This window comes from Papio anubis, chromosome 4 (assembly GCF_008728515.1).
Source record: "Papio anubis isolate 15944 chromosome 4, Panubis1.0, whole genome shotgun sequence".
Lineage (NCBI taxonomy): Eukaryota > Metazoa > Chordata > Mammalia > Primates > Cercopithecidae > Papio > Papio anubis.
The window spans coordinates 144242318-144385835 of NC_044979.1; the positions used below are offsets into that span (position 1 = coordinate 144242318).

At 50.0% G+C, this 143518-nt stretch overlaps 1 protein-coding gene and 1 non-coding gene across 2 annotated transcripts; both read right to left on the bottom strand.

Annotated features, from left to right (window-relative positions):
• Positions 1-950: 950 nt before the first annotated feature.
• On the bottom strand, positions 951-83413 carry FOXK1 (forkhead box K1). The gene is made up of 9 exons (XM_003895681.5): positions 82834-83413; positions 23759-23944; positions 10703-10859; positions 9934-10080; positions 8141-8334; positions 4378-4544; positions 4005-4289; positions 2332-2556; positions 951-1448 (listed from the first exon to the last, which is right to left on the bottom strand). Exons 1-9 carry the CDS (start codon positions 83379-83381, stop codon positions 1168-1170), a joined length of 2190 nt encoding a protein of 729 aa, XP_003895730.3. The 5' UTR covers positions 83382-83413; the 3' UTR covers positions 951-1167.
• Positions 75809-75916, bottom strand: LOC116274803. The gene has a single exon (XR_004183576.1). It is a non-coding gene; the product is annotated as a small nucleolar RNA U13 (small nucleolar RNA).
• Positions 83414-143518: the final 60105 nt, after the last annotated feature.

Below are 143518 nucleotides of genomic sequence, written 5' to 3' on the forward strand. Positions count from 1 at the left end.
CACGGACGGACCTGAGCAGTGGCCCAGGAGCAAACAGAGCTCCCCTATGAGGGTGGCCACGTGCCACCTCCCTTTTGCTCATGGTGGGGTCTCTCTTCTGCTCACGGAGGGGCCCTGGAGTTTCAGGCAGGAGAAATGCTTCCAATTTAAAACAGCAGATCAATGTGGGAGTGGCACGGACGCTGTAACTGAGTGAAACAGCAGCTGGAGCAGATGGCATTTGGCACCGTTGGGTCCCGCTGTGGCCGTCAGCACCGGGACGTCGGAGCCACGGGAGAATCTGGGAAGGTCTGGTCTGCAGAGCAGTGGCCCCGACTGTCCCCGGCAGTGCGATGTCTGCGGCTGGTGGATCCAGGTCGATCTTGCATCCTAGGAAGCTTCCACCGCGAACGCCAACCCAGGAAGCCGCTGCTCTTACTTGAAGTTATCAGCGCGGCAGGTTTACTCTTCGAGGGGACTAAACCCAGCGGGAACCCCAGACCTACAGCCAGTCATCAGACCGTCAACAGATGAAATCCTCAAAAATACATGATCCCTTTTGTGTTTGCCTCAGGTGTACAATGAAGTCTGAATTCCAAGTTTAAACAAAGAAAAACTTGGGGTCCGAAGTGAAACCGGACACCCCCCGAGTTAATGCCAACACTTTCTATGTCACGTTCCGGGCAGAGAGGCTGTTAGGCAGTCCGTGGCTAGGCAGCTCCTGGCTTCCCCAACAGGCATCCGTCCAGTACCCGGGCCTCCCCGGCAGCCTCGGTGTGTGCCTTGCTGCGTTTCTGTCCCTCCTCCCGGGACAAAGGCAGTTGGCCGTGCAGCGTGGAGCAGAGGGGCTGTCTTGACACATTCCTCAAGATGCTGAGCTCCAACCTCCTCCCCACGCCCAACAGGGAGGCCTGGGGAGAGGAGGTGGTGCCAAGGGAGAAGGAAATGAAAGCAAAGAATTCCCAGAATCATACAATCAGTTGTCTGAACTTGTTTATGTGTTTTTGTTTTAAACCACGGGAGGGCAGGCGATAAAATGGAAAGGGCTGGGTGTGTCCAGGTGCTGCTGATGCCCGTGGGCCGCCATGGGCTGTTCTCCTCCGTCTGTGGGTGCGGCCGCCTGAGCTGCCGAGTCCAGCTTCGGGGTCGCCGCTGGGTGAGTCCCACTCCCCCACATTGCAGGGGACCTCACTCCCCGGTGCCTGGCCCCTGGGGGCCAGCGGCGGCGATCACTCCAGCCGGTGTGGTTGCAGCCCCACTGGGCTCCTCCACCCGGGACCTTTTGACCTCAGGCTCTCCAGTGGAAGAGGCAGAGGCAGAGGCGGTGGTGGCAGTGGCTGGGGTGGTGGTGGCCGTGGCCGCGACGGCTGCTGCTGGCTCCTTGGGCCCCACCTCGCATACCCGGGTGACCACCACTGGCGCGGATGAACTCGCTTGGGTCGCAAGGAGCTGCAGAGGGCTGGTGAGGGCTGGAGTGGAGGAAAAAGAGGGTTACTCTGGGATCTGGTTAGGACCCAGCTATTTTTTCAAGTCACCTACACAGGGGCTAAGCCACCGAGCAAGAACTGGAGCTCAGTGCACCCCTGCCAGGCAGGCCAGCTCCCCTTGCTCTGCTCCCTGCGGGCCCTGTGGGCCCTGCCATCCCCTCCCCACCTCATCTGCCCCATCTCTGCTGGCTCCAGCCTATCAGGTGGAGGCCCCTCTTGTTGCTGTCTGGATCCTGCTGGACATCGATGGCTCGCCCCACTCCTTTACACAGATGCACCGCCCTGAGCCACCCCACTGACACCCTGCCCGATGCCCTTGCACCCCAGCACCCCAACTCTCCTCCTTCCCTCGACCTCCTGCCTCACCCCATGGAGCGTGAGCTCCAGACACTGGGCAGGTCTGGGTTTTCCTTCCACCCTCTTTTCTTTCTCCCTTTTTTTTTAAGGGACAGGGTCTCGCTCAGTCACCCAGGCTGGCATGTAGCGGAGCAATCACAGCCGACTACAGCCTCACCCTCCCGAGCGGGGGCCACAAGTGCGCGACACCACACCTGGCTAAGTTTTTGAATCTTACGTAGAGATGGGGTCTTGCTATGTTGCCCGGGCTGGTCTCAAACTCCTGGGCTCAAGCGATCTGCCTGCCTTGGCCTCCCAAGGTGCTGGGATGATAGGTGTGAGCCACAGAGCCCAGCCCCCTCCACCCTCTTTTCTTAGCATTATCCCGGTGCCTGGAGTATAGCAGGTGTGCAATAAACTGAACTGAGTGGAGGATCGGGTGATACTGGGAGAACATTCTCGTGCTGCACTGACTACTGGGAGCCACAGACCTTCGGATGTGGCATGCAGAACAGGGCCAGGGCCTCACCGTAAGCGCTGCCAGCTAAACTGTTCGTGGGAACCGCATGCTTTCCATTCTGAGTGACGGCCCGGACTGGAAGGTGGTGCTGCCCGAGGGTCACAGGTGTGGCGGGCTGCAGGATAGTGACTGTGTGTCCGGGGACCCCGGGGGCCATCTGGCTGGCCACTGTCTGGATGACTCCACCGGCCGCGGGGATTGTGGCAAACGCAATGGTGGGTTTCTCCTCCAGGCCTGCGGGACAGGAACCAAGTCAGCACCACACTGGGCCAACGAGACAATCGATTTCCTCGACGCCTGGGCAACAGGTTGCCAAGTGGGGAAAGTGAGGTTGGCACTGGGAAAAACTTGGTTTGCTAGAGGAAAATCCCACGGGCGAAATAGGTTTGGGAAGAAAACAATTACTAAGGTTTTCGAACAATATTTTACTTAATTTTTGAGACGGGTTTTGTTGCTCTGTCACAGAGGCGGGAGTGCAGCAGAACGATCTCAGCTCACTGCAACTTCTGCCTCCCGGGTTCACGCCATTCTCCTGCCTCAGCCTCCCGAGTAGCTGGGATTACAGGTGCCCGCCACCACAACCGTCTAATTTTTGTATTTTCAGTAGAGATGGGGTTTCACCATGTTGGCCAGGCTGGTCTCGATCTCCTGACCTCAAGTGATCCGCCCACCTCGGCCTCCCAAAGTGCTGGGATTACAGGCGTGAGCCACCGCGCCCGGCCTAGAACAGTATTTTAAATACCTTAGCTTTAACTAACCCAAATTTAGCCTGAGAAAGAAAATGTATTACTTGGAATGAAACGATCCTGATTAGAGCTGTAACTTGGCCTTCTCTCACCACACTGCAGTTTCATTACGGCAACATTGAAATAAACACCACCGCGGAGATGAAGTCAAGGGTGGAGAGTGGCATCAGGGGGTGCTGCCTAACTGAAGGTGTTCCAGAGAGGGGCTTCTGGGGTCAGCTGCATGTTCAGTGTCTACCCCATCAAGCCCTGGGATTGGATTTCTTTTAGCAATTCAGAACTACTTTTTCCCTAAATGACTTCTAAAGTCTCCTTACGAGGGAGTCGAAAAGAATAGTCTTCCCAGGCTCATTCTTTCTCCTGCAGAAAATACTGAATTCCAAATGCATGCAAGGCCGCAGCACAACTGAATTTAAGGGCAAGGACACAGCTATGTGCATCCGAGGGCCCTATTCAACAAGGAAGGACGCATCTGTGGAGAGTCATGGTTTTTTATTTTTTTTGAGACAGGGCGTTGCTCTGTCGCCCAGGCTGGAGTGCACTGGCGCAATCTAACTCATTGCAACCTCTGTCTCCAGGGTTCAAGCGATTCTCCTCCCTCAGCCTCCCGAGTAGCTGGGACTACAGGAGCGCACCATCATGCCTGACTAATTTTTGTATTTTCAGTAGAGACAGGGTTTCAGTACATTGGCCAGGCTGACCTCGAACTCCGGACCTCACGTGATCCACCTGCTTTGGCCTCCCAAAGTGCCGGGATTATAAGCATGAGCCACCCACCCAGCTCATGCTGATTTAAAAGGACAAGGCAGCGGAGGCAGAAGCAGAGAATCATCCTCCTCAAGCCCCAGGCCCAGGCCGATGGCACTGCCTTGCGGATCTGCTGGCCCAGACCACCACGGAGGGTCCTGCGAAGGCTGCCAGCCGCAGCTGCATTACCTCTGGCCTCGCTGCCCAGGTCCAGCACAGCTGCGCCCGCCGCATCATGGGAGCCCCCCGCCGAGCCCTGGCTGGTGAGGATGTATCCGTTGGCTGAGTTGGCGGACGTGGTGACCACCCTGACCATGGTGACGGTGGGGGCCTGCTGCACAACGTGGATAGCGTGGCCCGCGGGCTGCTGTGAGGTTACGATGGAGGCGGGCATGTAGGCCACGGGCTTGGCCACGAGGCTGGACGGTCGGGGAGGCACAGCCATGATCACTGGCTGGGCACTGACGGGGGAGCCTGCATGGAGGGCGGAGAGCAGATGGTGACCCCTCCCGCGCCCCCACGAGCCCCACCCCACCCCGCAAGAGGGCCACCCGCTCCTTACCGGGTGCGCTTTGGGAATACCGGTACTCTGGGACAGAAGCTAACTTGGACCCAAACTCAGGGTCGTGTGGAATGGGGGAGCCCTCCCGAGACAGGCACTCTGGGGTCTGCAGGCCGCTGGAGCGAGGGGACATCAGTCCGGGGTGTGTGGGCGAAGCTGGCGCGCTCCTGGAAGAGAGGGAAGGGTCGTGGCAGTCAGTGCCCACGCTGAGGGGCAGGAGGACGTTTCCGAGACACCACGCATCTCGGTGTCGCCCCCATCACCCGCCCACGCTCCCTGGAGCTGTCTCTGTCCTCCCCATTCAGACAGGGAGAAATGCCCCCCTGAAACCTGAACCCAGTGTTTAAAACTCCATTTGAGTGGGGGCTGCATCGGGGGAGGCTCCGTTCCATGGGAGGGGACGGTATCATCTGAGGTGTTGCAGTAAACGCGACAACCTACAGAGTTCACTTCCACCGAGGTCCAGCTAGGTGTCCGTGAAAATGGCTCAGGCCTTCTGTACCAAAAACATAAGCTTCTGTTTGATGGGCACAACCATTATACCATGAAAACTCTACCCCTGAGAGTAAAACGAGCTTTGGGAGCACAACCTTTTCCTGCACAACTAACAGTCCAAGCACGCCCGCTCCCCGCCCGCTCCCCGCCACCATCGACCCAGGCTCTACAATACAGTGTTCCTGCCAGGTGCCACCTGTGAGGGCCTGGCGTGGGCGACTGCAACACAGCCAAGGCCCAGGCCTGGAAGCAGTCAGCTTTCTTCTCTGGGACCACCCAACACACACGTGAGGCAGGACACGCAGCCCAGCCACGCCGCTGCACACGCAAAGCAGGAGGATTCAGCATAGACCGGAGAGGCAGGAAGCTGGGACTCACCAGGGGCGGCTGGGGTAAGGGTGAGTCTTTATTTAAATATACACACACACACACACACATAGATACACAGACAAACACATACGTACATATACATATATAATTTTTTTTTTTTTTGGTAGAGACAGGGGTCTCGCTAGGTTGCCCAGGCTGGTCTTGAACTCCTGGCCTAAAGTGATCCTCCCACCTCAGCCTCCCAGAGTGCTGGGATTACAGACATGAGCCACCGTGCCTGGCCAGAGTCTTCATCATGTTACAAACATCCTTGGTCACTTTGCATATGCTGTGTCTACCACGGGTGGTTGAGCTGGGCCCTTCCTGGGCTCCATGGGCAGAGGCCCGGGCGCTCCCTCTCCATCCCTCCCCTCCCTGCTGCCCTGTAGTCTCTTCCAGACCACTTAGCTCCCCATCTGTTCCTCATCCAGGGGCCTGGAGGCCTTGACTGCGGATTCCAGCGCACACCGGACTCAATCCCAAACCCGTGTGGCCAGGCCGCTCCCCAGTTCTGGAGTCTGCCACGGCTCTAATTCTTACCAAGAGTCCAAATGCCTGTCAGGGCCCTCTCTAATCTCCCCTTCCTCTACCCAGTCACCCCATTTCCTAGGACCTGCCTCCGTTTAAATCCATCCAGCCTCTGGAAGTCAAGCCAGCCTCCTCCCTCTTTGGAAGACACAGCTCTTGCCATACAGTCCTCAGGGCCCGGAGGGTCTTCCCTCCTTCCACCACCCAAGCAGATTCTATCAGCACAACACCTGCTTCCACAGCTCCAAGGGCGACCTTGAAGATGGACATCTTCAGTGTCATTGAAAATGACATTGGTGGCTATCAGGGGTTCACCCGTGTCCCCCAAAGGAGAAACACTGGCACCCTAACCCCCAGTACTTCAGAACGTGAGCTTATTTGGAGACAGGGTCTAACAGAGGTGATCAAGTCAAAAGGTCATGGTCATTTGAGTGGACCCGAATCCAATGACTGGTGTCCTCATATAAAGGGGAAATGTACCCTGACACACACAGATGGTGCCACTTGAAGATGAAGGCAGAGGGTGGTGTGACACACCCACAGGCGGAGGAGTGCTGGAGACCGTCGGCAGCCAGGGTGGAGGCCTGGGGAGACTCCTCGCAGCCTCAGACGGACCCAGCCCTCCCGACACCTTGTCCCTGGACCTCCAGCCTCCCCGCAGAACTGTGGGACAATCATCACCTGTTCAAACTGCCCAGTATGTGGTACTTGTTTCAACAGCTCTAGCAACCTAATGGTTTAACAAAATTTCTCTTCACGTTCCATTTAAGTGATGTTGTGTTCAGATTGAAGTATCTGAAAATTCATTTCAGGCACAGGGTCTGGCACTGTGATTCTCAGGTGAATGGGGCGTATGGTTAAGGCAGGAATTCAAAAAAGTGTCTGAACATCACTTGGAGCTCAGTTGAAATGCTCAGTTGAAATGCTCCAAATGATGTTCTAACACTTTTTTGAAGTCCTACCTTAACCATACGCCCAGTTCACCTGAGAACCGCAAGGCCAGACCCTTGCCTGGAATGAATTTTCAGATATTTCAATCTTTCATCGAATGCTGTTGGAAACAGAATTTTGAAATAGGAAGCACGAGATGCTAACGTGTCCTTCCACTGGGAAGGATTTCCGAGAGTGCCGCTCAGGAGATCTCCTCCCCCACACCTGGGATGGGCTCATCTGAAGCGCAACCTGGGAAGAGCTGCCCAGGCCACTCACAGGAGGTGCTGCTCCTCCAGACTGGGCTCAGCCAAGACCAAGCTGGGCAGGGGAGGCCCTGACCCACCAGGTGGGCAGTGGCGGCTGGGGGAGGGTCTGTCCACCCCGCCTGCAGCAGGGCTGCATTCCCAGCATCTGGGAAAAGCAAAGGCGGTTGTGGGCTCCCCAAGTCATAACCCTCGCCTGTCCCTTCAAATATTCGGCTCTCCCTGGGTCCTCTCACACTGCAACGGAAAGCTCAGTGCCACCGAAAGCACCGAAAGCTGCAGTCCATTTATTCTCGGCCTTAGGAACTGTTCCCATTGCTACACACATTTCCACTTCTAAGAACTAAAATGTGATTTTTCATACAACAGTCAGTGGCTTACTTAGTAACCCTACTATTTTAGGAGTTCTTGGTCCTGAGGTATTCTTTCAAAACAAAAACACGAACAGAAAATGGTGGAGCCTTGAGTGCCAAAACCAGCAGTCACCCCTCGGTACTTGAGGGGAGGGGGTTGCAGGTACCAAATCTGCAGATGCTTATCCAAGTTCCTCGTAGAAATGGTGCCACCTTTGCATACAACCTGCGCACATCCTCCTATAAGCTTTAAATCATCGCCAGGTTGCTTATAATCCCTAACACACTATGCATGCTATGTAAATAGCTGTTGTAGTGTGTATTGTTTCATTTGTATTACTTTTTTTTTTGAGACGGAGTTTTGCTCTTGTCACCCAGGCTGGAGTGCAGTGGTATGTACAATCTCCGCTCACTGCAACTTCCGCCTCCCAGGTTCAAGTGATTCTCCTACCTCAGCCTCCCGAGTAGCTGGAATTACAGGCACCTGCCACCACAACCAGCTAATTTTGTATTTTTTTTAGTAGAGGCAGGGGTTTCACCATGTTGGCTAGGCTGCTCTCAAACTTCTGACCTCAGGTGATCCACCTGCCTTGGCCTCCCAGAGTGCTGGGATTACAGGTGTGAGCCACCGCACCAGCCCTTTTTTTTTTTTTTTTTTTTTTTTTTAAATATTTTGGACCTGTGATCAGTTGCATGCCCGCACGCTGAGCCTGCAGCTATGGGGCCCACAGATCCAGAGGGCAGACTGCATCAGGCATCTCTAAGCTCCGGGGCAGCTCAGCTTTCCTAACAGCTCAAGGACGGCCGCGCAGAGAGCTTTACCTTGAGGACAGAGGCCCGAAGGGGGTGCGGAAGCAGGAGACGCCCCTCTGCCTCCGTTTCCGGAATGCCTGTTCCACGAGCTTGGCTTCAGAGGCGGGGTCTATTCGCCAAAAAGACCCCTTCCCAGGCTCCTCCTGGGAACGTGGGACTTTAATAAAGTAACGGTTCAAAGAGAGGTTGTGTCGGATAGAATTCTGCAGGGAAGCAGAGACATTCACCCGTCACCAGCAAATCAGAAAACGAGTCCCACCCGCCCCAAATCTGCAACAGACGTGGGACCAGGGTGAGGGGGGGGCCGTCCCGCTGTGCAGAGCCCTTGGTGCTGCACTGACTGGGCCTCATGGGAGCAGCACTGAGGCACAGGGCAGGTCATTCCTATCAAAACTTGACACAGCATCATGACCATTTTACTTTTTTTTTTTTTTAAGACAAGAGTCTCGCTCTGTCACCCAGGCTGGAGTGCAGTGGCGCAATCTCAGCTCACTGCAAGCTCCGCCTCCTGGGTTCAAGGGATTCTCCTGCCTCAGCCTCCTGAGTAGCTGGGACTATGGGCGTGGGCCACCATGTCTGGTTGACTTTTTGTATTTTTAGTCCAGATGGGGTCTCACACTCTTGGGCTTAAGCAATCCTCCCACCTCGGCCTCCCAAAGTGCTGGGATTACAGGCATGAGCTACTGTGCCTGGCTGCCATTACCATTCTTTACAGAAAAAGTGAAACAGAATGACAGATCCTGGTCCAGGAGCATGTCTGGGACAAAGAAAACACTGGGTCTTGGCCAGGCGCAGTGGCTCACGCCTGTAATCCCAGCACTTTGAGAGGCCAAAGTGGGCAGGATTACCTAAGGTCAGGAGTTTGAGACAGCCTGGGCAATATGGCGAAACCCTGTCTCTACTAAAAATACAAAAAAAAAAGCCAGGCGTGGTGATGGGCGCCTGTAGTCCCAGCTACTTGGGAGGCTGAAGCAGAAGAATCGCTTGAACCCCGGAGGCAAAGGTTGCAGTGAGCTGAGATCGTGCCACTACACTCCAGCTGGAGCAGCAGAGTGAGATCCTGTCTCAAAAAACAAACAAAACAAAACAAAACTAGTGGATATGCTACACTGACTTTGGAGAAAATACAGGCAAATGCAACATGCATCAGTCATGGCTGGTGTGGACAAAGCTCTTACAATCCCATCCACAATTCAGACATGTAGACGGTTTTATTAACAGTATACGGTGCATTTTTCCAACTTAACATGGGATCGTAAGGCACAGCAAGCACAAAATCTAACAAGGTATAGACCCATCTTCTCAGTTCTGGGGCTCAGAAGAAGAAAACTAATAAAAAAGAGTATTTAGATACAATGGTATCACAGTGCCTTTCAGATGTATCATAGGCCATCTGTGAAAACATCCCTCTTTTATATCTATCTTCTTAGTTAAAAAAATATTTTTTTTTCTTTTTAGACACAGGGTCTTTCTCTGTCTCCCAGGCTGGAGTGCAGTGGTGTGATCATAGCTCACTGCAGCCTCCACCTCCTAGGCTCAAGTGATCCTCCCACCTCAGCCTCCGAGTAGCTGGAACCACAGGTGTGCACCACCACACTCAGCTAATTTTTAGTAGAAAAGAGGTTCTATGCTGCCCAGGCTGGTCTTGATCCTCCTCCTGCCTCAGCCTCCCAAAGTGCTAGGGTTCCAGGGATGAGCTCCCTTACCGGCCCTCTTTTCTGTTTTAAGGGAAGCGATGCGCCTGTTAGTTTCACGTTCTAAGGGCCTTCGGAGGTGGTCCAGCCCCAGGGACTTGGCCTCACCTGCCAGCCTTTGTCGGCCGTCCGGTAGTAGGGGTAATGCTTGGTGATGTGGGCGTAGATCCCGCTCAGGGTCAGCTGCCGGTCCTGGGCGGAGGAGATGGCCTGCACGATCAGCTGCGCGTAGGAGAACGGCGGCTTTGACTCGTCCTGCAGAGAGACAGGGCTCACGGGATGAGCTCCAGCAAGGTCCCTGAGTCCACTCCACCCACCTGTCACAGGTGACAGGGAGGAACCTTCCCACAAGACCGTGCATGTCTCGACAGCACCCATCCCGGTGCCCTCTAACTATCCCATTGATGTGCTTGCATTCAACTAGGAACGGCCATTTTTGCCTCGTGGGAAGGAAAACTTTGTTTTTATTATAATTTAATTCTGGAATTTCTCACCTCTTCCACAAATCAATCTAAAAACAGCTGTTGGACAGAAACGAACTAAGACACAAAGTTGTAAGGAGAGTGCCATCCTTCTCAAGGGCTGTATGAAGGCTCTGATGCCAGGATGCCAGCAGCAAATGAACAAGGAGCGTAGCGGGAGGGGCCCTTGGTGACGGTGCCACCCCTGTCACCAGCAAATGACCAACGGGGATGATTTGGGCACGAAAAGGAGAAAGCGCCAACAGCTCTACGGCCAGCTGTGGCTCCATTCCCTGTGGGCTGAGACCACCTCAAGCACACGCCCACGGGCCCTGGGCTGTCTGTGCCGCCCACACTGGGTCACTATGGCCCGATCCTGGTCACCACGTGCATCACGGCTCTGGGTGGGCTCAGACCTTGGGGCTGTCTCCTCCGGACGTGTCTGCCTGCTGCTCCGACGCGGCCTTTGCTGCAAACTCTGCTGCCAGCTGCAGGTCTGAGGTCACGTTCTGCACAAAGCGGTAACTGGAGGAGCCGGCACCACGCGGACTGGCTGGGCAGGAGTTGGGGACGCTGAGGAGAGAGAAGGACACTGTAAGCTCATGGCTCTGAAAAAGCCCTGTGGGGCACAGGGCTTCAGGGCCTACCCAGAGGGTGGGGCTGTGGGGAAGAAGCTCGAACTTTCCAATCGTAAGTGCCATCACGCTGCCCGGCCAAGGCCACACAGCGTCAGGGACAAGATGCTGGAGACGGCAGCCAAGTTTCCTTCTAGTGGTGACTCCTGCTCGGGGACTGAGAGTGCTGCAGGCCCTCCTCCTGCCATTGTGCAGGGCCCAGGGCAGCACCTGGTCAGGCAGCTCTGTGCGGGCCCCTCCTCAGCTCCCCCCACGCACACCCCTACAGGACGTGCACCCTACAGGACAGGCACCCGGAGCAGGTAGCCTCTGCAGGCTGCTGGCTCCTGCACAGGTGTCCACAAGGTGGCGCTGTGGGAAAAGGCTCAGGCCCAGGACAACCCCGTGCAGTCAGAGGCAGATGCTAGAAAGGGGCTGTGGAGGTGCCATCGCCCCGCAGGATGAAGGCATGGCAGGTGGCTCTCCTGAAGACACCGCCCTCAGGAAGAGACGACCCCTGCGGTTTTGCCCTGAGCTGCTGAGATGCCCCTGCCCTCATCCCCTCTCCCTCCCAGGCTGGAGCAACCCAGGTGGCCGGGAGTGACCGACACTCCCGGCTGCAGGTGAGGCTCTGGGTTGAGGCCGGGACCGTGGGCAGGAGGCTGCGTCCGTCCGGCTGAGGGGTGCGCCCTGGCCTGCTTTCCTAACTCACTCAGGCAGGCTTCAGTTAGCAAACCATGGCGATGTTTTGCTTCTGAAAATGATTTCTATTACAGGTATTCAGAGAAAGCCAATGAGAACACGAAGAGCGGGTGCAAAACCTCCCAAGAGAAAGAGCTCCCACTGTCCTGAGCTCATGGGCACCCACCTGGCCCCGTCCTGGGATGGACTCTGCCCACCTGTGATGCTGACATCCCCCCTCAGCCGCCTTAGAGCCCCCGTGGCGGGCAGGACGCTCCCTGGCTGCACTGCCCTGCAGGCCACCCAGAACCATCCAGAAGGTCCATTCTCCTCCTCCCGCCTTGCTGCCCCTTCCTCTGCCTGGAACATCCTTCCCCAGCTGTCCAGGCACAAGACTCAGATCTCCAAACCTCAGGCTAAGCAGGAGCCCCCCTCGGCGCAGGCGGGGCTCAAGAAACATTTTTTGGATGGAGCAGGGGGATGAATGAAAAAAACTCGTGTGGCTGAGAAAAACCTGGCAGCTGACATTAATGAGCAGTTCAGGCCTGGGGCATTTTCAGGAATGACTCAGTGTCACCCACATGGAACGTTAAGGACTCTGATCTGGAATTCCTGTTCTCTCTTCCAACAGGTTCCCCAAATACGGCAGAGATAGGTAAGTTCCGCACACGTCGAAACTTAAATGAACACCCACAAATGGCTCGATAGAGGTAGCAACGGTCAAAAGGAAACTTTTTCTGAATTTAGTTCTGAACCCAAAATACAAAACCCAAGCTTACAAGAAGGTGAGAAGGGGAGAGAAAGGTTTTGACTGAGAACAGCACACAGCCCCCAAAATCAGCTTTGTCAAGGGCCTCTGGGAACCAAACGCCTCCCTGCCCAGGCAGGATGGCCTCATGGCTGGAAGGGCTGCAGACCGCGCCTGTGCACCTAGTCCCAGACCCAAAGCCACTGGATATCCCCCTGGGACTCAGCAGGAAGAACTGAAATGTCAGGCCTTGCTGGGACCACTGAGCCGAGATGTCACTCATACACTCTGATCTCCAGCCACAGGCTGGGGAATGGCCAATCAGCTCGGAAAATCTTGTCCGAGGCCCATGAGGTGGCAGGCTTCTGGATCCTTCCTGAGGACCAATGAGGGGCACCCCCCCACCACCACTCCACAACAAACAGTGATGGCCCAGCACGGGTGGCAGGGACCTGTTCCTGTTCCCAGCAGTTATTTTGCAAAAGATCCTAGAAAATTCATGTCTGCTAGGCGCGGTGGCTCATGCCTGAAAGCCCAGCAATTTGGGAGGCCGAGGCGGGAGGATTGCTTGAGCCCAGATGGTCGAAACTAGCCTGGGCAACATAGTGACACCCCCATCTCTACAAAAAATTTACAATCAGCCAGGTGTGGTGGTGTGCACCTGTAGTCTCAGCAACTCAGGAGGCTGAGGCAGGAGGACTGCTTGAGCCCAGGAGCTTGAGGCGACAGTGAGCTATAATTGTGCCACTGCACTCCAGCAGAACAAGACCCTGTCTCTAAAAATAAATAAATAAATGAAGTTTTAAAATTTAAAAAATTAGCTGGGCATGGCAGTGCACACCTGCAGTTCCAGCTATTCAGGAGGCTGAGGCAGGAAGATGGCTTGAGCCTAGGAGGTCGAGGCTGCAGTGAGCTATGATCACACCACTGCACTCTAGCCTGGGCAACAGAGTAAGACCCTATCTCAAAAAACAAACAAAAAACCTCACGGAGTAAAACCCACAGGAAAGGCTGTCATTCCCCAGATAATAATTTCAAGTGGAAATAATACAGGTTGGCAAAACCTGGCTCAAACACAGGGAAGAGAGGAGGGTGGTCTCTCCACCACGTTCCCCAGCACCGGACCCGGCCTGGGCTGCTGGATCCTGGTGTCATTCCAGCTGGGAAAGGTACATCGCCGCTAAGGGCTGGTAAAGTGCTCTGGGGGAAGACAGGTCCGAGGGTGCCCGGCCGAGGTGGGATGGGACACCCAGCTCCAAAGCCAGGGGCCTTGGAGCCGTCTGGGAAACTAATCAAGACATCTCGTGTCTGATGCCAAGAGTCCACGGAAACACTCCCTTAGCAATCTAAAGAAAATGCTGGGCCAGGTGTGGTGGCTCACGCCTGTAATCCCAGCACTTTGGAAGGCCGAGGAGGGTGGATCACGAGGTCAGGAGATGGAGATCATCCTGGCTAACACGGTGAAACCCTGTCTCTACTAAAAAATACAAAAAATTAGCCAGGTGTGGTGGCAGGCGCTTGCAGTCCCAGTTGCTCAGGAGGCTGAGGCAGGAGAATGGTGTGAATCTGGGAGTCGGAGTTTGCAGTGAGCTGAGATTGCGCCACTGCACTCCAGTCTGGGCAACAGAGTGAGTCTCCATCTCCCCCCGCAAAAAAAAAAAAAAAAAAAAAGCTGAATGCCAGGCACAGTGGCTCACGCCTGTAATCCCAGCACTTTGGGGGGCTGAGCCAGGCAGATCACCTGAGGTGAGGAGTTCGAGACCAACCTGATCAACATGGAGAAATCCTGTCTCTACTAAAAATGTAAAATCAGCCGGACGTGGTGGCGCACACCTGTAATCCCAGCTACTTGGGAGGCTGAGGTAGGAGAATCACTTGAACCTGGGAGGCAGAGGTTGCGGTGAGCCGAGATTGCGCCCTTTCGCCCCCGCCCCGGGGAAAAAAGAGCGAAACTCCGTCTCAAAAAAAAAAAAAGAATGCTGAAAATGACGGCATACACATGCACACGTTTCCTCCTGCGGGAATGAGAGAGAGCAGAAAGTTGAAGGGACCCCACTGCTCCCCAACAGGGACCCCCAGCTCAATTCTAGGAAACAGGGAATCACTCCTTCTGAGGTAAGTACCCCAGGCCTCAGTCAGGCCCCCCAAGTCCCTAGCTGCCTGGGTGTGGGACGCAGAGGTTGGACAGCGACAGCCCACAGATGTCACGGGAATCAAATGCCTGTGCCCCCGATTGGAGGCTGAGAGTGGGAAGACGCACAGTAAGCAGCTCACCCCTAGGCCCCAATTTTGCTTCCTTTATAGGGAGGACAATTCCCAAGTCACATTTCTGCCTCAGATGAGAGAGCCGGAGGATCCTGCATGGGGGACTCCCGGAGCTGGGCTCGTGGGGACAACCCTGTGTTGGCCCACCACGTGCAGCCTCCACCATGCCCAGGGACCGGGCCTAGAAGGCGCCTCTGGGACCACCCAGGACACGCCAGTGCAGGGAGACTGGAAAGGAATGGATGGGCTGTGGGACACACGGGTCACTGGGTTGCGTTATCATGAGAAGTCACGCTGAGAAAGGCAAATCCAACGACAGACCTAAAGCCACCTCTGGAGCTGCCAGCTGGTGGGCTCTGTCCCCAGAGCCCAACACAAGCCTTCCCTGGGGCACAGGGCTGTGGTCCTTCCAGTCCACCCTCAATGCCCTTGGCTCTACGCTGAGGTGGAGGCCACCCTGAGAGGCCTGGGGTCGGGACCGTTATCGCTTCTGGCAGGCCCAGAGAGGGCAGTGCTCTGTCAGAAGGGACCTGACCCCTCCTGAAGCCCTAGAGACACAGATGGGACCCGCCTGGAGGGGCTGGAGGAAGGGGCTGGGACAGAGCCTTGTGGGCAGTGGAGGGGCAAGAAGGCCGCAGGGGTCTGCGATGTCCTTTATGTCCCAAGGCAGCACCTGAAGCCTCCTGGGGGAACTTCCCTGCAGAGGAGAATGCTCGGGGTCCCTGTCCCAGCCCCTGCTCCAACACCAGCCACTCTAAGAGGGTTTTTAGGACCTCGCTGTTAAACAGAACAGCCGGCCAAGGCACATCTGTGGATTGACGAAGCTTCTAACAGGTGGGACATGGTGCAAAAGAGAAGAGAAGAGGGACCCAGGGCAATCTATGGGAGCCCGGGAGGAGACGAGACGTGGTTCCCGTCCCTAGGGAGGTAACGACGCCATCTCTGTAAGACAGTGAGAGCAGCACGCAAAGCACACCTGCAGAGCAAGAACACACTCTCAAAAAATAAGAATTCAAAAGAGGAGAAATACAAATCCAAGAAAGGGTGGAAGGAGAGACTGGAGAAAATCTCCCGGAAAGTAGAGACAGAAAGGAAAGGAGAGGCATGAGAGACTCAGCTCAGAGGCCTGCAGGCACAGCCAGTCCCAAAAGTGTGGACAGGAACCAGGGGTCCAGGTGAGGTGGCTCACACCTGTAATCCCGGCACTTTGGGAGGCTGAGGTAGGCAGATTACTTGAGCACAGGAGTTCAAGACCAGGCTGGGCAACGCGGCAAAACCCCATCTCTACAAAAAATACAAAAATTAGCCGGGCGTGGTGGTGCACACCTGTAGTCCCTGCTACTCGGGATGCTTAGGCAGGAGGCTCGCTTGAGCCTAGAAGTACCAGCCTGGGCAACAAAGTGAGACCTTGTCTCTTAAATAAGTAAATAAATGCAAAGTCTCTCTCCTGTGACCTTTCCCAGGAAGCGACTGGAGGATGTACTCTAGTAAAACAAAGGAACCAATCAGGAAAGAGGAAGACGTGGGAGTCAGGAAACAGCCCTCTCTCCACCACCACCTCCCAAGGGGATTCCCAGGATGATGGAGAAGATGATCCTGTGGTCAGAGGGGCCCCAGAGGAAGGCCTTCACAGTAAAGGGAGAAAAGGCCATTATTAACTCCAAGAGTGGGGGGAGTGTGACGGAAATAAGCCAAAAGTACAAGGAAGGAAATGGCTAAGTGTTACAATTACTACACAGTTCTAATACAGAAAATGCTAACGCTAGGTAAACCAAACATGGTGATGTAACTTTACTGGGATGGGGAGGGAGGAAGCTAAATCCTTAATTTCCATATAGGAAGCTCATGTGTAATATCTACCACGGAAAAACCAAGAGACAGTCACGTACAAATACGACTCAGAGACAGAAGACAGAAGGGCTCAGCTCTGGAGAGTGTCTTGTGGGGGGATTCTCACTTTCTGAAGTGTTTGCATTTTGTAAGATGCAGACAGATAGTCAGATAGATAGATAGATAGTCTCTTCGTAATCTGAAAAAATAAATAAATAGGGAAAGAAAATTTTCAGAGGCGAATTCCTAGAACGATCTTAAAGAATGTGTTCCTTTAAGATAAATCTGACATTGTAAAATGCTGGGAAGCTATTTTTAAAAATTAACTAGTGGATCACTCCCGTAGTCACGGCTGAGGTGGGAGGATCGCTTGAGTCCAGGAGGTCGAGGCTGCAGCGAGCCGTGACTGCAGCACTGCACTCCAGCCTGGGTGGCAGAACAAGACTCTGCTTCAAAACAAAACAAAACAATAACAACAAAACAGGTCCATGCTCGTAATCTTGGCACTTTGGGAGGTCAAGGTGGGAAGACTGCTTGAGGCCAAGAGTTCAGGATCAGCCTGGGCAACAAAGCAAGACAGCATCTCAACAAAAATAAAAAATGAGCTGGGTTGTGTGTGGTGGTGGGTGCCCGTAGTCCCATCTACTCAGGAGGCTGAAGTGGGAGGATGGTTTGAGCCCGGGAGGTCGAGGTTGCAATGAGCTGTGACTGTGCCACTGCACTCCAGCCTGGGCAACAGAGTGAGAGACTCTGTCTCAAAAAACAAACAAAGAGAAACAAAATCAACCCCCCAAACCCAAATTGGAACCACCATTAAAAATAATAATTTTAAAAATAAAATTAACTTGTTTCTGAAGTGCATTTTGCCCCGGTGAGAACAGCCAGCATGGTGGCCTGAACAGGAGCTGCTCTCATGTGAGGCATAGACCTCACAGAGCTGTGTGGGTGCTTGAGTAGAGAGGCAGCCCTGCAGCTAGGCAGGTTCTGGGGTCAGCTCCACGTCTGCAGGCGCCTCCTGCTTCCCCCGAGGCTCGTGGAACCCGGGAAGAGCTGTCCTTGTGCATCACGTGCCTGCACAGAAGCTGTGCAACAGACCTACTCCACACAAGCCGCTAGGCGGGCGCTAGGGCCCTCCCTGAGATTGCAGGAAAGGCGGGGGTGGGGATGTCCTTTCAACAGATTGGGACAAACACAAGGACGTCCCCACCAAGCTTCATTCCGAACTCCAAAGTCACCCCTCGAAGGGATCTAGGCAGGAGGGAAAAATTAAAGGAAGACAGAAAGTCCCAACCTTCCCCTATGGAGGAAGCAACAGTTACTTCCCCAGAGTTCTCAGCTGGGAAAAGACGTAAGAGGGTGGGGTAGGCTGGGGAGGGGCAGCAGAGCCTACAGGGACAGGGACAGGGAGACAAGGGAAGAGGGACCCTCATTAGATTTGCAAATGCTGGCACAGCCAGCCCGGATCAGCCACGCAGGATTCCCGCTAGGGGTGACTCACACCTTCACACCACAATCCTCCTGCAGACCTGCTGAAAACACAGGGAAGGCTGCAGCCACAAACTGGTGTTTTTTAATTATTATTTTTTTGAGACAGGGTCTTGCTCTGTTGCCCAGGTTGGAGTGCAGCGGTGACATCATAGTTTGCTGCAGCCTCCAACTGCTGGGCTCAAGTGATCCTCCTGCCTCAGCCTCCCGAGTAGCTGGGTCTATAGGCGTGAGCCACTGCACCTGGCTAATTAAAAGAAATTTTTTTTTTAGAGATAGGGTCTCACTATGTTGCCCAGACTTGTCTGGAACTCTTGGCCTCAAGCAATCCTCCTGCCTCAGCCTCCCAAAGTGCTGGGATTCCAGGCGTGAGCCACTACGCCCAGCCAACCAGAAACTTTGAAACAGATGAATCACCCTGCAGGAAGGAACCAAAGTTTGTCAGAAAAAGGAGAGTATTTCTAACGTAGATCCAATAACTCCAAACGCAAAAGACCTCTAACTTTACAAAACAACATAAACCAAGTTAGGACTGAATGTTATCTAGTAGTAAGGCAGAACTGTGTAAAGATCATGATTAAAACGGAAAGATTTCTGAAGTCAGTTGCTGCATTTCTACTGTATATTTACATACTGCTGACCTTCGCCGAATTGTACGACTTACTTTCATTTTTGATCTCCACGTTGGAGACATCAGGAAAAGCCTTAAGAGAAACAGCTCCTGAAGTACTGCCCTCACGAGCAGAAACAGTCCCTCTCTGTGCAATGTCCTTTCACTGAATTTCAGCAGTTTTCTTAAAACTCTCCCTCTAAGGAACACTTTTTAGACTGGTGTCTGTTTGGTAGAACCTCGAAAATGATTAACTACTTTAATTCTTTCATTAAATACTTCAATTCCTTCCTAAAAACACTTTTTTTTTTTTTTTTTTTTTTTTGAGATGCAGCCTCGCTCTGCCACCCAGTCTGGAGCGCAGTGGTGCGACCTTGGTTCACTGCAACCTCTGCCTCCTAGGTGCAAGCAATTCTCCCGTCTCGGCCTCCCAGGTAGCTTGGATCACACACCTGGCTAATTTTTGTATTTTTAGTAGAGACAGGGTTTCACCATGTTGACCAGGCTGGTCTCGAACTCCTGACCTCAGGTGATCTGCCTGCCTCGGCCTCCCAAAGTGCTGGGATTACAGGCCTGAGCCACCCTGCCTGGCCTGTAAAAACTCTTCTTAGCAAAAAGGAAAGAAAGGTCAAACTGCTGCTAAAGATAGCAGAATTTATTTCAAAGAGAGTTCATTCATTTTCTGGGTGGAGTACTTCAGGGCAGAAAAAAATAAATCAGAAAAGAACACACACGTACACACAAAACCACACACCCACACCCACACACCCACCCATCCTGGGAAAAGGAGCGAGGGCCTTCGAGAGCAAAGCAGGAGGAACGGAAAGGAAGGAGGGAGGGTGGGGCGGGGGGCGGGGGCAGGGGCAGCTGATCAGGGAGGCCCCCCAGGAAAAAGCCGCTCCCAAGCCACTCCCGACTCCTGGGAATGAGGGGCTCTGGGCGAGCCCGGCCTACACCAAGGCAGCCACTCCACGGCCAATGAGGACTGGCGAGGCGAACGCACACCAAATTAGGAAGGCAGGCACCGCGGGGGCGGGGCGGCACCGGGAGGGGACAGCCTTGCAGGCAGCCAGCTCTCCGGGCCTGGCCCCGCTCCCACCTCCGGATCTGTTAGGGAGCCAGCCAGAGAGGAGAGTGGGGAGGGGGCAGGGAAGGGCAGGGAGTGTTTGTAAACACGCGGGCTCCACCCTACAGCAGAAACTCAAACTGAAAAGTATCTTGGCAGGCAAAACCTCAAGGGCCTCTGAGGTTTCTAAACACTCAATTGAATTCCACGGTGCTAAGATAAACGGATGTAAACAGAGAGGCTTTTATTGTAACAATGGAAGGCCAAAAAGCCAGACAGCCAGTCCCTAACTTACTACTTTCTCCGCACAGAATTCCCCCTAACAGGAATCCGGTCTTTGCACAGGGCGGTTTCAAAGAACAGGACTGGGCAGAAGGAGGGGAACGGGGTGGCCCCCCACCTTCCCGGCTCCCGCAGCAAGATGAGGGCGGGTGCAGGCCCAGGGAGCTGCTCGCATCGCCCATGGGGACTGGCGGTCACAGGAGGCCGCCACCCAGCTTCTCAGAACAGCTCCAGCCGCAAGAGCTTCAGGTGCTCAGTACGAAATTTCTTCACTCCCAGCTATAAAAAAGAACGAAATCTTGGCCTGGGCAGCAACGCGAGGGAGCTGGAGGCCCTTGTCCCAAGTGAACTCACTCAGAAACAATACCGCACAGCGCCTGTTCTTGCTTATAAGCAGGGGCTGAATGCTGGGTACCCAGGAAGAGGAAGATGGAAACAAGAAACTGGGACTCCAAAGCGGGGAGGCGGGAGAGGGCGAGGGGTGAAAGATGACCTAGGGGGTACGCGTTCACCCTTTGGGTAATAGGCACCCTAGAAGCCCAATCCCCAACAGTATGTAATATACCCATGTCACAAACATGCATATGTACCCCCTGAAGCTAAGATAAAATAAACAGTATTTTCTCTGCCCTAGTTTAAAAAACAGGTATCGCTCATTAACTCCTTTGCAAACCACGACCTCTCTTGTCATACAAATGCGACTTTAATGTGCAAATTTGGATTAACACTGGGAAATAGTTTTATTTTTTTAAGCCCCCTCCCAGAGCAAACCAAAACATTTTTCTTTCTTTCAATATGGTGAAACTCCGTCTCCACTAAAAATACAAAAAAAAATTAGCTGGGCTTGGTGGCGTGTGCCTGTAATCCCACCTACTCTCCAGGCTGAGGCAGGGGAATTGCTTGAACCAGGGAGGTGGAGGTTGCAGTGAGCCGAGATCACACCACTGCACTCCAGCCTAGGTGACAGAGCAAGACTCCGTCTCAAAAAATAAAATAAAAATAAAATAAAATAAAGCTTCTCTTTAGCTGGATTACAACCTGCTGATTAATAACCCACTGCCAGGCTAAGGCAGGGGCGCTGGCCTAGCCTTTCCCCAGGAGCCCCGGATCGCTGCCTGGCCTGCTTCTCTCTGGACCTGAGGCCTTTGCTGCCCACCCCAAAAGCAGCAGGAGCAGCCTCTTCTGGGGTGAGCTCCCAGCAGCACAAGAGCTGGTCTTGGCCACCGTTTCTACAGTGCCTTTAAGGTGGTATTAGGTAAAGACTTAAGGATATATGCGGTGCTCAACTGCTTCCTTCAGATACAATTCCCGTAACATTCAATTCACCATTTATTCATTTACTTAGAGATGGAGTCTCGCTCTGTCGCCCAGGCTGGAGGGCAGTCGTGCAATCTCAGCTCACTGCAACCTCTGCCTCCTGGGTTCAAGCCATTCTCCTGCCTCTGCCTCCCAAGTAGCTGGGATTACAGGCGTGTGGCACCATGCCCAGCTGATTTTTGTATTTTTAGTAGAGACGGGTTTCACCATGTTGCTCAGCTGGTCTCGAACTCCTGGCCTCAAGTGATCTGCCCGCCTTGGCCTCCCACAGTGCTGGGATTACAGGTGTGAGCCACCGCGCCCAGTCAAGTCACCCTTTAAAGTGACTTTTAGGATATTCACAAAATTGAATAACTATCATCACTGTCTACTTCCAGAACATTCTCTCATAAAGCTGTATGAACTAAACAAAATACTGCATGTGCACTGCTCAGCACAGGGCCAGGCGGGCACACACCAGGCTTTCAGTCACTTAGGATTCACCATCATCATCATCCCAGAGGGTCATGACGTCACAGCACTGGCTCCGCAGGCAGGAACCAGGCCCGGGAAGGTGGGGGCTGAAGTGACCGCAAAGAGTCACACACACGACCATGCCCGGCCTGAGCCCAGGGCCTCGCCTTTCCGCAGCAGCACTGTCCCTGAACTTCTCTCTCCATGAGAGACTCGCCCACCCACTGGCTCTGGAAAAAAGGAGGCCGACTCCAGGCAACTCAAATGGAGATGATTCCCACCTTGTAACTTGTAGGAGGCCACTGGTAACTTGTCAGCAAAGCAGGGTAGAGGAGCTGTGCCCCTGATGGCTCTGTTCCAAGAGAAGCCAGTGTGTAATTCTAACTGTGGACCCTGAAAAGGTGCAGGCCACGTATGGGCTGGTTGTATTGACTCACACCTGTAACCCCAGCACTTTGGGAGGTGGAGGAGGGAGGATCTCTTGAGCCCAGGGGTTCCAGACCAGCTTGGGCAACATAGCAAGACCCTGTCTGTACAAAAGATAAGAAAATTAGCTGGTTGTGGTGGTGCATGCCTGTGCTCCCAGCGACTTGGGAGGCTGAGGTGGGGGGATCGCTTGAGCTTAGGAGCTGGAGGCTGCAGCAAACTATGATTGCGCCACTGCACTCCAGCCTGGGAAACAGAGTGAGACGCTCTCTCTGAAAAACAAACAACAGCCTTCTCTTCTCCTACAGCTGCAAGGGGAAAAAAAGAAAAAAGAAAGCAAAGGTGCAGCCGGGGCTCAGCAGAGTGCGCAGGTCAGCAGGGAGGAACTGACGTGGCTGGCCCAGGATTGCCACGGCACTCGCTCCAACAGACCAGCGTGCCCAGAATGTGCCTCACAGATGTCCCCGAGGGCCCCTGAGCCCCTTTCAGGGTATAGGTAAGGTCAACACCATGTTCACAACAGCCCTAAGATTCGATCTGCTTTTTCCACTGGGCTGACCTTTGCTGGTGACGCACGAGCGATGCGGAAACTGCTGGTGCTGCGGAGGAGTCACAGCTCCGGCACCAAACCATGCGCGGCCACACGTCTTCAGGGCCACAGAGGTGCAGTTGGGAGAGAGAAAAGCCAGCCATGTTTAGGAAATGTCCGCGATGAAGAGGTAAATCATTAAAGAACGTATGAACCCTCCAGCCTCAAGCACATGTCTGTTTTTGCATCCTTGTATGACAGGACCAGGGCCAGGGCTGTGTGCCACGCATCCAGGCTGCCGCCTGAGGTTCGTGTGTAACTCAGTCCAGGGCTCACTGGCACTCCCTACACAGAGCTCTGTTTACACTTTTCACCCTGCAACCCCTACTCAGGAGTTTATCATTGTATAACACACCAGAGATGAGGAAGTTTGAAGAACTTCTTCAAAATCTAGATTAATTTCTAAAAGGTCATAGAGAATTTTCACAAATGAAGCTTCAAGAAACAAAGTTCACCAAATCCTGGTGGACAAATATTACTTTAAAACATTTTCAGTCAGGCGCGGTGGCTCACGCCTGTAATCCCAGCACTTTGGGAGGCCAAGGCAGGCAGATCATTTGAGGTCGGGAGTTCAAGACTAGCATGGCCAACATCGTGAAACCCTGTCTCTACTAAAAATACAAAAAAATTAGCCAGGCGTGGTAGCAGGCACCTGTCATCCCAGCTACTTGGGAGGCTGGGGCAGGAGAATGGCTTGAACCTGGGAGGTGGAGGTTGCAGTGAGCCGAAATCGCGCCACTGCACTCCAGCCTGGGTGACAGAGCGAAAACTGTCTCAAAACAAACAAACAAAAACACCATTTCTAATGTCCTTTAAAAAAAACAAAACAAACAAAAGACAACAAAAAAAACCTGTGCTTGCTTTAACAAGCCCTAATATGTAAAACTTCCAGTGGCAAAAGTGATGACCAGGCAGTGATTCTTCCCTTTGTAAGAGAATTCACAGAGATTTCAGCCAGGTCCCGGATGCACATACACCACTTTCTGTGTTTCCATACACGTGCAATTTTCCAGAGAGATTTGGACCCCAGTGCTGCATGCGACAGGCATGCTCGCACCATCTCCCTCTCTCCTGGGGGCCCAAGGGCAGGCTGGGGGGCTGCTTACCTGATGGTGCCAGTCGGGGAGGGGACGGGGCTGACCATGCTCCGGAGGTCCGGCTCCGGGATGTGGATCTTCAGAGGGGAGATCTGTGGGTACAGCGGCCGGAGCGGGGAGGCCGGGGCCTCTTCTTTGTGGTAGAGCGACGTGAACTGGATCTTGATGGCCGTGCTGGGAAACCGGAAGGTACACCTGCAACGGGAGGAGGAGCAGGTGTGAGGTGCAGGAGGAGACTCCAGAAGACGCCAACATCCAGGGAAGGTGCATGTCCACGTGTCAACATAACCAGACCCTAACTCTCAAACCTGGGCCCCAGAGAGCAGTTTCGATGCTTTTATGAAGACCTTTAGGAACTGAGACTTAGGCTTATTTCGACGTCAGTTGTCTTTCTATTTTTTATTTTATTTTATTTTTTGAGAGGGAGTCTTGCCCTGTCACCCAGGCTGGAGTGCAGTGGCATGATCTCAGCTCACCGCAACCTCGGTCTCCCAGGTTCAAGCAATTCTCCTGTCTCAGCCTCCTGAGTAGCTGGGATTATGAGCACCCGCCACCACACCTGGCTAAGTTTTTGCATTTTTAGTAGAGACGGGGTTTCACCATGTTGGTCAGGCTGGTCTTGAACTCCTGACCTCAGGTGATCCGCCTGCCTCGGCCTCCCAAAGTGCTGGGATTACAGGCAAGAGCCACTGTGCCCGGCCGTCAGTTGTCTTTCACTGTGCGTGAGACAGAAGAGATATAAATATCCCCAGACAAGTGCCGCTCATGCCATCTCCCACGCAGGCTCCAGACAGACACGGCTATTTCCTGTCTGCCAGGGCAACTGCCGTGGCACCCAGGTGGGATCTGCCACCTCTCAAAGGAGATAGTGGAAGACTGAAACGGCACGGCAGCCACCTATGCAGACATTTTCAAGATGATTCTCTGCCACTGCCTAGAAGATCTGACAGCAGGAGCAATTCCAACCCTGCTCAGGCAGGCGGGAGTTGCAGAGAGCGTGCATTATCCACCCAGAGCTTTATCCACCCAGAGCTTAACGGACCGGCTTCACCAACAGTTCCGGGCTTAAAACCATGAGCCTCGGTTTTTCTACTGGAGACAACCAAATGCAAACAAAGCCAGCCGCAAGCCTCAGAGTCAACACCAGGGTGCCGTGAACAGCATCCAAGGTTCACCTGGCTTGAAGAAACTGCCACCGTTTACAAAGCTGAGCATTACTGATCTGGCTGCCCTTTCAATTTCTAAACTGATGAGGCAGCAACTATCAACTTGCTAACTGCAGGACTCAGTTAAAAACAAAACAAAACAAAAACAAAAACAAAAGCAATGTAAAGCAGCAGCCTGCCCACACGGAGATAAGCAACGCTGGCCGCCTGCGCAGCTGTTTGGAAAAGGCTCTCCTTTAAAAATGTGGGAGGGGGGTTAGAAAGAATGTAGAGAAGCCACCGGTGATAATGCACTTTTCAGAGTTCCAGAAGGCATTCAGAACAGGCGAAGTGACTCAACACTTGAGAGACACTAAGGTCTCTTGTAGTGGAACCTGCATGAAGTCTCCAAGCACCAGACTGCTGGGTCTATGCCTGACTACATCTGCGGCAGTGTTTAAACAGTAAATCTACCTAAAACCTTGCCTGGACGTGCGCAAACACCCCTCTTTCATTTGAAAGCCCCTTTGCTCTTCGTCAAAGCGTTTTTGAAAGATAGGACTGAGGAGCGGGTCAGAGGGTGACGAAGGGTGCCTGGCTGTCGGCAGGGGGTCCTCTTGCGTCAGTCTTCTTCCCAGGGACCCGCTTCAAAGGAAGTGACTCAGCATTACAAATGTGCAGCTCCTCCCATAGCTCTGCTAGCCAGGCTGCCCACATCGAAGAGAGAAAATCAGGCACTTAAACTGGCTCAACTGGGCCAGTCCTGATTCTCCCCGAGATACTGGGCAGAGAAGGCTGGGCCTCCCCAAGGAGGCCGGACCGCATCGTTCAGCACCAGGCACCATCGGGCCTGTGGGCACCAGGTTTCTATTTCCAAACACAAAAGGGACTCTGAGACTGTTTCCAGGATGAGATGCTGTCTGGGAGGCATGGCCCAGCGAGTGAATCTTGGGGAATAAGGGTGGGTGGTCAGGCACCCCCAAGGTTCAGAAGGGCAGCCCGAGGCCATTTGAAAATACTCCGCAATTTTGTCCTCTTAAGTCACATTGAGAGGAACGTCTGATGTCCTTTACACTTTCTTCAGTCCAGCCCAATGGAGATTTCCTGCATCAGTATTTTGACTAGAAAGGTCCATCACCCATTTTCTTTCTTTTTTCTCTCTTTTTTTTGAAGACAGAGTCTTGCTCTGTCATCTAGGCTGGAATACAATGGCGCAATCTCGGCTCACTGCAACCTCCACCTCCTGGGTTCAAGGAATTCTCCTGTCTCAGCCTCCCGAGTAGGATTATACTCGTGCCACCACACCCAGCTAATTTTGTATTTTTAGTAGAGACAGGGTTTCACCATGTTGGCCAGGCTGATCTCGAACTCCTGACCTCATATGACCCACCCACCTCGGCTTCCCAAAGTGCTGGGATTATAGGCATGAGCCACCGTGCCTGGCCGCATCACCATTTTCTTTTTTTTGTTTTTCTTTTTGAGGCGGAGTTTGATTCTTGTTGCCCAGACTGCAGTGCAATGGCGCAATCTCAGCTCACCGCAACCTCCGCCTCCTGGATTCAATCGATTCTCCTGCCTCAGCCTCCCAAGTAGCTGGGACTACAGGTATGCGCCACCACGCCTGGCTAATTTTGTATTTTTAGTAGAGGCAGGGTTTCTCCATGTTGGTTAGGCTTGTCTGGAAGTCCCGACCTCAGGTGATCCTCCTACCCTGGCCTCCTAAAATGCTGGGATTACAGGCGTGAGCCACCCTGCCTGGCCTCGCATCACCCATTTTCTAAAATGCTCTATGAAGCCCAAGGGCTCTTCAGTTCTGGGGGCTGTTAGTTTTTGTGGGTCCCAGAGCCGCTGTCTACCCAAGCTGGCGTCTGAGGATGGGCCGGGTGTCCCTGACCCAGGGAAGCAAGGAAAGAGGTTTGAGGCCAGCATCTGGCTGAGGGTCCAGGCAGGGGAGCTAAGGTGAGCTCCACCTGTGAACGACAGTGCTGAATGAACAGTGTCTGTGTGTGTATCTACACGTGCACGCACACACACATGCATACACGCACACACGCATGCACGCACATACGGACATCCACGCACACACGCGTGCACGCACACACACATGCACGCACATAAGCACATGCACACACACACGCACATGCACGCACACGTGTACATGCACACACACACGCACACATGCAGATACACACACAGACGTACCCCTGTTCCACCAGCACTGGACACGATGGCAGTCATGATGCCAAATGTTTAAAGATAGTTTCTATGGCCCTTGCCATTTGTCTCTTTTTTCCAGTTCCCTCAATTCCCTGAACCACTGCAAATCAATGAAACAAAGCATGTTCTCCGACTTGTCAGAAGGGCACAGTTGAGACCTCTGACTTTGTGTCATGAAAGTCCCTATGTTAATATGGGATCGGATCACACTGGAGCTATCAAGGCCAAAGAGAAAGAAGATGTGGCTTCCGGCCCATGACTGAGGTCACAAGAAGAAGGGGATCCTGGAGATCGGGGTTTGGATAAGAAGACATGAAGAGTGCTCGCTTCGGCAGCACATGTACTAAAAATTGGAAGACATGAAGAAGTGCTTTTTGGTAAGACATTTGCACATGCACACGCGCAAACACAACACACATGCATGCACACACGCACGCACACACAGAAGAGGAGCTGGGTCCCCCTCTGGACTGGGACCTGAAAGCCAGCTACAAGCAGAGCCCATCTGACCTTGGGCTAAATCACTCCCCAACTCCGGGGGGTGGAAAGGCCTTTCGAGGCGTCACTTCTCCCCTTCAAAGAGCAAACTGTGGCAGGAATGAGAGGTGTAAGGTGTGGGGATTCGCGACAAAGGTGAACGCCACCAAAAGACAAAACTGGTTTAGAACCACTCGACCTAACCTCTCTGCGCTTCCGTGATCTTTGCTAATAAAACAGAACGGTTGGAATAGAAGACACCATCTCTAAGGTGCTTTCCAGTTCAAAAAACTGATTCTAGGCTGGGCGTGGTGGCTCATGCCTGTAATCCCAGCACTTTTGAGTGGCCCACGTGGGCGGATCATCTGAGGTCAGGAGTTTGAGACCAGCCTGGCCAAAATGGCAAAACCCCCCCGCTACTAAAAATACAAAAAATTCACCAGGCACGGTGGCACACATATGTAATCCCAGCTACTCGGGAGGCTGAGGCAGGAAAAACGCTTGAACCCAGGAGACGGCCATGTCAGTGAGCCGAGAACGTGCCAGTGCACTCCAGCCTGGGAAACAGAGCAAGACTATCTTTAAAAAAAAACAAAAAACAAAAACAAAACTGATTCTAGATGATATGTATATATATTGAGTTTTCAGTAAAACAAAACGATGTCTTATAGGACAGGCAGGGATCTAATCCCATCTATAGATGACAGACAATTTCCTACTGTAATAGTAGTTTTCCAATTAAAGTTTAACAATAAATATTTTCATAGACTCTGCTGTAACAGTGATTGTACTGAGGCAGGCGGCCTCGTTACTAGGAGGTGGAGAAAATGCTATGAAGCATGCTACTTTATTTTATTTTATTTATTTTTTGAAACGGAGTCTCGCTCTGTCGCTCAGGCTGGAGTGCAGTGGTGCGATCTCAGCTCACTGCAACCTCTACCTCCCGGGTTCAAGGGATTCTCCTGCCTCAGTCTCCTGGGTAGCTGGGATTACAGGCGTGCGCCACCACGTCCGGCTAATTTTTGTATTTTTGGTAGAGATGGGGTTTCACCATGTTGGCCGGGCTGGTCTTGAACTCCTGACCTTAAGAGATCCACCTGCTTCAGCCTCCCAAAGTGCTAGGACTACAGGTGTGAGCCACCGCACCCAGTTTGATTTTTAAATGGATGTTTCCCCAGCGTGCTCACGGAGTTTGCCAGTTACATCTCTCCCTGTAATATCTTGATAGAGGTGCAGGGCTCTAGCTGGAGTTTCAAAGCACACATTTTGCATCGTGACGGTGCTGCATGGTGGTTTAAACCCAGCCACACACACTGCCGGTCTTGACTGGTGGAGATTCTGCCAAGGTTAAGTGTGCCCACATGGTAGAAATCTCCATCCACCAGCCCAGCGGGGAGGTTCTTGTACTAGCAAGTGCCCATCTTTGGAGGAAATCTCTCCAGAACGTTCTTGCCTGACTTAGAAAGGAGCTTCGTGGTTGCCTAGGGCTAGAGTGACGGGTGGGACAGGCAGGGGAGTAGAAAATGACTAAGGGCTGCAGGGCTTCCTTCTGGAGTCATGACCACATTCCGAGGTTGACTTGGGGGCTGCGCAACTCTGTGAATGTACTGAAAATCACGGACTGGAACGATGGAAAGGGTTAGTTGTAGGGTGTGTGCAGTCTATCTCAGGCCAGCTGTTTGTGGGGAGAATTCTTGCCCGAAAGCTCCCACACTGAGGGTCTAACTCCAGCCTTGGGTTTTTCCCAGGTCCACCTGGAAGCTGATGGCTCCTGGAAGTTGGGCCAAACTGGTGACTTGGTTGGAGATGACATTGCCTGGCTCAGCCTCAGACCACAGAGTCCCCTCTACACAGCGAGCTGGCACCGGCCACTGCTCCACCAGTGATGAGCCCGCGTGACTTGGGGCATGTCACGTGCCTTCATTCCCATCCCCTCCTTAGGCCACGAATCCCACCACCTGCCTGACCAACCAGAAAGCTGTCAGGAAAATAAAAATAGCTCACTTAATTCTCGTATTTATAAATACAATTGCCATCATTTCAGACACTGAGAAATAATCAGAGAGGGAAAGAAGAAGCCGTGAAAGCTTCCAGAGGCAATTTTTAAAATGAATGTGACAGATCGCTCCTGTCCACAGCTGTCCCCTCGCCCCGTGTCTCTCCCAGCAGAAGGACGGGTTTACTTTCTGGAGGGGGCAAACGACGAGGCCTGGACGAGGGCACGCGACACAGAAGCAGCAGAGAGCAACACCCCATGCCGAAAATAGCCTTGCGACCTGAAATTCTGCAGGAGGACTGGAGGCTCTTGACCCCCCAAGCTTCCAGAGCTGAGCCCAGCTGTCAGCAGACGATGGCCCAGGAGAAAAGCCAGAGACCTAGCCCTCCTGAGCCCCTCCATGAAGTCCCAGGGCGGGAACCCCATGCACCGATGCCCACACACACTTGGGCAGCGGGGATGGGGGGCGCCTCCCCTTCCACAGGAACAGATACTTGGGGAATGTCCCCAACAAGGAAGACAGGGACTGAGGCAAATGAGTTTGAGGGGCACGGAGGAAGCAGACAATCTGGGGGGTGGTGGAAGCCACAGAGCATCTCATCCTCCGAAGGATGGATGCCCACCAAGGCCCTGCACCTGCCCACCAAGGCCAGGACCACAAGAGCCACGTCCAGGGGAAACGGGAAACCTTGCACAGTTTAAAGTGACTCAGAAAATGTCAAAAGGAAGAGGCTGGATGAGACCTGTCCCAGGAAGGACAAAGAAAACAGGAGTTTCAGAGGCTCTGTCTAGGAGGCCTATGGCTTGAGTTAGAGTCACCCCACACAGGCCACTCCTTCTCAGGAACTCCGGGAATGCACCTGCTATCTCCTAACTGCTGTGGAGTCACATGTCTCCGAGGAGCCGGGTGGTGCAGTCACTAAGGTTAAAACACAGGCATCGCTTCAGTGGTTAGGGACCGAGGACACAGGTGACAAGCTGGAAGTCTGATGGCCTTCCCTGCGCCAGGTGAAGCTTCACCCGCGGCACCTGGAGGGCAGACCCCCCATGGCCAGCACCTGCCACCCAGACGAGCTCCGGGGGAAGTCCAGGGTTGGCGCATGCTGGGAGGTTCCTGTGGCTTCCACAATCCCATGGGGCCGGCTATGACAGCCAGAAAGAGGACGCCAGCGGGAGTCAAGACCAGGAAAAGGCTCCCACTGTCCCGCCCAGCCTGCAGCTTCAGGGGTCTCAGAGCAGCCACCACTCCCGTGAGAGACACAGCAGACCCAAGCGAAGGGCCAGAAGACACCAGGCTGGTCTTCACGAGCGATACCTGCAGGATGCAGTTCCCACGTGGGCACTGGGCAGCTTCCTGGACTGTGGCTGAGACTGTGATTCCCAGAGCACCTTCTCTCCTGCTTCTATAGCAAACACGGTGACAGAGAAACGCCCACCCAACTGAAGACCATGTTTCTCTGCCCCTCTTGCAGCCATGAGACTATGAGCTAGTCAGTGGGATACAAATGGGTCATGTCTGTACGAGAAACCAAGGGCTTTCTTCACTCCTCCCCTTCTCAACAGCTGGATGTGGCTGTGATGGCAGGAGCTGAGCAGCCACAGTGGGCCATAAAGGCACACTGCATAACGGAGCAACATAATAGAAAAAGCCTGGTGCCGTCAGGTCATAGCTGACATTAAGATGGTCACATGTGGCTGGGCATGGTGGCTCACTTCTATAATCCCAGCACTCTGGAAGGCTGAGGTGGGAGGACTGCTTGAGCTCAAGAGTTTGAAACCCGGCTGGGCAACATAGTAAGACCCCAGCTTGAAATAAAAAATGATAAAATTAAAAAAAGAAAAAAAAAAGACTGTCAAGTATAAACGAAACAGACTTGGCCCTTGTTATTTTGACCTTTGCACAAAATCAAAACTACATTCTAACTGAAAGAATCCAGGAAGAGGGTGAAAAGCCCCAGAACAGAAGCTGTGCAGGAGCCCAGAGCTGTGCAGGAGAGAGCCAGGGCTCTCGGGAGAAGGTTCCCAGGAGAACCGAAGGACAGGAATGCCGTGTTACCCAACTGCTGAGCGGAGTTCTAGAGTGGCGTCAGCATCCAGAGATCAATTCGCAATAGGTACAGAGAACGCTGGATGAGTAAGAAGATAAAGAAACTCTGCACTACGGGAAAGAGGCACACACGTAAGGGGCGTGCAGCGTGGACCCGTGGCTCCCGGATGAGGAGGGGCAGCAGGACAGTCAGACCCTATCTTCTCTAACAGAAAGCCACGCATGTCTACAACAGGGCGAAAACTCAGTGAATAGTAGCTCAGATTGTTAATTGGGAAGCTTTAAAAGCCACTGCCTCTGCAAGTGAGACCTGAGGACTTCTGTTTGAAGCCCTGTGTTGCTATGGCCATTTAAAACTATGCATATTGGCCGGCGCGGTGGCTCACGCCTATAATCCAGCGCTTTGGGAGACCAAGGCGGGAAGATCGCTTGAGCCCAGTAATTCCAAAATCAGCCTGGGTAACACAGCGAGATCCTGTCTCTAAATTTTTTTTTTTTTTTTTTTTTTGAGACGGAGTTTCACTCTTGTTGCCCAGTCTGGAGTGCAATGGCGCAATCTCGGCTCACTGCAACCTCTGCCTCCCGGGTTCAAGCGATTCTCCTGCCTCAGTCTCCTGAGTAGCTGGGATTACAGGCATGTGCCACCACGCCCGGCTAATTTTGTATTTTTAGTAGAGACGGGGTTTCTCCATGTTGGTCAGGCTGGTCTTGAACTCCTGACCTCAGGTGATCCACCCGCCTCGGCCTCCCAAAGTGCTGGGATTATAGGTGTGGGCCCCTGTGCCCAGCCCTGTCTCTAAAAATTTTTAAAGAAATTAACCAGGTGTGGTGGCACACACCTAGAGTCCCAGCTACTTGGGAGGCTGAGGAGGGAAGATGGCTTGAGGTTGGGCAGCGAAGGCTGCAGTGGGCTATGACGGTGAATGAATGAATGAATGAATGGAGAACTGTCGGCACCGGGATCTTTGGTCAGTCTCTTCATGCACTGGCCTTGTTTCCCTCATCAGCGAAACTGGGGTAATGACAGTGCATATTCAGAGTTCCTGTAAGTGCTGAACAAACGATTCCAAGCAATGTCATCAGAGGCACACAAGGCGTGTCACATATAAGGAGCTCTCGCTAAATACTGACGCGTGTAGGAATAGGGAAACATTTACGACAGCTTGATAAATTTAGCAGAAGATCAAGTGGAACACTGCAGCGGCTAACGGCAAGGGAGGTGAAGTCAGACCTGCCTGGCTGGAGCCTTGGCTGCTCGGATGCCCTGGGGGCACCTGGGCAAGTCACTGGATCTGAGCCCCGCCCTGGCCAGCCCGGCCTCCCTGTGGCCTCAGGTCTCCATGCCGTGAACATCAGTCCTGAGTCCTGACCGGACGGCTGGCACGTGGCAAGCAGTTACTGAAAATTTGCTTCAGTTATTATTGTTACTAAGACAAGGACTGGAAGGAGAAATGAAAACAGCCCTGGATAAGGATGGTGTTATAGCAGGCCTCTCTCTTTTCTTTCTTTCTTTCTTTCTTTTTTATTGTTTTGTTTTGTTTTGTTTTTTTGACACAGAGTCTTGCTCTGTTGCCTAGGCTGGAGGGCAGTGGTGAGATCTTAGCGCACTGCAACCTCTGCCTCTGGGTCCAAGCGATTCTCCTGCTTCAGCCTCCCGAGTAGCTGAGATTACAGATGCCCGCCACCATGCCCAGCTAATTTTTGTATTTTTAGTAGAGACAGGGTTTCACCATGTTGGCCAGGCTGGTCTTGAACTCCTGACTCAGGTGATCCACCCGCTTTGGCCTCCCAAAGTGCTGGAATTACAGGCATGAGCCACTGTGCCCGGCCACCTCTCTCTTTTCAAAAGGTTCTTTAAATGTTGCTACCATGTTCTTGAAGAAATGAAAGACTTAAGAATGGGAGGCAAAAGCTGTTATATACTTCGTAACAGGAACTTTCGAATTTTGCAGGCTGCAACGTGTCTTTAGGAAACCCGATAAAGCTTTAAACCTGGCTTGTCTGGTTCTGTTAAGTGGTCTGGCTCCAAGGCAGGGGGAAAACGTCACACAGGGCCCGGGCCCCCAAGAGTCTCAAGGGAAGGCTGGGGAACAGCAGAGCTTGACTTGCAGGGATGCCCACCCACCACCTCGGAGACCTCTCACCGCCTCCTACCAGTGAGTTCTCTGTGCGGGCACAGGAAGTCAGGTGACGGTCCCACGGTGGGCCACATCAGATAAGGCCTGAAACTGGAATGCCAGAGGCCCTGCAGTGTTTGCTTAAACTCCTCGGAGAAATAGGCTGTTCAGCAAATGGTTTTAATTTTTTGAAGAGACAAGGTCTTGTTATGTTGCCCAGGCTAGTCTCGAACTCCTGGCCTCAAGGGATCCTCCTGCCTTGGCCTCCCAAACTGCTGGGATTACAGGAGGGAGCCACCACGCCCATCCTCAGGAAATGGTTTTGAAAGAAACGTTAACATATAAAATCCCCAAATCAGAGAATTCTGACAATCTTAATTTTTTTTTAACCTAAAATACTGTCTTTCTATTAAAAATGGAAGGCATTTATTTATGACACCCCCAAAACGAACACAGGCGGCTGCAGCCATAGGCGCCTCTCTATTGCAGAGACCCCGTCTTTGCCAGCGTGCTAAGAACAGTGCAAGGCAGTGATGGGACACAAGTTACAGATGACATCGCAGCAAGGACGTCTCGAGTGTGGCGGTTTTGGAAAATAAGGCATGAACTCGAAGGCGCGGCGGGGGCTGGGTCGCCAAGGTCCCTGACATCAACAGAAACGTCATCCCCTCCCCTACACTGAACCAGCACTGGTGCCTGCAAATCATGCCCGCTCCGCTGTGCCTGCGTCCCTCCTCCAGGAACCAAAGCTGCAACCCTCACACAACTTTTGGGTCCGTGCCCCAACCTTGTTCTCCTGAACCCCAGGACCCACGTAGCCCATGGCTGACCATGGTGGCAAGCCGGGTGGCAGTGTGGTCAGGGACACAGCTCTGAGCCTGCCCATCACTCACTCTGGCCGAGTGTACTTGGCTCTGGGCGCTGTGTTCTCGCAGTGACAACAATGTGGGGGTGTGCATGGGGTGTGCGAATTAAAACACGGTAGCAGTTTTAGTGTTTATAAGTTCTTATGTGTTCACTGGGCCTAATTTTTTTAAATAGAGAGAATGCATTTATTTTTGTAATCAGGCAAATAAGCACGTTCTGTTTGGAAAAAGAAAAAAGACAGTGAGATACTCAAGCCCATATGCTGAGTCGGTGACATGCAGTGAAAACTGCAGACAACGGTCTGACCAAGGCCAGGCTTTCGTTTTCCTTTTCTTTTCTTTCTTTAAATTTTTTAGACGGAGTCTTGCTCTGTCGCCCAGGCTGGAGTGCAGTAGCTAGATCTCAGCTCACTGCAAACTCCGCCTTCCAGGTTGAAGGGATGCTCCTGCCCCAACCTCCCGAGTAGCTGGGATTACAGGCGTGCACCACCACTCCTGGCTAGTTTTTGTATTTTTAATAGAGACAGCGTTTCACCATTTTGGCCAGGCTGGTCTCAAACTCCTGAGCTCAGGTGATCCACCTGCCTTGGCCTCCCAAAGTGCTGGGATGACAGGCGTGAGCCGCTGTGCCCAGTCAGGGTTTCTTTTTGAATCTGAAGTCTTAGCCTCCGTCTCAGGAAGACCCTGGAGGAAGGTGGCAAGAGACCTCACTGAATTAGGATGAAGTCTCACAGAGGCCCACAGAGGCAGCCAGGCACAGCCATGGCCACCCACCCTCCCTGGGGCTCAGGTGTGTGTGTCCTGCTAGGTGGGGCTCCTTGGGTCCGGCAGTCCTGAGCACCCCACAGCAGCACGGGCAAGGATGGCACCGTTGGTGTTCACAGCTCCTTCAAAATCACCCCACCTTCCGTTCGTGGAAGGAACGCTCATCTGATAGGTAACTGCTTCCCAATCCCGCCATGGGGACCCACGGTGACTCCCACAGCTTTACCCTGCGGAGGCTAAGGGACCCTCAGATGACTGACTTGGCCAAATGGCGGTGACCCCAGCAATCTGCATTTCTAGCAGATATTCCACTCCCTAAGACAATCTTGCCTGGCCCAGGAGAAAGCCACTGCCTGCTGCTCCCAAAGAGGACCCTGAGGGTCAGAGAGTAGGCTGCGGAATGACCTCCGCTCCCCACCACGCTGTGTGGCTTACACGTAAACACAAAGACCACGTAAAGACGGACAGGACTCTTTAAGACAGCAGACACAGACACGGCGTTCTGCAACCCTCTGGGGCAGACCCGGGCAGAACAGGCTGCACACGGTGCCAGAGCTTGCTCGCGACGAGCAGTTCAAGTTATCGTCCATCTTCTGTCTCGATGCTGATTTAAGAAAATGCTTCTGGGAAGTTCAAATGGCTTAATCTGCAGATCTCAAAATGCTGTCCACAATAATTCCACTGAGTCATTATTCACTGGCCACCTGATTGACACTAAGTACAAGACGCTGGTTTATCCACATAGACTTTTCGTCCTCTAAGACTGTTCCCCAGGCAGCCTTCCTTGAACTCCCTGGCTCACTCTCATGCCCGACTTAGGAGGAATACGTTTACTTTTCTTTCTTACTTTTTTTTTTTTTTCAAAGAGACATGGTCTCACAATGTTGCCCAGCCTGGCCTCAAATTGCTGGCCTCAAGCGATCCTCCTGCCACAGCCTCCCAAAGTGCTAGGACTATAGGCTTGCACCACCATGCCTAGCTGGGAGCAGGTTCCTGGAGGAGGAGTCCCAGCTGCTGCTGGTCTGTTCTCCTCACAGCACGTGGCTCCCACAGGGCAGAGGGTCAGTACACACACAGCACGTGCACTTCAGTGCACACGAGTAAGAGTTCATAACCATGCAGTTCTTTCAGGAATCTGGAGTCTCCCAGGAGGTAAATGCATAGAAACAAGTTTATATGGGAGGTGGAATGAGCTTACTGCTCAACAGCAGCACGGCTACAGCCGGACAACCCGGAGGACTGAGGGTTAAAATCTGGGTGCTCTTTGGAAATTCCAAAAACCACAGAGAAATGATTAGACTTTTCTGATCCTGGATTAACCTTGAAAGGACAGCAACAATACCGCCTTTGCTGTGGGAGGATCGATGATCCAAAGAATCAGAGAATGTTTGGCAGACGAGAAAGAGCCATGTCACATCTCCACTGGAGGTGGGGGGCTGCCAACAGAACTGCTCCAGACAGAAGCTTCTGACCGGTCCCGGCTGCCATCCAGGGCCAGCGCAGTCCCCTGGTTGCTGTCCCGGGGGCCCAGCTGCCTGAGGTCAGTGCCACTAAACATGGCTGGGGGAGGGCCCCTGGAACTGTCTGTGCAGTGATTGATAACTGTCTATACCAATGCCAATCCAATCAGCAAACACATGCCACCGACTATCTCCATTTTACAGGCCACTCTTCCTCCCCTCCCGAAGGACGGGTGTCCAAGCACCAATGTGAAGACCACGGACAGACCCAGGAGAGGCTCAGGTGTGGCCATAGGAGAGGTTCTCTGGCAAACAAGTTATAATCTCGTTTACGCTGGTAAAGTGTTTCCTCAGTGCACTGGTTCCCACCCAGGAGCAAGCACTCTCATGTGACCTCGAGGAGTGATGGGCTGGTGGGGCAGGGCCCAGTCTGTCGCAGGGACGGACAGCAGGCGGCCCTCAGCACTGAAGCCTGAAAGGAGAAAACACCACTCTTTAGCACAACCTGTAAAATTAGGCCGGGCGCCATGGCTCACGCCTATAATCCCAGCACTTTGGGAGGCCAAGGCAGGAGGATCAACTGAGGTCAGGCGTTCGAGACCAGCCTGGCCAACATGGTGAAACCAGTCTCTACTAAAAATACAAAAATTAGCTGGGCGTGGTGCTGCACGTCTGTAATCCCAGCTACTCCGGAGGCTGAGGCACAAGAATCACTCGAACCCAGGAGGTGAAGGTTGCAGTGAGCTAAGATTGCACCACTGCACTCCAGCCTGGGTAACAGAGTAAGATGCCCTTGCCAAATAAATTAATTAATTAATTAAGTTAAATAAAAAAATAAAGTAAAGAATAACCTGCAAACCTTAACATGAAATTCTATAATAATAATAGTTAGGCTCGGAGTGGTGGCTCACGCCTGTTAATCCCAACACTGGAAGGCCAAACTGGGAGGATCACTTGGAGCCAGGAGTGCAAAACCAGCCTGGGCAACAGAGCGAGACCCCGTCTCTACCAAAAAAAAAATTAGCTTGGCATGGTGGTGCATGCCTGCAGTCCCAGCTACTGCAGGAGGCTGAGGCGGGAGGATCACCTGAGCCCAGAAATTCAAGGCTACAGTGAGTTATGATCGTGCCACTGCACTCCAGCCTGGGTGACAGAGCAAGACCCTGTTTGTTTAAAAAAAAAAAAAAATTAAAATTAGTAGTTGACAACTAATATCTGCTATTATTATACATACCAGGTACCGTGTGCTAAGCACTTCAAGTAAATTAACTCACCAAAATATCCCACTTCTCTGAACACTTTGGTGATGTATGAAAACACGGAGTTTGAGGGAAAGCGCCTGTTATCATTTCCCCCTGTGAATAGGGTGGGCGAAAAGAAAGGGCTTGAGGGCAGAGCAGCTGCCGCCCTGGAGACGGGAGAAGAAACGAGAGCAAACATGGCAGGCCTGAGCTCCCGCTGTCGATCTTCTGCTCTCAGGCACCTCCAAGGCCCAGGCCCAGTTTTTGTTTGTGTTTTTGTTTTTGTTTTGAGACGGAGTCTCGCTCTGTCGTCCAGGCTGGAGTGCAATGGCACAATCTCGGCTCACTGCAATCTCCGCCTCTCGGGTTCAAGTGATTCTCCTGCCTCAGCCTCCTGCAGCACGTGCCACTGTGTCCTGCTAACTTTTTTGTATTTTTAGTAGAGACAGGGTTTCACCATGTTGGTCAGGCTGGTCTCGAACTCTGACCTCAAATGATCTGCCAGCCCCAGTTTTGCTAAAGTTAGTGGAGGAAATGCTTTCAGAAGCAGAGGACAGAGCCCAGGAGGGGCCTGCCAGGAAGGTGATTGCCATCCCGCTGCGGCCAGCTCCCACAGACGGTCTGCAGCATGGGTCTCGTCCTTCCTAAGTAAAAGCATTCGTTGGCCAAGAATGAGAATGTTCTAGGGAAACACATGGAAGCCTCCTGCCCTCACTGCACAGACATTCCTATCCAAATTCAAAGTTATTTATTTTAAGACTTTCCCTTTAGATACCATCCTTGAAGACAACGGCAAAGCTCAAGAGAGCCCCCAAATGGAAACCTCAACCACACCCCAATAGAGAGCAAAAGGTCTTTGCTGCTTTAAAAAAAAAAAAAAAGGTCCGTTTGTTGAAAGAAAACAGGGACAGTGTCTAAATGGCTTGACAAATCACTTCCTTGCTTCGGCCACCGCAGCTGAGCTCCGCTCACCTTCCTAATATGGGGAATCCCACCAGGCCCAAACACACACACCCCCCGCCCCCCGCCAGCCAGAGGCCCCAGCCCATGCCCAGCACATGTGCCTCTGGCTCCCCACCCCTCCGAGTATGGGCACCTCGCCTGGCTCCCAGCCTGTTTCCCTGAAGAACTGAAACCTACAGGACAGCCCAGCCCGGGCAGCTACGGCAGTTGACAGAGATTGAGAAATCACATCTAAGTGGCACTGCCACCCACTGGGCCGGCCAGCAGCCTGGGTGTGTCCACTGCCAAGCAGTAGAGCTCCCGTCCTCCCAACACAGCCACACGCCCGGAGCACGGGCGCGGCCCAGCGAGTCCGTCTACACAGACAGGCCGGAGGGGCCCGGCCGCGCAAAGGCAGTGAGGTCCTTGCTCCTCACTCCTGCGAGCGAAAGAGAAAGCGAACATCTGGCCCCAGGCCTCTGCCTGTGGGCAGGAGGCCGTGTCCCCCTGGCTGGCTGGGCTCCCAAGACAACAACTAAGCCCAGTTTCACTTTGGGCAACAGCAGTGAAAAAGAATCCCATGACATCACCCCACTGCTTTCTGAACAAAAGCAGCGCCCCCAGTCACACCAAGGGACTCTGTTCTCGCTGCATTTCCCGGAGCCGATGGGGTCGGTGCTCCAAGGGGTGTTCTGGCCGCTTGGGCCAAAGCCTGGGCACTGCTGTTCTCAAGAGGTAGCTCCGATCTACCCCTGCGGCCCCAACTTTCAGTGCAATGAAACCAATTCAGAGAGAGAATGTGCACCTGCAGGAACCGCGAGCGAGCACAGCACAGTGGGGTTTAGGGCAAGGTGGGCGCCAGGGCGCTGGGGGTGGTGGGTGCACAGTGCATGGATGGGCTCAGAGGAGCTCCTGCTGGGGACAGAGGGCAGCAGGCAGGGTTAGGAGGGCGGGGCGCCCCCCAAACCCACTTATCCTCTCCCTGTCCCCACTATTTTTCTGTGTGGCCACGCACTCAGCTAAAAGATGACATTTCCTGCTCCCCTTGCAGCTGGGAGCCAGCAGTGCAAAGTGGGTGTGGCCTACGGCACAGCCCTCGTGGGAGTCTATGAAGAGGTGGCAGAGAGCTATCCAGAGGATCACCACCCACCATCCCTCCCTCCTCTCTCTCGCCTGGAATGGAAACATAATTACTGGGGCAACAGCAACCGTGCCGAACACTGAGGCCACCTTGAGACTTGAGACGGAAGCTTCACAGACCAGTGGAAGCAGCCTGGCTGTCTGCTGAGCCCAGAGCCCTGGCCTGGACCACGGTCTAGGATGGGAGCTGTGGAGCTATGCCGCGCACACACACACACAACAAGGCACAGACCCCTGATTGACACATTTAGACAAAATAGAAATGCTTGGCTTTAGAAAGTAAGTCAGAGTTCCCCAACTGAATAAAAAGCGAACTCTGGGCCAGTCATAGTGGCTCACGCCTGTAATCCCAGCACTTCGGGAGGCCCAGACAGGCAGATCACTTGAGGACAGGAGTTGAAGACCACCCTGGCCAACTTGGTGAAACTTGGCATAAATTAGCCGAGTGTGGTGGTGGGTGCCTGTAATCCCAGCTACTCAAGAAGTTGAGGCAGGAGAATGGCTGGAACCCAGGAGGCAGAGGTTGCAGTGAGCCAACACTGCACCACTGCACTCCAGCCTGGGTGACAAAGCGAGACTCCATCTCAAAAAAAAAAAAAAAGAAAAGAAACAACCCCAAAAACACAAACTCTGGATGTGCACAGAATCCCAGCTGGGAGCAGGGAGGTCTCGGGCACTTGCTTTGGCAAGGTCATTCTCATGTTCACTCACACAACTTAACAATCCAAAGTACCAAAAGCCCTCGAAAAAGTGGGCAGCAGAAAACGCAGGATCATTTAAGTTTTTAAAAATCGAATGGGCTGAGCACAGAGGCTCACGCCTGTAATCCCAGCACTGTGGGAAGCTAAGGTAGGAGGATCGCTTGAACCTAGGAGCTTGAGACCGGCCTGGGCAACATAGTGAGACCCCATCTTTACCAAAAATACAAAGAAGTCAGCCAAGTGTGATGGTGCACACTGGTAGTCTTAGCTATTTGGGAAGCTGAGGTGGGAGGATTGCTTGAGCCCAGGAGGTTGAGGCTGCAGTGAACTATGATTGCACCACTGCACTCCAGCCTGGGTGACAGAGCAAGACCCTGTTTCAAATACATAAACAAACAAACAAAAATTGGTAGTAACTGTTTTGAGCAACATCTGGAGAAAGGAAAAGCTCCCTGCACTGCTGCAAGTCTCCACGCTCAGTCCTGTGCCGTGGTGATTGCACCACGGCAAGGAGGGGCCTGTGTTTGCAGAGGCGCCCCAGGGCTGACGGCGTGGACGGACCCGAGAGGTGACAGGAAGGCAAGGGGCTGCGTTTGCTATTTTTAGTCTGCAACATTATTCAGCTGAGCAAGATTATTCCAAGATGGTCCTTGAGGGAAGAATGCAAATTTAGTCAGCTGGGAACATTAAAAAAAAAAACCCCACAGAAAACAAAAACAGCTTTGAGAAGACAAATTAAGCCAATGTTTTCAGGCAGTATTTACCAACAAGCTCTTTTGCTATATTTGTCACTCTGGAGCCAGGCAGCAGCCACATCCTTCAGGGTCCAGGCCCACTTGCTCGGTGCTGAGCCGGGGGTGTGCACCGTGCAAGCCGCCCTGGGTGTCCACCCACCCCATGGGTGACCGTGAGCTGGCGCCCTGCACCCAGTGCTTTGACGCTTGCTCCGCTCACAGCCACGGCGTTGGAGGAAGCACAGTGCCGTTACCATCATCGTCACCAGGCTTGGAAAGACCGGTTTTTGTTCTGGATCACAAGCTGATACAGGTGGTGTGGGGACCTGAACCCAGCGCTGCCTCTTGTCTGGATCTCAGGTCTGAGGGTGCCTGCATCAGCCACCTGCTCCTGCGGGTTCTTCCTACAACGACTGCCCCGCCTGTGACCACACCGTCTCCCATAGACAGCTCTGCCCACAGGCACCTCACCTGGATGCCAATTCTGTGGGAAGCAGAGCCCAAACAAGAGAGGGATGGAGAAGGAGCAGAGACGCAGCAGAGGGCTGTGGAGGCCTGAGGGCCTGAGGCCAAGGGGGCGGCAAAGGAATGGAATTCCCCAAAGCCAAAAGCCACGCTGGGCGGTTGACTCTCCCCAAACGGGCACCCAAGCATCTGAGATGGGTCTCCTACGACTTCCTCGTTTCGCCCAAGGAAAATCTCGTTTCTCAGAAAACACCGGAGACAGCACGTGAATGTGCATGAGTATGCAACTGACGTGCTTGTGTGCCTGTTGTGTACGAGTGTGCACATGCTGCACGCAGGTGTTTAGTTAACAGACACGAGTGTACCGGTCCCAGCACGCTGGCACCAGGCTGAGGCCACTGGTACTGAGCAGCGCACCGCCCTGCCATGTATGCCCGGCACTGCCGCCACTTGGCCATGGGACCTCCTCTGGCCAGGATCTCAGGGAAGGCCTCTTCACAGGAGAATGGTTTTTTAAGCCTAGGAAATACAGACGGCCAAAGTACATAAGAGGCAACAATGGGAATCTGGGTAAAACCTTAGAGAGTTTCTAGAACAACAGATTTTGGAATCTGAGGCAGGGGTACACAGGAAAGGCAGAGAATGCAAAGCCAGCTTGCACAGTGCTGGCATTTATCTCCAGGCAGCCGTGGAAGTGAAATCCAGCATCTGCTGAGACAGACACCTCCTGCCCCGCCATCTACTGAATCAGGGCAGGATGTGACCAGGAGCCCACGGCCTCACCAAAGTCCCCTCTTCAAGCACATCCCGCCCACAGGCAGGAGGCTGCTGGGATGGGTGGAGGGTATGGCATGCAGCGGGGTCATCAGTCTCACCCCAGCCGCCTCCTCTGGGAGAAAGTAATGTGGCTGTGCGTGTCCCCGTTACTCCTGCAGGAGAAAGGGATGCATTTACATTTCAGAAATCTAATTTGGAAAAATAAAACTCAAATATTAAAATGAAAACGGGCCGGGCGTGGTGGCTCATGCCTGTCATCTCAGCACTTTGAGAAGATGAGGCGGGAGGATCACCTGAGGTCAGGAGTTCGAGACCAGCCTGGTCAATACAGTGAAACTCCGTCTGTACTAAAAATGCAAGAATTAGCTGGGCGTGGTGGCTCACGCCTGTAATCCTAGCTACTTGGGAGGCTGGGGCAGGAGAACTGCTTGAATCTAGGAGGCGGAGGTTGCAGTGAGCCGAGATCGCACCACTGCACTCCAGCCTAGGCAACAGAACAAGACCCTGACTCAAAAAAAAAAAAAAAGAAAAGAAAGAAAAAGAAAAGAGAAAACTGCTTCTTAGGCTGCCGTCTGTGAGTTCTTATCAATGGAGAGCTGGAATTATTCTTACTCTCAAAGCTTAAGAAAAAGTTCTTTCTGCAGTTTAGGTTAATTGACAGCCGACGGCTGGAGATTAGAATTCAAGGCATTTTACTGAGCCACTGTCGCCTGCAGGGAACAGGCTGGAGGTCGCAGTGAATGGTCACTTCTCACCAAGGTCATCTGAAGGTTGCACCATTGTGGGCTGCAGCGACACAGGGCCAGGCCAGCAACTCAAGGCTGGGAGCTCTGGGGGTTTCCAAGGCCCCTGTGCACTGCCACACATAGGCAAAGTCTCCACGATGCCCAGGATCCAAGCTCCAGTCTGAGCTGCTGCATCGAGCCGAGTGCGCAGACTGAACGGAGAACCTCCTCCAGGGTCCTGACGCGCAAGGGGAGGCTGCTGACTCAGGGGAAAGCACTTACGGCAATGTGACGGAGTAAAGCAAGAAAGGGACAGGGGCACGGAGGGCCTATGCAGAGAAAACTACAAAACAACTGAAGGACAAAAAAGACCTAGATAAAAAGTTAACTTTGGGAGGCCGAGGCGGGCGGATCACATAAGGCCAGGAGTTCGAGACCAGCCTGACCAACACGGTGAAACCCCGTCTATACTAAAAACACAAAAATTAGCCCGGCATGGTGGCACACATCTCTAATTCCAGCTACTCGGGAGGCTGAGGCAGGAGAATCACTTGAATCCGGGAGGCAGCAGCTGCAGTGAGCCGAGATCGCGCCACTGCACTCCACCCTGGGCAACAGAGTGAGACTCTGTCTCAAAAAAACAAAACAAAACAAAAAGTAAAAAGCTGAGGACGCAGCATACAAAGCCAGTTTCCAACAAGTCTGCCTAATTCTCAGGAAGCACCTACCTGCTTGGGAGAGACGGGGCTGAGGCTGGAGCCTCCCCAGCCTGGCTCTGCCAGCGTGGAAGTTGGTCATGCCCCCTGTAACACGCGCTGCCCATCCCCGCCGAGGCACGGGGGAAATTTCACATCTAAAAAGTACGGCAGCTGAAATGAAACCTCAATGAATGGGCTCACGCAGAACGAAAAAGCCAGAGGAAAGAAATCAGCGAGCTTGAAGCTGAAACAGTAAAAATTACCCAACCTGAACAACAGAGAAAAAGAGGCTGAAAATCAAGTCTTAAGAGTCTCAGGGACACGCTAGACCATACATAATAAAAGCTCTTCCATGCATGTCACTGATTCCCAGAAGAAAAACAGAAAGCGGATGAGGCAAAAAACACTCAAAGAAATAATGGCTGAAAAATGTCCAGATTTGGCCAGAATGATAAACCTACAGACTGAAGATGAGTGAGCCCCATCCAGGATGAACCCGAAGAAACCCAACCAGGCTTCTGAAAACCAGCAACAAGGCAGCCAGGGAGAAACCAATGAGGGAAAAACTAGTCAAATTTCAAAAAATCCTTCAGGACCTGGGGCTTGGTGAAGAGTTCTTAGCCACGACACCAAAAACAGGATCCATAAAAGAAACAAACAAACCAAAAAAAACAAAAAACAAAAAACAAAAAAAAAAAACCTCAACACATCAGATGTCATCAAAATGTAAAGCTCTGAATGGGCGCAGGTGTCCAATGAGAGGATAAAGAGGTCACAAGCTGGGAGAAGAGACTCCTATCTAGAATACTGGAAAAACTCAAAATTCAGTAAAAAAACTAAACAATTCAATTAGAACAAGGACAAAACACACCAGCAGGTATTTCACTGAAGAGGCTCTGCAGATGGTAAATAAGCACATGAAGACATGTTCAGTGCAGGCTGGGCATGGTGGCTCAAGCCTGTAATCCCAGCACCTTGGGAGGCCAGGGCAGGCAGATCACCTGAGGTCAGGAGTTCGAGACCAGCCTGGCCAACATGGTGAAACCCCATCTCTACTAAAAATACAAAAATTAGAAGGGCATGGCAGCTCGTGCCTGTAGTCCCAGCTACTCAGAAGCTGAGGCCGGAGAATGGCATGAACCCAGGAGGCACAGGTTGCAGTGAGCCAAGATCTCGCCACTGCACTCCAGCCTGGGTGATAGAGTGAGATTCTGTCAAAAAAAAAACAACAACAAAAAAAAAAAAAAAAAAAAAAATGTGCAGTGTAGTTAGCTCTTAGGGAAACACAAAGCTAAGACAGCTACATACTCCCCAGGCACAGTGGCTCACACCTGTAATCCCACATTGGGAGGCAGAGGCAGGAGGACCATTTGAGGCTGAGTTTGCAACCAGCCTGGACTACACAGCAAGACCTCATCTTTACTAAAAGAATCTTTTTTTAAAATTAGCCAAGCATGGTGGAGCATGTGTGTAGTCCCAGCTACTCGGGAGGCTGAGGCAGGAGGAACACTTTCGCAGTGAGCCATGATTGTGCCATCGCACTCCAGCCTGGGCAACACAGTGAGACCCTATCTCAAAAACAAACAAAAAAACAAGGCCAGGTGCGGTGGCTCATGCCTGTAATCACAGCACTTTGGGAGGCCAAGGTGGGTGGATCACCTGAGGTTGGGAGTTTGAGATCAGCCTGACCAACATGGTGAAACCCCATCTCTACTAAAATTACAAAATTAGCCAGGCATGGTGGTGGGCGCCTATAATCCTAACTACTCGGGAGGCTGAGGCAGGAGAATCACTTGAACCCCAAAGGCAAAGGCTGTGGGGAGCCGAGATTGCGCCATTGCACTCCAGCCTGGGCAACAAGAGCAAAACTCCATCTCAAACAAACAAAAAAAAAAACAAAAGCTGCATACCTATCAAAATGGCTAAAATTTTTTTAAAAATACAGCAAATGCTGGAGGCTGCAGAGACACTGGGCTTCTCATACGTAGGTGGAAGGAAGGTAAAATGTGGCAGCCACTCTGAAAGCGAGGTCAGCAGTTTCTTTAAAAACAAAACCTATGCCGAGGACAGGCCTTAGCCACTGCACTCCCGGGTACTTACCCCGACAAGCGAAACCTATGTCCGCTCCAAACCTAAACGTGGTTGCTCATAGCAACTATTGCATTTTTAATACGCCAAAAAATGGAAAAACTAATGCCCTTCAGTAGACAAGGGGGTTAAACAAACAGGGGAACCTCCACCAGCAGCGTCTCAGCAATAAAAAGGAATCCACTTCTAAGGCCCACAACTCAGAAAGATGGCCCTGCACTGCGGACGAGCCCGCTTCCGAAACCTTCTCAGAATGACAGGCCTGCAGCCATGGAGACGCATTTACTGACTGCCAGGATCACAATGGCTGCGTGACCGCTGCGGTGGGGATGGCTCTGCGTGGTGACCGAGGTGGCGGTCACACAGAGGCACGCAGGATGAGATGATGGAACCACACACATCGCACCGATGCCAACTTCCGGGAGGAGGCTGGTGGGCTGTGCAGGGACCTCTCTGCAACACACCTGCTGCTCCTTGTGAATCTGTAATTGTTTCCAAATGGAAAGTGTGCCCGTGGAGCTGGCAGGAACACAGGCGACGGGGCCCCCAGGGGCAGCGACCCCCACTCTCCTTTCCTTCAACACTGAAACAGCACACAGGAGGAGTGAAAAACATAAACCAGGATCAGTGGACATTTATCAGGGAGAAAAGGTGACGAGGCAAAGATGCTTAATATTCTCCCACTGTTACAACAGAAAACCATCACCCAACCTGAGACCAGAGCCCAAAGATGTGGGCAACACACGGTGGTGGTCGGTCTTTAACTGGAGCACGGACTTGCGTGTTTGTAAATAAACATACATGGTGCAGCAAAGCTTCAGAATAAACAGCATTTAGAGGCAGGGTTCAAGCACCTCCTCAGGCAGATGAAGCTGCAATGCTCCGAGAGACAAGGAGGCCGGCAGGACCAGGAGGGCAGTGGGGTCAGGTGCAGGGAAGGGCCCTGCCTCTGGGGCTAGGGTGGAGTACCTCCTGTCATGCACTTCACAGACACTTGCCTTACAGCTGCGCACCCCACAGACACTTGCTTCCCAGCCATGCACCTCCCACCACTGCCTCCCAGCCACATGCCTCCCGCTACCACCTTCCAGCCACATGCCTCCCAGCCACACGCCTCCCAGCCACACGCCTCCCAGCCACATGCCTCCCAGCTACATGCCTCCCAACCATGCACTTCCCACCACCACCTTCCAGCCACACACATCCCAGCCACACACCTCCCAGCCATGCACTTTCCAGCCACCGCCTCCCAGACACACATCTCCCAGCCACGCGCCTCCCGCCACCACCTTCCAGCCATGTGCCTCCTAGCCACGCACCTCCCAGCCACCACCTCCCAGCCACGCACTTCCCACCACGTACAACCTGCCCTTCACCTGGGGATGTGCTGCACATATAAGCCAGACACAAACCGACCAATTTTAATCTCTACTAAGATAAAGAAAAATCAAGCAATCAGCTTAAAATAGTTTATAAAATGAAAACTTGAAGACATCTGTTTTGCGACGCCTATGTAAGCCGCCTCCAAACCAGTAAAATGGAGACGCCCATAGCCCCTCTCACGCAGCTTCCAAGGAGCACATCCACCCCGTGCCTGCCGTGCCCTCATTGGCCTCTGTACTCACCCGCTTCCAAGACCAGCACTGGGTCTTGAGAAGGACCCAGCCTCAGGCTCTGGCCCTGCCTGTGGCCACGGTGGGCCACAGTGACACGTCTGGGGCCCCTCCCACTGTACCGGCTTTTTGGAGGTGGCCCATTCTGCTAGTCTATATTTCTTTTCTCTTTTCTTTTGGACACAGGGCCTTGCTCTGTCACCCAGGCTGGAGTGCAGTGGTGCCATCATAGCTTACTGCAGCCCTGAACTCCTAGGCTCAAGTGATCCTCCTGCCTTAGCCTCCCAAGTAGTTGGGGCTACAGGTGTGTAGCCCCACTACATCTAGCTGACCAAAAAAATTGTTTTTTGTAGAAACGGGGTCTTGCTATGTTACCCAGGCTGGTCTTGAACTCCTGACTTCAAGTGATCCTCCCACCTTGAAGTCTGTATTTCTTTCTTTCTTTTTTTTTTTTTTTCTTTTTTTTGTAGATAGGTTCTTCTTCTGTTGCCCAGGATGGAGTGCAGTGGTGCAATCTCAGCTTACTGCAGCCTCTGCCTTCTGGGTTCAAGCAATTCTCCTGCCTCAACCTCCCAAGTAGCTGGAATTACAAGCACCCACCGCCATGCCTGGCTAATTTGTAGAGACAGGGTTTCATCATGTTGGTCAAGCTGGTCTTGAACTCCTGACCTCAGGTGATCCGCCCACCTCAGCCTCCCAAAGTGCTAGGATGTGAGCCACTGTGCCCGGCCGAGGTCTGCATTTTCAATCCTTTAAGCACAGACAGCAGATACTGGTGGCCAACGCTGAAGTTCAGCAACTCCCATCCTGTGACCAGTGTGGAAGGATTGTCTTGTGAGTTTTGCTTTTCCTACATTTCCTCAAATATTCAAAGAGCCGGCTGTGGACGGGAGTGCTCTTGGGTAGATTCACTGTGAGAGAGCGTCAGGGTACCCGGTGCTGGCTTGGCCAACGCCAAGCAATCTAACAGCGTGCACTACAGACTGACTTGGCAAGCCCCAGTTCCTGCCAGTCAGTCACAGCAGGGAACAAAGGGGACGGCCACAAGAACTCGCAAAGTTCCGTATTTCACAACACCAGAGCATTTCCAAATATCCTATTCATTCATTCTAAACTTGGCTCTGCTTAAGTTGAAAGCTGACTGCTGATAGATGAAGAGCTTCTCAGAGCTCCGGCATTCCAGCTCCTGCCGCCAGCCAGCGGGGCCCGAGTTCCAGCCAACCCCCCAGAAAGAGGGAGGCAGGGCAGGGATGGGTGCACAGATGAGCTGGACCACCGTGCAATCCCACTCCTGTACACAGGTCGCCCACAGCTGAGCCCCCATGAACACTTGGGCTTGATCCTATCAGCTTCACTCTGAGACACACTTTGCCAGCAGACGGAAGCCATGACTTACAATCTCTCCTTGAAACCAAACACCATGTACCGTATCACAATTCCACCGTGCCCCAGATCATCACAGCTCCACCATGCCCCGGATCATCACAGTTCCACCATGCCCTGTATCATCACAATTCCACTGTGCATATATCACAATTCCAGCTGCACTTGCTTTGAATATTTTCTGTACTAAAGCTGTGAAACTCATCTGATCAGAAAAGCTATGCCCCAAGCCTATTAGCCTCTGATTGTTGCTGGTGTGGCTTCTGTTCTGTATCAAGGAAAAGATGCAGAACCACGTTACAACAAGATGCTCCCTGAATACGCACAACTCCACGTGCACGCAGACTTCCCAAAAGCACATAAAAGCAAGATGCTCATCGCGGCTCTCTGGAGAAATCGGACTCGGGTGGACAAACGTCTGGGTTTTATGCCCTTCCTGTACAAGACACTGGAAACTGATTCTCTAAGGTGGAAAATTGAGATGAGAGACAGAGAGAGAAAAAAAGAAAAACCACATTTTTAAACTGCATATCTTTTGAGTTTTGAACTGCGGTAATGTATCACCTACTTAGAAAATATGTAAGCCAAAATCCATAAGATGTGCCTTGAAAAAACAAAGAAAGCAGGCACTCCCACTTTCACACATGAAAAGTAATGTCTTTAAACCTAAACTTTTCCTTTCAAAGTGAAAATAGGGGCCAGGCTGGTGGCTCATGCCCATAATACCAGCACCTTGGGAGGCAGAGGTGGGTGGATAGCTTGAGCTCAGGAGTTCGAGACCAGCTTGGGCAATGAGGCGAAACCCTGTCTCTAAGTCGGGCATGGTGGCACGCGCCTGTAATCCCAGCTACTCGGGAGGCCGAGGCAAGAGAACCCCTTGAACCCCGAAGTGGAGGCTGCAGTGAGCCGAGATCGCGCCATTGCACTCCAGCCTGGGCAACAGAGTGAGACTGTCTCAACAAATAGACACACACACACAGTGAAAATAGGGTCAACATGAAAAGATGATCTCTGTTCTCTCCTTGTTCTGTCTTGCAAAAGGTGACAAGATTTGGGAGTTACAGGCCAGTTTCCAGGGCTCAAGAACAGACGACTTAAAAAACCATCTTACAGATGGGTAAGAAATCAAGAGGCTGAGCACAGTGGCTCACGCGTGTAATCCCAGCACTTCGGGAAGCTGAGGCAGGTGGATCACCTGAGGTCAGGAGTTCAAGACCAGCCTGACCAACACAGTGAAACCTCGTCTCTACTAAATACAAAAAATTAGCCAAACATGGTGGCGCATGCTTGTAATCCCAGCTACTAGGGAGGCTGAGGCAGGAGAAATCGCTTGAACCCGGGAGGTGGAGGTTGCAGTGAGCCAAGATGGCGCCACTGCACTCCAGCCTGGGCAACAAGAGCGAAACTCTGTCTTCAAAAAAAGAAAAAAGAAATCAAAAGAAAACACGGGGCTGGGCGCGGTGGTTCACGCCCATAATCCCAGCACTTTGGGAGGCTAAGGCAGGTGGATCATGAGGTCAGGAGTCGGAGACCAGCCTGACCAACACAGTGAAACCCTGTCCCTACTAAAATTACAAAAATTAGCTGGGCATGGTGGCACGTGCTTGTAATCCCAGCAACTCGGGAGGCTGACGCAGGAGAATCACTTGAACCCGGGAGGCGGAGGTTGCAGTGAGCCGAGATCACGCCACTGCACTCCAGCCTGGTGACAGAGTAAGATTCCGCTTTAAAAAAAAAAAAAAACACACACACACACACAAAACAAAAAGAAAACACAGTGGTTATGCAAATTCTCTTATTTAGGTAGCTGACCTCGGCGGCTGCACCGTGGTCTAATTCTCTCTCTATCTTCGTTTTTTCCGCGACACCAAGCCCAGTGCAGCGGGAATCCCAGCCTGCCCCAAGCCCAGAGCCTAGCTTGGGGCCTGGCACAGAGCACTGTTACAATCAGTATAGAAAAGAAATAATTTTTCGACTACTTTAAAATTACACAATGGGCTGTGACCAGAGCTATGAACTTTGTAGACTATTTCAAAATGTAAGTAACTGGCAAATTAATAGGGCAGGAAAAGAATTCTTTTTTCAAGCCACAAATGTACTTGGATTAAATGACCTGAACCAAAGTTACGTGACTGTGAGCTCCAGATGTGGAGTTATCGGCCTAAGGGGGCCAGGAAGTAGGCATGCCCCCTTTGCTGGTATTGGTCATTATCCCCCCTCTTACTGTATTTTAAAAATGAAATCTCTGGAGTTCTGCAGAAGTCACAGAGCTCTGAGCACAATTTAAAAATAAATGTCACCTCTTGTCAACTGGAAATAAACAGAAGAGAGAGCAATGATTCATCCCCTACCACTCCGTCCCCGTCACACCGCTGTGTGTCAATAAACCCTGCCCCGGCTGTTTGAGCAGTGTTTAATCATAAACGGATTTGAACGCACTCTGCAGCATAAACAGAACCAAGTATCTCCTATCTGTAGGAGCAATAGATGAGCGAGGTAAGAGGATCGGAAACCCTTGAGGTGTAAAATGAGAAGCCTGATCGCTGGTACACTTAAACACAAACATGACCAGGCTTTTCGAGACTGCAATAATACACCCAGAATTGAGAGACCGGCGGTTTGATTCTAACAACTCTCCATGTGCCTTCTCAAGTAAGTGCACGGGGCAGGACAAATGGGTTCAGCTGCCTCTGTAAGTGTTTATGCCTTGATGGTAAATAATCAAACCGAAACTAACACGTCTCCTTTCCCTTCTCAATGATGATGATGTAAGTCGAACGGCGTCTGAATGCAGAGCCTTCACTCCAAGGAACGGTCAATCCTCAGTTCGGATTCTTCAAGACCACCAGCAATCAATACCAATTTACAGCCCTTTTTACATTCCCTTTAAAGCAGCCGTATTTATGGAGACAGGAACCAAGTGCTGGAGTAAATCGTTTCCAAGTCCATTACTGCACCGAGGTGGGAGATGTTCTGGGTGAAGTCTGACACATCAAACGTCTCACCCCAGGGAGGCGACCATCGGGGAAGGGAAACGCTGCTTGGATTTCATCTCGATCCTCTTCCCAATCGCATGAAATAAAGGCAAATAAGCTGTCACAATTAGATGGTGGATAAAAAAACGACAGACTGATAAAAAAAAAAATAAGCACAGATGATCCACCTCTGAATATCAAAGAATCTGACCTTCCAGTTTTGGACTTGGTGGGCTCTACAACCTGCCGCGTCCTCCCTCCTGCTCAGCAGCACCTGCCCTCTGCCCCTCCCTCCGGAGTCCCTGCCCCATCCCAACCTTGAGTCATACATAGTCCACCAAGTTCAGCCTCAGCTCCAGGCCCAGCTAACGGGACTCCCCCGGCACCGGCCAGCTGTGATCTTTTCTCTCTGACCTTGCGTTGCTGCTCCACGGTCCGTGACGTCTGCCCTGGAGGCGCTACGTTGCCGACCTGTGGCTGAGCCCAGCCTGGTGGGTGACGCAGAGCTGGCCTCCTGACAAGACACGGCAGCACCACTGCCCACCCCTTATGGGTGATGCAGATACGAGAGGGTATGACGCCCATCCGCAGGGTGCCAAGGACTTGCACTCCTGAGACCCGCTCTGATCTCCCCAAGCGACCGCTCTAGAAGCAGTTCTCCAGTGACCATGGGATGGGGCACACCTCTTCACGCTCTTCACTTGCCAAGATGTCTGAGGGCCACTGAGAAGGTCACATCTTCCTTAACTCCAGATCTCTCCCTCCTCAACATCCAGGTATCACTCCAAGGAGAGCTGGCGGCTGGCTGGGACCCACCCCCGAACTGCCACACCCTCTTACAGGAAGCCCTTCCACGCTGGGCGTGTTTACTACTGCGCCCAGCCTCCCTGACTGATACATTCCACGGACGCTTCCCAGGACCCTCAGCCTTCCCGCCCTGTGCAAACACCCCCAGGTAACGGGACCCAGGAGGGCACGCCAACACAACACTTCCTGAACTGAGCTGAGCACACGCTGCCTGGGCAAGGCATCAGGAATGCACATCCTGCTTGAATAGAAGAAGTCGGGGAGACTAAGCAGGATCCAGGCCCAGCTTGGCCCTGCCCAGCTGATGGACAGCCGTCTCCATCAATCTCCGTCTTCTCTAAGTGTTCTCTAAAGCCAGGCTGCTCTGCAACCCTGTGAAGCTCAGGCACCGTGACGGGGCTTCCCAGAACCCAGTGGCTAGGATGGTGTCGACAGGTAATGCTGATAAGACACATCTCTACCCAGAAGGAACTACACAGACGAGGAGAAGGGACAAGAGTCACAACAAGCTGAAAACAAACAAATGGGGAAAATCCACGACATGGAACGGCTGTAATTCCCAGTGGTGGGAGCCGGTGGCTCCAAAACTGAGCTCAGCTTCTATTAACAGCACTGTGGCCTGTGCCACACAGGCACCGCTGGGGCTGCAGAGAACATGCCAGAACAGGCACTGCTGGGGATGCAGAGCCACCACTGCACCTTTGCCCTGAATGTGACCCTCCCTTCTGAAGCAAGAACGTACCCTGGGGTCCCACAAGGGGCAGAAGGCTATACACCTGGCTGCACCCATTTCGCCAAAATATACAACTATTTTATTTATTTATTTATTTATTTTTGAGATGGAGTCTCACTCTGTTGCCCAGGCTGGAGTGCAGTGGCACAACTGTGGCTCACTGCAACCTCCACCTCTCGGGTTCAAGCGATTCTCCTGCCTTGGCCTCCCGAGTAGCTGGGATTACAGGCGCCCGTCACCGTGCCCGGCTAATTTTTGTATTTTTAGTAGAGACAAGGTTTCACCATGTTGGCCAGGATGGTCGCAGACTCCTGACCTCAGGTGATCTGCCTGCAAACTCCTGGGCTCAAGCAATCCTGCCTCAGCCTCCCAAGGTGCTGGGATTACAGGCGTGAGCCAGGGCACTGGCCTATCCTGTACTTTCTGAGACCTCTGTTATCTTAGAAAGGAAGCAGGCAGGTATGTTGTTTATGACTGGGGAAACTGAGGCTTAGACAGATGAGCTACTCGTCCAAAGTTGAAAAAACACAGTAAGTCACAGATTCTATTTAAGTGCCAACCTTCTCATTCAGATGAGGAAACCAAGAAACTGAATATTGTGAAATTTTTGGACAATACGGTCAAAGCCGTAAGAAGAAGTGGCGCTGAACTAAGTGGCCACCACACAATTTAATGTTGAAAAATCATGGATTTTGCCTGGTTTTCTATCCCTTCACACATCAACACTGTTAATGCCTAACACACAGGCTTCTGTGTTCTTCCATGTTCAAATGTGTCACGTGTTGTTCTAAGTGAACTCATTCGATCCTCTCTCCCTCCTCGGAGGTGGGGACGGCTTTTGGACCTATTTTACAGACAGTGAACTGCTGGCTGAACAGCGAGAAGGTGCGCGGCACATCATGAGGTCACTCAACGCCAAGAACTATCATTACAATGGGGAACTTCACTGCCCCAATGTCCAAACCAGTGGCGTAAAACGCAATTTGACATTTTGCATCGTGGATTACACTTCATTGTGGCAAAATCGGTTCACGATTTTCCCGAAGTTAAAATCTTCTGCCACCTCCCCTTTTCTAGCAGACCACACGGGCCTGCTGCAAAACCAGCTGTGCACAGGGCTCCCAGATGAGGTCCGCCTGCCCAGGTCATGGGCCAGCCTCGATCTGCCAGCAGTGGTCAAGGGCCAGCAGCGGTGGGCCAGCCTCGATCTGCTTGGAGACATCGAGTCCAAATGAGCAGCCAACGTGGATTGTGTGCTTGGGAAGAGCCTGGCCCTGTCCAGACCCTGAGAATGGAAGCGGAAGCCAGGCTCATGGATGCAGCAACTGACAGTGGGAAGGAGGCACGGTACGCAGCCTCACGCTGACCTGGCCAAACAAGGAGGGATCCTGGTCAGATCCAAAACGTGCAGCGGGGATTCTCGGGGTGACAGGATGGGGATGCCAGGCAACAAATAGCGTGAATAAGGCACGAGGGGATCCTGGGGCCTCAGGCCCCCAGTGTGCACAGCAGCAGCCACGCAAGGCTACATTTTCCCACCAGCCTCTTTTCTTTTTTCTTTTCTTTTCTTTTTTTTTTTTTTTTTGGAGACAGAGTCTCGCTCGTTGCCCAGGCTGGAGTACAGTGGGGTGATCTTGGCTCACTGCAACATCTACCTCTCGGGTTCAGGCAGTTCTCCTGCCCCAGTCTCCCGAGTAGCTGGGACTACAGGCACACGCCACCACGCCCAGCTAATTTCTGTATTTTTAGTAGAGAAGGGGTTTCGCTATGTTGGCCAAGATGGTCTTGAACTCCTGACCTCAGGTGATCCGCCCGCCTCGGCCTCCCAAAGTGCTGGGATTACAGGCGTGAGCCACCAAGCCCGGCCTTACCAGCCTCTTTTCTGAAAGCAGCATTTGACAGCCACCGATATCCACCCAGACTCCGAGAAGCTGGCAGGAATGCAGGTCACCCCAGGCGGGGAGCCCCGGGAAGGGAACAGCCTCCCGACCGCTCCAGCCACAAAAACACCAGGGAGAACTCTGCTTACCAGGCCACACACAAGTTTATACCATTGGGGGCAAATTGCTATACTTTTATGACATCAATTTATTAAACTCGATCATCTTTAGTTCTTGTTCTGCCGTACATAAAATCGCATCCTAACCCTGGAGAGAGACGTTGGATAACTGAAGGTCAAGTTAGAGTTTAACCTAATCAGCCTTTCCCAAGGAAGCGGTCCTTTCCCAAGACCCACTCTGATTTACCTTTGGGTGAGCTTCCCCCAGACCAGCAGCCCTGGATGAAGGAGGCCGGATCCTGGATCCACAGGTGCTTCCAGTTTTCCGAAGGGCGGCTGGGGTCATTGTGGCAACCAGGTCATGTTTACAAAGCAATGCGGACTCACTTTTAGAGACCTCTCTGCCAGCCAGGATAAAAACTGAACCCAAACAAAGCCACACAGCATCAGCACCAATCAGCATCTGAAAAAGCCTTTATTCGATGGAAGACTTGGCCCTTCAAAGAGCACATTCCAAGCACTCCTGGAGGGCGGGGCAGGTTCCAGGCTGGGAAAAGGAACTGGCTGTCATCCTTCCAGTTCATTCCCCACCTCTCCCAGGGGGTACCCCAGTGCCAAGGCACTCCCTTCCTCCACATTTACTCAGATTTCAGAAAAGAGGTGAAAACAGGCTGAGCGCGGTGGCTCATGCCTGTAATCCCAGCACTTCGGGAGGCCGAGGAGGGTGGATCACTCGGGGTCAGGAGTTTGAGACCAGCCTGGCCAACACGGTGAAACCCCATCTCTACTAAAAATACAAAAAATGGCCGGACACGGTGGCGAGCCCCTGTCATCCCAGCTACTTGGGAGGCTGAGGCAGGAGAATCACTTGAACTCAGGAGGCAGAGGTTGCAGAGAGCCACAATCGCACCACTGCACTCCAGCCTGGACCACAGAGCGAGTCTGTCTTAAAAAAAAAAAAAAAAAAAAGGTGAAAATGGAGTACTGCTGGCATGCTATGGTCGCACACACATGAATCAGATACGAATGGCACTGGGGAACACGCCAACTGCAAAGACCCAGTGAGGCAGCCTTCTCCATGCACACCCGGAGAAGGCGGCGGAAGAGACAATTCAACTCCCACACCCACCCTCTGGCTGCTGCAGATACCTGAGTCGCTAAATGTATCTTAACACTCGCAAGGCAAAATTATCCATTTGGGGAAACTGGGTCATAAAGTAGATTAATAACACGGAAAGCCCGCCCAGGGAGAGGCCTGGTTTCAGCAGCATTGCAGGATGTACTAAACTAGCTTAATTGTTATGTAAATTGCACTCTCAGCCCCATCTGTTTATCCTGGATGGCCCATTCATCAGAAGAGTTTTCCCTAAAATAAGCACTGAGCCAGACCTGCTCTTTCCCAGCGTCGCCCCGACCAGAACACCACCCCGAACGTCCTCAGCTCCCCGCGCCTCTTCCCTCTCCATTAGCGTTTGGGCAATGTCTGTGTCCGCGGCAGCAGGGGGTGGTAACAAAGTGGTCAACTTGACGTCATGGGAAACCTGGAGGGGAGACATTGCCGCTTCTCTAAGATTGGAAGGTGGCCATTACGGACAAAGGCAGGAAGCAACCGTTAGTTTTTAGTCTTTTATTTTTAAGAAGAAAATGCAATGGAATTCAATTAGGGCATGAAGTAGCTAAGTTATTTCCTGGAGAAGGGTAGCGGGAAGTGGCCCGGAAGTCTAGGGCACAGCCCTCCTTGGAGAAGGAACTCAGAACTCCCAGCGGGTGAGAAGGAGAAGGCGCAGGCTACAGGGGCATCGGGGACTGGCATCCGGGCGGCCAAGGAAGGTCAGCCCCAGCTCTGGGGTCAACGATGAGTTGGCTGATACTGACAAAGGAAATCATTCCTCATTCACGTAACTTTGGCGGGTTTCACCCTGTGATGTGTCTTTCATGAGGATGACGAAGACCTCCTTTACATTTCTGCACTCCGAAAACAATTCAGAAAGAACCATAAATCACATTTTGCTTTTTGGCGACTGTCGGCATTATCTCATCCAGCTGGTGGGGTGCGGGGGGGTGGGGGGTGGTGTCAGGATTCCATCCACGTTGAAGAAGGGTGGAGAGGTTCCTTCTCGATAGGAGGGAACCACAGACACCCAGCCATGCTGCTCGGGACTGTCCCGGCTGGACCCCCAACTGTCAGCGTCCACGGCCCCACCCCACTCTGGGGCCAGAGGCCTGCATTCCTGGAACTTCCCTGACCACCTCCCTTTGCTGTTTAGCTGGAGGGAGGGAGTGTCACAGATATAAACTCCTAACTTAGGGTGGCAGAGCACTTTACCCACTTAAACAGATCATTCACAAAGGGCATTTTTTTTTTTTTAAGTATTTAAGCCCCTAACCAGTTGTGATTCTGATCACCAACCGTTGTGAATATGCAAATATAAGGTTTCAGCCAAGTCCCTGCTATAGATTTTTTAAAAGGAAACAGGAGGAAAACGCACTGAAATGGTGTTTGCTGTCATTTTTGTGGAGAGTTCTATGTGGCTTTTCTCCTTCTCACATTTCTGTATTTTTCAATTTTCTATAAGCATCAATTGTGCATATATATATCTATATATATTATTTTGAAACTCTGAAATGATATAGTTTATATAGATATATAACCTAAAAGCTGAGCTCTTAAAATTGGCTTTCTTTTAAAATTGGTTCCTACAAAAAGAAATGACATGTAAGGGCCGGTCGTGGTGGCTCACACCTGTAATCCCAGCACTTTGAGAGGCCGAGGTGGGGGGGATCACAAGGTCAAGAGATCGAGACCAGCCTGGACAATGTGGTGAAACCCCACCTCTACTAAAAATACAAAAATTAGCTGGGCATGGTGGCACAAGCCTGTAGTCCCAGCTACTTGGGAGGCTGAGGCAGGAGAATCGCTGGAACCCGGGAAGCAGAGGTTGCCATGAACCGAGATTGCGCCACTGCACTCCAGCCTGGTGACAGAGCAAGACTCTATCTCAAAAAAGAAAGAAAGAAAGAAGGAAATGATCCATAAGAATCCTGACTTAAGGCCGGGCGCGATCGCTCATACCTGTAATCCCAGCACTGTGGGAGGCCAAGGTGGGAGGATCGCTTGAGCCCAGGAGTTCAAGACCAGCCTGAGCAACATGCCAAGACCCTGTCTTTACAAAAAAAAAAAAAAATTGGCCAGGGTGATGGCGTGCACCTGTAGTCCCAGCTACTGGGGAGACTGAGGTGGGAGGATGGCTTGAGCCCAGGAGTTTGAGGCTGCAGTGAGCTGTGATTGTGCCACTGTCCCCCAGCCTGGGTGACAGAGTGAGATCTTGTCTCTAAAAACAGCAACAAAAAAATAAAATTATCACTTTAAAAAGTTGGAGAATGTAGACTGACGGAAAATAAACTTTTAGGCCAGGTGCAGTGGCTCATGCCTGTATTCCCAGCACTTTGGGAGGCTGATGCGGGCAGATCACCTGAGGTGAGGAGTTCAAGATCAGCCTGGCCAACACGGTGAAACCCCGTCTCTACTAAAAATACAAAACTTAGCCAGGCGTGGTGGCATGCGCCTGTAATCCCAGCTACTCAGGAGGCTGAGGCAGGAGAATCACTTGAACCAGAGAGGTGGAGGTTGTAGTGAGCTGAGTTCGTGCCACTGCACTCCAGCCCGGGGGTCAGAGCCAGACTTTGTCTCAAAAAATAAATAAATAAATAAATAAAACATAGATTGGTTTGGGAGGCCGACTCAAGGCCAGGAGTTTGAGACCTGCTTGGGCAACACAGTGAGATTCTATCTCTACAAAAACAAAAAAAGAAAAAAATTTTGAAAGTATGACTATAGATGGGCCCATGATCCGAGCACAGCCTGCTGCTGGTGTCACTGATGGCAGCCTTGCCTAGCACACAGGGCAATCCCTCCTGCTGTGTGGATCCCAGCTTAGCTTATCCAACTCCGACCTGGTAATCCTTTGAGCATTTTTTTTTTAATTTTTGAAAAATATTTATTTCTTGTTTGATGAAAGGAATGTTTCTTTTCTTTCTTCCCCTCTCTCTCTTTCTTTCTTTTTTTTTTGACAGAGTCTCACTCTGTCGCCCAGGCTGGAGTACAGTGGTGGGATCTCAACTCACTACAATCTCCACCTTCTGAGTTCAAGTGATTCTCCTGCCTCAGCCACCGAGTAGCTGGGATTACAGGCGTGCGACACTACGCCCAGCTAATTTTTGTGTTTTTAGTAGAAATGAGGTTTTACCACATTAGCCAGGCTGGTCTCAAACTCCTGACCTCAAGTGATCCGCCTGCCTCAGCCTCCCACAGTGCTGGAATTACAGGTGTGCACCACCACGCCTGGCCAGGGATGTTTCTTAGCAATGCATTTTTAAAAATCTTTCACCTTTAAATGAAAAATGCCCATAGTGTACCCTTGGCAGACCCTTTCAGCGCAGCTACTGGCAGACGCTACCAAGGTTAGACGCTGATCGGAAGCCTCACCATGAGCAATTCATTCCCAAGTTATTTTGTTAAGCATGCGGTAGCCAGTTTTCCACCCATAGGGCTACGTATACACACATTTTTTTTCCCGCCAGGTTTGGTTTTCTGTATTTATAGTGACTGGGAGTATTAGGCTTCATGGTCATGAAGTAATGTGACTGCCACGTGTTACTTTTCTCCCTTCCCCGGATTAAATCATGGTTAGGGGAGTCTCTCGAAAGCTCTCAGCAGGCTGCGATTCCATTTTCATCTACTTTTATCTAGTCATGATGCTCTGAAAGATGAGGCTGAAAGTGCCTCTTGAGCACTGAAGGGCCTCCCGGTCGCCCGAGCCTCGCTGTGTGAATTGCATGGCGCACCAGTCCCCTGCTGCGGCTTTCCCCGGGATCATCTGGTTTTAACATTCAAGCTTTTAGTTTTGTCAGATATAAAAACAATTCTTAATGATGTTCTGTCCTCAACCCTAAGATGAGCAAAACGTACCCAAGTCTCCTGGGCACCTTCAACCTTTTGTGGCTCTTTCCCTCCTGTACAGCAGGGTCGGGCCACCCTGGAAGAGCCTTGTGGGGTGAGGACACCAGGACCCTGCCCTGTGCTGGACGCCACCAGCCCTGCAGACGCGGGTTCTCCGCATGGCTTGGGGCCGCTAACTTCGGGCGAGCTGTCCTCCCGTGCCCTAAGAGCCAGGCTGTCACCATGCCCTACCCACTTGACATCCTAAATGCTCTGCTCCCTCGGGTCCTCCCCCTCCCTCCCCTCGCCCCAGAGCTGAGAGGCCTAATGGCTGGAGGTCTGTCTCCCTGACTCCTCATCGCCAGCTCCTGCCTGTAACTTAGACCTCGGCTAAAACAGGGCTTCCTCAGAAACGCCCTCCCAGTCGCCTGCCCTGGAATCCCGCCTGCCCTGGAATACAGAGAGAGCCAGTCTTCCCAGCCCGGCCCAGCCCCCGACACAGAGGTGCTCTCACCCAGCACTGAAAGCAACCAGGGTCTTGGTCCCCAACCAGACCTGGCGGAGGGGAGCTAAGGACGGCCTTTCAGGTAGAGACGCGGGCCAGGAGCTCAGGAGGATGAGCGGGACACGCAGCCCTGGGGACAGGGACAAAGGAACCCAGAACCCAAGCTGGGTAGGGCGGGCAGGCTGGCTCTGTCACCCAGAGGGACACAAGCTTCCATTCCTTCTAGTCAGAGCTGAGAAGAGGAAGGCAAGGGAGGAGGCCACAGGTCCCATCAAGGCCCCATCCAAGATGGGGGGCTACACCCACTAGGGTTACGCATGTCTGAGGGCGCTAACTGATGAAGTGATCTTTCCAGAGAAGTGGAAAATAAAAACAGCATCATGAAGAAGATGGCATGACACCACTTACGCAAACCTGAAAATTTGCATAAACTAAACAATAAATGCTGACCGGGGGTGGTGGCTCACGCCTGTAATCCCAGCACTTTGGGGGTCCAAGGCGGGTGGGATCACCTGAGGTCAGGAGTTTGAGACCAGCCTGGCCATCATGGTGAAACCCTGTCTCTACTAAAAATACAAAAAATTAGCCAGGCATGGTGGCACATGCCTGTAATCCCAGCTACTCGGGAGGCTGAGGCAGGAGAATCACTTGAACAAGGGAGGCAGAGGTTGCAGCGAGCCAAGATTGTGCCATTGCACTACAGCTTGGGCGATAGAGTGAGACTCTATCTCAAAAAAAAAAAAAGAAAAAGAAAAAGAAAAACCACAAACAACAAATGCCTCTTAGATATCTATGTGTATATGTGACGTATGCAGGACGACTAGGATTAAATTCCTCCAGGAGCTGCCTCTGGAGAAGGGACAGAAACGGGAGGGGAAGGCAGACGACTGGGGACGTCAATTTCATCTGTCATGTGTCTCTTTAAAAAGGGCTTGAAAAAATATGACAAAACGTGAATAAGCACTGATTCTTAGTGGGTACAATACGACTTGGGTTTGTTGTTGTTGCTTTTTGGGTTTTTTTCCGAGACAGGGTCTCGTTTTGTTGTCCAGGCTGGTGTGCAGTGGTGCGATCACAGCTCACTGCAGCCTCAACCTCCCAGGCTCAGGCAGTCCTTCCATCTCGGCCTCCCGAGTAGCTGCGAATACAGGCAAGCACCACCATGCCCAGATCATTTTTTACTTTTTATGTTTTACAGGGACAGAATCTTGCTACGTTGCCCAGATTGGTCCCGAACACCTGAGCTCAAGGGATCCTCCCACCTCAGTATCCCAAAGTGTTGGGATTACCGGTGTGAGCCACCGCGCCCGGTCAATAGTACTTGCTACATATCCTTTGTACTTTTCCACATTTAAAAGATACCTTAAAATAGATATGAATTGGCTGGGCACGGTGGCTCAAACTGGGGGCTGTCTTGAGATCAGCCCTTCTTATCTCAGTGTCCTTCCAAAGTTTTGGCCAGTCTCTGTACCCGACAAACGTTATTCAAACTAATTCAAAGTAAAACCTGAGTTTGTCTATTCCAGTCCCTGGTCCTTTGAGCTCCCATTCTCTAGATAAGCAGCTCAGAAAAACACAAGAAAACAAACCCCTACTGTTTAGCTCTGATCGTGCAGCCTTCAGAGTCGCAGGGAGCTTGGAGATACCAAGCCCGTTCTCCAGCCAGCGCAAGATGCTACCTAGGAATGACAGCCTTGCTGGTCAGCGGCCGCCCTTGCTGGAACAGGCTGGGGCAGGGAGCTCAGCAGACCTGAGCTGCACTGGGAGCAGCTCAAAGCACTGCAGCCATTTCCCATTGCCCTGCAACAAACCCCACTTCTGACATCGCAAAATGAATAATACATTCTTGCCAGTAACAGCAGCGATGATGACAGCACAGACGCATGTAAGTGGGATGTTTGTGTATCAGCACTGTCTCTGTGCCAGGCACTGAGGTAAGTACTTGTTTATTTGTTTTTTGAGACACGGTCTCGCTCTACCCAGGCTTCAGTGTAGTGGTGCGATTATAGCTCACGGCAGCCCTGACCTTCCGGGGCTCAAGCGATCCTTCCCCCTCAGCCTCCTGAGTAGCTCATACCACAGGTGCGTGATACCACGCCTGGCTAATTTTTGTATTTTTTGTAGAGACGGGGTTTCACCATGTTGCCCAGGTGGGTCTTCAACGTCTGACTTAAAGCGATCCTCCCACCTCGGCCTCCCAAAGTGCTGGGAGGGGATTACAGGCATAATCCCACTGATCCACCACACCCGGCCCAGTAAATACTTCAATGTATCTCTAGTAATTCTCGCCATTACCTATGAAAAAGGAAGTGTGCCCGCTTTACAGATGGGAAAACAGGAGCTCGGGGTCAATCCACTTGCCCAAGGGCACTCAGCAAAAGCCAGATCTTTAGAAGCTAAGTCAACAGAACTTCTGATCACTTTCTTAGACCAGGTTGTTTTTGCATTCAGATCTCTCCTATTTGTTTATTCATTTTGCCAACAATTATTTACGAAGTGCCAACGATGTGCCAAGCATATTGGTATGTACTGAGGTTATGCAATAAACAAGAAAAACGTGGTCCTGCCCCCACAAAACTCAGGGTGTCTCAGAGAAATACAACCACAAACAATGACAGGCCACATGGGGTGCCGTGGGGTGCTACAGTGCACGCCAGTAGGACCTAAGCTCAGCCGGGCACTGGGGAAGGCCTCCCGACGGAAATGGCTCTCAGGGAGGCAGAGAAACATTTACTCTGAAATGCTTCACAGGCGTTTCTTTCCCAGCTAGAAACAAGAAGGAGCCCATTATCATGGTACCCAGTCAATGTTATTTGGAGGTCCTAGTTGATTCAACCAGACAACACGAAGAAATGAGATCTAAGATACTGGAACAAAGAGAAGAATTATTATTTGCACATGAGGATTATGACCTAGGAAATGCAAGCACATGAATTTAAAAAAAACTGTTACCAGAAATGTAATGTGACTAGATACAAAATTAATATTTTACACTTGTACTGAATCTCAAAAATTACTTACTTACAAAAGAAAAAAAACCAGTAACTCTTTGGTGGAAAAGCCAGCCAGACAACACCTAAACCAAGTGATCAAAAGTAACCCTGTGAGGCCAGGTGCGGTGGCTCACGCCTGGAATCCCAGCACTTTGGGAGCCTGAGGCGGGTGGATCACCTGAGGTCAGGAGTTCAAGACCAGCCTGGCCAACGTGGTGAAACCCCGTCTCTACTAAAAATACAAAAATTAGCCTGGCATGGTGGTGGGTGCCTGTAATCCCAGCTACTCGGGAGGCTGAGATAGGACAATCACTTGAACCCAGGAAGCAGACACTGCAGTGAGCCGAAATCGTGTCACTGCACTCCAGCCTGGGTGACAGAGTGAGACTGTCTCAAAAAAAAAGAAAAAAACTAACCCTGTGGATAAGGACCCCACGAGTCCCACGGCCAAAGATGCTCGACCTGATTGAAGTCGGGATTTTGTCAAATTGGACAAGTGTACATGGACAGCCAGCCCACAACATAATCGGTTTGTTTTTAAAAATGTCAAGGTCAATAATGACAAAGAAGGGCTGATGAATTGTCCCAGATTAAGATGACTAAAAACACAGGACAACAGCATGCCAAACTCCATCCTGGGCTGGAGCCCGAGCTGGGGACAAAGCACTGCACTGGGGGATGCTGGGACAAATGGCAAAAATGGTATGTGGGCCGGGCACAGTGGTGCACGCCTGTCACACCAGGACTTTGGGAGGCCGAGGTGGGTGGATCGCTTGAGCCTAGGAGTTTGAGGCCAGCCTGGGCAACACAGCAAGACCCCATCTCCATAAAAAATAAAAAGTAAGCTGGGCGTGGTAATGCGGGCCTATAGTTCCAGTTACTCGGGAGGCTAAGGTTGGAGGATCACTTGAGCTCAGGAGTTTGAGACCAGCCTAGGCAACATGGTAAAACCCAGCTTTTAGAAACAGAAAAAAATGAGCAGGGTGTGGTGGCATGTGGATGTAATCCCAGCCACTCAGGAGGCTGAGGTGGGAGGATCACTTGAGCCTGGGAAGTCAAGGCTGCAGTGAGCTATGATCGTGCCACTGCACTCCAGCCTGGGTGACACAGAGTCCCTATCTCAAACAACAACAACAACAAAGGGGTAGGTGGACTGCACATGAGCTAATCATATGGGATCATCATTAATGTTCCTAAATTTAATAACAGACTGTGATTATGTAAAATATCCTCCACCCCTTTTTTGGGTGTCCTGGGGTGGGCATGAATAAAATATCCTTATTCTTGCATATAATGAAGCGAAAAGAAAAAAAAAATCCTTATTCTTAGGAAATGCATCTTGTGGTATTAAGAAAAAGGGCACGATATATATATATACACACACATATACATATATAAAATCTCACTCTCAGATAACATACATATATAGAGAAAATGCTAAACATGGCAGAGCACTAAAAATGAACAAATCTGGGCAGAGGACATGCAGGAGTTATTTGGACACGTCTTGCAACATTTTTGGAGGCGTGCAACTTTTTCAAAATGTAAAATGTTAATAAATTAGGGCTGGGTGCAGTGGCTCTTGCGTGTAGTCCCAGCACGCTAGGAGGCCAAGGCAGGAGGTTCACTTGAGGTCAGGAGTTCAAGGCCAGCCTGGCCAACATGGTGAAACTCCATCTCTACTAAAAATACAAAAACTAGCCGGACGTGATAGCGCACCCTTGTAATCCCAGCTACTCGGGAGGCTGTGGCAGGGGAATCGCTTGAACCCAAGAAGTGGAGGTTGCAGTGAGTTGAGTTCGCGCCACTGCACTCCAGTTTGGATGACAGAGCGAGACTCCATCTCAAAACAAAAAAAGAAAAAAAAAATTAGTATTATAAAACTCATACCAAAGAAGCGCGCGCGCGCGCGCACACACACACACACACACACACACACAGCCTACCTTTCCTGTATGTAAACACTAACCTTTAGAAAATAATAAGAAAAAAAGATCTTCATATTCCCAAAACCCAGGACTCAACATGACAAGAAACACAGGCGGTTCGATGTGGAGAGAAACTGGTAATAAAAGGTGCTGATGAATCTGGGTGAAACGCACTGATGTGGAAGAGAAAAAGGCTGTAGCCTAGGGCAGAGGGGTGCAGACGGGCCACCGGGCATGGCCAGAAGCAAATAACACAGGCTCTGGGGTCCACATGGTCTCTGGCTCAGCTCAGGAGCCACAGACAGCACTCACCAAATGTGTGTGGTGTGTTCCAATAAAACTTATTTACAAACACAGGTGGCTGGCAGAGTCTGGCCCACAGGCTGCAGCTGGCCACCTTGATCTGAAAAGTTGGCCACGACCACTGGCGAGCTGTTCAGCGAGCCACTGTCATCTTATTCCTGAGCATGCTGCCTTCCCTTGGGGTGGCCGGAGACTGAGCTCTGGTCACTGGCTTGAGTGGAAGTGAGATCTGCTGCTTCTGGGCCTGGCCTCCCCTGAGCCTCCCTCTCTTCCTCTAGATGCAGACAGCACTGCAGCAGGCACAGCCATGCCCAGGCCGCTGGTCTCCAGACAGTGCTGGCCTGGGTCCCTGAATCACACCCTGAGGGAGGCATTTTCTTTTTTTGTTTATTGAGACGGAGTCTCGCTCCGTCGCCCAGGCTGGAGTGCAGTGGCGGGATGATCTCGGCTCACTGCGACCTCCACCTCCCGGGTTCACGGGATTCTCTTGCCTCAGTCACCCGCTACCATGCCTGGCTGATTTTTGTATTTTTAGTAGAGATGGGGTTTCGGCCATATTGGCCAGGCTGGTCTCGAACTCCTGGCCTCAAGTGATCCACCCGCCTCAGCCTCCCAAAGTGCTGGGATTACAGGCATGAGCCACCCCGCCCGGCCCGAAGGAGGCATTTTCTGCCCACCATTCAGGAACATCCACTGTGGACTTTCCATGGGCAAGGTTTTGGGGTTTATCTATTAGAAGAGCTAGCAGGTTATCGCAGATGACACCTCTAAATGTGTCTTCACTGGCACTGGGCGAGGAACTGAGAACAAAATGCCTCCCGAAAGAACCAGCCCCTGCCCTCGAGGGACTCGCAGCTTCTGGGAGACGGAGATACCCGGTATTTACGCCAATGCTTAATCACCACTGCGCAAGTTCCATGAGCTCAAAGCACGTACTCCGAGAGCTTATTAAGCAAAGGCTACCTGGTACAACCATGTGACAGGTAGACAACAGACACGTGCCTGCTTATCAAGGAATTTACAAATCTGCAAGGACATAAGCAAAATATTAACATTTATGAGCTCACATGTAATCCACCCACAGCCAATATGCACAGGAAATCCAAGCTAGACAGGGCCTCCACGATTTTTTTCCCCCTACATCAGCAAGCTTGTCCCTCTTCTTTATTAATCATCAGAATCTTCTCTCAGATGATTTGTTTCTTTCCTTTGGCTTCAAGAAGTAGGGTTAAAACAGGGACAAATGGAAGCCTCCCCTCCTAACGTATGTCAGGTGTCAGAGTCAGCACAAGACTCTTTTCTTTTTTTTTTTTTTGAGACAGAGTCTTGCTCTGTTGCCCAGGCTGGAGTGCAGTGCTACAACCTTAGCTCACTGCAGCCTCCGCCTCCCGGGTTCAAGAGATTCTCCTGCCTCAGGCTCCTAACAAGCTGGGATTACAGGCACATGCCACCATACCCAGCTAATTATTATAGGGTTTTTCTGTTTTTTGTTTTTGTTTTTTGAGATGGAGTTTCGCTCTTGTTGCCCAGGCTGGAGTGCAATGGTGCCATCTCAGCTCATCACAACCTCTGCCTCCCGGATTCAAGCAATTCTCCTGCCTCAGCCTCCCGAGTAGCTGGGACCACAGGCATGCGCCACCACACCCAGTTGATTTTGTATTTTTAGTAGAGATGGGGTTTCTCCATATTGGTCAGGCTGGTCTCGAACTCCAGACCTCAGGTGATCCTCCCACCTCGGCCTCCCAAAGTGCCGGGATTACAGGCATGAGCCACCATGCCTGGCTAATTTTTGTATTTTTAGTAGAGGCGGGGTTTCACCATGTTAGCCGATTGGTCTTGAACTCCTGACTCAGTTGATCCACCCACCTCAGCCTCCCAAAGTGCTGGGATTACAGGTGGGAGCCACCATGCCAGGCCACAAGACATTTCATAAAGAGCCTTTAACAGAGGTCTGGTGGGCAGGCTCCCTGCCTTAGGACGCCCTGTGACCACAGACAACTTTGGTGGGCGGGCTTCCTGCCTTAGGACACCTTGTGACCACAGACAACTTCGGTGGTCTGCAAAATCCCACAGCCTTGACCAGACCTTCCCGATCATTTCCACTTCAAAGCCAACTGCAGAAAATCATACTTGCGCTGAGGTCAATGGGGTAAACTGAGGCAGTGGCCACGCCCAGTCACCAGGGAACTCGCAGACCTGCAACTCTTCAAGGGCACTGCTGACCAGCAGCGTGTATGGCCACTTCAATTTAACTTAAAAACTAACACTGGGGCCAGAGGCAGTGGCTCACGTGTATAATCTCAGCACTTTGGGAGGTTGAGGTGGGTGGATTGCTTGCACCCAGGAGTTCAAGACCAGCCTGAACAACATGGTAAAACCCCGTCTCTATAAAAAATACAAAAATGAGCAGGGTGTAGTGGCACACACCTGTAGTCCCAGCTGCCCAGGAGGCTGAGATGGGAGGATCATCTGAGCCCTGGGAGCTAGAGGCTGCAGTGAGCCACGATTGCACCACTGTACCCTAGCCTGGGCGACAGAGTGAGACCCTGTCTCCAAAAAACAGAAAAAAAAGAAAAAAAAAAAAGAAAAAAAAAATTACTAAAGCCAAATGAAAAATTCAGTTCTGTAGTGACATGAGCCACATTTCATTTTATTTTTATTATCATTATTATTTTTGAGACAGAGTTTTGCTCTGTTGCCCAGGCTGGAATGCAGTGGCACGATCTCAGCTCACTGCCACCTCCACCTCCCAAGTTCAAGTGATTCTCCTGCCTCAGCCTCCCGAGTAGCTGGGACTACAGGCGTGAGCCTCCATGCCCAGCTAATTTTTGTATTTTTAGTAGAGACAGGGTTTCACCATGTTGGCCAGGGTGGTCTCAAACTCCTGACCTCAGGTGATCCTCTCACCTTGGCCTCCCAAAGTGCTGGGATTACAGGCGCGAGCCACCGCGCCCGGCCTTGAGCCACATTTCAAACACTCAACAGCCATACATGCCTAGTGGCAGCCATGTTGGACAGCACAGATATAAAACATTTCTACCACCACAGAAAGTTCTAGACTCGCCATGGCCAATCCCTGACTGGCCAATCCAAGGGTGGGCAGGCCTGTAAAATCTGTCCACACCACAACTTACGGAGAAAAAGAGAATTGCAAAGGAAGGTGGAGATTCTAGCAGAATCTTTCTGCAGGTTAGGAACCAAATTAGGGCTGCAAGTGTTCCCTGGTTAATATGGACTCCAACCCAAGGGAGGTGGATGTTCTTAAGGGAAAGATGTTTTCATCAAACGGCGATGAATCACTGTTCCCAATGCCAGGGCTGTAAGGCCAAGCAGACAGAATGGCTCCATCCCAAGGGCAGAGGTAGCGAACACAAACTCTGCAGTTTTCCTTCTTCTGGAACCTCATGGCTAAGGCCAGCCTGCTCTGTTGTCTGGCAGTATCAGCTATCATTTTAAACATTCTTTCGAAGTCAGCTCCAAAGAGTTACTAAGTTTACAAATCATTTTTCATTGACTAAGTTCCAGCCACAGCTTCTTGGTAAGGGGTAGGAGATTCCCTAATTTCATCAGTAAACTGTATCCAAGTCACAGGATGGGAGGGTGTATTTTGGGGAAGGTTTTCTATAGACGACTAATCCCACCCGTGGCGGCTTATGCATTTATCCGGGCGTCAGTCCCTCTGGCTTCTAGGTTTGGGGAATGAGACGGTCTCCGCTGACAGGCGCCCTGCAGCTCCCTGCTGCTAACAGACCCCTGTGGACTCCCGGCCACCAGGTGAGACCCACACCGGTCATCCTACAGACAAAGCTGGCACAAAGCTCCAAATCTAGGCTGTGATATTATTTTTGGGTTCCATATGCTGCCCCCAACAAAAACAAAGACCAAGCCCCAGAATCCATTTGTAAGACCGGGCACTGTTGGGGTCCGTGGGTGGGGCTGGGAGGAGCCTCTGTCACAACTGTATGTTTGAAAAAACAGTAAGGACCCTTCACCCTCGTGATACAAATCACAAAAAGCAAAGCTTTTTCAGAACAGGCAGAAGATTGCTTTTATTCTCGGTGTACTGCTGATTTACTGTGATTTCTAGTGAGAAGGAAAAGAGAGAGAGAGAGAAATTTCCCCAAGAGTTCCTATCAGACTGGGGAGGGAGAAAATGAATTTTTATGTTTATCCAAAGTGGCATAGTTTTTCAAAAAGTCTGCTTATTTTGATGTAAATGTTTCGAAGTTAAAAAAAAACAAAACAAAACAACAACAACAACAAAAACTTAGAAAAGTTTCATGAAAAATCCCACACAACACTGTCTCCATACAAACCCATTCTGGCTGGGTGCATGGCCCAGGCCTATAAGCCCAACATTTTGGGAAGCCCAGGTGGGAGGATCATGGGAGCCCAGGAGTTCAAGACCAGTCTAGGCAACATAGTGAGACACTGGTCTCTATAAAAATAATTTTAAAAAATTAGCCAGGCATGGTGGTGGGCACCTGTAGTATCAGCTACTTAGAAGGCTGAGGCAGGAGGATCGCTTGAGCCCAGGAGTTAGAGGCTACGGTGAGCTGTGATCACGCCACTGTACTCCAGCCTGGACAACAATGCCCTGTCTCTACAAAAAAAAAAGTTTTGTTATTTTTTTAAAGAGATTATTTGCAGTCAGGTGAGGTGGCTCACACCTGAGCACACTGGGAGGCAGAGGCTAGAGGATCACTTGAGCCTAGGAGTTGGAGACCAGCCTGGGCAACAGAACAAGATCGTCTCAAAATCAATCAAACAAACAAAAAACAAAACAAACAAACAAACAAAGACAAATTCTGTTACTGACTTTAGGACTCATCTGGGACATCCCAACCCTGTCCCACCTCCCCTATCGCTCTGCTATTCTCAAGGGGAGGGGACACCCACATCAGTGGCTGAAAGGCTAGGGCCACCATCAGAGAGCAGCTTGGGGGACAGAGGCCCCCGCGGAAAATAACGGCAGTAACTAACAGGATGAATTGTGCCACCCTAAATCATCAAAAAATTACTGTGGGCCGGGCGCCGTGGCTCAAGCCTGTAATCCCAGCACTTTGGGAGGCCGAGACAGGCGGATCACGAGGTCAGGAGATCGAGACCATCCTGGCTAACACGGTGAAACCCCGTCTCTACTAAAAAATACAAAAAACTAGCCGGGCGAGGTGGCGGGCGCCTGTAGTCCCAGCTACTCGGGAGGCTGAGGCAGGAGAATGGCGTGAACCCGGGAGGCGGAGCTTGCAGTGAGCTGAGATCCGGCCACTGCACTCCAGCCTGGGTGACAGAGCAAGACTCCGTCTCAAAAAAAAAAAAAAATTACTGTGCATTTTAAAAAATACACTAAATTTAGCCAAGTCATGTCATAAGATGCTAATAAGGCCAATGACTAAATTATATAACTTTATTTCTATAAAAATATGCTTTTGCTGTGAACCTAAAACTGCTCTATAAAAAGTCTATTAAAAAATATGCTGTGTCATTCAACTTTTAAAACAGATTTAAAAATTAACTGACTACAAAAAGCCTTTTCCTATAAAAGATCTCTGTTTTTAAAAACACAGCTTACTGGGTTTGAAGAGACCAAGTTTAACTATGAGCTGAACCTCAGGATAAAACAGACTTTGTTTTGTATAATTATATTAACATTAGAAGATCTGCATAACTCAATCAATAATCTTCCCAATGGCCAAGTATGATGTTACAAAATCACACAGAGGTGCCAAAAGATTCATTCAAAATGAAAGATAGAGCAACGGGTTTTAACGTAACACAGTATAAAACATCCATGGATATTACAGCAGAGGATGACTTAAGGCCAGGAGTTTGAGACCAGCCAGGGAAACACGGCAAGACCCCATCTCGACCAAAAGTAACTAACTAACTAACTAACTAATTAAATAAATAAATAAAAGAAATTAACTGGTTTGGTGGTGCTCACCTGTAGTCCCAGCTACTTGGGAGGCTGAGGCAGGAGGACTGTTTGCGCCCAGGAGGGCGAGGCTACAGTGAGCTATGATTGCACCACTGCACTCTAGCCTGGGCGACAGAGCAAGACGCTGTCTCAAAAAAATAAATAAATAAATAAAAAGAAATTACCCAGCCAGGCGCAGTGGCTCACGCCTGTAATCCCAGCACTTTGGGAGGCCAAGGCAGGCAGATCACCTGAGGTCAGGAGTTCGAGATCAGCTGGCTTACATGATGAAACCCTGTCTCTACTAAAAATACAAAATTAGCCGGGCGTGGTGGCACATGCCTGTAATCCCAGCTACTCAGGAAGCTGAGGCAGAAGAATCGCTTGAACCTGGGAGGCGGAGGTTGCAGTGAGCTGAGATCGTGCCACTGCACTCCAGCCTGGGCAACAGAGCGAAACTCCGTCTCAAAACAAAAACAACAACAAAAGAAACTATCCCTTGTCAGGTTTTAGTGAGGTATCCAGGAACATCCGCAATATCTGAAAAGGCTACAAAAACACTCCCTTTTCCAACTACGTATCCTCAGGAGGCTGGCTTTTCTCCATGTACTTCAGCCTAAACATGCATCAACGCCGACTAAAAGCAGAAGCAGCCATGGATTCCAGCTGTCTTCTATTAAGCCAGACATTACAGAGTTCTACCAAAAAACCTCTTATTCTATTTTTTTTGGGGGGGGGAATATATTTTTTTCATAAAAATATTTTTTGAAATAGAGTATTATTGCTATTTTTGAGTAGATGAATAAATATGTATATTTTAATTTCTAATACGGTCAGCGTCAACAGATAGAGCCTGTATAAACCGAAGCTCTTTGGGATCCCCAGTAATGTGTAGGAGTTTAAGAGTATAAAAATGTCCTGAGACTAAAACACATCTAGGAATTGCTCGTATGAGCACAGAATGTCCAGCAGTCATTCTGCCCAAAGAGAACAATGCCCTTTGACACTTAGGGGAACAGGTTAGGGGAGCAGCTTCAGAATACCGGGGTCTCTGCTGAGGGGCAGGGCCTCACCCCCTGGGAACACGGGAGCTACCGAGGTTTCTGGGCAGGGTGGCAACATGATCAGAGCTCAGCGTCCTCTGAGGAAACATACGGAAGACAGTTCACACCTTTCCCAGCAAGGTTCGATGCAAGACTGAGGACAGACGAGATTCTTCTTCATCAAATCATGTATACAATCCCCACCAGGGCCGGGCGTGGTGGCTCACGCCTGTAATCCTAGCACTTTGGGAGGCTGAGGTGGGTGAATCATTTGAGGTCAAGAGTTCGAGACCAGCCTGGCCAACACAGTAGAACTCCGTCTCTACTAAAAATACAAAAATTAGCTGGGCGTGGTGGCGCGTGCCTGTTATGCCAGCTACTTGGGAGGCTGAAGCAGGAGAATTGCTTGAACCTGGGAGGCGGAGGTTGCAGTCAGCTGAGATCGCCCCACTACACTCCAGCCTGGGAGACAGATGGAGGCTCTGTCTCAAAAAAAAAAAAAAAAAAAATTCCCCATCTGTATTCTGTATGCCTATTGATCAGTTTGTATACCTCCTGAAAAGTATTCTTAGGAGAGAAAAGCTATGCTTTGCAAGCAGTTCATGATTTAATGATGGAACTGTTATGTTTAAGTAAAGCAAAATACGCCCGAACTCAACGTCACAGCATCCAAGGAAAACATACATTGTCAACACTGTAGAAATGGGTCAGGTGAGGCAAGTTCTTGAACCCTGGTTCCTCCGACTCCTGGCAGCAAGCCGCATGCCTTCTTGGTTTCGCTTTGTAAACTCACCAGCTACACTCACACGCACATTCTGGTTTTTATCCTTTTTAATTACCCGGCAACATTTTACCAGGAAACTAGAAACTCGTGAAAAGTAATAGTCGCAATGAAAATTAAGTGCAAGATCACCCAACGAGTCACGACGCAGGGGCCTATTTCCAAGAAATCAAACTAAAAACATTTTATACAATCCTCTCATTTTAATATGAAATGCTTTAAATGTAGGGTAATTATGGAAATGAGGCATTGCTGCAATTTGAGTTGTCATTAATTTAGCAAGTTTATCCTCTGACATTCACAAGATGCAAAAACAGCAAATCGTAAATTACTCTATCTCCAAATCAAATGCTTTAGTCTCATTTCAGCACACAATTTTAAACATAGCTGCGTCTTTTCAAAAATACTAAATAAGAACACCACTATATCCTACACTTTTAGCACCCACAAACCCTATTCCTCCATCAATATGACAAAGGCTTTCATGCGAATATTCTAAATTCAGTTCAATAATACTACATGACAGCACCCTCCTCAGAGACTGACTTTTAAAATCCTATGCAAGTTCTCTTAAGGCGGCAAGCCCAAAAAATTCAACGTGCACCAAATACTAGAAAGTGGCTCATATTTTTAACATCGACCCAATGTACTTGCTACGTGCCCACAGAGCTTTTTAAAGTAACTTTTAACAAGTTGACAGTCTAACTTGGAACAAACACATGTGATACACAATAACTGCCAACTAGCAAAAAACCAGAATAAAGACTTTATTTGGAGATGCCGCATTTCATTTTTTGATTATCAAGATACCACCAGACTAAAACTAAAGCTTCACCCTGTTCCGCGAAGCAGCTCCCCACTAACCTCTACACCAGTGATTGTTCTCCCCAGGTCTGGTTCAAAACCATCACCCAACAGGAACGTTCCTTCCTTCAGCAGATCCTGCACCTGGATCTGCTCCTCTCCGGTCCTGGGGCCACCAGGTCTCAGGAGTCAGGCCCGATGCCCCTCTTTGTCTCCTCCGTGGCTTCCTTCACTAAGAGACCAACCCTCCCTAATCACAGCTCTTCCCGTCACCTTTGGCACTGCAGGCTGATCCTTCACATGGAGAAGCGAGACAGCACCATCTGAGTTTTCACGTCTACCCGCTGGAAAGAGACTGATCTGACACCCTCTCTTGTCCCAAGTGCAAAGCCCAGCTCAGCACATACGCCCACTCCTGCACCAGCCAAGCATGAGCCACCCAGGCGCTGGGTCACCTAAGGGGACTGGGTGAGGGCAGTGACAAGGGTGGGAAAACCCCAGGAGAAGAGGAATGCCGTGACCGTCCCTGATGCCGCGTAGTGAGGCGTTCGACTTCCCCAGGTCTGGGGCACTTTTCCAATTAATTTCAAGATAATGTCATGTCAATCTGTGACTAATTTTATGATGGTTATACAATGTGTAAGTAACTGTATAATTCGATATTCTTCAAGTGACCAGTTGGAAATAGCCACGCAAAACTGGCTTCTGTATGTTTTATTTATTAATTGTTTTTCAGGTCAGACAGGTAATGTGCCCACGTCGTAACAAGGTTCCAGGGTGGCACATCTCAGATGCCGCCGCGTGAAAACACCCAATTGTCAGGCTCATGAACAACAAAAGGATCTCCGGATGTTTTTATAGGGGCTAAAACATTTATGTAGTAAAACGCTTTGGTGGTTACAATTACTTTTTCTCCTGGCACATGTGCAAAGGCTGTGATCCATAACACCTGCCATTCACAATGCACCTCTCAGCAGCTGGGGCATGGTAACCCAGGCCCTATCCACGCTGGCAGCCAAAACGAACTACAAAAAAGTACAGGTGGCCGGCCGCGGTGGCTCACATCTGCAATCCCGGCACTCCGGGAGGCTGAGGTAGGCGGATCACCTGAGGTCAGGAGTTCAAGACTGGCCTGGGTAACATGGCGAAACCCCCTCTCTACTAACAACACAAAAATTAGCCAGGCATGGTGGTCGACGCCTGCAATCCCAGCTACTCAGGAGGCAGAGGCAGGAGAATTGCTTGAACCTGGGAGGCAGGGGTTGCAATGAACCAAGATGGTGCCACTGCACTCCATCCTGGGTGACAAGAGTGAAACTCCATCTCAAAAAAAAAAAAAAAAAGTACAGGTAAGAACAAATTAAGGGACCCAGGCAATGACCACCAAAAGCTGCTAATGTTACAAATTATGGGGGACACCCAGACATTTTCACCTCTGCATGCACCACCACCTATAAGGCAGTTCTGGCAAAAAAAAAAAAGCAAAACAAAGCAAAACAAAACACACTTGAGTCTGATGGAATCCCCGGGTCTAGTCACCAGTTTATAGAAATGACAAGGGGAAGGGACATAGTGAACAGATGCTGGCAGAATCCAATTGCAAAGGCAGGTATGATGAACTACACAGGACAAAAGACCCCATGAGAAAAAAGCAGCGGGTGCCGGGCCTGGGGGCTCACGCCTGTAATCTCAACACTTTGAGAGGCTGAGGCGGGCGGCTCACTGGAGACAGGAGTTCGAGACTAGACTGGCCAATATGCGAAACCCCGTCTCTACTAAAAACAAAAATGAGTAGGGTGTGGTGTTGCATGCCTGTAATCCCAGCTACTTAGGAGGCCAAGGCAGGAGAATCGCTTGAACCTGGGAGGTGGAGGTTGCAGTGAGCCAAGATAGTGCCACTGCACGCTAGCCTGTGCGACAGAGCGAAGACTCTGTCTCAAAAAAAAAAAGAAAAGAAAATAACTATGCAGACGGTAAGAGAAACCTATGCACTGATTATTTGAGGACAGTGAGAAATTATTATTCATTTTTTAGGTGTGATAATGACACTGTGGTTTTTGTTTTTTTTTTTTTAAAGAATTCTTATCTTCTAGAAATTTTGGTTGAAATATTTATAGACAAAGTAAGATGACATCTGTGATTTGCTTCTAAATAACTGGGGCGAGGGGGAAAGGTGAATGGGGGCGAAGATAAAGAAGCCTGCCACACGATGATAGCTGCTGAAGCCGGCAACAGCCATGTGGAAGCTTGTTACTCTACGTCTATGTTTGAAATTGTCCATGATAAAAAGTGTGTTTTTAAAAAAGAAGCTGGGCATAGTGGCTCATGCCTGTAATCCCAACACTTTAGGAGGCCAAGGTGGGAGGATCGTTTGAGGCCAGGAGTTCCAGACTAACCTGGGCAACATGGTGAGACCCCGTCTCTACAGAATTAAAAAATAATCTTAAAAAGTAACCACGTTCACTTCAGAAAACATGGAAAACACAGAAAAGTATAAAGAAAAAAAGACACCCATATGAATCTTACCACTCAAAGTTACCACAAACAGAAGTCTTATTCTCATTGTGATTATTCAAGCAATCCACATTTACTATAAAAATATTGGGGGAAAAGGTTGCAGAGAAAGAGAGAAAAGCAAGTATGGGATACACACAGGGTCTCAGGTTCATGAGAAAAACAAATTTTTTGAATTTTGAATTGGGTAATTGAAATTCAAAATTAAGTGGCATCAAGAATTCAGTTGGGGCCAGGCGCAGCAGCTCACGCCTGACATCCGAGCACTTTTGAGAGGCTAAGGTGGGTGGATCACCTGAGGTCAGGAGTTCCAGACCAGCCTGGCCAACATGGTGAAATCCCGTCTCCACTAAAAATACAAAAATTAGCCGGGTGTGGTGATGTGCGCCTGTAATCCCAGCTACTCAGGAGGGTGAGGCAGGAGAGACTTGAACCTGGGAGGCGGAGGTTGCAGTGAGCTGAGATCACACCCCTGCACTCCAGCCTGGGCGACAGAGTGAGACTCTGTCGCAAAAAAACAAAAACAAACAAACAAACGAAGAATTCAGTTGGACACATTAACTATGTAAAAAGGGGAAAAAAGGTCGGGCGTGGTGGCTCACGTCAGTAATCCCAGTACTTTGGGAGGCTGAGGCGGATGGATCACGAGGTCAGGAGATCAAGACCATCCTGGCTAACATGGTGAAACCCCGTCTCTACTAAAAATACAAAAAATTAGCAGGGCGTGGTAGCAGGCGCCTGTAGTCCCAGCTACTCAGGAGGCTGAGGCAGGAGAATGGCGTGAACCGGGAGGCGGAGCTTGCAGTGAGCCGAGATGGCACCACCGCACTCCAGCCTGGGGAACAGAGAGACTCCATCTCAAAAAAAAAAAAAATTAAGTGGCATCAAGAATGACAGCACACACACACCTCACCCCCACTTCCCCATAACCGAAGAAGGCTGTCTGAATTCCCCCCATGACAGGCTCATGGTGCTTTTAGGACACCAGGCTAAATCGATGACACTGTTTTTCTCCTATGGAAGCTGCAAATTCATTTAGTCATTAATTTGTTCACTCAACAAACAGAACTCAGTTGCTGTGTACCTAATACCAGCCAGTGCCTGCGCTAGGTCTCTGGTGAAAGATCATAAATTCTCGGCCCCAGCTACAGGGAGCTTATGGTCTAGGAGAAACGCTATGACGGACACCCGGGCAGTTCCTCCAACTCAACACCAAGCAAACCTGAATCGGAATCCACGCACTCTCCCCTGTGCCTGGGGGCTCTGGCAAGATGCTTACCCACCACGCATACTGTCAGACACCCAGTGGAGCGAGATCAGCTCTAAGCTGGGTCACAAGTCATTTTTATTTCCCCCGCCAATAATTAAAAATATTGAAGATTTGGAATTATATACCTCCAGTAACAAATAGGGGTGAATTCTGGCATCCTTCCTGAGTGGGAGCCGTATAGGAAGTGTGTGTGGCATGCACCTGTCCCAAGGTGAAGAGGGCGGCCCCGGATCACACAGCTTTGGAAAATGGTGTGGGCACCAACCTCCCACCAAATCCAAGCACGTCCATAGACCTCCCATAGACCTCCCACCAAATCCAAGCACGTCCAAGGCAATCACATTCCAACGCGGCAAGAAAATTTGTAGTTTACAGTAAAGAAATTCACAATTTCCAGTAGCAATGGCAATAGCAGGTACCAAAGCCCGAGAGAAAACAGACATAGTAATTCCTGACATTCGGTGGTGAATTTCCCATTTAGGATGACAAAAACTTAAGCATCTAACTTCCTTGCTCTGAAATCCTTAAAATTTCTTGATGACTTTCAACGTAACAGGCTTAAGAAGCATTTTTTGTTTTTTGTTTTGTTTTGTTTTTTATTGAGATGGAATCTTGCTCTGTCGCCCAGGATAGAGTACAGTGGCGTGATGTCAGCTCACTGCAACCTCCGCCTCCCAGGTTCAGGCGATTCTTCTGCCTCAGCCTCCCAAGTAGCTGGGACTACAGGCACAAGCCACCACGCCCAGCTAATTTTTGTATTTTTAGTAGAGACAAGGTTTCACCATATTGACCAGGGTGGTCTTGAACTCCTGAACTCAAGTGATCCACCCACCTTGGCCTCCCAAAGTGCTGGGATTACAGGTATGAGCCACCACACCTGGCCAGGCTTAAGAATCTTTACCTAACCAGGCAGGGTGCGGTGGCTCACGCCTGTAATCCCAGCACTTTGGGAGGCTGAGGCGGGCGGATCACAAGGTCAGGAGATCGAGAACATCCTGGCTAACATGGTGAAACCCCGTCTCTACTAAAAATACAAAAAATTAACCGAGCATGGTGGCGGGCGCCTGTAGTCCCAGCTCCCTGGGAGGCTGAGGCAGGAGAATGGCGTGAACCCGGGAGGTAGAGCTTGCAGTGAGCTGAGATCGCGCCACTGCACTCCAGCCTGGGCGACAGAGCCAGACTCCATCTCGAAAAAAAAAAAGAATCTTTACCTAACCAAAAAGAAGTCTGTAACAGCCTGTGCTACATATATGACTACTTAGGTATAAGTTTTCTAAAATTAAAAAAAAAAAGTGAGGCCAGGTACAGTGGCTCATGCCTGTAATCCCAGCACTTTGGGAGGCCGAGGGGGGCAGATCACAAAGTGAGGAGATCGAGACCATCCTGGCTAACACAGCGAAACCCCATCTCTACTAAAAATCCAAAAAATTAGCCTGGTGTGGTGGTATGTGCCTGTAATCCCAGCTACTCAGGAGGCTGAGGCAGGAGAATCACTTGAACCCAGGAGGTGGAGTTTGCAGTGAGCCATTGCACACCAGTCTGGGCAACAGAGCGAGACTCCGTGACCAAAAAAAAAAAAAAAAAAAAAGAAAGAAAAAAGAAGCAAACAGCTCTTTTCTAGGAAGGTGGACATAGACATCCACTTAATGTTTTTCCTTCTGCACGTGTGCTTTGTTCTTGTAAATTTTACATGCTGCCTACATAGATATTGCTCACATGTGCAGGTGAAGTCAAATAAAAACAGACAGGCACAGTGCACCGAGCACTTCACACACATCTAATGCACCAAGTCAGCGGGCGGGCATCCGTGTAGCCTGACAGCTCCACCACGATGCCTGGTAATGCACCCACTGAGAACACGAGCTCCCTGGAGCATAAATGTGCAAGGACTGTATACACTGATAACATTTCATAAATAACAAACCCGCTACTGGCCTATTTGTAGACGATCTGAGGTCGAAATTTTTTCCCCTTGAGTTAGAAAAAAAAAAAATACCGTGAAAACCTCCTTCAAGATTCACTAAAGCTGGGTCTGACTGGGGAGTGTACCTGTTTCCATGGCTGGAGCAGGAAACCTGAAAACAAGACTGTTTAATGGAAGTACTTGGTGAACCTGAGTTACATAAAAGTGCATCTGTAAAGCAGGTCTCTAAGGGGGGCCTGGGGAGCCTACCTGTCATTTTCTTACTGGAAGGGAGAGTGGCCAGCAAATGCATTTAATGGCCCCAAACAGAAGAGAGTACATTGGTTATGGAAAAGAGAGAACAGAGTAATAACTGAGGCAAAGAACAACTTTGTTATCTCCTGGGTTCTGATTTTACCAAAATGCACACCTTTCAGCATGGCTAGGAAAAGGTATACTTCCCCTCTCACGCCCCAAGAGGGAGTGAGTCATTGTTGATGTTGCATTGTAAATTATTCAATGCGATATTTGTAACCAAACATGCCAAGACTCTAAAAATGGGGAGAAGTTTACAGACACAAACTTTGGGCCCTGGGAATTACCCCAGCAAAAATTCCCCAGACGCAAGGCGTTTATAAAAGGGAGTAATTAGACAGACAACCCTGGAACAAGAACCACATTGAAGAAATATAAACACTGGTGATGAGTTAGAGGCAATCACTAAATAGAAAAAGAAAGTGGCTCCAGAGGAAATGAGTAATTAAACAGGCTTTCTCCTGATCAACAGACCTTGAGGTCCGGGGCAGAGCACAGGGTGCGGAGGGCGGGCGGTGGAGCTGGAAAGGAGGGAACCGGAATGGGCAGGAGGTGACCACGGGATGCTTTGAAAAGGCACCAACAGGCCTGGGCAGCCATCCAGGCCCAGCTGGGTCTCTCTGCCCCGGCGACCTCGGGCCCAGGGGAATCTAATTTGAGCTTGGGGTCCTGCTACTCCATCCCAGGAGCACTCACTGGCGAGGTAAACTGAGGCACAGGCTTCCTGTCCTCTCCTCTCCCTGCCAGGCCTCTGCTCCTTCAGCACAGTCCAAACTACTAGGGAGCTCACACTTCCCGGAGCAACACCCTTCCCACTGTCCTGGGTGAGTGTGCTGGGGTCCCCCAGGACCCAGACTGGATGGGCTCGGGGTGGCCCAAGGGTCCAGACCAGACAGGGTCAGAGGTGGCCACTGGGGTCCAGGACCGCAGGGATCAGGCACTGAGGTGACTTGAGGCCCTGGCTGGTGGGGGTCGGGGGTAGTCCTGAAAACCAGGCCAGGCTGGGGTGACCCTGGAGTTCAAGCTGGTGGGGGTCCGGGGTGACCTGGAAGGGTTGAGGGTGATCCCCAGGCCCAAGAAACAGGGACTGGGGTCAGGGTGACCTCAGTGTCCAGCTGGGTGGAGCTGGGGTGGGAGTGGCCCTGCGAGCCCAGGCTTGTGGGGTTAGTGGTCGGGGTGGCCCCGGGGGGGGGGGGGGCCGGGAGGGGGGGGTCATGGTTGACCTTGCGTGTTTACGCGGGGTGGGGACGTAAACGACCCCAGGGATCTAGGCCAGTAGGAGTTAAGAATGACCACCGAGTCCAGGCCAGTGGGAGCTGGGGGACAGCAGGGATCTGGGTCAGGGGTGACCTAAGAAGCCCAGCCAGGTGGGCTTGGGGTAGGGGTGGCTCCAGGAGCCCAGGCCGGTGGGAGATGAGGTCAGGGGTGACTCCAGGAGCCGCGAAGTGTGGGTAGGGGTTGACCCCAGAGTACAGGCCGGTGGAGGTCGGGAGCGACGGGGTGTCCAGGCCGGGGAAAGTGGAGGAGAATCCTCAGGCCGGAGGGTCCAGAATTGGGGTCTAGGTGACCCCAGGGACCCAGGAGGCGGGGTCGGGGTTGACCCCGGGGTCCAGGCCGGTCGGGGGTTAACGGGGGTGGCTGGGGGTGGTGGGGGCTCAGGCCAGGTAGGCTGTAGGGGGATCCCCAGGTCTGGGCATCAGAGATCGAGGTCGGGGGTGAGCCCCGGGTGCGGGCAGCGGGGGTCGCGGGGGCACTCACTGCTTGGGCAGCTGCAAGGCGGGCGCGCCGCGCCGCTGGAAGGCCCCGTCCACGAAGACGCCGTTCTTGCCGAGGCAGCGCAGGTAGAAGTGCGGCTCCTGGAAGCTGAGCTGCAGGTGGCGCCGCGAGATGAAGCTGGACAGGCCCATGTTCAAGTCCACCGAGCCCTGCGACGAGTTGCGGCCGATGGTGACGCTGGGCTGGCGCATGAGGAACTCGAACTCGCGGCCCTCCAGCCGCGCCAGCCTCCCGGCTGAGGGGCTCCTGCCAGGGGCGGCGCGCGACCTGGGGCAGGCGCCCAGGAGTCTCGGATACCCCGGAGGACCCCCCGGAGGAGCCCCCGGAGGAGCCCCCGGAGGAGCCCGCGCCCGCGATCGCGCCGGAGGCGGGCGGCGGGCAGGCGGAGGCTGGGGCTGCGCTGGGGCCGGCGGGGGCGCGGCCGCGGGGAAGGCGGCGGCGGCGGCTGCGGCGCACAGCACGGGGCTGCAGGGCGCCGAGCGCAGCGCGAGCAGGGCGCGGGCGCCGCTGTCCTCGCCGACTTCGGCCATGTTCGCGCGGCTCCGAGCGGCCTCCGGCGGCGGCGGCTGCAGCGGCGGCGCGGGGGGCGGGGAGGCCGGGGTGCTGGGCGGGCGCAGAAACACGGACCAGATCGCGCCGGCGCGGAGCGGAGCCTCCCAGCCCACCGTGCGCCTCGCCTGCCCGCCGGTCCCGCCCAGCGCAGCCCACGCGGCGCGCGCCAGCTGGGGGCCGGGGGCGAGGCCTGTGCTGGCAGGGCTGGGGGGTCCCCCGGAGAGCTGGACCCGGCGCACCTAGCCCCCTGCCCGCGGGGCTGCAGCCGGTGGACGCCCTTTCCTCCATCGGGGGGAACAGGGGACCCTTGAAATGCCCATCTGGAAAGTTTTGAGCCTGGGTCACTGGAGAAAGGGACGGATGACCTCAGCTGTGTCTCCGCCCCAGCCACTCCAGCCCCCCAACCCTAAAGTGTAAGATAGATAGAAGATAAAATATGTGTGTATTATATATAATACATATGTTTATATTTTAATCTCGCTCTGTCGCCCAGGCTGGAGTGTAGTGGCACAATCATAACTCACTGCAACTTCCACCTCCTGTGCTCAAGGGACCCTCCTGCCTCTGCCTGCCAAGTGCCATCACGCCCAGCTAATTTTTTTACTTTTTATAGAGACAGGGTCTTGCTATGTTGGCCAGGCTGGTCTCAAACTCCTGATCTCAAGAGATCTATCTATCTCGACCTCCCAAGGCGCTGGGATTACCCGTGTGAGCCACAGTGCCAGGCCTGATCATTCTTAAACCCTCAGATTAAAGGTCATCATACTTTACTGTAACTGAAGACCACTTGAGATGGATACCTGAATCCCTGATCCCTTCTTTCCTTCCTTCTTTCCTTCCTTCCTTCCTTCCCTCCCTTCCTCGCTCTCTCCCTCCCTCGCTCTCTCCCTCCCTCCTTTCTTTTCTTTTTTTCTTTTTTTTTTTTTTTGAGATGGAGTCTCGCTCTGTCGCCCAGGCTGGAGTGCAGTGGCGCAATCATAGCTCACTGCAGCTCGACCTCCCGGACTCAGGTGATTTTCCCACCTCACCCTCCCAAGTAGCTGGGACTATGAGCCACCATGCCCAACTAATTTTTAATTTTTAAGTTTTCTTTTTTTTTTTTAATTTTGAGACAGAGTCTTACTCTGTCATTCAGGCTGGAGTGCAATGGTGCAGTCTTGGCTCACTGCAACCTCTGCCTCCCGGGTCCAAGCGATTTTCCTGCCTCAGCCTCCCAAGTATCTGGGATTATAGGCATCTGCCACCACACCCAGCTAATTTTTGTATTTTTAGTAGAGATGGAGTTTCACCATGTTGGTGAGGCTGGTCTTGAACTCCTGACCTCAGGTGATCCACCCACCTCGACCTCCCAAAGTGCTGGGATTGCAGGCGTGAACCACCTCGCCCGGCCTTTTTAAATTTTGTATAGTGACAGGGTCTCGTTATATTGCCCAAGCTGGTCTCCAACTCCAGGGCTCAAGCAGTCTCCCACCTCAGCCTCCCAAAATGCTGGGTTACAGGCGTGAGCCACCGCGCCCAGCCTAGCTCTCTTTCTTTTTAGAGCCCTTCATTCACTCATTCGATATGCTAGATCCAGGCAAGACAGATCTGAGAGAATGCCCCAGAGAGAAATGTTAGCTGAAAACAGGGAGTGGCAAACATGGGCATCACTGGGATCCCTTTGGGACTTCAGTAGCCTGGTCCTCCATTGCCGATTCAGATCCCCCTAAAAAGGCGGTGCAGTTTCCACATTTCCCTCATTTATGAATTATTAAGGGCGGGAAAGGAGACACAGTTCCCACCCTGATGGAGATTATAGTCGAGGGGGAGATGCAGATATTAAATCAAAGACACATCTAGTAAAAGTAAAATCAAGTCACAGCTATGATACATCCGGTGAGGAACTAGTGCATGGTGATGTGCGAGTATAGACGAGAGACTGGGCCTAAGGCGGGAGCTTCCCTGCCCCGCACACACCGTGCTCCAATCTGGGGCTGAAATAGGTATTAATCTCATCTCTCAGTCTTGAATATGTGCATGCAAACAGAGGTAAGTGGGAGGCAAGGAAAGCATTTTTTTTTCTTTTTTTTTTTTTTTTGAGACAGAGTCCCCCTCAGTCGCCCAGGCTGGAGTGCAGTGGCGCGATCTCGGCTCACTGCAACCTCCGCCTGCCGGGTTCAAGCGAGTCTTCTGCCTCAGCCTCCTGAGTAGCTGGGACTACAGGTGTGCACCACCACACCCGGCTAATTTTTGTATGTTTAGTAGAGATAGGGTTTCACCATGTTTGCCAGGATAGTCTTGATCCCTTGACCTCATGATCCGCCTGCCTCGGACTCCCAAAGTGCTGGGATTACAGGCACTTTGGCGTGAGCCACGGTGGCCAGCCAAGGAACGCATTTTTAGCAGGAGCAGTAACTAGAGTACCTGCTTGATTGAGGTGGGGAGGATGGTAAACAGAGTCGGGGGCTCCTCCCTGAGGTCTAAGGGATGCCTGATTAGAGAAGTGGCAAGGGACTGTGAGGGCAGTGCCCCTGCCAGGAAACTGTGTGTGATAAAGAAGGAAGTATGGGCCATGGAGGGGTAGGCAGGTGGCCACTGTGTGTGGAACCGAGTGGCCATGTTCAACTGAACCAGGTTAGGCTAAGGAGGGAAGAAGGGCCGAGATGGGTCCTATAGGATCTGGGGCTGATCCGAGAGTAGTGGGAAGCCACTGAGGGGCTTTAAGTGCAAGACGGCAGGCACACCGATGTGCAGTATCTGAAATGCAATCATTCCAGCTGCCATGGGGATCCTGAACCGGAAATAGGCCAGAATGACGGCGGAGGTTCCTTAGGAAGCTGGAGACCAGCAAGAGAAGCGAAAGGAGAGAGGTGCAGAGAAGCAAAAGGATGCAGGAGATATTGATCTCCTGCAAAGGCATTTACACACACACTGTTGGTGGGAATGGAAGATGGGGCAGCCTCTGTGGGAAACATCATGGAGGGTCCTCAAAAAGTTAAAACTAGGCAGGGTGCAGTGGCTCACACCTGTAATCCCAGCATTTTGAGAGGCTGAGGTGGGTGATCACCTGAGGTCAGGAGTTTCAGACCAGCCTGGCCAACATGGTGAAACCCTGTCACTACCAAACTACAAAAAAAAAAAATATATATACCTGGGGTGTGGTGGTGTGCACCTGTCCCAGCTACTCAGGAGGCTGAGGCATGAGGATTGCTTGAACCTGGGAGGCAGAGGTTGCAGTGAACCGAGATCGCGCTACTGCGCTTCAGCCTGGGTGATAGAGCGAAGTTCTGTCTCAATAAATAAACAAATAAATAAATAAATAAACTAGAGTTCCCATAAGATGCAATGCAGACTTCCACTTCTGGGTTTATACCCCAAAGAACTGCAAGCAGGATCTTGAAGAGACACTTGCATGCTATGCTCACAGCAGCATTTATTCACAAGAACCAGCAGATGGAAGCAATCCAAGCGTGCATTTACCCCTGTGGTACCACATCCAGTGGGGTATGATTCAGCCTTGAAAAGGAAGGAAACTCTGACATACGTGACATGTGAAGGGATGGACTTTGAGGACATTATGCTCAGTGAAATAAGCTGGTCACAGAAAGACAAATGCAGTGTGATTCCATTTCTATGGGTTCCCGTGGGCAGTAAGAGTCATAGAGACGAGAGTAGAATGCTGGGTGCCAGAGACTGGGAGAGGGGAGACGGGGAGTTACTGTCGAATAGGGACAGAGTTTCTGTTTGGGAAGATGAGAACATTTTGGAGGTGGATGATGGTGTTGGTTGCATAACACTGTGAGCGTGCTTGATGCCACTGATCTGTGCACTTAAAAATGATTCAGATGGCCAGGCGTGGTGGCTCATGCCTATAATCCCAGCACTCTGAGAGGCTGAGGCAGGCAGATCACTTGAGCTCAAGAGTTCGAGACCAGCCTGACCAACATGGTGAAACCCCATCTCTACTAAAATAGAGATGGGCATGGTGGCAGGCGCCTGTAATCTCAGCTACTCAGGAGGCTGAGGTAGGAGAATCACTTGAACCCAGGAAGCGGAGGTTGTAGTGAGCCGAGATTGCGCCACTGCACTCCGGCCTTGGAGACAGAGTGAGACATGAGACTCTGTCTCCAAAAAAAAAAAAATACAGTTAAGATGTTAAATTATATGTTATGTGTATTTTACCACAATGGTAAAGAGAGAGATTTACATACAATCTCCTCATACAGTCTCTTCCTTTGGACTCATTGAGATGACTTCTGACTTCTTAATGACAGATTTATTTAATGACAAGAGGTATGTATGTACCTCCAGGCTCCACAGGCCTAACAATATTAAATGTAAAGAATTGTAGGCTGGGCGTGGTGGCTCATGCCTGTAATCCCAGCACTTTGAGAGGCTGAGGCGGGTAGATCACCTGAGGTCAGAAATTTGAGACCAGCCTGCCTAATATGGTGAAACCGAGTCTCTACTAAAATACAAAAATTAGCCAGGCATGGTGACGGGCACCTGTAATCTCAGCTATTTGGGAAGCTGAGGCAGGAGAATCACTTGAACCCGGTGGGTGGAGGTTGCAGTGAGCCGAGATGGCGCCATTGCACTCCAGCCTGGGTGACAGAGCGGGACTCCGTCTCAAAAAAAAAAGACTTGTAGGCTAGGTGAGGTGGCCCATGCCTGTAATCCCAGCACTTTGGGAGGCCGAGGTGGATAGATCACTTGAAGTCAGGAGTTTGAGAAGAGCCTGAGCAACACTGTGAAATCCTGTCTCCACAAAAAATACAAAAAATTAGCCAAGTGTGGTGGCGCATGGCTGTAATCCCAGCTACTTAGGGGACAGGGGCTGGAGGATCACTTGAGCTCAGGAGGTCAAAAAAAGAAAAAAGAAAAAAAAAGAAAGAGGCTGGGCGCGGTGGCTCAGGCCTATAATCCCAGCACTTTGGGAGGATGGGGGTGAGCAGATCACGAGGTCAGGAGATCGAGACCAGCCTGGCCAACACGGTAAAACCCTGTCTCTACTAAAACACAAAAAAATTAGCCAGGCATGATGCCGTGCACCAGTAGTCCTAGCTACTCAGGAGGCTGAGGCAGGCGAATCGCTTGAACCTGGGAGGCAGAGGTTGCAGTGAGCCGAGATCGTGCCACTGCACTCCAGCTTGGTGACAGAGCAAGACTCCATCTCAAAAAATAAATAAATAAATAAGAAAGAAAGAAAGAATTGTGCACAAACTACAAACCTAGATGATGTTTTCTCCAAGGAGCAAAACACTGTACAATAATACTGCAAGGAGTTCACGAGGCCAACTGCCTGTGACCTTGGCAAGTCCAGACATGGATTTAATCATTTGCCATTCCTTTTTCCTTACGCAGTCAGTCATTGGATATGTTGGTAGCTTCCACAGGGAAGGTTTAAAAAGGACCAGTAAAAAGGCATTGACCAACCAAAATGTTAGAAACGGAGTTCTTCTCTCACTCTCTCCCGGTCCAGAGGGCATGTGAAAGCTGTCTCACAAAGCATGTGCTCAGAAAAAGAAGCATAGCTGGTGCGGTGGCTCACACCAGCACTTTGGGAGGCTGAGGCAGGAGGACTGCTTGAGTCCATGAGTTGGAGACCAGCCTGGGCAACATAATGAGACCCCCTCCCCCATTTCTACAAAAAAATACAAAAATTGGGCAAGCATGGTGGAGCACACCGGTAGTCCTAGCTACTTGTGAGGCTGAGCCTGGGAGGTCAAGGCTGCAGTGAGCTATGATCACACCACTGCACTCCAGCCTGGGTGACAGAATGAGATTCTGTCTCAAAACAAAAAAGAAAAATAAGAAGGTTCCAGCCTGGCGCGGTGGCTCATGCCTCTAATCCCAGCACTTTGGGAGGCTGAGGAGGGTGGATCACCTGAGGTCAGGAGTTTGAGACCAGCCTGGCCAACATGGTGAGACCTCATCTCTACTAAAATACAAAATTAGCCAGGCGTGGTGGCTTGAGCCTGTAATCCCAGCTACTCAGGAGGCAAGGCTGGAGAATCACTTGAACCCAGGAGGTGGAGGTTGCAGTGAGCTGAGATTGCGCCATTGCACTCCAGCCTGGGCAACAGAGTGAGACTCCATCTAAACAACAACAACAAAAAAAGGGTTTGCAAAGGAGGGGTGAGACAACCTTTTCAAGCTCCACCATAGCCAGGCTCTTACCTTAGCAGAACCCTGTGAAGCTGGTAGCAGAAACGAGAAGGAACAAAACTAACTCCAGGCATTAAGCCATCCACAAGACCACTACACGAAGTTAAGGCTGTGTGAAAGAAGGAGTTTATTTAATTTTATTGTTAAAGAGGCAATAAAATATCTAGAGAAACAGTCCATTAAAAACTCGGCAAATCCAGCCTGGCCAACATAGTGAAACCCCATCTCTACAACAATACAAAAATTAGCTGGGTGTGGTGGCGCATGCCTGTAGTCCCAGCTCCTCAGGGGGCTGAGGCAGAAGGATTGCTTGAGCCAGGAGGTCGAGGCTTCAGTGAACCATGATTGTGCCACTGTACTCCAGTCTGAGCAACAAGAGTGAGACTCTGTCTCTAAAAACATGTTAATTAATTTAAAAATCAGGTGAAAGATATGAACAGATACTTCTCCAAAGAAGGTATATGGGGCCAGGCATGGTGGCTCATGCCTGCACTCTGGGAGGCTGAGATGGGCAGATCACCTGAGATCGGGAGTTTGAGACCAGCCTGGCCAACATGGTGAAACACCATCTCTACTAAAAATACACACACATACACAAATTAGCTGGGTGTGGTGGCAGGCCCCCATAGTCCCAGCTACTCAGGAGACTGAGGCAGGAGAATCGCTGGAACCCGGGAGGCAGAGGTTGCAGTGAGCCGAGATCGTGACACTGCACTCCAGCCTGGGCAACAGAGCAAGACTCTGTCTCAAAAAAAAAAAAAAAAAAAGTATGGGTGACAAGCAAGCATATGAAAAGATGATCAATATTATTATTAGAGAGCAACTTAAAACCACAGCAAGATATCACTACACGCCTATTAACATTCCTTAGAAAACAAAACTGACAATAACAACTGTTGGTGAGAATGTAGAGCAACTGGAACTCTCTTACCTTGCCAATGGCATGCAAAATGGTACAGCTGGAAGGGTGAGGGGGCTCACGCCTGTCATCTCAGCACTTTGGGAGGCTGAGGCAGGAGGATTGCTTGAGGCCAGGAGTTTCACACCAGCCTGGGCAACACAGTGAGAATCCCATCCCTACAAAAAAATGAAAAATTATCAGAATGTGGTGGAACATGTCTGTAGTCCCAGCAATGTGGGAGGTGGAGGCAGGAGGACCCCTTGAGCCCAGGAGGTAGAAGATGCAATGAGCTATATCTTGCCACTGTACTCCAGCCTTGGCAATAGAGCAAGACCCTGCCTGAAAATAAATAAATAAATAAATATTTTTAAAAGATTAAAACAAAACAAAATGGTACAGCAGCTTTGAAAAACAGTTTGGGGCTGGGTGCGGTGGCTCACGTCTGTAATCCCAGCACTTTGGGAGGCTGAGGTGGGTGGATCACAAGGTCAGGAGATCGAGACCATCCTGTCTAACACGGTGAAGCCCCGTCTCTACTAAAAATACAAAAAAAAGAAAAAGAAAATTAGCCGGGCGTAGTGGTGGGCGCCTGTAGTCCCAGCTACTCTGGAGGCTGAGGCAGGAGAATGGCGGGAACCTGGGAGAGGTGGAGCTTTCAGTGAGCTGAGATTGTGCCACTGCACTCCAGCCTGGGCGACAGAGCAAGACTCCGTCTCAAAAAAAAAAGAAAAACAGTTTGGCAGTTTCTTATAATGTTAAGCTACACTTACCACAGGATCCCACAATCTCATTCCTGGATGTTTACCCAAGTGAACTGAAAACTTTATGTTGACACAAAAACTTATGCAAAAATATTATAGTGGATTTATTCTTTTTCTTTTCTTTTCTTTTCTTTTCTTTTCTTTTCTTTTCTTTTCTTTTCTTTGAGACAGGGTCTCACTCTGTCACCCAGGCTGGAGTGCAGTAGTAGGGTGATCATATCTCACTGGAGCTCCGACCTCCCAGACTCAAGCAATCCTCCCACCTCAGTCTCCTGAGTAGCTGGGATCACAGCCACCTGCCACCATGCCCGGCTAGTCTTTTTTTTTTTTTTTTCTGAGACAGAGTCTGAGCGATCTCAGTTCACTGCAACCTCTGTCTCCCAGGTTCAAGTGATTCTTCTGCCTCAGTCTCCCACGTAGCTGGTATTACAGGCCCTAGCCATCATGCCAGTTAATTTTTGTATTTTTAGTAGAGACGGGGTTTCAACATGTTGGCCAGGCTGGTCTCAAACTCCTGGCCTCAAGTAATCTGCCCACCTTGGCATCCCAAAGTTCTGGGATTATAGGCTTGAGCCACTGCACCCAGCTGTGGCTAGTTTTAAAAAAATTTTTTTTTTGTAGAGACAGGGTCTCACTATATTGTCGAGGCTGGTCTTGAACTCCTGGGCTCAAGCAATCCTCTCACCTCAGCATTCCAAAGTACTAAGATTACACTCAGTGAGCCACTGTGCCTGGCCAATTTAAAAGCTTGTTGTTGTTGTTGTTGTTGTTGTTGTTGTTGTTGTTTGAGATGGAGTCTTGCTCTACAGGCCAGGCTAGAGTGCAGTGGTAGGATCTTGGCTCACTGCAACCTCCACCGCCTGGGTTCGAGCGATTCTCCTGCCTCAGCTTCTCGAGTAGCTGGGATTACAGGTGCCCGCAACCATGCCTGGCTAATTTTTGTATTTTTAGTAGAGACGGGGTTTCACCATGTTAGCCAGGCTGGTCTCGAACTCCTGACCTCAGGTGATCCGCCTGCCTTGACCTCCCAAAGTGCTGGGATTACAGGTGTGAGCCACCATGCCCTGCCAAAAGTTTTTATGAATCTTTAGAGAGACTGTTTTTATAAACCCAAAGCAAGGCCTAAGAGCTATGCCATGCAATTCAGAAGCTGCTAGCCATATATGACGACCTAAACTTATACTCTAATTAAAATTATATAAAATTAAACATTCTACTCCTCTATGGCAGGCACCACATTTCAAGTGCTTAGTAGACCCTTGGGGCTTCTCTTTGCTCTCTCATGGAGTCCTAGCTGCAAGGGAAGCTATGCTGTGAGGATGCTTCAGCAGCTCAGTAGAGAGGTCACATGACCTCCTGCCAATAACAGCACCAGGTATGTAAGGGACCACCTCGGAAGCAGAACCTCTAGGCTCAGGTGGCTAATGGCTCCCGTATTGATCAGTGCAGAGGAAGAACACTTCCATCACTGCAGAAAGTTCTATTGGACAGTGCTGCTCTAGAAAATGAGGTATAGCTGGGCTATTCTTCTACTTTCTCTTTCCTTTTTCTTCCAAAATCTAGGAATCACGCCATGCACCGTGTGCTGGGCACACAGTAGCTGTAGAAGACTCATGAAGAAGCGATAATGGGGTTGTTCTTCTGCCTTAAGCCCAAGGGGTCCTTGCTTTGACCATTGTTACCAGGTGGACATGTGCAAGGCAGCAGAATAGAGCCCCATCACAAGAAAAGGGTCCTTATGGAATTCCCTGAACCCCAGCACTGGCTGAGTCTGAAAGCAGGCTGACAAAGCAAAGCAGAAGTCTCAGAATCTGAAATCTTTGAAGCTCAGCAGCTATTTGGCGAATGATTGGGGAACTTGGACCATTCTTCTGTCTTCTCCTCCTCTTCCTTTTCCTGTCCCCTGAATGTCACCTCCTACGGCTTCTGTATCCTCCGAGGATCCTTCCTGTGTCTCCAGTCTTGCTTCCTGCCTGTGCACTGAATCTCTAGAATTTCTCATCACACAGTGATGAAAACTCTGACCATTCCTGAAAAGAACTGCACTTTGGTGTCATTGCAAAAGACAAGGAGACCAAAAGTGTGTGTGTTTGTGCATGTGTGCATGTGTATGTGTGCATATGTGAATGTGTGTCTGTGCATATTCATGTGTGTGTGCATGCACCAGTGTGCACATGTGTGTGTGTGTGCACGCATGTGTGTGCCTGTGTGTAAGGCACAGAATTATCTTCTGTGGAAACACTTCCTTACCCATTCGAGACCATAGCCTAAAAATCTAAGAGCGATGAACCGTGTTTCCTCAGCTTGCTTCCAACAGGTTAACTTGTTTTTCTTTTACAGCCACCCTGTCATTTAGAACTCATACATATTTCTTAAACACCAGCTCAGGAAAATATACATCTGACTCTGACTCCACAGGAAACATGTTCAAACCAAAGCATGGGGGAAAATATTCCTGATGAAATACACTGGCGTTAGGACTTGGAAAAAAGATAGAAGTGCTATATACAACTCGTTTACTGCTTCATGACAAATGACTCCTCACTCCTCACCTAGTGGCTTAAAATGGTGAACATTTATCATCTTACAGTTTCTGTGGCTCAGAAACTTGGGAATAACTCAGCTGGATGGGTCTGGCTCAGGGGTCTCTTGTAAGGTTGCATCAAGATGTTAGCTGCAGCTGAAATTTACCTGAGCCTGGAGGCTCCACTTCCTAGGTGGCCCCTTATACACCTGGGAAGTTGGTGCTATAATTGGCAGGAGGTCATGTGACCTCTCCACTGGGCTGCTTGAGCATCCTCACAACATGGCTTCCCTTACAGCAAGGACTTCACAGAAGAGCAAAGAGAAGCCACAGAGTCTTTTATGATCTGGCCCCAGAAGTCCAATTCTGCCTAGTGGTTACACAAGTCAGCCTAATTCAGTATGGGAGGGGACTACACAGGGGTGTGGATACCAGCAGGGGAGTTAATGAGGGGATTTGATGTTCCATACATGGATTCAACAGCCAGATAAAATACTAGTGATAACAATAGAAGCAATTTGAGTCAGTCCATCCCTGACCTGGATGGAGGGGTGAAGCAAAAAAAATTGAGATGCTTGCATCACTATGTCAAAACAAAGCAGCATGATGGTGCCGTGGGAGAGGTGTAAATTTTGGAGGCAGCTTCATGAATAACAAGCTGTGTGACTTCAGACAAGTTATTGGTCTCTCTGGGCTTCAGTTTCCCTTACTATAAAATGAGGGTTAAAATGGATGATGTTGGCTGGGTGCAGTGGTTCATGCCTGTGATCCCAGCACTTTGGGAGGCTGCAGCAGGGGGATTGTTTAAACCCAGGAGTTTGAGACCAGCCTGGGCAACATAGGGAGATCTCGTCTCTACATATAATTTTTAAAATTGGCCGGGTGTGGTGGTGCGTGCCTGTGGGCCCAGGTACTCTGGAGGCTGAGGCAGGAGGATCAATTGAGCCCAGGCAGTCAAGATTGCCATGAGTTGTGACAGCACTCCACTGCACTCCAGCCTGGATGACAGAGATAAAACCCTGTCTCAGAGAGAGAAAGAATATCAATGAGGGTGTGAGACATTCAGAAACTCACTCATGTTACCTTAAGACACGAAGCTTATTTGGCAAGAATAGATTTGGAAATGAGAAAAGCAAGAATCATCGTAGCCCAAACACCAGATTCACAGAAGCTCCCCAAAAGCTGCTCAACTGGGAACCCTAGGACTGGACCGAATTTGAGGACTGGATGTCCATCGGGATCCAGAGATGCTCCGGTGTCCACATCTCTGCCCTATCTGGGGGCCGGGGATGACGATAATAATGATGATAGCAGATAAACGTATATCAAGCAGGTGCTGTGTACCAAGGCACCTCTCAGAGCATTTTGCAAGCATTCATCATTTCATCCTCACAACACCATTATGAGGTTGTAGCTACTACCCTGGTTTTATAAATGAGGACAATAAGGCACATTCAAGATAAATAATTGGTTAGTCTCTGGTATGCCCCCCGTCCATCCATCTGGCTCTGGTAAAATAGTTTCCCTTGAGGGCAGCCCTTGCAAAGAATAGCAGAGAGCTCTGGTGTATTTCAAAACGTCTGTGTTCCGCTTGCCTCTGCTGAAGCATGAGGGTTTGGCTTTGTTTTTCTCTGATCTTCACTGTGAAAATCTGGTAGGGCTTCAAGAGCAAAATACAAAAGCATGAGAGCCCTCTAGGGCTGGGTCCCCCTGGAGATTTTAACACTCAGACTCGTCTGTCTGGAGCCTCCAGGATTTCATTGTTACTGCTTACGTTTTCCTACCCTGCTACTGGTTCCCATGGAATTTTTGTTGTTGTTGTTGTTGTTTTCCAGACAGATTCTTGGTGTGTCACACAAGCTGGAGTGCAGTGGCGAGATATCGGCTCACTGCAACCTCCCGCTCTTGGGTTCAAGCGATTCTCCTGCCTCAGCCTCCTGAGCAGCTGGGATTATGGGCACCCGCCTCCACACTCGGCCAATTTTTTTTTTTTTTTTGAAATGGAGTCTCACTGTGTCGCCCAGGATGGAGTGCAATGGCAGGATCTCGGCTCACTGCAACCTCCGCCTTCTGCCTTCAAGCAATTCTCCTGCCTCAGCCTCCCAAGTAGCTGGGATTACAGGCCTGCACCACCACGCCGGGCTAATTTTTGTATTTTTAGTAGAAACGGAGTTTCCCCACGTTAGCCAAGCTGGCCTTGAACTCCTGACCACAAATAATCCACCTATCCACCCACCTTGGCTTCCCAAAGTGCTGGGATTACAGGCGTGAGCCACTGCGCCTGGCTGAATTTCTTTTTATTTTTTTGAGACAGGGTCTTGCTCTGTCGCCCAGGTTGTAGTGCAGTGGTGCAATGATAAGGCACTGCAGCCTCCACCCCCTGGGCCCAAATGATCCTCCCATGTCAGCCTCCTGAGTAGCTAGGACCACAGACTGACTCCACCATGCCCTGCTCATGGTTTGTGTAAGTCTTTTCTTTTTTTTCTTTTTTTTTTTTGAGACAGAGTCTCGCTCTGTCGCCCAGGCTGGGGCGCAGTGGCCGGATCTCAGCTCACTGCAAGCTCCGCCCCCCGGGTTTACGCCATTCTCCTGCCTCAGCCTCCCGAGTAGCTGGGACTACAGGCGCCCGCCACCTCGCCCAGCTAGTTTTTTTGTATTTTTTAGTAGAGACGGGGTTTCACCGTGTTAGCCAGGATGGTCTTGATCTCCTGACCTCGTGATCTGCCCATCTCGGCCTCCCAAAGTGCTGGGATTACAGGCTTGAGCCACCGCGCCCGGCCGGCCTGAGTAAGCCTTAATGTCCAAGGGGTTCTGGGCGTGTAGCTGTACCAGCCGAAGATAGGCCAGGAAAAGAAGCACACAGAATAGCTGACGATCCGCAGAGGCTCTGCCATGGGGTGCTGTGGTTTTGAGCCACAGAAACCAACCCCAGCCAACTTAAACAAAAAGGGAATGTATTAGCCCGTAGTTCCCATGACAGAAGAACGCCAAGATTCAGGCTTCAGAAAAGACAAGAGTCAGGGCTGCTGTGGGATTCGGCAGCAAAAATACAAGGCTGGTGTCTCAGGATGCCCCACGGGGATCTATCTGCTCTGAGCTCTTCCCTTCTTGCATCATTGTATAGGAGACTGGGATCTGGAATCCCAGAGGGATCCCAAGCGGCGATCGGCTTAGCAGAGGTTCTGTGCCCAGGCCTGGGCTAAGGGTGGACCTGTGTATATTACCTTGAGGGGCAGACTCTGGAAGGCTGCATGCGAAGGGCTGGCCACTCCTTCAAGCAAAACCTGACGCCTGTTAGCAGAAGGGGAAATGAATGCTGAGCAGACAAAAACTAGATGTTCACAGCCTCATTCCAGCCAGATGTCGTCAGTGACCTGTGCTCCAGGCTTCATTTTTGTGTTTTTAGACGACTCTTTAGTTTATTGGTTTATTTATTTTAGTGATAGGGTCCCGCTCTCTCACCCAGGCTGGAGCGCAGTGCAGCAATCATAGCTCACTGCAGCCTTGAACTCCTGGGTTCTAGTGGTCCGCCCGACTACAGGCACGTGCCACCATGCCCGCTAATTTGTTTCGTTTTGTTTTCTGAGACAGAGTCTCGCTCTGTTACCCAGGCTGGAGTGCAGTGGCTCAATCTCGGCTCGCTGCAACCTCTGCCTGCTGAGTTCAAGTGATTCTCCTGCCTCAGCCTCCCAAGTAGCTGGAATTACAGGCATGCACCACCATGCCCGGCTAATTTTTTTGTATTTTTAGTAGAGATGAGGTTTTGCCATGTTGGCCAGGCTGGTCTCGAACTCCTGACCTCAGGTGACCTGCCCGCCTTGGCCTCCCAAAGTGCTGGGATTAACAGGCATGAGCCACTGTGCCTGGCCTAATTTTTGTAATTTTTTTGTAGAGATAGGGGGTCTGCCCTATGTTGCCCCAGCGGGTCTCGAACCCCTGACCTCAAGCAATCAATCCTTCCTTGGCCTCCCCAAATGGTGAGATTATAGGTGTGAGCCACCATGTCTGTCAGTTTGTCTTTTAAAACTTTTTTTTTTTTTTTTTTTTTGAGACAGAGTCTTACTCTGTTGCCCAGGCTGGAGTGCAGTGGTGCAGTCTCTGCTCACTGCAACCTCTCCCTCTCTACAAAAAATTAAAAAATTAAGCTGGGTGTGGTGGCTCATGCCTATAACCCCAAAACTTTGAGAGGCTAAGGCGGGGGCCGATCACCTAAAGTTGAGAGTTGGAGACCAACTCCCAACTTTGGCCAACACGGTGAAACCCTGTCTCTACAAAAAATACAAAAATGAGCAGGGGGTGGTGTCAGGCACCTCTCTACAAAAAATACAAAAATGAGCAGGGGGTGGTGTCAGGCACCTCTCTACAAAAATACAAAAATGAGCAGGGGGTGGTGTCAGGCACCTATAATCTCAGCTGCTGGGAGGCTGAGGAAGGAGAATGGCTTGAACCTGGGAGGCGGAGGCTGCAGTGAGCCAAGATTGCACCACTGCACTCCAGCCTGGGGAACACAGTGAGACTCCAGCTAAAAAAAAAAAAGAATAGAAAAAAAATTTTTTTCAAAGTTAGTTGGGTCTGGTGGTGTGTGCCTGTGGTCCCAGCTACTTGGGAGGCTGAGGTGGGAGGATCGGTGGAGCCCTGGAGTTCAAGGATGCAGTGAGTTATCATTGCACCACTGCACTCCAGCCTGGGTGACACAGCAAGACTCTTGTCTCATGAAAAAAAAAGAAAGAAAAGAAAAGAAAACAAGAATACCTCCATCATCCTAAACATTTTCTCATGCCCATTTGCAGTCAGTCCTCACTCCAGCATCTGCTTTCTCCTTGACTATTTCTACTTTTTTCTTTTTTTTTTTTGAGATGGAATCTTACTCTGTCGCCCAGGCTAGAGTGCAATGGTTGGATTTCAGTTCACCGCAACCTCCACCTCCCGGGTTCAAGCCATTCTCCTGCCTCAGCCTTCCGAGTAGCTGGGACTACAGGCGCCCACCATCACGCCCGGCTAATTTTTGTATTTTTAGTAGGGGCAGGGTTTCACCATGTTGGTCAGGCTGGTCTTGAACTCCTGACCTCAAGCAATCCACCTGTCTTGGCCTCCCAAAATGCTGGGATTACAGGCGTGAGCCACCACATCTGGCCCATTTCTACTTTTCTACTGATTTCACATACACAGGATCATGCAACACATGGTCTTCTGTGTCTGACTTCTTTCACTAAGCACAAGCTTTGGGGGTTCATCCGTGTTGTTGCATGTACCAGCACTTCATCCTTTTTATTGCTGAGAACGCTGTATGGTATGAATATACCACACTTAAAAAAAAAAGTCGACCAGGTGCAGTGGCTCACGCCTATAATCCCAGCACCTTGGGAGGTCAAGGTGGGCGGATCATCTGAGGTCAGGAGTTCAAGACCAGCTTGGCCAACAAGGTGAAACCCCATCTCTACTAAAACTACAAAAATTAGCCAGGTGTGGTAACACATGCCTGTAATCCCAGCTACTCGGGAGGCTGAGGCAGGAGAATCGCTTGAACCTGGGAGACGGAGATTGCAGTGAGATCTGCAGATCACACCATTGCATTCCAGCCTGGGCAATAGAGATCACGCCATTGCACTCCAGCCTGGGCAACAGAATGAGAATCTGTCTCAAAGAAAAATTTTTTAAAACAGTAAAAAATAAAAAAAATGAATAAATCCACAACTCGATGGACACATGGATTGCTTCCAGCTTTTGGCCCTGTGAATAATGCAGTTGCTATGAACATTCACAGACTAGTCTTTGACGTGTGTTTTCATTTCTCTCCAGTTAGATTCTTAGGGATGGAATTGCTGGGTTACATACTAAGTATATGTTTACCTTTTGAAGAAATTACCAGACTGCTTTCCCAAGCGGCTGCGGAATTTGACATTCCCAAGAACAGCGTATGAGGGTTCTTGTAATTGCTTCTCGTCTAGGCTTTCCCATCCATTTCCTTCTCTTCCCCTTTCAAGAAACTGGGTCATTTGCTCATTAGAGTTTCCCACAGTCTGACTTTTGCTGATTGCATCATGGTGGTTAAGTTCTTCTGAACTCAAATTTTAAAAAATGCATCTGATAGCTTACTCAGATATGTACACACAACAGTGTAAAAGTAGATCAGTAAATAAGAAAACTGAAAAACAGAGAAATACTGACCAGAAACATAAGATTAAGCCATGCATATAGTGAGTACACAAAATACAAACCGTAAAGTTTAATGTAGTTGGGAGAGATGGATTCCAGTTTTGGTTCTGAGCTACCTAGCAGCCCAAACAAGGAAGGAAACACGTTCACTTCTAAGATTAACTCTCCATAAAATAAAAACAAGCTGATTGCTAAGTGGAAGCTACTTTTTTTTCCTGGCAGAGACCAAATAAAAATTTCTTTTTTTTTTTTCCTTTTTTAATGTAATGTAATTTTATTTATTTATTTATTTATTTTTTGAGGTGGAAGTCTCGCTTCGTTGCCTAGGCTAGAGTGCAGTGGTGCGATCTCAGGTCACCGAAACTTCCACCTCCCGGGTTCAAGCGATTCTCCTGCGTCAGCCTCTCGAGTAGCTGGGACTACAGACGCACACCACCACGCCCGGCTAATTTTTGTATTTTTAGTAGAGACGGGGTTTCACTATGTTGGCCAGGCTGGTCTCAAATTCCTGACCTTGTGATCCACCCGCCTTGGCCTCCCAAAGTGCTGGGATTACAGGAATGAGCCACCGTGCCCGGCCTGATTTAATTTTTAGTAATAGAGGCAGGGTCTCGTTATGTTGCCCGTGCTGGTCTTGAACTCCTGGGCTCAAGCAGTTTTCCCATCTCAACCTCCCAAAGTGCTGGGATTACAGGGATGAGTCACCGTGCCTGGCCAAAAGAACAATTTCAGTAATTATTCCTGCTTCTTTATTGAGGATGTGGGAGGAACTCGTGGGAAAGGCATCCCCATTGGCGACCAGACCAGTGCACAGTGATGTTTGTTGAGAGACTTCAGCCGTGGAAATGGCAGTTGGTTTCTTTGGGATCTGTTGAAAGAAAATAAAAAATCAGGCTTCCGATTCCAAGTCCAAAAGGCAATTTTATTTATTTTATTTTATTTATTTATTTTTTGAGATGGAGTCTTGCTCTGTCACCCAGGCTGGAGTCCAGTGGTACGATCTCAGTTCACTGCAAGCTCCGCCTCCCGGGTTCATGCCATTCTCCTGCCTCAGCCTCCTGAGTAGCTGGGACTACAGGCACCCGCCTCCCCACTTGGCCAATTTTTGTATTTTTAGTAGAGACGAAGTTTCACCATGGTGGCCAGGCTGGTCTCCAACTCCTGACCTTAAGAGATCCACCCGCCTCAGCCTCCCAAAGTGCTGGGATTACAGGCGTGAGCCACTGCACCCGGCTACAGTGGCATATTATTTGGCAATAAACAGGATTGTAGTTCTGATGCATGCTACAGTATGAATGAACCTTGAAAACATTATGCTAAGTGAAGTAAACCAATCACAAAGGACCACCTAGTGTGTGGTTCCATTTATGTGAAATGTCCAGAACAGGCACATCCGTAGAGACAGCAGATTAGTGGTTTCTTAGGGCTGGCTGGGATGGGGATGTGGGAGAGGAAGCTGATAGCTATAGAGCGAGGAATTTCCTTTTGGTGTAATGAAAATGTGGTATAGGGCAGGCCGGGCGCGGTGGCTCAAGCCTGTAATCCCAGCACTTTGGGAGGCCGAGACGGGTGGATCATGAGGTCAGGAGATCGAGACCATCCTGCCTAACACGGTGAAATCCCGTCTCTACTAAAAAATACAAAAAACTAGCCGGGCAAGGTGGCGGGCACCTGTAGTCCCAGCTACTCGGGAGGCTGAGGCAGGAGAATGGCATGAACCCGGGAGGCGGAGCTCGCAATGAGCTGAGATCCTGCCGCTGCACTCCAGCCCGGGCGACAGAGCAAGACTCCGTCTCAGAAAAAAAAAAAAAAAAGAAAAGAAAAAAAGAAAATGTGGTATAGGGCTAGGCATGGTGGCTCACGCCTGTAATCCAGCACTTTACAGGGCCGAAGCCCACGGATTGCTTGAGTCCAGGAGTTCGAGACCAGCCTGGGTGACATGGCGAGACCCTCATCTCTAGAAAAATTAGCCGGGCATGGTGGTACACACCTGTAGTCCTGGCTACTTGGGACTCTGAAGCGGGAGGATTGCTTCGGCCCAGGAGGCGGAGGTTGCAGTGAGCCATGATCATGCCTCTGCACTCCAGCTTGGGCGACAGAGTGCGACTCTGTCTCAACAATGACAAAAAAGAAAATGTCCTAAAATAAACTGTGTTGATGCATGCGCAGATCTGTGAATATACCAAAAGCCATTGCATTGTATATTTAAAATGGGTGCTATATATGCTATGCGCATTTTGTCTCAGCTGTTAAAAGTTAGCAAAAATTTTGTAGGAACTAAATTCAGTGAAGCATAAGTGAAACCAACATATTTGAATCATCTTTCTAGGTAAAGCCTGAATCATACCTTTTTCTTCCCCGCACAAATCTCACAAAATTTCACAGAATTAAAACGTGTTGGTTTCCATTTTAAGTGGATTCAGGGTAAGCAGTCTTTTAATGTAGATCCTAAGGTGCTGCCGTATGTCACGTCTTCTTACCCTGAAGTGACAAATAGCCACGTGTTTGAGAGGTGTGAGAACAGTGATGAGGAGCTCAGACCCGTCTCCAAAGAAACCAGTTTCCACGCACCGTGGCTCATGCCTGTAATTCCAGCAATTTGGGAGGCTGAAGCCATAGCATTGCTTGAGGCCAGGAGTTCAAGATCAACCTGGGCAACGTAGGGAGATCACCATCTCTTTTGTTTTGGTTTCTTTTTTTGGAGACAGAGTCTCACTCTGTTGCCCAGGCTGAAGTGCAGTGGTACGATCTCGGTTCACTGCAACCTCCGTCTCCCGGGTTCAAATGATTCTTGTGCCTCAGCCTCCTGAGTAGCTGGGATTACAGGTGCATGCCACCCCTCCCAGCTAATTTTTGTATGTTTAGTAGAGATGGGGTTTTGCCATGTTGGCCAGGCTGGTCTCATACTCCTGACCTCAAGTGATTTGCCTGCCTTGGCCTCCCAAAGTGCTGGGATTACAGGTGTGAGCCACCGCGCCTGGCCAGACCCCTGAGTTTTAACTGAGGCTCCAACACTTACTAACTGCACAACCCTGATCGAATCACTTAATCTCCATGCGTGCCCCAGTTTCCCCACTTTATGTGAATCTGCAGTCTAACCGGGGGTTATATGTGTAAAAACTTGGTGCAGTGCTGTGAATATAAGCACGATCTCAATGTATGCAGCTTATGATTAGGTTGAATCAGATACAACTGCCATTCAAATATGGTCAAATGTGAGGGCCGGGCATGGTGGCTCACACCTGTAATCTCAGCACTTTGGGAGGTTGAGGTGGGTGGATCACCTGAGGTCAGGAGTCGGAGACCAGACTGGCCAACATGGTGAAACCTTGTCTCTACTAAAATTACAAAGAAAATTAGCTGGGCATGGTGGCGGGCACCTGTAATCTCAGCTACTCGGTAGGCTGAGGCAGGAGAATCGCTTGAACTGGGAGGTGGAGGTTGCAGTGAGCCAAGATCGAGCCACTGCACTCCAGCCTGGGCAACAGAGCGAGACTCGATCTCAAAATTAAAAAAAAAAGTCACATGTGGTTGATTGTCATTACTTTCATATGGCTCAACCTAAAATTATAATCAAAGCTGAAGTTAAAAAAAAAAAAAAACCCAAGTGTAGGAGTTTAATTACAAATCTTCAGAGCTCTGAACAGGAAAGAAGGAATTACATAGAGACAAGGAGAGAAAATGAAATTGGACGTTAGTGGATTACATGCAAGATGTAGGAACTGCTTGTTTCTCATGCTGCTCTAAATATATATTCACATATTCACTGTTTTGAAGTGAGAGGAAAGGAAAGAGGAAACGTAGCTTTCCACATCTATGAGGAAATTCGTATCCTAGAGAAGGAAATGGAATTTGAGAAGCCCTGGCTTCCAGCCCGTTGCTCGGCCGTTTATAAGAAGTGTGGTTGTACTAAACATACACGGTGCTGTGGTGATTGAAAGCAGATGAGATGCAGCCTATTTTGTGTGTACCTTGCAGATATGCAGCCTCCAATGATGATGTGTAATGGGAAGGCCACAAAATATACATGAAATGTACAAGGCCCAGCATCCTTTGGCTAATACCTACTGATCATATTTTTCCCTCTGCCGGTTATCGTATTCATGATTCAAAGGAACAAACCAAGCTGGCCAAGAGAGTCTTCCAAAGTTTAAGTTAGTAAAAAAGATTCAATCTATGAGACATAAGTTTGCCTCCCTCTTTTTACGTATATTAATGCCATACAGCCAAAGCACCTGGCTGGTGAAATGAAAGTGAGCTGGCATATGGAGTTAATGGATTTGGAATCCTCCCAAACAAGCATTTTCTTACCAAGTCAATAAGAGTAAATGCAGGTACCAAAGGGTACTTAGAATAAAGACATCTCGGATAAAACAATACTTAATGTTTGAGAAAGCAAACCGGATAAACACCAAATAAAAAGAGAATACAGGACACAGGATTCCTGAACCCATCATAAAACTAAAACAATTTTTAAAAATTGCAGTGGGGTCTTGCTGTGTGTCCCAGGCTGGTCTTGTTTTTGTTTCTGAAATTGAGATGGGGTCTTGCTATGTTGCCCAGGCTGGTCTCAAACTCCTGAGCTCAAGTGATCTGCCCACCTTGGCCTCTCAAAGTGATGGGATTACCGGTGTGAGCCACCATGCCCGGCCAAAACTAAAATCTGTGCTAAAATCTGTGTGTGTGTGTGTGTGTGTGTGTGTGTGTGTGTCTGTGAGACAGAGTCTCACTCTGTTACCCAGGATGGAGTTCAGTGACACAATCTTGGCTCACTGCAACCTCTGCCTCCTGCGATCAAGCAGGTGGGCCTACAGGCACATTCCACCATGCCCTGCCAATTTTTGTATTGGTTTTAGAGGCAGGGTTTGCCATGTTGCCAGGCTGGTCTCAAACTCCTGAGTTCAAGCAATCCACCCACCCTGGCCTCCCCCAATGCTGGGATTACTGGCATGAGCCACCGCCCCCGGCCCAAAACTAAAATCTTTTTTTGTTTGTTTTTTTGTTTTTTTGAGACGGAGTCTCACTCTGTCACCCAGGCTGGAGTGCAGTGGCACGATCTCGGCTCACTGCAAGCTCCGCCTCCCAGGTTCACGCCATTCTCCTGCCTCAGCCTCCCGAGTAGCTGGGACTACAGGCGCCCACCACCACACCTGGCTAATTTTTTTTTGTATTTTAGTAGAGACGGGGTTTCACCGTGTTAGCCAGGATGGTCTCGATCTCCTGACCTCGTGATCCGCCCGTCTCTGCCTCCCAAAGTGCTGGGATTACAGGCGTGAGCCTCTGCGCCCGGCCAACTAAAATCTTAAAACCAGAATTCCCATTGAGAAAGAGTCAAGCATGACTGCAAACACAGAAAGAAAAATGATGTGTATGTAAAATAGCCATGGTTCCATTTGGTGACCATTTTCACCCGGTAACTGGGCCAAGACATGGTGAGAAGGTTTCCTGACCAAAGGTAAACCTCTCACCTTTGGAATATACTTAGTCATTGAAGCTTGAAAATGCTAACATATGGAAATGGTTTTCTCTCTTGGTGGCCAGAAATGAATAATTGTTTGAAAGAGAGAAACGGGCAGTGTATCCTATGGGGGCCACCAGCAGAAGACCTGGCTTCTTGTCACATCTCTAATGATAGCCATGTGATCTCAGGCAATGTTGCGGGGTGGTTAATGATTGCTGTCTGGAGTCAAAGGGCAGAACCACTAGCTGCCTTTCCAATATCCATTATGCCCTTCCTTCGAATTAACAGGACTCTGTTTTTGACTGGGGTGATAATGAGCCCTGCTAAAAACCTATATATCCCAGCCTTCCTTGAAGTCAGAGGTGAGCAAAGTGACCATAGAAATAGCTACAGTCGCCAGGCGCGGTGGCTCACGCCTGTAATCCCAGCACTTTGGGAGACTGAGGCAGGTGGATCATGAGGTCAGGAGATCGAGACCATCCTGGCTAACACGGTGAAACCCCGTCTCTACTAAAAAAACACAAAAAATTAGCTGGGTGAGGTGGCAGGCGCCTGTAGTCCCAGCTACTCGGGAGGCTGAGGCAGGAGAATGGCGTGAACCCGGGGGCAGAGCCTGCAGTGAGCCGAGATCGTGCCACTGAACTCCAGCCTGGGCGACAGAGTGAGACTCCGTCTCAAAAAAAAAAAAAAAAAAAAAAACAAAGAAAGGAATAGCTACAGTCATTGTGTTTAAGCAGAAGTCACAGAGTTTAGGGTGACCAACTCATCCCTGTTTGCCCAGACTTTCTTGGTTTCAGCCACAAAAGTCCTGCATCCTGGGGAACTCTTCAATCCTGCACAATCAGGGACAACTGGTCATCCCAGCAAAAGCTTTTTGAAAGGGGCAAGTGTGGCTGACAAACACCATTTCCCTCTCTCACTAGCTGGGATTACAGGCACGCACCACCATACCTGGCTAATGTTTGTATTTTTAGTAGAGACAGGGTTTCACCATGTTGGTCAGGGCTGGTCTCAAACTCTTGACCTCATGATCCACCTACCTCAGCCTCCCAAAGTGCTGGGATTACAGGCGTGAGCTACTGCACCCAGCCAGCTCTTTTTATTTTTATGATTATGTTTCTACGGTGTATGGTCTTTTATCTTTTGGGCTTTGGGAATTGTTTGGGATCTATATTTTGATCCTAGCTACAGTCCATTCATTTCCAATGCTTTGCAGTACTCCATTACAGAAATATCCCATGCTTCAAGGGTCCCCAGTCCCCAGGCCCCAGACTGGGAATCAGGCCACACGGCAGGAGGTGAGAGGCAGACTAGCGTGTGAAGATTCATCTGTATTTACAGCCGCTCCCCCTGGCTCACATTACTACCTGAACTCCGCCTCCTGTCAGATCAGCGGCAGTATCAGATTCTCATAGGAAGGTGAACCCTATTGCAAACTGCACATTTGAGGGATCTAGGTTGCACAACTCCTCGTGAGAATCTAATACCTGATGATCTCCCATCACACCCAGATGGGACTGTCTCATTGCAGGAAAACAAGTGCCTACTGATTCTGCATTATGATGAATTGTATAATTATTTCATTCTATATTACAATGTAATAATAATAGAAGTAAGGTGCACAATAAATGGAATGTGCTCGAATCATCCCAAAACCATCCCCCCCACTCTGGTCTGTGGAAAAATTGTCTTCCGTGAAACTCATCCCTGGTACTGAAAAGGTTGGGGACCACTGCCATACTTTATTCATTCAACTGGTGTTGGACATTTTCAGTTATTACTCTATTAGCAGGTCTTGTGTGTATATCCGGGTGGTGTGCATGTTTCTCAAAATGTGATCCTCAGACCAGCAGCACTGGCATCACCTGGGAACTTGTTAGAAATACACATTCTCAGGCCCCAGCCCTGATCTACTGATTCAAACTCTGGGAGAGGAGCTCAAAAGCCTTCCATGGGATTCTAATGCAGGCTAAGGTTTGAGAACCATTGTTCTAGGTTATGAGTCTAGAAGCAGATTTGCTGAGTCATAGGATATGCAAAGTTCAAATTTTTTAGGTAATGCCAAGCTATTTTCCAAAGCTATTGCAGTAATCTACACTCCCACTTGTAGTGTGTAAGAGTTCCCATTGCTTTACATCTTTGTTATCACTTGGCTTTAAAATTTCTGCCAGCCTAAAGAGTATAAATATATCTCACTACTGTTTTAATAGGTACTTGAATGGTGTCTAATGAGATTGAATGCCTTTTAAATGTTTATTGGCCATTTGGATTGCCCCCCTTTGTGAATACAAGGAACTTAAATGAACCACAAAAGTCAAGAATCAAAAAAGCATATGGGAGAAAAGGAGTATTAGAGCACTGTTCCCATTTCTGTTATATCTCATTTAATAAATGATATTTCTCTTTTGTGAACTGCCTATTCCAGTCTTTGCCCATTTCTCTATAGGGTCATCCTTTTTTTCCTTATTGGTTTGAAATTCTTTGAACAGTAGGAAAACTACTGGTCCTGGTTGGCTATATGTATTGCAGGTATCTTCTGCTACTCTCTGTGACTGGTCTTTTGATTTTCATTTTATTTTTGTTGCTGTACATTGATGAACAACTTCTTAATTTTAATTCAGTCAAATATATCACTATTTTCCTTTGAAATTAATGTTTTTAATAACTTGTTTAATGGCTGGGCATGGTGGTTCATGCCTGTAGTCTCAAAACTTTGGGAGACAGAGGCAGGAGGATCACTTGAGCCCAGGAGTTTGAGACCAAACTGAGCAACAAAGTGGGACCCCATCTCTTAAAAAATGAAAAAAATTAGCCAGACTTGGTTGCACCCAACTGTAGTCCTAGCTACTCAGGGAGGCTGAGTTGGGAGGATTGCTTGAGCCTGAGAGATTGAGGCTCACTGCAACCTCCACCTCCCAGGCTTAAGCAATGCTCCCACCTCAGCCTCCCAGGTAGCTGGGGACTACAGGTGTGCACCACCACACCTGGCTAATTTTTTTTTGATTTTTTTTGTAGAGATGGGGGTTTTGCTTTGTTGCCCAGGCTGGTCTTGAACTCCTGGGCTCAAGTGATCCACCCACCTCAGCCTCTCAAAGTGCTGGGATTGCAAGCATAAGCCCAAATTCTCTCTCTCTCTCTTTTTTTTTTTTTTTTTTTTGAGACAGAGTCTTGCTCTGTCACCAGGCGGGAGGGCCATGGCGTGATCTCGGCTCACTGCAACTTCTGCCTCCCAGGTTCAAGCGATCCTCCTGCCTCAGCCTCCTGAGTAGCTGGGACTACAGGTGCATGCCACCACACCCAGCTAATTTTTTGTGTTTTTAGTAGAGACAGGTTTTCACCATATTGGCCAGGGTGGCGTCAATCTCTTGACCTCGTGATCTGCCTGCCTCAGCCTCCCAAAGTGCTGGGATTACAGGTGTGAGTCACTGCACCTGGCCCAAACTCTCTCTTTTTATAAGGACACCAGTTATATTGGATTAGGGGCCTACCTGACTCCAGTATAACCTGATCTTTTTTTTTTTTTTTCTTCAGAGATGGGGTCTCTCTCTCTGTCACCCAGGCTGGAGTGCAGTGGTGCGATTATAGTTCATTGCAGCCTTGACCACTTGGACTCAAGCAATCCTCCCAATTCAGCCTCCTGGGTAGCCGAGACTACAGGCACATGCCAGGATCCCCAGCTAATTTTTAAAAAATTGTTTATGCCAGGTGCGATGGCTCACGCCTGTAATCCCAGCACTTTGGGAGGCCGAGGCGGGTGGATCACGAGGTCAGGAGATCAAGACCATTCTGGCTAACATGGCGAAATGCCATCTCTACTACAAATACAAAAAAATTAGCCAGGTGTGGTGGTGGGCACCTGTAGTCCCAGCTACTTGGGAGGCTGAGGCAGGAGAATGGCGTGAACCTGGGAAGCAGAGCTTGCAGTGAGCCGAGATCAAGCCACTGCACTCCAGCCTGGGTGACAGAGCGAGACTCTGTCTCTAAATAAATAAATAAATAAATGTAGGTATGTTTGTAGAGACGGGGTCTCACTATCTTGCTCAGACAAACTCAAACTCAAAGCGATCCTCCCACCTCAGCCTCCCAAAGTGCTGGGATTACAGGCATGAGCCACTGTGCCCAGCCACATGACCTCATCTTGAGTATTGATATCTGAAAAGACTCTGTTTCCAAACAAGGTCACACTTTGAGATATTGAGAGTTAGGACTTAAACACAGAAATTTCAAGGGCACACAATTCAATTCGTAACAGGGACCATACGATCAATCACCTGAAACTGGGACACTTTTGGGAGTAGAGTGAGGCATTTTTATAATTACGCCAAGATCACAGGTGTAGTCTGAGTGTGGTGGATGGCCCCAGTGGGTGGGTCACCCTCTGCAGAGGGGAGATCAGGGTATCCACATCATGCAAGCCCTTAGCTTAAGTACTGGCTCAGTGAGATGGCTTCAGATGGCAAATAGCAGAAAGCTTAACAACACGGACATTTATGATCTTGCATGATGACGACTCAGGCGGCCAAGCATGGTGGCTCACGCCTATAATCCCACCACTTTGGGAAGCCGAGGTGGGTGGATCACGTGAGGTCAGGAGTTCAAGACCAGGCTGGCTAACATGGTGAAGCCCCATCTCTACTAAAAATACAAAAATTAGCCAGGCGTGGTGGCGCATGCCTGTAGTGCTAGCTACTTGGGAGGCTGAGGCAGGAGAATCACTTGAACCTGGGAGGTGGAGGCTCAAAATCACACCGAAATCATGCCACTGCACTCCAGCCTGGCCATAAGCGAGACTCTGTCTAAAAAATAAAAAAGAACTTAGGAGGCGGGCAGACCTGGGGTGGACTGATACAGTGACCTTGAGATGTCATTGAGGACTCCATTTCTTTCTGTCACTCATCCCCTCTGTCCTGGTATGTTGGCTCTGATGATTTCAAGATGGCTGCAGGGACCGTAGGCCTTCCATCCACAATACAGGATCCAGATACCATTTTTGCTTTATTCATCTCTTCTTAGGAACAAAGACCCTTTTTTTTCCAGGTGCTCCCCTCCCCTAGCATGTTTCCCCTTCTGTTCACTCATCACAACGACATCATGTGGCCATGCTTGGACCCAATTCCTGGAGAGGTATCTGGGGTCACCTCGCTTTTCTTGGCTCTGCCATGATTCTCTTAGGAACTGGGGTCCACCTTCCCTGAAGCTGATGGAAAATGAATATCTGGACGAAATCTGAGTTCTCTGGATAGGAAAAGGGGGAAGAGGTTGAAAGGTAAGCAACCAAAAGGTATGTGATGCAACAGGACAGAGACAGAACTCTGGGGACCAGCAGTGTGCAAGGGACAGATAGAAGGCGAGATCTGCACATCTGCAAGTTGAAGCAAAAACAGGGAAACCATGAATCTTGAAGGTGTTATTCTTTCCAGTACATTTGTTCAACGTAATGTTTTGGGAAATTGCCAATGGTACCAACGTCCACTTGGTAATTCAGAAGGCCAGGTAGTTTCACTGTGGCCCTGGCCTGAAATCATTTCACACCAGTTTTCTCTGCAGCTCAGCCCTGCTGAAGGGGACCAGTGAGAAAAAGGCCTTATTAAAAACGACTGTTACCAAGCAACAATCTGGCATCTCAAGAATTGCATACAAGGAACTTAAATGGACCACAAAAGTCAATCATCAAAAAAAGGCAGCATCTGGGAGAGAAGGAATATTAGAACATTGTGCCCGTTTCTGTTACATCTTGTTCAAAAAATGATATTCTTCTCAATTAGAAATGCAGCTTGCATTGATTGTAGGGAATTAGGAAATATATACATAAAAGAAACAAATCTTATGCCTAACCTTACAGCTGGCTATTTTCAGCTTCTTTTCTTCCTTTTCTTTTTTTCTTTCACTTTATGTGGTATTTCGCCATGTTCTTAAAAATTCTTAGTTGACCTAATTAAAAAAAATTTTTTTTAACAGACAAGGGCTCCCTCTGTCACCTTATCTGGCATGATCATGGCTCATTTCAGCCTCCATTTTGTGGGCTCAAGTGATCCTCTGGCCTCAGCCTCCTAAGGAATTGGGATACAGGCATGCATCACCATGCCCGGTTAATTTTTTTATTATTTGTAGAGATGGAGCCTTGCTATCTTGCCCAGGCTTGTTTCAAACTCCCGGCCTCCAATGATCCTCCTGCCTTGGCGCACCCCCCCTCCCACCCAAAGTGTTGGGATTACAGGTGTGAGTCACTGCACCCGACCAACGTCATTTTAAATAACTGTATAGTACACGTATTAATCAAGCACTCTTTGCAAAGCACTACAAATTTGTGCTTTGGGAGGAATACCGAAGGGGAAAAAGAGAACAAAGCCTCCCAAAGTGCTGAGATTGCAGGTGTGAGCCACTGTACCCAGCCCTCAGCTGATCTTTAAAAAATATGCCAGTAATGATTGGAAAGTTTCATATTTTGCTTTATGGTTTGCAGCACAAATCAATGAACAGGATCTTTAAAAAAAAAAAAAATTCAGATAGGCCGGGTGCAATGACTCACGCCTGTAATCCCAGCACTTTGGGAGGCCGAGGCTGGTGGATCAACTGAGGTTGGGAGTTTGAGACCAGCCTGACCAACATGGAGAAACCCCTCTCTACTAAGAATACATAATTAGCTGGGTGTGGTGGTGCATGCCTGTAATCCCAGCTACTCGGGAGGCTGAGGCGGGAGAATCGCTTGAACCTGGGAGGCAGAGGTTGCGGTGAGCTGAGATCGCACCACTGCACTCAGCCTAGGCGACAAGAACAAAACTCCGTCTCAAAAAGAAAAAAAAAAAAAACTAATTCAGAGACGTTTCTCTTGCTCTATCCTCAACACAGACTTTTATTTTCCCCAGAGTGAAGGAGACATTAGAAGAATGCTAAACCTTTGCCTCACTATTCTTATTTGTTGAACTTTGAAGTTAGGCAAAGGTTTAGCATTTTTCTTTTTTTTTTTTTTTGAGACGGAGTCTCGCTCTGTCGCCCGGGCTGGAGCGCACTGGCCGGATCTCAGCTCACTGCAAGCTCCGCCTCCTGGGTTTACGCCATTCTCCTGCCTCAGCCTCCTGAGTAGCTGGGACTACAGGTGTCCGCCACCACGCCCGGCTAGTTTTTTGTATTTTTTTAGTAAAGACGGGGTTTCACCGTGTTAGCCAGGATGGTCTCGATCTCCTGACCTCGTGATCCACCCGTCTCGGCCTCCCAAAGTGCTGGGGTTACAGGCTTGAGCCACCGCGCCCGGCCAGGTTTAGCATTTTTCTAACATCTCCTTCACTCTGTGGAAAATAAAAGCCTGTGTTGAGGATGGAGCAAGAGAAACATCTCTGAATTTTTTTTTTTTTTTTTTGAGACGGAGTTTTGCTCTTGCCGCCCAGGCTGTAGTGCAATGGCGCGATCTCGGCTCACCGCAACCTCCGCCTCCTGCGTTCAAGCGATTCTCCGGCCTCAGCCTCCCAGGTAGCTGGGATTACAGGCATGTGCCACCATGCCCGGCTAATTTTGTATCTTTAGTTGAGATGCGGTTTCTCCACGTTGGTCAGGCTGGTCTCGAACTCCCGACCTCAGGTGATCCGCCTGCCTCCTTCTCCCAAAGTACTGGGATTACAGGCGTGAGCCACCACACCTGACCTATCTGAATTTTTTTTTTTTTTTTGGTAAAATCCTGTGCATTGATTTGTGCTGCAAACCATAAAGCAAAATATGAAACTTTCCAATCATTACTGGCATTTAAAAAAAAATCAGCTGAAGGCTGGGTACAGTGGCTCACACCTGCAATCCCAGCACTTTGGGAGGCCAAGGCTGGAGGACCGATTGAGACCAAGAGTTTGGGACCAGCCTGTGAAACACAGTGAGACCCCATCTCTACAAAAAAATAAAAACTTAGCCAAGCGTGGTGATATGCACCTGTGGTCCCAGCTACTTGGCAAGCTGAGGTGGCAGGATCGCTTGAGCCCAGGAGTTCCAGGTTACAGTGAGCTATGATCGTGTCGCCACACTCCAGCCTGAGCAACAGAGCAAGACTCTGTCTAAAACAAACAAAAACAAACCAGAAAGATCAGCTGAGAGTTCTCTGAATTCTTCCCAGCAAATAACAATGAGTAGACCCTCAGCTGCACTGTAAATGTTTTACTTTTACAAGTCTGACTAATCCTTAGGCAGCACCGTAAAGGCATTATTATAATCATCTCTCTAATTAGAGTGTCTTTTTTTTTTTTTTTTTTTTTTTTAGTTGATAAGACATCTCCCAATAGTAGAAGTGGTTTTGACGGCCGTGGTAAGATTTCCCTCTGTGATTTGATCACAGCACATGGCGGGCTAGACTATCCATGCACCTGCGATGGTTAATTTCATGTATTAACTTGTCTGGGCTAAGGGCTGGCTACTCAGGTAGCTAGTAAAACATTATTTCTGGGTGTGTCTTTGAGGGTGTTTTCAGGAGTGATTAGCATTTGAATCAGTAGGTCTGATTAAAGAAGACCCATCCTCGGCCAGGTGCGGTGGCTCACGCCTGTAATCCCAGCACCCTGGGAGGCCGAGGTGGGCGGATCATGAGGTCAAGAGATTGAGACCATCCTGGCCAACATGGTGAAACCTCGTCTCTACTAAAAATACAAAAATTAGCCAGGTGTGGTGGCGCACGTGCCTGTAGTTCCAGCTACTTGGGAGGCTGAGGCAGGAGAATCGCTTGAACCCGGGAGGCGGAGGTTGCAGTGAGCCGAGATGGCGCCACTGCACTCCAGCATGGTGATAGAGCGCGACTCCGTCTCAAAAAAGTAAAAAAAATAAAATAAAGGAGAAGAAGACCTGTTCTCACCAGTGTGGATGGGCATCGTTCAATTCCTTGAGGGCCCAGATAGAGCAAACAGGTGGAGGAAGAGCAAACTTGGCACTTTCTGGGCAGAGGCATTCACCTTTGCTGGCCCTTGGACATTGGTGCTCTTTGGTTCTCAGGCCTTCTGACTCAGACTGGGATTTGCATCACTGCTTTCCTGGGCCTCCACCTTGCAGATGGCCGACTGCAGATCTTCAGAACCTCCATAATCATGGGAGCCAATCTCTCATGATAAATCCTTTTCCCGCTGGGCACGGCAGCTCATGCCTTGTAATTCCGGCACTTTTGGGAGGCTGAGGTGGGAGGATCTCTTGAGCCAGGGAGTTCGAGGCTAGCCTGGGCAACATAGCAAGACCACCATCTCTATGAAAAAAAATAATAAAAATTTAGCCAGGCGTGGTGGTGCACGCCTGTAGTCCCAGCTACTAAGGGGGCTGAGGTGGGAGGATTGCTTGAGCCCAGGAGTTCAAGGCTGCAGCTGCTTTGAGCTGTGACTGCGCCACTGCCCTCCAGCCTGGGCAACACAGTGAGTCCCTGTCTCTAAAAATAAACAAATAAAAATACAAAGGAAATTTGGACACAGAAACAGATACACATAGAGGGAAGATGACATGAAAAGGCAGGGAGAAGATGGCCTTGTAAAGGTAGAGAATGGAAGAATCCAAGGATTGAAGAAATGATGCATCTATGGGCCAAGAAACACCCATGGCTGCCAGGAGCTGGGACAGAGGCCTGAAACAGATTCCTTCCAAGGGTCTTCAGGGGAATTGTGGCCCTGCTAACACCGTGATTTCAGAATTCAGGCCTGTAGAACCATGACAGAACAAACTTCTGTTGTCTTAAGCCAAAAATGAAAGCAAAGCAGAAGAACACAGAATGAGAGTAAAGGAAGCAGGAAAGGAGTGGGCAGGAGGGAGGGAAGGAGACAGCAAAGTGTCATCAAGTAAGTTATGAAATAAAACTTGGTTGTAGCTGGGTGCAGTGGCTCACACCTGTAATCACAGTACTTTGGGAGGCTGAGGTGGGAGGATCACTTGAGGTCAAGAGTTTGAGACCAGCTTGGGCAACATAGCGAGACCCTGTCTCTATTAAAAACAGACAAACAAAAACACAAAAAACAAAACAAACAAAACTTTAGGCTGGGTCCAGTGGCTCACGCCTATAATCCCAACACTTTGGGAGGCCAAGGTGGGGGAATCACTTGAGGTCAAGAGTTCAAGACCAGCCTGGCTAACATGGTGAAACCCCATCTCTACTAAAAATACAAAAAATTAGCTGGGTGTGGTGGTGCACATCTGTAATCCCAGCTACCCAGGAGGCTGAGGCAGGAGAATCACTTGAACCCAGGTGGCAGAGGTTGCAGTGAGCCGAGATTGCGCCATCACACTCCAGCCTGGGCGACAGAGTGAGACTCCACCTCAAGAAAAAAAAAAAAAAAGGAAAATTAGTTGAGCATCGTGGCACGCACCCGTAGTCCCAGTTACCTGGGAGACTGAGGCGGGAGAATTGCTTGAGCCTAGGAGTTTGAGCTGTGATCATGCCAGTGATCGTGCTCTCCAGCCTGGGCAACAGAGTGAGACTCTGTCTCAAAAAAAAAAATAGGGAACTGTTTCTCAGTAAAAGACAAACACACACCCAGGGGCAGCAGGCCTGGTCTCCGGGGGCTGTGAGGCCTTATCAGGGGAAAAGATTACTTGGTGTTTTAGCTGGTTTAAAAATAGAGGCCAATAGAGGCCAAACTTCATATTTATAGGTTAATGAATAATGCAATATCAGTTATTGGTTAATGCAGAACAGCAACATCAGGTAAAAAAAAAAAAAAAGAAAGAGAAACAAATAAATTGTGATTCAAGGTTATGTCTAAGGAGGAAAGAAAATGGGAGGTTTTTTTCTACCCTGCTCCTAGTAAATGTCTACTGAAAAAAAATCATTGGATCGGGTCTTTGCAGTTTCTAAAATAAAACAAGGGAGGGGCTGCAGGAAGGCGAGACCCCTTGCTCACCCACCCTGCTTCCTGCATGGAGCTCTCTGGGGTCCCCAGTGGAACTGGTCACGTTCCAACCTCCCCTCCTCAATGCACCCAGGCAGCCTTTTCTTGTGTGTTAAGTCGGTGAGAGGGGCCGGGGGAGTCTTTCTGCTCAGGCCTCTGCAAACCTCATCCTGCTTAGAAAAAGAGGTTTTGTTTGACTCCTTTTTGGGCCTCTGAGGCGCCAGGGGGAGTGATTAATAGAGAACCACCTCGAGATTTCAATAGAGCAGCAGCATCAGCTCCCACGGCCAGCCAGGCCTTTGTTCCACAGAAAACGGCGATAAAGCCCCATGGACTGCCTGCTGCAATCCAGTCCTGTTCCGGCCCCGTTTCATCCCTGCCAGGCCAACCTCACGACCTAAGCCGGCCTGGGAAGCTCTGTCTGCCTGCACACGGGGCAGCACGAACAGCAGGGGCCTCCCTCCTTGGAAGAGTGCTTGGGGCTGGAGTGGGGGCCCAGAGGCCTTTGGTTTCTTTTGTGAAATTCTGCAGATGAGAGCAAGTGTGCAATGGCAGGGCCGTGATGCTTTGGCTTCCAGGAAAGGGGGACAGGAGACTCTGAGGCTGGGGTGGGAGAGAGAAGATGTGGGTTTGTGAGCGGGAAGATGGTTTTTGGTTAGCCTTGGCTGAGCTTTGAGCAGGCTCTGTGGGTCTCTTACTATCACAGCAGAAGCGAGGGGGAGCTCTGGAAGCGAGAGGAGGGTGACAAGGTACAGCAGAGTTAAAGAGGGAGGAAGGCAGCAGTCAGCAGGCTCTGGCCTGGAAACCATTGCTAGTGTGGATCTCATGCTGGCTCAGCGCTTCCTTGGCTTGCGTTTGTCCCGGAGGTTGGATGGCAGGAACAATCACGTTGTTTTGGTCGCATTAGAGTGAGGATCAAATGAGGGTGCTTCTCTTTCTCAGAGCCCAGGTGCCTTTCCTTCATCCATTTAACAATTGCTAGAGGCCAGGCACAATGGCTCATGCCTGTAATCCCACTGCTTCAGGAGGTTGAGGCGGGAGGATCACTTGAGGCCAGGAGTTCAAGACCAGCCTGGGCAACATAGGGAGAACCCCTATCTCTACAAAAAAAATTTTTTAAATGGCCGGGTGTGGTGGCTCACGCCTGTAATCCCAGCGCTTCAGGAGAGTGAGGTGGGTGGATCACGAGGTCAAGAGATTGAGACCATCCTGGCCAACATGGTGAAACCCTGTCTCTACTAAAAATACAAAAATTAGCTGGGCGTGATGATGCATGCCTGTAATCCCAGCTACTTGGGAGGCTGAGGCAGGAGAATTGCTTGAACCCAGGAGGCAGAGGTTGCAGTGAGCTGAGATCACACCACTGCACTCCAGCCTGGCGACAGAGTGAGACTCTGTCTCCCAAAATAAAATAAAATAACAAAATAAATAAAATAAAATGAAATAAAAATCCCAGCTTCTCAGGAGGCTGAGGCAGGAGAATTGCTTGAAACCAGGAGGCAGAGGTAGAGGTTTCAGAGAGCCAAGATTGCGCCATTGCACTCCAGCCTGGGCAACAAGAGCGAAACGCCATCTCAAAAATAAAAAAAGAAAAGAAAAAAAATGTTTAAATATAGCTGGGTGTGGTGATGTGCACCTGTAGTCTCAGCTACTTGGGAGGCTGAGGTTCAAGGATTGCTTGAACCCAGGAGGTTGAGGCTGTGGTGAACCATGATCACACCACTGCACTCCACCTGGGTAGCAGAGTAAGACCCTGTCTCTAAAAAAATAAAAATAAAAAGAACAATTGCTGAGTGCCTGTCTATGACGGTAGCATCCAATGCAAATTCAAAAGTCAGATGCTCAGCAGTACTTATGGAGCCTTTGCTCAGCTCCAAATATATCATTAGTTACGATATGCAGAGCAAGTAACATGGCTAACAGCAATTTCACACCAGCACATAAGTGTTTCATGACAAGTTATCAGAAGCAGTAGCATATAGCAGCTGGTGTGGAGGACTGCCTCAGTCAGCTTGGGCTGCTATAACAAAAATACCGATAACAAAAATACCATAGACTGGACAGCTTAACCATTAAAAAAATTTTTTGAGACACGGTCTCACTCTATCACCCAGGCTGGAGTGCAATGGCATGATCATAGCTCACTGCAACCTCCACCTCCCAGGCTCAAGCGATCCTCCCACCTCAGCCTCCTGAGTAGCTGGGACTATAGGCACACGCCACCACACCCAGCTAATTTTTTCTATTTTTCTTTTTGTAGAGAAGGTGGTCTCACTTCTTGCTCAGGCTGGTCTAGAACTCCTGGGCTCAAGTGATCTTCCCACCTTGGTCTCCCAAAGTGCTAGGAATCCAGTCAGGAGCTCATTTATTTCTCACAGTTCTGGAGTCTGGACAAGATCTGATGTCCACTGGGGCCCACTTCCTGGTTTGCAGACAGCTACTTTCTTGCTAGGTCCTCACATGGCAGAGAGGGGAGAGCAAGCTTTTTAGTGCTTTGTATTATCAGGGAACTAATACAATGACCTATTAGTGGGGGCACTAATGCCATCATGAGGGCCCCACTCTTGTGACCTATCTACCTCCCAAAGACTCCACCTCCTAACACCATGCCATTGGGGATTAGGGTTTCAATCTATTAATTTTGGGGGAACACAGCATTCAGTCTATGACTATTTTGGAGATAGTCTCTCTTTTTTTTTTTTTTGAGACAGAGTCTCTGTCGCCCAGGCTGGAATGCAGTGGTGCAATCTTGGCTCACTGCAACCTCTTCCTCCCTGGTTCAAGTCATCCTACCTCAGCCTCCCTAGTAGCTGGGACTGCTGGTGTGCACTACCACACCTGGCTAATTTTCATATGTTTTGTAGAGACAGGGTCTTACTTTGTTGCCCAGGCTGGTCTTCAACTCCTGAGTTCAAGCAGTCTTCCTGCCTCAGCCTCCCAAAGTGCTGGGATTATAGGCATGAGCCACTGCGCCCAGCCTAGAGTCTTTACAGAGGCAATTTAGGTAAAATAAGATCACCAGGGTGGGTCCTAACCCTATGTGACTGGTGTCCTTATAAGAAGAGGAGATTAGAGGGCCGGGAGCGGTGGCTCACGCCTGTAATCCCAGCACTTTGGGAGGCAGAAGTGGGCAGATCACGAGGTCAGGAGATCGAGACCATCCTGGCTAACATGGTGAAACCCCGTCTCTACTAAAAATACAAAACATTAGCCAGGTGTGGTGTCGGGTGCCTGTAGTCCCAGCTACTCGGGAGGCTGAGGCAGCAGAATGGCGTGAACCTGGGAGGTGGAGCTTGCAGTGAGCTGAGATGGCACCATTGCACTCCAGCCTGGGCGACAGAGCAAGACTCTATCTCAAATAAACCAAAAACCAAAAACCAAAAAACACAACAACAAAACCCAAAGAACAAAAAACACAGGGAGAAGACACTGTCTATAAGCTAAGGAGAGAGGCCTCAGGAGGAACCAGCTCTGTTGACATCTTGAACTTGGACTCCAGCCTCCAGACTGTGAGTCAATACATTTCTGTTGTTGAAGCTGCCCAGTCTGTGGTGTGTTTATAGGAGTGTGAGCTAATATGAATGGGGTTGATGATGGTAAGAAAGCAACTGCAGGCCAGGAGCAGTGGCTCATGCCTGTAATCTCAGTACTTTAGGAGGCCGAGGCAGGCAGATCATCTGAGGTCAGGAGTTCAAGACCAGCCTGGCCAACATGGCAAAACTCTGTCTCTACCAAAAATACAAAAATTAGCCGGGCGTGGTGGGGCACACCTGTAATCCCAGCTACTCAGGAGGCTGAGGCAGAATTACTTGAACCCAGGAGGCTGAGGTTGCAGTAGGCCCAGATCACACCACTGCACTCTAGCCTGGGTGACAGACGGAGACTCTGTCTCAAAAAATGAATAAATAAATGTCAGGCGCAGTGGCTCACACCTGTAATCCCAGGACTTTGGGAGGCCAAGGGGGGTGGATCACGAGCTCAGGAGTTTGAGACCAGCCTGACCAACATGGTGAAACCCTGTCTCTACTAAAGATACAAAAAATTAGCCAGGCGTGGTGGCACGTGCCTGTAACTGTAATCCCAGCTACTTGGGAGGCTGAGGCAGGAGAATCGCTTGGACTGGGAGGTGGAGGTTGCAGTGAGCCGAGATCGCCCCATTGCACTGCAGCCCGTGCGACAGGGCAAGATTCCATCTCAAAAAAAAAAAAAAAAAAAAAAGGTAAAAAGAAAAAAGAAGCAACTGCAGCAGCCCACAAGGAGCCTCTATGGGGTTCTGCTGGGATCAAATGCCAGCTGCTGTGCCATTCTCACTCTCTCACTTTGCCCAACTCCAGGGGGACACCAAATCCAATGTCAATCATCCCTTATCCCATTCCCACAGCGGAGAGCCCTGGTGGAAGGGATGCAAGTTTAGTTCATCAAGTACCAGAAAACCCAACTCAAAATGGTCCAAACAATGCTGAAATGTTTCTGTCCATATCACTGGGGTCTGGATGTCACTGGAGTTTTGAGGTAGGTCAACTTGGGGCTCCAGCTCCCTCCATGGATGGTGGGGTCTGCGCTGCTCTCCTGCAGAAGCAGGCTCTGCATTGCCCCAGGCTGTCCATAGCTCATCTTCTCCCATGGTGTTCAGACAGGGAAAGGCCATCTCTTCCCACAGATGCCTGTTGGAAGATAGGAACCCTTTTCTGGAATCTCTGTCCATAGGCCTCTGCAAATTGGATGCCTGATCCTCCTCAAATGGCCCAGGGCATGGTGGATATCGACTGACTTTGGCTCTTTTTTTTTTGAAGACAGTCTTGCTCTGTTGCACAGGCTGGAGTGCAGTGGCATGATCCAGGCTCACTGCAACCTCTGCCTCCTGGGTTCAGGCAAGTCTCATGCCTCAGCCTCCCAAGTAGCTGGGATTACAGGTGCACGCCACCATGCCTGGCTAATTTTTGTATTATTAGTAGAGATGGGATTTCACCATGTTTGCCAGGCCGGTCTCAGACTCCTGTTCTCAAGTGATCTACCCACCTTGGCCTCCCAAAATGCTGAGATTACAGGCATAAGCCACCACGCCAGGCCTGACTTTGATTCTTGAACCAAAGGGATGGGGACATCACATTTCTACAGGTGGACCTATAGAAATATCCAGGTCTACCAGGAGCTGCAGTCAGCCCCTGCCCCCAGTGGCCCCACAGTGGATGAAGGCTATAGTGAAAATGGTTGGCTCTCCAAAACGCGACAGCTATTCCGTGAGTCAGGTCCTACCGTCATCTCATTTTAAAGATGAGTGGATAGAGGCTAGTGGAGACACAGAGGTAGTTAGAAAGTGCCAGAGGTGAGGTCAAAACTCAGGCACGGGACTCCAGCTCCCAACTTCACAACCATTTCCGTCCCAAGGCCATGGAGAAGGAGTTGGAACAGTAAGCTCTTTAGGGGCAAACAAACCAACCAAAACCCACCACAGGTTTTTTTTTTTTTTTTTTTTTTTTTTACCATTGTTAGACTGTCTGAGGGCATTCTTGCCAACATTCTGTACAGTTCTTCTCTACCCTTTTTAATGTTTTTGTCCCCTAATCTTTAAAAATTGGGAAATGGGCTGGGTGCCGTGGCTCACGCCTGTAATCCCAGTACTTTGGGAGGCTGAGGCAGGTGGACTGCTTGAGGTCAGGAGTTCAAGACCAGCCTGACCAACATAATGAAACCCTGTCTCCACTAAAAATACAAAAATTAGCCAGGTGTGGTGGCGGGTGCCTGTAATCCCAGCTACTCCGGAGGCTGAGGCAGGAGAATCACTTGAACCTGGGAGGCAGAGGTTGCAGTGAGCTGAGATCATGCCATTGCACTCCAGCCTGGGCGACAGAGCGAGACTCTGTCTCAAAAAAAAAAGGGAAATGTAACACGTAACACACATACAGAAAGGTTCATCCATATGTTGAATAATCATGTATTTGTTTGCTATTGCTGTGTAACAAATGACCACAAGTTTAGCAGCTTAAACCAACATCCATTTAGCACTACACGGTCTCCCTGGGGCAGGAGTCTGGGCACAGCTCAGCTGGGTCCTCTACTCAGAGCCTCTCATGGCTGTAATCCAGGTTGAGTTGGGCTGCATTCTCATCTGGAGGCTCAACTGGGCAAGAATCCTCTCCCAAGGTCACTCAGCCTGTGGGCAGCATGCATTTCCTTGTGGCCGTATGACTGAGGGCCCCAGCTTCTTTCTGGCCATCTGCTGGAGGCCGCCCTCGGGTCCTGGAGGCAATTCAGAGTCCCCTGCCATGAGGTCCTTTCCAGGGGCTGTTCACAATATGGTGTTTGCTTCTGCAAGACCAGCAGGAGTGTCTCTGCTTCCAGTGGACCAAGATGCGGTCTCCTATAATGTCATGTGATCATGGTAGTGATGGGAATAGGAGCCCCTTGCCCTTTCCATATAACGTAACCAGATCTGAGGAATGACACTTGCTGTCTCCACCATCTTCCACTGGTTAAAAGCCCATCACAAGCCCTGCACACACTCAAGGGAGGGGGTGACACAGGGGTGTGGCTCCTTGGGGCATCACTTTCAGGTGTGTCTAAGTGTAACCCATGCTAAGAAATGGAACTCTACCATCCCCAAAGCCCATCTCCACCTACAGGTAAGACTAATGCTGAGTTGGAGCTGTTCATGAGAGCCGATTGGTAAACTTTCAGGATTTTGGTGAATTGGCTGTTAAACACAGTCATTAGTAAAAATTAAATTATATTAGGCCAGGCACAGTGGCCCACACTTGTAATTCCAGCACTTTGGGAGGCTGAGGTGGGTGGTCACTTGAACTCAGGAGTTTGGGAGCAGCCTGGGTGACATGGCAAAACCCCGTTTCTACAAAAATACAAATATTAGCCAGGCATAGTAGTGCATGCCTGTACTGCCAGCTACTAGGGAGGCTGAAGCAGGAGAACTGCTTAAACCCAGGAGGTGGACGTTGAAAAGAGCCAAGATCATGCCACTGCACTCCAGCCTGGATGACAGAGAGAGATTCCATCTCCAAAAAAAAAAAAAAAAAAAAAAATTACATTAAACTTGCAGTGAAAAAAATTCTATTGAAAGGGTCTCACCAGGCACGGTGGCTCACGCCTGTAATCCCAGTACTTTGGGAGGCCGAGGCGGGTGGATCACTTGAGGTCAGGAGTTCCAGACAAGCCTGGCCAACACAGTGAAACCCCATCTCTACTAAAAACACAAAAAATTAGCTGGCGGAAGGGCCTTCGAAGTTCCAGCTACCGTGAAGCGAGGTCTGGAGGCGGAGTTTGCAATGAGCCGAGATTGCACACTGGCCTCCAGCCTGGGCAACAGAGTGACTTCTGTTCAAAAAAAAGAAAAGGTCTCAACACTTATCATGTCCTAATTATTTTACTGTAATCTGTGCTTTTGAGGTTACTCTACTCCATCTGTGGCACTGGAAATTTTTGAGACTGAGTCTGGCTCTGTCAGCCAGGCTGGAGGCGTGGCCGGATCTCAGCTCACTGCAGCTCTCCCGGTTCACGCCATTCTCCTGCCTCAGCCTCCCGAGTAGCTGGGACCACAGGCGCCCGCCACTTCGCCCGGCTAGTTTTTTGTATTTTTTAGTAGAGACGGGGTTTCACCGTGTTAGCCAGGATGGTCTCGATCTCCTGACCTCGTGATCCGCCCGTCTCGGCCTCCCAAAGTGCTGGGGTTACAGGCTTGAGCCACCGCGCCCGGCCTGTATACTGGAAATTATCTTCCCAACTCAAGTTCAGATACTCCGCATTGGTACAGATACTCCACTTGGCAGCTTAGACCAACTATTGTGGAGATATTTACACTGTGAAAATCTGAAAATGCTGCAATTCAGGGCTTGAAAGCAAAATCTGGCTCTTGCTTGAGCTAAATTTTTTTTTTTACATTGTAAAAGGGTGGTTAAAACAAAACAAAACAAAAGAGACTGCGCCAAAGACTGTACATGTCTGGAAAAGTGGAAAATATTTACCATCTGACTCTGCAGAATCCGTTTGCCAACCCCTAGACATAAGAAAGTAATAGAGAAAATTAACCATGTGGTTACATTTCAAATTCTGTGATGTCTGCAGCCATTATATCGTGAATAGCACAAAATGTTGAGAAACGATTCACTCAGTAACAGAAAATCATGCTCCAATACAGCAGAGAAGTTGCTGACATCATTGAGGAACAAATAAAGTTCAGATCTGTATGTGTTTTGCTTCATTTCTTACTTGTTAACGTTAAGTGAAAATATCAACACTCATGTCAAACATTACATTTATTTTACTTTCATTTTTTTGAGACAGGGTCTTACTGTTGCCTGGGATGGAGTGCAGTGGCATGATCATGGCTCACTGCAGCCTCCAATTCCTGGGCTCAAGCAATCCTCCAGCCTCAGCCTCCCAAGTAGCTGAGACCACAGGTGCATGCTACCATGCCTTGCTAATGGTTTTATTTTTTGTAGAGACAGGATCTTGCTGTGTTGCCCAGGCTGGTCTCAAACTCCTGGACTTGGCCGGGTGTGGTGGCTCATGCTCGTAATCCCAGCACTTTGGGAGGCCGAGGCGGGAGGATCACCTGAGGTCAGGAGTTTGAGACCAGCCTGACCAACATGGAGAAACTCTATCTCTACTAAAAATACAAAATTAGTTGGGCGTGGTGGCACATGCCCGTAATCCCAGCTACTCGGGAGGCTGAGGCAGGAGAATCGCTTGAATCCAGGAGGTGGAGGTTGCGGTGAGCCGAGATTGCATCTGCACTCCAGCCTGGGTAACAAGAGCGAAACTCCGTCTCCAAACAAACAAACAAACAAAAAACAAAACAAAAAAACACGAACAACAACAACAAAAAAACTCCTGGGCTCAAGTGACCCTCCTGCCTTGGCTTCCCAAACAATCCCGCTGGGATTACAGGCGTGAGCCACCCCACCAGACCAAACATTACATTTAAAAACAACAAATTCACTGGGAAAATGCTGGGTTGGGTAGCAACTCAACCTTGCAGATTACAATTCAGTTTCAAACACAGGTTGGCGCTGGATATGGGAGTTCAGCAATGCAGAGAAAGCATTCTCTGAGAATCACTGACTATGGAATTTACAAACAAAAAGAGTATTATGTGTTTTATCATTATTTGTAATTGATATGATACACACATTTCATACCAGTAACATTTATAATAAATGTGTGTGTATATATGCAGTCCTTCCCCAGTCAATTGTTAAACATGTACCATCAGCCTGACCATTACGATATGTATTTCCCGGCTTTCCTTTATTATGTAACCATGTTTAGAGTTTCCATTTATCTAAATAGAGATTACCCAGGCATCTCAGAGTCCAGAGCAGTATCCGGCACATAGTAGGTATTTACAATCATGCAGTAGGGCAACCATTCACGCCATATATGACAGTGGTCCTCTAAGATTATAATACCGTAAGACTATAATACTGTATCTTTACCTTACCTTTTTTACATTTAGATACATAAATACTTACCATTGTGTTACAATTGCTCATAGTATTCAGTACATTAACATGCTGTTAAAGGTTTGTAGCCTAGGACCAACAGGCTGTACCATACAGGTTTGTGTAATTACATGCTGTGATGTTCACACAAGGATGAAATTGCCTAACAATGCATTTCTCAGAAGGTATCCCCTTTCTCAAGCAATGCATGACTGTATTTAAGACGGGCTGGAAGCGGTGGCTCAGACCTGTAATCCCAGCACTTTGGGAGGCTGAGGTGGGAGGACTGCTTGAGGCCAGGAGTTTGAGAACAGCCTGGGCAACACAGTGAGACTCCTGTTTCTACAAAAATAAAAAAATAAAATAATAGAGGATGTTGCTGAGCTAGGCATGGTGACTCATGCCTGTAATTCAGCACTTTGGGAGGCTAAGGTGGGAGGGTTACTTGAAGCCAGGGGTTCGAAACCAGCCTGGGCAACACGGCAAAACCCTGTCTCTATAAAATATATTAATACAACAATTAGCTGGGAATGGAGGCTTGCGCCTGTAACCCTGGCTACTTGAGAGACTGAGGCAGGAGAATCGCTTGAGCCCGGGAGGCTGAGGCTGCAGTGAGCCATGATTGTGCCACTGCACTCGATCCTGGGCAACACAGTGAGACCCTGTCTCAAGAAAAAAAAAAGGTCTCTGGAGTAAATTGAGGAACACTAATTTTACAGAAACAACCGACAGTGGCAATGCAATTCTGAACCTTTGCTATAAAATGGCGGAAAAAGTCAAGAGGAAGTTTGCGTGTTTGTTATTTTCCCTGCCACTTGCTTTTTAATCTTCATACACCTTTCTCAAATCCTTTTAGAATAGGGTATGCCACTTCTTTCTGTTTCTGTTTTTAAGCAACAACTGTAACAACTACCACTGACGGAGTGCTTAGGAAACGCCCAATAGATTTCATGTAAAATATCATCAACAGGCCGGGCACCATTACTCACTCCTGTAATCCCAGCACTTCAGGAGGCTGAGGCGGGAAGGATGGTTTGAGCCCAGGAGTTTGAGACCAGCCTGGGTAACATAGGGAAACCCCCTTTTCTCCAAAAAACAACAAAAAAATCTCATAAAATCTGTAAGAGTAGGTGACAGAGTAAAAAATCTGAAACAACACTCTTTTAACATTTTATCAATTTCCTCCCCATTCATTTATTTATTTATGCAGGAACTGACCCACGCACGGTCATCCCTGCTGGGGGCGGACACAACCCGCGCCCCCAGGTTCGAGGACACCCAATGTTTAGAAAACCGGCCCTGCGAATCCCACCGGCCCCACGTGGACTCTCGGAGGCTCCCCCCTCCCTTTGGAGCCTTGAAAAACCCGCACAAATCCGGCCTCCACCCGTCACTAGCGCACACGATACTGGGCAGGCGACCCCACCGCCCCGGAACATCCCGGCGCAGCCGTCGCGAGCGGGCAACGGACCCCGCCGCGCCACCGGAAGGCGCCTCGCGACGAGTTGTGCGCATGCGCAATGTGCAACAAGGCGCCGCCAGTGGGCGCTGCGGCCCTGCTCGCGCTGTGGGGGAGGGGAGCCGCAGCGCCGGGGCTGGACCACGTGCGCACCACGTGGCGCCCCAGCAGCACCGGTCCGCGGTAGGGCGGTCCGGCCGGCCACGCCGCGCAGCCAGCAGTCCCCGAGGGTGGCGGGGCCGGTCTCCCGGCCGGCGACCCCGCGCCTGCTGACCTCTGACCTCCGACCCCACTCCCCTTAGGGTTACCCCTCGCCTGCAGCCGCGCGGTGTGTTTATAAACAGAGCTCCCGGCAGGCCCGAAAGCCCGGATCGGCGGATTCACGCCGCCGGAACGGAGCCTTCCGCGCGTGTGCGCCGCCCGCGCATGCGCCTTACGGCTGCGCCGCATTGCTCCTCTTGCGCTCGCGCAGTGGCGGCGCAGGGCGGGCTGCTAGCAGGGTCCGGGGCGGGGCCGGGCCCTGCGGCCGGGCAGGGAAGGGGCGCGGAGAGGCACACCCGGCCCGCCCCTGACCTGCTCCTCAGCCTGCGGAGGGTTCACCTGCTGCGTGACCTCGCGCAGGCCGCTCACTGGCCTCTGAGCCAGTGGGGCCCCCGTGGGTGGTCGTGGAGGTACAGTGGTGACCTGGATGGAGGGCGGCACCGGGCCCCGCAGTGCCCCCTTGGGCAACTGCGCCCAGCAGCTAAGAGGCCCCCTGGAGACAAATCAGTTCCAGGGAGAGGAATACCTTGCAATATGATTTAGCCTTAAAAAGGGATGGAGTGCAGTTTATGTTTTGTATGTGTATATCTATATATCTCTATTTTTAAATTTTTACTTTTTATTTTTCAAACAGGGTCTTGTTCTGTTGCCCAGGCTGGAGTACAATGGTGGCATTACAGCTCACTACAGTTTCCACCTCCCGGACTCAGGCGATCCTCCCACCTCAGCCTCCCAAATAGCTGAAACCACCACCACACCCAGCTAATTTTTTTTTTTTGAGATGGAGTCTCGCTCTGTTGCCCAGGCTGGAGTGCAGTGGTGCAATCTCGGCTCACTGCAACCTCTGCCTCATGGGTTCAAGCGATTCTCCTGCCTCAGCCTCCTGAGGAGCTAGGATTACAGGTGTGCACCACCACGCCCAGCTAATTTTTTTGTATTTTTAGTAGAGACGGGGTTTCACCATGTTGGCCAGGCTGAACTCGAACTCCTGACCTCAGGTGATCCACCCGCCTCGGCCTCCCAAAATGCTGGGATTACAGGCATAAGCCACCACTCCTGGCCATTTTTTTTTTCTTTCTGTTTTTGATAGAGATGGGGTCTTGTTATGTTGCCCAGGCTGGTCTTGAACACCTGGGCTTAGATCTTCTCACCTTAGCCTCCCGAAGTGTTGGGATTACAGATGTGAGCCACCTTGCCTGACCTATATTTTTAATTTAATTTTTTTAATTGTTAATTTTTATGGGTACATAGTAGGTGTATAGATTTGTGGGACACATGAGATCTTTGTGTTATAGTCACACTAGGGTAAATAGGGTTTCCTTCACCCCCAGCATTCATCATTTCTGTGTGATAAACATTCCAATTGCACTCTCTTGGTTTTTCTAAAATGTGTAACAAATTAGTGCTGACTGTGGTCACCCTGCTGTGCTAGAAAATTCTAGATCTTATTTGTTGTATCTAACTATATTTTTGTACACAGTAATCATCCCCCTTTCCCAACTCCCCCCACTACCCTAATGTTTTGTATATTTTATCACAACTTTACTTTATTATTATTATTTTTTGAGACTCTGTTTCGCTCTGCTGCCCAGGCTGAAGTGCAATGGCCCGATCTCAGCTCACTGCAATCTCTGCCCCCTGGGTTCAAGCGATTCTTATGTCTCACCGTCCTGAGGAGCTGGATTAGAGGCCACGCAAGGCTAATTTTTGTATTTTTAGTAGAGACGGGGTTTTGCCATGTTGGCCAGGCCATTCTCAAACTCCTGACTTCAGGTGATCCACCTGCTTTGGCCTCCCAAAGTGCTGGGATTGCAGTCGTGATCACAGTTTTAAAAAGGAAGGAGACTCTGACACCTACTTCAACATGGACGAACCTTGAGGACATGGTGCTGAGTGAAATCAGCCAGACACAGAAGGACAGGCCATGCATGATTCTGCTTATATGGGGTTCCTAGAGCCATCAGATTCATCGGTGCAGAAAGTAGAATGGTGGTTCCCAGAGGCTGGGGGCCAAAGGAGGGGGTGTGAGTGTTTGATGGGGACAGAGTTTGAGTTTGGGAAGATGAAAGAATTCTGGAGATGGGTGGTGGTGATCACACGATAGTGTGGATGTGCCTAATGCCCCTGAACTGCACGCTTGAAAATGGTTAAGCTTGGCGGGGCGTGGTGGCTCATGCCTGTCATCCCAGCACTTTGGGAGGCCGAGGGGGGCAGATCACCTGAGGTCAGGAGTTGGAGACCAACCTGGGGAACATGATGAAACCTCGTCTCTACTAAAAATGCAAAAATTAGCTGGGCGTGGTGGCGGGCACCTGTAATCTCAGCTACTTGGGGGACTGAGGCAGGAGAATCACTTGAACCCTGGAGGCAAAGTTTGCAGTGAGCCGAGATTGCGCCACTGGACTCCAACCTGGGCGACAAAGCGAGACTCCATTTCAAAAAAAAAAAAAAAAAGGTTAAGCTTTTAAATTCTATGCTAAGCCTATTTTAACCACTTGTAGTGCAGATCAGATCACATTGTGTCTGTCCTGTGACCATGTCCTCTCTGTGATCCAAGAGGCTCAGCCCTGCTCCCTGATGGGTCTCGCCTCTGCCTGTGTCATCATCTTGAACCCCTCCGGCCCCACCTGGCTGCCTTTCTGACCTCAAACACCCAGCCTCAGGGCTGCTCTGATGATCTCTCTGGTGGAAATGCTTCTTCTTATCTTCTCATGAGCATGTCCCCCTGGTGTATTTGTTCATTTCATACAGATGCATCCCTCGAACTGGGGAATTAGCTCAAATGGTAGAGCCCTCGTTTAGCATAAACAGGCATCCTTGCTTTGTAGATGTCAAGCATTATAAAAGGAGCAGGGGAGACGCAAGGGAGGAAAACAGGTAAGGACTTCCCTCTGGTGGACTTCACATTCCTACAGAGGATGTGGTCAGTAAACACAAACAAAACCATCAGGTGGTTGGCGGTGAGCGTTGGTGGTTAGGAAAATACAGTGATCTGGATCAGGTGATCCTGAAGAATTCTCTGGAGGTGGCCCTTTGACCCGAGGCCTCTTTGACAAGGAGATAGCAATGGGAAGATTGGGAGGCAGCAAAAGGGACTTGCCAGCGACAGAGAAAAGCAAGTGCAAAAAGCCCTGAGGCCAGGACTATTTTGGTGGAACAGAAAGACCAGACCAGGTAGTGGGAGCATGTGAGTGAGGGGGAGTTTTCTGTTTTTCGTTTTTGAGACAGAGCCTCACTGTGTTGCCAGGCTGGAGTGCAGTGGCGTGATCTCGGCTCACTGCAACCTCCGCCTCCCAGGTTCAAGCAATTCTCCTGACTCAACCTCCCGAGTAGCTGGGACTATAGGCGCATGTCACCACGTCCCGCTAATTTTTTGTATTTTTAGTAGAGATGGGGTTTCATCATGTTAGCCAGGCTGGTCTCCATCTCCTGACCTCGTGATCTGCCTGCCTTGGCCTCCCAAAGTGCTGGGATTATAGGCGTGAGCCACTGTGCCCGGCAAAGGGGGAGTTTTAAGGTAAAGAAGGAGGCAGAGGCCGGCACACTGGCTCATACCTGTAATCTCAGCATTTTGGGAGGCTGAGGTGGGAGGATCACTTGAGCCTAGGGGTTTGAGGCTGCAGTGAGCTAGGACCTCCAGCCTGAATGACTGTACTCCAGTGTGAGTGATAGAGCAAGACCTTGTCTCAAAAAAAAAAAAAAAAGTTTGTTTATATGTCGTTTCTTTTTTTCTTCTCTTTTTTTTTTTGGAGTGGGCGACAGAGTCTCACTCTGTGGCCCAGGCTGGAGTGCAGTGGTGCGATCTCAGCTAACTGCAACCGCATCCTGGGTTCAAGCGATCCTCCCGCCTCAGCCTCCCTTGTAGCTGGGACTACAGGTGAACACCACCACACCCAGCTAATTTTGTGTGTGTGTGTGTGTGTGTGTGTGTGTTTTAAGTAGAGATAGGGTTTCACCATGTTGGCCAGGCTAGTCTCGAACTCCTGACCCAGGTGATCCACCCACCTTGGCCTCCTAAAGTGCTGGGATTACAGGCAATGAACCTCCCCTCCCGGCCTCACCTCTCATTTCTAAAAGTTGCTAAATAGGCCCATAGCAATGAATAGCAAAGAGTGTCAGAATGAAACACAATAATTGGGTGTGAGAATGGAGGTTGGAGACTAAAGGTAAATAAGAATGAAAATACAGAGGCAACTTTATGATGACTGTGGTCTGGGGGAAGCAGAGGAGCTGTTGCTTGGCAGTGAGGATATTGCCGATGGGGTACAGTCTGGGGACAGGGTAGCCACACCCTCTGGTGGCAACCCCCTTCTCTCAGTGGCACCAATGGTTGATTTTAGAATGAAGACCCTTGGAAAATAGACCTGCACAGAGTTCATGATGGTCTTCACCACTGGCCAACAGGGTTGGGAGGCCCGGCCGGGACTGTAGGTCCTGAAGATCCCCCAAGTAAAATTCCCTGACTCCTGAGCTGCACGTGTCGTGTTCCACTGCCAGCAGAACCCTGGAACTGGCGGAATCCCAGACATCGTTCCTCCACAGGGTACCACAAAGATCTTGTAAGACACGTGCAGTCCAACATATAATTACGGGATCTCAGACTTGGAGACAGTTCCGCTGCAGCGGGAACGATTAGGCCAATAATGTCACTTGTGACATTAGTTAATAAATAGTAAAAGAGACATACTAATTGAAGCATCTGTTTTTGAAGATGTAGTTTTTCCTCCCTGACAAATTGTAGCATGTTCAGAAGTTCTAAAACTTATTTTTGGCTCAAGTCCTCTTACTCCCCGTTCCGCTCCCCAGCTTAGAGAAAACCCGTGAACTTTTTCAATATCAATATAAACATCCCAGCCAGGCGCAGTGGCTCACGCCTGTAATCCCAGCACTTTGGGAGGCTGAGGTGGGCGGATCACGAGGTCAGGAGATGGAGACCGTCCTGGCTAACACAGTGAAAACCTGTCTCTACTAAAAATGCACACACACACACAAAATTAGCCAGGCATGGTGGCGGGCGCCTGTAGTCCCAGCTACTTGGGAGGCTGAGGCAGGATAATGGTGTGAACCCGGGAGGCAGAGGTTGCAGTGAGCCAGGATGGTGCCACTGCACTCCAGCCTGGGCGACAGAGCGAGACTCCATCTCAAAAATAAATAAATAAATAAAATATAAATAAATATAAAATAAAAATATAAAAATAAAAAATAAATACTATATATTATATAGTATTTTATATATACTATTATATATAATAAATTATATATAATATATATCTCCCTGGAATATTATCTTTCCCTCTTCTCCTTTTTTTCTGGCTTTAGCCATAAAAACTGTATTAAACACATACGTACAAACCAAGTGCTAGGAAACTCGTGGATCCACGTTTCTGTACTTTGCATAATCCTTATTAATGATCTTGCAGTAGGAAACAGAGCTTGGTAACTCAACATTCGAGATCACGCCTGAAATCCCAGCATTTTGAAGGCTAAGGCAGGTGGATCACTTGAGGCCAGGAGTTCAAGACCAGCCTGGGCAACATGATGAAACCCCATCTCTACTAAAACTCAAAAATTAGCCAGGTGTGGTGGCGGGCGCCTGTAATCCCAGCTACTCGGGAGGCTGAGGGAGGAGAATCACTTGAACCCGGAGGCGGAGGTTGCAGGTGAGCTGAGGTCGTGCCATTGCACCCCCGCCTGGGCGACAAGCAAAACTCCGTCTCAGAAAAGAAAAAAAAAAAAAAGAGAGAGAGAGAATAAAGAGAATGCCCTATTGGTTTGGAATTCTAACATCATCTAATAACGTTAGAGCGAGACAGGTCTGAAACAATAATACTGAAAATGAGATCTGTGGACCACTCTCCTCTGCCAGTTGTTTGCTTGTCTATGACAAGTTAAGTACAGAAATAGAAGCTAAGCATTGAGAGTCTGGACTTGGTGGCTCATGCCTGTAATCCCAGCACTTTGGGAGGCCAAGAAGGGAGGATGACTTGAGCCTAGGAGTTTGATACCAGCCTAGGCAACATGATGAAATCCTGTCTCTACAAAAAACACAACAATCAGCACTCCTGTAGTCCTAGCTCCTTGGAGGGCTGAGATGGGAGGATCCCCTGAGCCTGAGAGGTTGAGGATGCAATGAGCCATGATTGTGCCACTGTACTCCAGCCTGGGTGACAGAGTGAGACCCTGTCTTAAAAAAAAAGAAAAGAAAAGAAAAGAAATTAGCCAAAAGTGGGTTTCATGAACTTCTCACCTATTTTATTTTTGGGATGGAGTCTTGCTCTTTTGCCCAGGTTGGAGTGCAATGGCATGATCTTGGCTCACTGCAACCTCCACCTCTCGGGTTCAAGCGATTCTCCCACCTCAGCCTCCTGAGTAGCTGGGATTACAGGCACCCGCCATCATGCCCGGCTAATTTTTGTATTTTTGTAGAGATGGGGTTTCACTATGTTGGCCAGGTGGCCTTGAACTCCTTACCTCAGGTGATCCACCCGTCTTGGCCTCCCAAAGTGCTGCGATTACAGGCATGACCCACCATGCCTGGTTGTTACGTAGTTTAGAAAACCAAAACATGACCCTTCACCACAGATAGTTTCGGAAGAGCTGAAATAAAGAACTGATCAAAAACTTTTTGTGCATCACATGACCTAATGCCTAGAAACCCGGCAATCGACTGGAAGACTGCCACGAACAATAAGAAAATTCGGGCTGGGCGCAGTGGCTCACGCCTGTAATCTCAGCACTTTGGGAGACCAAGGTGGGCGGATCACCTGAGGTTGGGGGTTCGAGACCAGCCCGACCAATAGTGAGAAACCCTGTCTCTACTAAAAACACAACAGTAGCTGGGCTAGCGCATGCCTGTAATCCCAGCTCCTCAGGATGCTGAGGCAGGAAAATCGCTTGAACCCGAGAGGCGGAGGTTGCGGTGAGCCGAGATCGCATCACTGCACTCCAGCCTGCGCAACAAGAGCAAAACTCCGTCTCAAAAAAAAAAAAAAAAAAAGAAAAGAAAAGAAAAGAAAAGAAAATTGAATAAGGCGAGGGTGAGTGGGTACATGGTGAATATTTTTTTTAAAAGAACAATAGAATTCCAATATACAAATAACAGCTCTTTAGAAAAAGTCCCTCTTATGATAGATGCTAAGATGAAAATACCCAAGAATAAACTAAGAAATATGCAAAATCTTTTGGCATGATTTTCTTCCTTTAAGATCTGGAAGACGCAAGAAATCCTCTTGAGTAAACGGAGGTGCTTTAGCTTGTTAAGAAGGCTCCTGACTCACAGGCCGGGTGCGGTGGCTCACGCTTGTAATTCCAGCACTTTGGGAGGCCCAGGTGGGTGGATCACTTGAGGTCAGGAGTTCGAGACCAGCCTGGCCACTGTGGAGAAACCCCATCTGTACTACAAATCCAAAAATTAGCCAGGCGTGGTGACACATGCCTGTAATTCTGGCTACTGGGAGACTGAGGCAGGAGAATCGCTTAAACCTGGGAGATGGAGGTTGCGGGTAAGCTGAGATGGCGCCATTGCACTCCAGCCTGGGTGACCGAGCGACACTGTCACCAAAAAAAAAAAAAAAAAAAGGATCCTGACTCACTTTGAAATAGGACAGGAGAGTGTCCTGGAAAGCCAAGGTGTGGTCCTTCCAACTCGTGGCTTCTTGGAGAGCCTCAGCAGCTGATTCTGGGTTCATAAAATGAAGGTGAAGTCCAGACCATCTGAGATTGGGCAGAAGCTCAGAAGCTAGCTGCGAAGTCCATGACTCAGGGGTCAGAATCTGCCTGGGGGCCGGGCACAGTGGCTCATGCCTGTAATCCCAGCACTTTGGGAAGCTGAGGCAGGCGGATCACGAGGTCAGGAGATCAAGACCATCCTGGCTAACGCGGTGAAACCCCGTCTCTACTAAAAATAAAAATAAATAAAAAAAATAAAAAAAAAATTAGCCAGGCATGATGGCAGGCGCCTGTAGTCCCAGCTACTCCGGAGGCTGAGGCAGAATGGCTTGAACCCAGGAGGCGGAGCTTGCAGTGACCCGAGAGAGCGCCGCTGTACTCCAACCTGGGGGACAGAGCGAAACTCCGTCTCAGAAAAAAAAAAAAAAAAAAAAGGAATCTGCTTGGGAAGGAAACTAGGGGACAGGACTGTCCTGTCTTCCATGAGCATTTATGAGAACGATGGGACACACGTGTATCTGCATCAGCGTGGACATCCCTGTAGGATGCTGGGGAAACTGATAACAGTCGTTCCTGGGTAGGGGAGGTGGGTGGGGACAGAGGTGGGAGGGAGACTGAAATGTCACTGGTTGGTTTTGTTCCTTTTATTTTTTGAGACAGAGCCTTGCTCTGTAGCCCCGGCTGGAGTGCAGTGGTGCGATCATAGCTCACTGCAGCCTCCAACTCCTGGGTTCAGGCGGTCCTCCTGCCTCAGTCTTCTAGTAACTGGGACTACAGGTGTGTGCCACCATGCCCAGCTGATTTTTAAATTAAATTAAATTTATTTTTTAATTTTAATTTTTAAAAATTTTCTTTTTTCCAAAACCTTATTTACATGGAATAACTAGAATTTTAAGTGTTTTTTGTAGAGATGGGGTCTCACATCTCCAGGCTGGTCTCAAACTCCTGGCCTCAAGTGATCCTCCTGCCTTGGCCTCCCAAAGTGCTGAGATAAAGGCATGAGATTATCCCCATACCCGGCCACAAACTTTCATGTGTCTGTGAATCACCAGGGCTCTGACTCAGCAGGTCTGCATTTTTAACCAAGGTCTGCATTTTAGCCAAGACTGTATTTTTAACAAACCCCCAGCTGATAGCGATGCTGCCTGGATGAGGCATTTTACATTTTGGGGAACGAAAATCTTCCAGGTGCTGGCCAAGCGTGGTGGCTCACACTTGAAATCACAGCACTGGCCGGGCGCGGTGGCTCAAGCCTGTAATCCCAGCACTTTGGGAGGCCGAGGCGGGTGGATCACGAGGTCAGGAGATCGAGACTATCCTGGCTAACATGGTGAAACCCCGTCTCTACTAAAAATACAAAAAACTAGCCGGGCGTGGTGGCGGGCGCCTGTAGTCTCAGCTACTTGGGAGGCTGAGGCCGGAGAATGGCTTGAACCCGGGAGGCGGAGCTTGCAGTGAGCCGAGATCACGCCACTGCACTCCAGCCTGGGAGCACAGCGAGACTCCGTCTCAAAAACAAAAAAAAAAAAAAAAAAGAAATCACAGCACTTTGGGAGGTTGAGGCGAGAGGATCTCTTGAGGTCAGGAGTTCAAGACCAGCCTGGCCAACATGGTGAAACCCCATCTCTATTAAAAATACAAAAATTAGCCAGGCGTGATGGTGGGCACCTGTAATCCCAGCTACTTAGGAGGCTGAGGCAGGAAAATTGTTTGAACCTGGGAGGCGGAGGTTGCAGTGAGCCAAGATGGTACCACTGCACTCCAGCCTGGGCGACAGAGTGAGACCCTGTCCCACCACCCTCTTCTAAAAAAATACACTTTTTTTTTCTTTTTTACACAGTCAGATAATGTATTTTATTTTTTTTTAAATACTTTTTAAAACGTCTATTTTAGGTTCAGGGATACATGTGCAGGTTTGTTATTGAGGTAAATTGCATGTCACGGGGGTCTGGTGTCCCTGACTCAAATAAAGAAATAAATAAATGTCTTCCTAATAGCACCAGGAACCTTGCACCTCGAATGTATCTTTAAAGTGGCCTCGTGGTGACAAAATAATCTGCACACCAAAGGACACTTAGATACATTTGTTAAGGCAGACGGATCACCAGAGGTCAGGAATTGGGGACCAGCCTGACCAGCATGCTGAAACCCCGTCTCAACTAAAAGTACAAAATTAGCTGGGCGTAGTGGTGGGTGGGCACCTGTAATCCCAGTTACTTGGGAGGCCGAGGCAGGAGAATTGCTTGAACCCGGGAGGCGGAGGTTGCAGTGAGCTGAGATTGTGACACCACACTCTAGCCTGGGTGACAGAGTGAGTGAGACTCTCTCTCAAAAAAAAAAAAAAAAAAAAAAATCATCCAGGTGCTGCTACTGGCCCTCGCACCACACTTTGCCCCTCACGGATTGACCATGGCTCAGACCTGCACCTTCAGCTGCATCTGGGATTTGCTAGAAATGCCAGCTCTCAGGCCCCACCCCAGGCGACTGCCTTGGACTCTGTATTGTGCAAGATCCCTGGAGCTGGCTAGGGACATTGCCACTGGGTGTGAGCGCTGGGCCGGGGCTGTCCCCGTCTTGGTCCTGTGGTCTCATTAGCTAATAGCGTAGGAGATATACTTTTAACAACTGGCTTTCCCCGTTTTCTCACCGCTGCACAGCAAAGGGAGAGGAATGATGAGCAAATGTTCCCAATACGCTCCGACCTTCCCGGATCAAAAGCCCTGGTCACCAGGGTGATGTTGCATTTTTTTCCCCCTGCTGGGTTGGCTGCCTCTTTGATCATCCTGGCGAGGGCTCCTGTGCCCTGGAGATGGCAGTGCAGGACGGGAATTGAACAGAAAAGCCGCAGCGGCTTCTCCCGGACTTCACGCCATCAGTCCTGCCGTAATCATCTGAACTGGCCTGTTCTCCGGCGCTCCTGGTCTGAGCTGTAGCTCTTAGGATACATCCGAAGCACCAGTTAGAGCAGCGCCACCCTGAGCAGCTCTCAACAGCACAACGTGGGACGTGGTTGGGAGGCTGGCATGTGTCAGCTGGAGCGGGAGAGCATTCCTTTAATTATCCTACCCATGTTGTTTATTGATCACCTACTGTGTGACAGGCAGCCTGCTGAGTGCTAGAGATGCAAATTCCACGCAAAGAAAACAAATGGTGATTAAGCATCACCCTAATGCAATGCACATGAACTATGCAGAAGTGCTACCTGGGGGAACTAAGAACAGATCTAAGAAGGGCTTTGACCTCGACTGGAGGCGAGATGCTAGGGGGTGGCAGCAGGGAGTGGGCAGGAAGCATACTTAGTGGCCTTAAAGCGAAAACACAGCTATGCATGTTTGCACGAAACACAGAGTTCTTGAGCTGGGTGTGGGTGGCTCATGCCTGTCATCCCAACACTTTGGGAGGTTGAGGCGGGAGGATTGCTTGAGCCTGGGAGTTTGAGACCAGCCTGGGTAACATGGCGAGACCATGTCTTTACCAAAAATACAAAAAATTAGCTGGGTGTGGTGGTGTGCACCTGTAGTTCCAGCTACTCGGGAGGCTGAAGCAGGAGGATGGCTTAAGCCTAGGAGGTCAGGGCTGCAGTGAGCTATGACTGCACCACTGCACTGTAAGCCACTGCACCCAGCCTATTAGCCTATTTATTTTATTTTAGTTTTGAGACAGGGTCTTGCTCTGTCACCCAGGCTGGAGTGCAGTGGCACGATCTCGGCTCACTACAACCTCTGGTTCTCAGGTTTAAGTGATTCTCGTGCCTCAGCCTCCAAAGTAGCTGAGATTACAGGCGTGCACCACCACACCTGGCTAATTTTTCTATTTTTAGTAAAGACAGGGTTCATTATGTTGCTCAGGCTGGTCTTGAACTTGAGACCTCAAGTAATCCACCTGCCTTGGTCTCCCAAAGTGCTAGGATTACAGGTGTGAGCTACTGCGCCTGGCCCTATTTGCCCATTGTAAATGTCTATCTATTTACCATCCATCTCTGCCCTGGATAGTAAACGCTGCCTTGAAGGCAGAGGTTGTGTCTCTTGTTCACCCACACCCAGTAGCGTACTTGGCACTTGAGAGATGCTTGGTAGTGATTTTTCTTTGTGGTGGTCAATCCAAACACTCGATGTATGCAGCATGTCCTTATTTAAGCCCTACAAACTCCAAGAGGTAGGTAGAATCTACCCCTTTTACAGATAAAGAAACTGAGGCTGAAGGAGAGGTGGAGTCACTTGTCTTAATGCACATACCTGGACAGCATGGTTGGCGATGGGAACTCAGGTGTCACTGGCTGCACAGACCCTGTGCCTCCCTTAAAACCAAACTGCCTTCAGCCTAAGAGGATGGGCTCTGGGGTAGACACACTGGCTTTGCAAAGATGGCGGACTCTGGGGTGACAGTGTCCAAAGGACGCTTGGCGGACTGGACGGATCTTGGATTTGGGAAGGACAGTGGAGGACACCACTAAGATCTTTCATCCAGGGCTGGACTCTTCTTCATCTACATGGGAGGCGGTTGGTCATCTGGGACCTGCAGAAACACACACGGTGGTGGCAATTTCTCATCACAAAAGACAAACCAGCTCTTTTTCCCAAGAGGTTTCATTAAGTTCTTCATTCTCAGCCAATATCTGTTTCCCTGGTCAAGAAAATGATAAACAGGACAGAGCCAAGAGGAGAACTGTGAGGTCTCAGGACCTTTCTCTGGATTGACATCAGCTCATTAATCAAAACTTTGCGTGTGGCGGGTCATTCTACTGCATCTGAACCCACACTCACTCCACTCCCCTCCAGCCCATATTCCTCTAACTCGCCTGTGGAATTGTCATGAGACCTTTGTCAAATACCTCGCTGAAATCCTGATATGCAATCTCTTTAGTCTTCCCTTCTCTGGAAGGAAAATGAGCTTCCCTTGGTTCGAATATTCCTGGTGGGTCCTGGCCATCTCTTAAGGACCACCCATCTGTGCCTTGTTCCTATAGGATTTGCAAGATTTTAGAATTTTTTTCCTAGCTGTAAGATGTAGAACTCTGCAGCTTCCAGAATCTGCCCTCCCTCTTTTTTTTTTTTTTTTTCCAAAGTGGAACATTTGTTCATCTCTCCTCTCCTTGCACCTTCCTACTCCTTGAGGTTCTCTGAGGATGGAGATCACATCTGTCACTCACTGTCCTGTTTATGGCAGTGACTCTGGAGCCTGACAAAGCAGAAATGTACAGTAACTGTGGATATGAACTGAATGAACTCTAATTCTGCAGCCGCGTCCGCACATTCTGCCATGTCTGCGATCATCTTGATTTATCTTATCCTAACCTGTCTCCTCCTTTAGTTAGTCTTCTACAATATTCTTTTTGGTAACTATAAAAGTAACATGTGCCTATCAAGAACCCTAAAAATAGTCAAACAAAAATCATCCATAATTTCATTGTTCAACGGTAATGATGACCAGTGACGAGCCTTCCTGAATTTTAATTAATTAATTAATTTTTAAAGATGGTGTCTCCCTATGTTACACTGGCTGGTTTTGGACTCCGAGGCTCAAGTGATCCTCCCTCCTAAGCCTCCTGAGTAGCTGGGATTACAGGTGCATGCCACCACACCTGGCTTCTTCCTGAGTTTTGGACTCAAGATTTTCAACACCTTGGGCTGGGCCTGGTGGTTTCATGCCTGTAATCTCAGCCCTTTGGGAGGCTGAGGTGGGAGGATTGCTTGAGGCCAGTAGCTCGAACAGTCTGGATAATGTAGTGAGATCCCGTCTCTACAAAAAATAAACACAATTATCCAGGTGTGGTGGTGCATGCCGGTGGTCCCAGCTACTCGAGAGACTGAGGTGGGAGGATCTCTGGAGCCTGCCAGGTTGAGGTTGCAGTGAGCCAAGATGGTGCAACTGCACTCCAGCCTGGGCAACAGAGCAAGACCCTGTCTCAAAAAAAAAGAAGAAAAATTCCAGCAGCCTGCAGAATATTTCCACCAGTGTATCTTTGAAATATCTCAAGCTCTATCTGACCTCAATCAACCTCACCCTCTTCCCCTGGCACACTGCTCCTGAGTTTCCCGGATTGAATAATAGCATCACCATTCACCAAATCACCCAAGACAGAAGTCTTGCATTATCTTCTATTTGACCCCCACCATCCAATTATTCATCGGACCTGCCCAGTCCAGCTCCCTGAAATGTGGTTTCCCATCATTACCCTCACTTCCCAGTCCTCTAATGCAGGCCCTTATCTCTCATCTGCCTTATTGCCACAACATTCTTACTGGTTTTCTAACCTTTAATCTCTCCCGCTGGGGCAATCTCATCTCTACATTGTTGCTGAGATAAGATCATGTTTATTCCTCTGCTCAAAAACCTTCAACAATACTGTTACAGAAAAATTCAGCAGGACATTCAAAGCTCTACATCATTTGTTCCAAATTTCTGTTCTCTATTCTCATCTCCTACTCAAATGCCACCTCCACCAGGAAGCGTACTCTGATTTTGACAAATTAACTACCCCGGTCTCTGTTCTCCCATGGTGCTTGGGTAGGTTATCTTTAACAGTTCTTACCAATCATTTTTCGCTCTGTGGCATGTATATCTTGCTCTCTTTCTAGACTGGGAACTTGTTGATGTCAGGGACTGTTTCACTTCTCTTTGTGTGACTTCAGAGAACCACATAATTGTCCAGGGTGATTTTAGTATAGAATCCATTTGGACATGGAAACTCTCTCTCTCTCTCTCTCTTTTTTTTTTTTTTAAAGAGATGGGGGCTGGGCGTGGTGGCTCACGCCTGTAATCCCAGCACTTTGGGAGGCGAGGCAGGCGGATCACCTGAGGTCAGGAGTTTGAGACCAGCTTGGCCAACATGGAGAAATCCTGTCTCTACTAAAAATAGAAAAATTAGCTGGGTGTGGTGAGGCATGCCTGTGATCACAGCTACTTGTGAGGCTGAGGAAGGAGAATTGCTTGAACCTGGGAGGTGGAGGTTGTGATGAGCCGAGATCACGCCACTGCACTCCAGTCTGGGCAGCAGAGCAAGACCCTATTTCAAATATATAAATAAAGAGATGGAGTGTTGATCTGTCACCCAGGCTGGAGTGCAGTGGTGCGATCATAGCTCACTGCAGCCTTGACCTCCTGGGCTCAAACGATTCTTGCATCTCAGCCTCTGGGAATAGCTGCGTGTACAGGTGCACACCACCATGCCTGGCTAATTTAAAATTTTTGGTAGAGACACGGTCTAGATGTGTTGCCCAGGATGGTCTCAAACTCCTCTCCTCAATTGAGCCTCCCACTTCAGCCTCCCAAAGTGTTAAGGTTACAGGTATGAGCCACTCTGTCTGGCCTCAAACTCTTTTAAAGCACAAAAATGCTATCTTAGTATCACCTTGATATCTGGAGCTTTAGTTTTCTTTTTTAAAAAAGTTTAAATTAATTGGAATGGATATTATTTTTTCTTTGTTCCCCAGTTCTCCATTCTCCTTGGTTTCCTCTTGAGGAAGTGTCCATCCCTTTCCCACTGGATATCACCCAGTGGCGTTGGGTTGAGGTTTATAAGCAGGGCTCCCCTCCAGAAGCCAAATGGTGTCACGTGAACCAAGGTAGACCCAACTGGTTGCTCTTCCTCTAGAAACTGAATCAGCGGCAAAAGAACAAAGATTCTAAAAGTCAGTGGGGTTTTTTTCCTGCCTTCCTTCCCCAGTCCCTGTTGTGGGGTCCTTTGTTTTAGAATGTGTCAAAATTAGGGCTTTCCTCCCTAGATTAGTCCATTCTCACACTATAAAGACATACCCAATACTGGGTAATTTGTTAGGTTGGTGCAGAAGTGTGGTTTTTGTCATTACTTACAATGGCGAAAACCACAATAACTTTTGCACCAACCTAATATAAAGGAAAGAGATTTAATTGAGTCACAGTTCTGCATGGCTGGGGAGGCCTCAGGAAACTTACAATCATGGAGGAAGGTGAAGAGGAAGCAAGGACCTTCTTCACATGCCGGCAGGAGGGAGAAGAGTGAAAACGCAGGGGAAACTGCCATTCATAAAACCATCAGATCTTGTGAGAACTCACTCACTACCACGAGAACAGCATGGGAGAAACCACCCCCATGATCCAGTCACGTCCCACCAGGTCCCTCCATCCCTCAACACCTGGGGATTACAATTCAAGATGAGATTTGGGTGGGGACACAGAGCCAAACCATATCACTCCTCTTGTGGGGTCAGAGCACCCTTACATTTTTGAAAATTACAACAAGAGGGAAATTCTAGGACTTCAAAGGGCTTTCCTATCCTTTTATTCCCTCACAAACACTGCAGGAGTCCCCCCTTATCTGTGGGGATTATGTTCCAAGAACCCCAGTGGATGCCTGAAACCTCAGATAGTACCGAACCCTAATATACTATGTTTTATCCTATGTGTACTTTCCAATAATAAAGTTTAATTTCTAAATTAGGCACGGTAAGAGATTAACAACAACTAATAATAAAATACAACAATTATAACAATGCACTGTAATGAAAGTTA

What these genes read in the sequence shown, in the direction of transcription:
- FOXK1 (XM_003895681.5), bottom strand. Translation starts at nt 83,381, where the DNA reads ATGGCCGAAGTCGGCGAGGACAGCGGCGCCCGCGCCCTGCTCGCGCTG. An exon ending in CCGGAGGAGACAGCCCCAAG is followed by an intron (nt 10,081 to 10,702) that starts GTCTGAGCCCAC and finishes GTCTCTCTGCAG; the next exon opens with GACGAGTCAAAGCCGCCGTT. An exon ending in TTTAGCTGGCAGCGCTTACG is followed by an intron (nt 1,449 to 2,331) that starts GTGAGGCCCTGG and finishes CCTCCACTCCAG; the next exon opens with CCCTCACCAGCCCTCTGCAG.